Source organism: Ahaetulla prasina, chromosome 7 (assembly GCF_028640845.1).
Source record: "Ahaetulla prasina isolate Xishuangbanna chromosome 7, ASM2864084v1, whole genome shotgun sequence".
In the NCBI taxonomy this organism is placed as follows: Eukaryota; Metazoa; Chordata; class Lepidosauria; order Squamata; family Colubridae; genus Ahaetulla; species Ahaetulla prasina.
In genome coordinates this window covers 13,057,821-13,185,475 of record NC_080545.1, presented here as the reverse complement: position 1 = coordinate 13,185,475, position 127,655 = coordinate 13,057,821, and the positions used below count along the sequence as shown (strand labels likewise).

The 127,655-nt window shown below is 45.9% G+C and overlaps 2 protein-coding genes and 1 long non-coding RNA gene across 3 annotated transcripts; 2 read left to right on the top strand and 1 right to left on the bottom strand.

Moving 5' to 3' along the window:
* Positions 1-7,801: 7,801 nt before the first annotated feature.
* On the bottom strand, positions 7,802-24,363 carry LOC131202097 (cyclin-dependent kinase inhibitor 1-like). The gene is made up of 3 exons (XM_058190679.1): positions 24,078-24,363; positions 13,534-13,956; positions 7,802-8,081 (listed from the first exon to the last, which is right to left on the bottom strand). The coding sequence occupies exons 2-3, from the start codon at positions 13,904-13,906 to the stop codon at positions 8,014-8,016; spliced, it is 441 nt and encodes a 146-aa protein (XP_058046662.1). The 5' UTR covers positions 13,907-13,956; positions 24,078-24,363; the 3' UTR covers positions 7,802-8,013.
* A 4,219-nt stretch (positions 24,364-28,582) lies between these two features.
* Positions 28,583-62,821, top strand: LOC131202101 (uncharacterized). The gene is made up of 3 exons (XR_009156058.1): positions 28,583-28,677; positions 54,114-56,042; positions 62,317-62,821. It is a non-coding gene; the product is annotated as an uncharacterized LOC131202101 (long non-coding RNA).
* Positions 62,822-84,003: 21,182 nt separating this feature from the next.
* CDKN1B (cyclin dependent kinase inhibitor 1B) lies at positions 84,004-89,337 on the top strand. The gene is made up of 3 exons (XM_058191241.1): positions 84,004-85,122; positions 85,960-86,109; positions 88,024-89,337. The coding sequence occupies exons 1-2, from the start codon at positions 84,645-84,647 to the stop codon at positions 86,091-86,093; spliced, it is 612 nt and encodes a 203-aa protein (XP_058047224.1). The 5' UTR covers positions 84,004-84,644; the 3' UTR covers positions 86,094-86,109; positions 88,024-89,337.
* The last annotated feature ends 38,318 nt before the right edge of the window (positions 89,338-127,655 follow it).

The following is a 127,655-nucleotide window of genomic DNA, read 5'->3' as shown; positions in this document are numbered from 1 at the left end:
AATGGCCAAATTTCCACCGAATTAAAAGGGGGAGAGGAGAAGGCTTCATATTAAACCTTGAAGCAGCAACATACAATATACAGGTAGTCCTTGACTTACGGCCCAAAGTCAATTGAAGTTGGACTCGATTGAACCCAAAATCTCCATTGCTAAGCAAGACAGTTGTTAAGTGAGTTTTTTTGCCCCATTTTATGACCTTTCTTGATCCAGGGAATCATTGCAGTTGTTGAGTGAATCTGACTTCCTTCCCCATTGACTTTGCTTGTCAGAAGGTCGCAAAAGGGGATCCCACGACCCTGGGACACCACAACCATCATAAATATAGGTCAGTTGTCAAGTTTTTGATCACAAGACCATGGAAATGCTGCAACAGTCTTAAATGTGAACAATGGTCATAAGTGTCAGAGTTTGTTGCAGCACACACAAACAGACTATTAAGCGGGATTCAAATATCTCTATATACATAACAACACATAAGGCATACAATACCCTTGTAGGTTTTTCCACATTGTAGAGAAGAGAAATAGCAAGTACAAACACAGCACAAAACGGAGGAGGCAAAATGGACGAGAGAGAAGCTAGTGCCCTTCGGCTTATATACAGAACAGTTAAGCCACGCCCAGGCTCCAAACTGTCTCTTATGGTCCCATACAACAAATGCTATGTTTCAGTTACCAAACAGCCCTCATTGGCTGACCTGTTGCTATGCCCTATTCCAGTTCATGAATATACTCTGACAATAAGCCCCCTTTTTTTCAGTGCCGTTGTAACTTCAAATAGTCACTAAACAAATGGTCGTAAGACAAGGACTACTTATATAAGGCTTGGATTGCTGCATTCTGCATTCTGCAGATATGGATGCCCAGATCTTGTCAGCAGTACGGCGACTTCTTTAGCTGTATGTTACCTATCAATTACTGTTGTTCTTTCTGCATGTGGGCGATGAGTATCAGAAGAGGTGAGATTTATTGCTGTGCAATAAAAAATCATTAATCTTGTCCGACACTACCCAAAAATAAATAAATAAATCATTGATTGGTTAGGCCAGCCAAGAACAAAGACAGAACACACTGTTCAATGATGTCACACCAAGATAGGGAAGTATTGCCATCAATAGTACATTAGAAACATTTACGTTCCCAGCAGGAAATTGCTTGCTATTCTACAGAAAAACCTTGATAGCAAATATGCCTACTCCCTCCCCTTAAAAACTATTTAGGCTTGGGAATCATCACCATACCTTGGTAGGAATTTGTACAGTCTCTTCCATGGCGAAGCACTAATTCTTTTTATTTATCTTTCCTTTCCTAGTATGATAAGAATTGGAGAAAATACCACATCCTTTCCCCTGAAATCAGGGGTGAAATTCAGCAGGTTCTGGAGAACCGGTAGCGGAAATTTTGAGCAGTTTGGAGAATCGGCAAATACCACCTCTGGCTGGCCTCAGAAGTGGGATGGGAATGGGGATTTTGCAGTATCCTTCCTCTGGAGTTGGGAGGGAATGGAGATTTTGCAGTATCCTTTCCCGGCTACACCCACCAAGCCACACCCACAGAACTGGTAGTAAAAAAATTTGAATTTCATCACTGCACAGAATCTCAAAAGATACTTATGAGCCGGGTCTGGAGTTACGATGGCAGTACCTTTCCCCATGTGGTCATGTGATTGCCTTTTGAGCACTTTGACAGCCTGTTGCAATATTTTATAGTCACGTGATGAAATCTAAGTTTTTTTTTTTGCAGGAAACTTCCCAGCAAGAAAACCACCATTGACTTAACTTAATGCCCACTACCAAAAAGGTATATAAAATCAGGTCGGTCATATGGTTGTCTCAGAGTAAGACTTCCTGACTTATTACAGAAATTCTGGACTCCATTAGTGTCGTAAATTGAGAACTACCTGTATGTCAGTAGTTAACTACGATCTTGAAAAGTCAACATCAACAAGTATATTTACATCCAAAATAGCATCGATAAAACAATTGTAAATGACATCAAAATATTTGATGTACCATAGAGGTTTTTTGTCTTAAGCGGAAAATGTAATATGCCGTCTTCTCTTATTGTTGCTGATTGTTGCTTGTGCATGTAAAAGAAAAAGAGAAAAGAAAAAAACAAACGAGAAAAAGAGTTTTTTAAACAGAAATTTAAAAAGGCTGTTTGATTTTTAATTTCCCCCTTTATGTGCCTCTAGTAATTCGTGGTTTTTATAAACATTTAGGGCCCCTTTATATATTTGCTGTGCTGCATAATAAATTGTGTGGAGAGGAACCATTATTCCTTAAACGATTTGTTATTTTCTTATAACACTTTCCCTCTCCTCGTTTATTTTTACTTTTCTTCTCTTATGTATTTTTCCAACTTAGAAAGTTTAAATGCTGTCTCCTTTCCTAGGAGAGCATTCCTCTCCATTCCCTTGTTCCTTCTCTACAATTTCCTTCTTGAAATGAGATGTCACTACGGATTAACATTTTAAAAAAGGGATTTATTGTAGAATCTGCGCTCCAAAATTGGAGGCAAATAGGCATAATTATGAACAGATTTCTAAAGCTAGGACAGAAACTTGTTCTTTTCCATTTGGAAACTCTTTACACCAGTGGTAGTCAACCTGGTCCCTACCGCCCACTAGTGGGCGTTCCAGCTTTCATGGTGGGCAGTAGTGGTTTTGTCCGCTACTGAAGCACTTTCCTTTTTTTTTTATTTGACTTTTTAAAAAAATTTCATAGCATTATTTAAAAACATTTTCAATAGGTTTTCATAAAATTCCCCGTGACAATTTAATTTTCTGAAAATATACTATTTTTTAAAAAATTTGCATTTATATCCCGCCCTTCTCCGAAGACTCAGGGCGGCTTACACTATGTTAAGCAATAGTCTTCATCCATTTGTATATTATATACAAAGTCAACTTTATTGCCCCCCAACAATCTGGGTCCTCATTTTACCTACCTTATAAAGGATGGAAGGCTGAGTCAACCTTGGGCCTGGTGGGACTTGAACCTGCAGTAATTGCAAGCAGCTGTGTTAATAACAGACTGTCTTAGCAGTCTGAGTGTATCACCCACGCATAAGTTTAGTTCACGTTACGTAAGTGAAACTAGATGGTGCTATAGTGCGACCGCAAACAAAAGACCCTCGTCCCAGAATAGCTCACGCATCTCCCCCCACACCACCCAGCTGTAACAGACAAGCAGGGCTGGTAGCCGGTGCCCCCTCCAAACCCAGTCCACGATGCACGAGAGGCATGCTCAGACGAGGATACAAGGCGCATTACTGTGGAACTGGTGGGTGGTTAGAAAATTTTACTACTAACAGAGATACAAAAGTGGGTGGTAAGTATAAAAAGGTTGACTACCTCTGCTTTACACTATTTTCTGATAGTGTATCTTCTGATTTTTCTGGAGCTCTGGACTATGGGGGTGAAAAATGCTTCACTGTTTGTATAAAATGTAAGTTTGGCTGAACAGATCTGCCCTCACATCAGAGTGGCTCGTACAATCAAGCCATCATCGGTTGCCCAGTCCAATTTTGAGTGATCCTGAAGAGAAATCCTTAGTTGTATCATTCGTTTGAACTGAGCGTTGCTGAATCTCTCTTCATGATGAGGGACATTGTAATGTTTTATCTAGCTGGCTTATCAACATCATACAGAAATTATCCTCTTTTAACGACCCCCTAATCCCTTGTGGGGTGGAGTCTGGGCAGCTGAATGGAGCTGAGTGTTTCCTGGCCAGATGCCTTTCCTGTTGCCAATGCGGAGGTTCCCCCCCCCCAGCAAATATATTCTCAGTGTGCCCAGAGAGTGCCTCTACCTAGGATCGAACTCACAGCCTCCTGATTGTGAGGTGAGAGTGCCACCTCTAGGCCGCCGCACCACTCATCAACATCATATAGAAATGATGAGAGCTTAATCTTTTAGCCATCTGATTCAAGCATAGCAAATGTATTCCACTGAATTTAGGAAGGGCCTTTTCCCTTCCCTTCCCTTCCTTCCCTTCCCTTCCCTTCCCTTCTCATCCTTCCCTTCCCATCCCTTCCCTTCTCTTCCCATCTCTTCCCTTCCCTTCCCTTCCCACCCTTCCCTTCCCATCTCTTCCCTTCCCAACCCTTCCCTTCTCTTCCCATCTCTTCCCTTCCCACCCTTCCCTTCCCACCCTTCCCTTCCCATCTCTTCCCTTCCCATCTCTTCCAGCTACAATTCCAAGACAAGTCTAATCCTTCCTGCTATGGCCAACATTTGAAAATTGTGTGAGGCCACTGACCAAAGATTAGGAAGACAAACAATATCCTGGGAAGCATTGTTATTTTGCAGAAATCTAATTCTGGTAAGTTCCTGGCAGAGAAGGTGTGGAATTTCATTTTTTGCGAGGAACATATTAACAGGGCAGCCAATTCTGAACTTCCTCATCTCTCTGCCACATCTACAGACAAAACAATCCATTGGCATCCATCGCTGCGGATGTCTGAAGCTTTTGCCAGGACATCGGAACACCTGCCAAGAACTTGGGTGGAGTCAGAAACGAGTAGGTCATCTGGGGTTACAAATGTTTACAACTGCCAAGCTAATTTTCTAAACCTTTCAGTTAGCTGACCTATGGAAGAACGTTTAATTCATAACCCCCATCAGAAAGTAAGTGGAAAGCATTGAATTCAGAGCAACGGCCTGTCGTATTTAAATCTAAAATTAAATATGTGGACTAGTTTACACTGAGGAGCCTATCTGTTGAGGTTCACAGTTAAAAAGAGGATGGCTTTGCAACCTATCTGGATGTTATGATTACTGTAGGTCAGGGGTGAAATCCAGCAGGTTCTGACAGGTTCTGGAGAACTGGTTGCAGAAATTTTGAATAGTTGGGAGAACCGGCAAATACCACCTCTGGCTGGCCGCAGAGTGGGGTGGGAATGGAGATTTTGCAGTATCCTTCCCCTGGAGTGGGGTGGGAATGGAGATTTTGCAGTATCCTTCCCCTGGAATGGGGTGGGAATGGAGATTTTGCAGTATCCTTCCCCTGGAGTGGGGTGGGGATTTTGCAGTATCCTTCCCCTGGAGTGGGATGGGAAGAGATTTTACAGTATCCTTCCCCTGGAGTGGGGTGGGAATGGGGATTTTGGATTATCCTTCCCCTGGAGTGGGATGGGAATGGAGATTTCGCAGTATCCTTCCCCTGGAGTGGGATGGCAAGAGATTTTACAGTATCCTTCCCCTGGAATGGGGTGGGAATGGGGATTTTGGATTATCCTTCCCCTGGAGTGAGGTGGGAATAGAGATTTTGCAATATCCTTCCCTTGCCATGCCCACCAAGCCGCACCACGCCCACCAAGCCAAACCCACAGAACCGGTAGTAAAAAAAAAAATGGATTTCACCATTGGCTTCTATCCTTGCCCAGCCTAACTTAAGAAAAGTGACGGGTTTCCTGTCAGCAAATAATGCTCAAAAGAGAAGAGAAAAAAAGGCAGGAAATCCACCAATAACTTTCCTTAACTTGTTTTGAAATAAGGACAGTACCACCACTGGCTTTGTTTTTGGGGGCACAATAGAGATTTTTTTGGGGGGGAGGGATACAGTAACTGTGCTGCTCTAATTTTCACTCAGCCATCTTAGAGTAACAGTAACAGACCTGGAAGGGACCTTGGAGGTCATCTAGTCCAACCTCCTGCTCACGCAGGAGACCTGGTACTAGGGATTCGAACCGCTGAACTGCCGGCCTTTCTAATCGACAAGCTCAGCGTCTTAGCCACTGAACCACCTAGTCAGGCCAAATTTTGAGAGCCCATTTTGTCCCTACATGACATTTTAAGGATTTATTTTTTTAAAGAAAAACAAAAAACAAAACCGCTTGAAATAACATAGGACAGATGAATGGCATCCATGCTAAGAGTAACAGCATTACTTACCAATTTTATTTTCATTGGATTTGCTTTCGTACAATATTCTATGACAATGAGAGCGTCAAAGATTCCTCAGCAAAGCTGGCTGAGGAATTCTGGGAGTTGAAGTCCACAAGTCTTAAAATTACTACGGTTGGAGACCCCTGATCTAGTGGTCATCCAGATTTTCGTAGAAGAATGTCTGAGCCTTCTCAATATAAGATCCAACCTTCCATGCGCGTTATACATCGAGTTGCCCAAAAGCAGACATATTTTGTTGTTGTTAGTTGCGAAGTCGTGTCCGACCCATCGCGACCCCATGGACAAGATTCCGCCAGGCCTTCTTGTCCTCTACCATCCTCTGGAGTCCATTTAAACTCATGCCTACTGCTTCAGTGACTCCATCCAGCCACCTCGTTCTCTGTCGTCCCCTTCTTCTTTTGCCCTCAATCTTTCCCAGCATTAGGCTCTTCTCCAGTGAGTCCTTCTTTCTCATTAGGTGGCCAAAGTATTTCAGACATATTACATATTACATCGTACCATCATGCTATTCTTCCAAAACCAATCATTTCATGACAAAATGTAACACAGAATACATGATGAAGGATTCATGGTTTAATCTGAGGGACATGTTTTCCGTTTTTCAGGAATGCAACTGAATAAAGCCAATTCTCAGTTGATATAAATTTAGCAAAATATGGCCAGGCTTGTATTATTCCGCTTTCGTCTGCTTTTAAACCCAGCTTTACGAAATCTAAAGCACACAACTCACATATATGATTAAACACATATTCTCCAGGAATATTTAAAGCAACCATCGATTGCAATCAAGACATATCGCTATGAAAAGAAATCTGACCCAAAGGACAAAGGACTTTAAAAGCAGGCTGCAAAACCCATTTTTCTAGGTTTTTCTAACTGCAAGGTACAGCATTTTGTGTAAATAAAAAAATAAACCAAGGTGTGCTAGCAACTGTGTGATCAAACTCCACCCTTTTTCTATGTGTCAGGCACTTGCACTAAATGGTGAAATTTAGTAACAGCTGAATGGAAACCGAAGGGGCTGAATGTGCCAAGGGTCTCCAACCTTGGCAACTTTAAGATTTGTGGATTTCAACTCCCAGAGTTCCTCAACCAGCTTTGCAGGCTGATGAACTCTGGGAGTTGAAGTCCACAAGTCTTAAAGTTGCCAAGGTTGGAGATCCCTACCTTAAGCAATAGTTGGGTACAAACTGAAAAACAGATATTCTGATTCCTTTTTCAAAACTGAAAATTGACAAAGCTGATAAACGTTTCTGCTTTTTGCGCTGAGATGAAATCTAATACTATATATATGAAACAAGTAAAAAAAAAAAATACAACCTGGAAAGTGGTAGAATGCCGCTCACCTGGAGTGAAATGCTCCCGGTTCGGACCGGATCACCCGATCTGGTAGCGATGGTGGCGGGTGGTTTGGAGAACCGGTAGCAAAAATCCCTGCCCCCAACCCCCCATGCCCAGCTGAACTGCGCGATCATCAGAGGTTTTTTTTTTTTTTACTTTTAAAAGCATTTTTTCTTTGGGCGAAGAAATGCTTTTAAAAGTAAAAAAAAAAGGCTCTGACGATCGCACGGCTCATCTGGGATCATCAGAGCCTTTTAAAAGCATTTTTTTACAACCTCTTCAGCCGAAGAGGTTGTAGAAAAAATGCTTTTAAAAATAAAAAACAAAAAAAAAGTTGGCCATGCCCACCCAGTCACATTAACACCCCCACCACACGCCCACAGAACCGGTAGTAACAATTTTTACATTTCACCACGGCGCTCATCATTTGTTCATAACACAGTATTTTAAACACTTCTGACAATAATACGATAAGCAATTCTTCCTGAAATGCGATTGTTGCTGCAATCGGTCTTTTTCATACTTGACAATCAGTTATTTTTTTTTTAAAAAAAAAGTTTCCTGAGCTATTCAGTTTTTATTTGGCTGGACTGCCATTTCATAAGAGTTTGTTGTTCTTTTAATAACTCTTCCCATTTTCACCATTCTTCTCTGCGCAGCTACAAAGGGTTAGTTATCAGTAGAGATCATTCTGAAGTGTTGTATAAGCTTGGAAGTTTTTTTAAGGGGAAAAAAAAAATATCTGGGAAGCGATCCACCGGTTTAGAAGGCCAATTTCTTTACAGGTGTTTGCATATCTGTCCTGATCGGCTTCTTTGTTGAATAATAATCTGCAATAAAGAAAGAAAGAAATAAAAATCCACACCGACAAGTAATGACAACTACTAGAACAATTAGACACAAGAACAGTTTTTTCCCGAAGGCCATCACTCTGCTAAACAAATAATTCCCTCAACACTGTCAGACTATTTACTGAATCTGCACTACTATTAATCTTCTCATCGTTCCCATCACCAATCTCTTTCCACTTATGACTGTATGACTGTAACTTTGTTGCTGGCAATCCTTATGATTTATATTGATATATTGACCATCAATTGTGTTGTAAATGTTGTACCTTGATGAACGTATCTTTTCTTTTATGTATACTGAGAGCCTATGCACCAAGACAAATTCCTTGTGTGTCCAATCACACTTGGCCAATAAAAAATTCTATTCTATTCTATTCTATTCTATTCTATTCTACGACAAGAAGGGATCCGTGGAAAGATTTCTCCAGAGTGAGCAAGATGGAAATCTTATGAAAAAGGAGATAGTAGTGTTTTTTTTTCTGGAGGGTCAACAAGTCAAGATGTGTATTGTCATATTTCTGGACGCCAACAAAACCAACGTCCAGTTACATCCTTGCATTTAAAAAAAATCAGCCTGAGAAATGACTAGGCTTCCATCAAGAGGTCTGCAGGGACAGAACCGAGGTCAAAAAAGTCAAGATGGCAGTTGAGACTATGCAATTAATACCCTTTCTGCATATGCGTCACAGACGCATATAGAAAAGGGACATAAAATAAGATTTTTTTTAAAAACAACAACAACAACGGTTCAGATAAAAAAAAAGGAGTGGAGCATTCAGTGTGCACCCACAGTCGCCATCTTGACTTTTTTTACTTTCCCACAGACACCTGTTGTTTACATTGTATAGGTAAAGGTAAATGTTCCCCTCGCACATACACGCTAGTCGTTGCCGACTCTAGAGGTCGGTGCTCATCTCCGTTTCAAAGCCGAAGAGCCAGTGCTGTCCGAAGACGTCTCTGTGGTCATGTGGCCGGCATGACTCAACGCCAAAGGCACACGGAACACTGTTACCTTCCCACCAAAGGTGGTCCCTATTTTTTCTACTTGCATTTTTACGTGCCTTCGAAACTGCTAGGTTGGCAGAAGCTGGGACAAGTAACGGGAGCTCACCCCGTTACACGGCAACACTAGGGATTCGAACCGCTGAGCTGCCGACCTTTCGATCGACAAGCTCAACGTCCTAGCGCCTTGTTTAATAAAGCATCCAGGAAACACATCTGCTTTTTTTATCTGACCAACTTAATAATAATAACAACAACAACAACAACAGAGTTGGAAGGGATCTTGGAGGCCTTCTAGTCCAACCCCCTGCCCAGGCAGGAAACCCTACACCATTTCAGACAAATGATTATCCAACATTTTCTTTAATTTTTCCAGTGTTGGAGCATTCACAACTTCTGCAGGCAAGTTGTTCCACTCCTTAATTGTTCTATCTGTCAGGAAATTCCTCCTTAGTTCTAAGTTGCTTCTCTCCTTGATTAGTTTCCACCCATTGCTTCTTGTTCTACCCTCAGGTGCTTTGGAGAATAGCTTGACTCCCTCTTCTTTGTGGCAGCCCCTGAGACATTGGAACACTGCTATCATGTCTCCCCTAGTCCTTCTTTTCATTAAACTAGACATGCCCAGTTCCTGCAGCCGTTCTTCATATGTTTTAGCCTCCAGTCCACTAATCATCTTTGTTGCTCTTCTCTGCACTCTTTCTACAGTCTCCACATCTTTTTTACAACATGGCGACCAAAGTTGGATGCAGGATTCCAAGTGTGGCCTTACCAAGGCATAATAAAGTGGTATTAACACTTCTCATGATCTTGATTCTATCCCTCTGTTTATGCAGCCCAGAACTGTGTTGGCTTTTTTGGCAGCTGCTGGCTCATATCTAAATGGTTGTCCACTAGGACTCCAAGATCCAACTTAATCAGATCACTTGAATTTCTTTGAAGACGAATCTTACTCAAAGGATCTTGGAAGATCCTGAGTAGTATATAAGTAGTCCTTGACTTATGACTCCAGTTGAGCCTGGAATTATGGCCATAAGTCATGCCAGTCATTAAACGGGTCATCATGTGGTTGAACCCAATCCGGAACATTTTTTTGGTGGGGGGGCAGTTATTAAGCAAGTGTACCAGTCGTTAAACAAATGCCACGGCTGCTAAGCAAACCTATTTTTCACAATGGGCATTTTCCTCCCTGAAAACTGGAAATAAGGATCAGCTTCTGTCAAAAAACCCCACATTGTAAATAACAAGCACTTGACCAGGGAAGGAGACAGTTCTCAGAACTTCAAATCTGGGTTGTAAGTATCCTGAGGGACATCCATTGTGACTTTGAATGGTTGCTAAGCGGGTAATAGTGGGAGCAACTCGTTGCTCCCATGTAACACCAATCCTGCACAGTTTGCACTGGCTTCCTGTGGTTTTTCGGGTGCGCTTCAAGATTCTGGTTACCACCTTTAAAGCGCTCCATGGCTTAGGACCCGGGTACTTATGGGACCGCCTGCTGTTACCTTTTGCCTCCCACCGACCCGTACGCTCACACAGAGAGGGCCTTCTCAGGGTGCCGTCCGCCAAGCAATGTCGGTTGGCGGCCCCCAGGGGAAGGGCCTTCTCTGTTGGAGCTCCTACGCTTTGGAATGAACTTCCCCCTGGTTTACGTCAAGTGCCTGATCTTCGGACTTTTCGCCGTGAGCTGAAAACGCACCTATTTATTCAAGCGGGACTGGATTAAAATTTTTATTGGGGTTATTTATATTTTAAGATTTTAAATTGTTTTAAATTTTCGGCCACATATAATATGTTCCTTTTTAATCTCTTTTAATGTGTATATAGTGAATTTTTTTTACTTGGCTGTACACCGCCCCGAGTCCTTCGGGAGAAGGGCGGTATAAAAATCGAAATAAATAAATAAATAAATAAATAAGTCGAGGACCATATCAAGTAGTCTTTGACAATCTTTCGCTTAGTGACCCTTCAAAGTTACAACGCCCCTGTAAAAGTCACGTATGGCCATTTTTCACACTTCGCTGCAGCAGCCCAACGAGTCACGTGATCAAAATTCAAATGCTTGGCAACTGGCATGTACTTATGACAGTTGCAGTATTCCGGGGTCATGTGCTCACCTTTCACAAAATCTTCCGATAATCAAAGTCAAAGGGGAAGGCAGATTCATTTAACAGCTCAGGCAATAGAGAAGCCTGTTATTAGAACACAAAGCCTGCAATTACTGCAGGTTCGAGCCCGGCCTTCCACCCTTTATAAGGTAGGTAAAATGAGGACCCAGATTGTTGGGGGGGCAATAAGTTGACTTTGTAAAAAATATACAAATAGAATGAGACTATTGCCTTATACACTGTAAGCCGCCCTGAGTCTTCGGAGAAGGGCGGGGTATAAATGTAAACAAAAAAAAACAACCCATGCTACTGACTTCGTAACAGCAGTGATTTGTTTCATAACAGTGGCAGGAAAGGTCATGAAACGGTGCTCAACTCACTTAATGACCGTCTCGCTTACCAAGAGAAACACTGGGCTCAGTTGTAGTCACGAGTCAAGGACCGCCTGTATTTTGGAATGTTTTTTTACGCGTCTTTGTAAAATTTGACCTTGACTTGGATAATGGTTATCAGATAAAACAGGAATGGCATCCCACTATTTGAATACAGGAGGTCCTCGACTTATGACCACAATTGAGCCCAACATTTATGTCGCTAAGCGAAACATTTGTTAAGTGAGTTTTGCCCCATTTTGTGACTTTTCTGGCCACAGCCGTTAAGTGAATCGCTGCATTTATTAAGTTAGTAACACGGTTGTTAAGTGAATCTGGATTCCCCATTGACTTTGCTTGTCAGAAGGTCACAAAAGCGGATCACCTGCCCCCCCTTCCCCCCCCCCCCGGGACACTGAGACCGTCATAAATATGAACCAGTTGCCAAGCATCTGAATTTTGATCACGTAACCATGGGGATGCTGCAGCGGTCGTAAGTGTGAAAAAACAGTCATAAGTCACTTTTTTCAATGCCGTTGTAACTTCGAACGGTCACTAAATGAACAGTCGTAACTCGAGGACTACCTGTACATTATGATGCCATATCAGAGCGTTCGGCAGGGTTCACCTCCTATTACCGTATTTCCCCCAAAATAAAACCTAACCGGAAAATAAGCCCTAGTATGATTTTTCAGGATGCTCGTAATAAAAGCCCTACCTCCAAAATAAGCCCCAGTTAAACTCGTCAGCCAGATGGACGCATTTCGTACATCCATTGCAACAAAAACAAAATTAGACCTCACCTGAATTAAGTCTTATTGGGGAGGGTCTTATTTTGGGGGAAAATACGGTAGGTGGGTTTTTCAGTAGGACTATCATTACATGTTTGCAAAACTCAAAAGAAGCAACAGAACTAGCACTTAGACTTATATACCACTTCACTGTGCTTTACAGCCCTCTCTAAGCAGTTTACAGAGTCAACCTATTGTATATTGCCCCTAACCAATCTGGGTCCTCATTTTACCAACCTCGGAAGGATGGGAGGCTGAAGGAACCTTGAGCCTGGTGAGACTTGGACTGCCAAACTTCTGGCAGCTGTCAGTCAGCAAAATTAGCCTGCAATACTGCATTCTGACCAGTGCACAACCACGGCTCACCAGGTGTGAACAAAGAGATCAAGAAATCTTTGCTGTTCTTGATTGGGCATCCATAATCCACCTCTCTATGCAAAGTCAGGAATCAAACCCACCCTTAGGACCTCACTGGGACCAGGTGTGAAGATTTTAATCTTCAGGGCCCTCTTTTAAAAACCTAGGCTGTTCCTGTTCACACTTCCTTGTGTCTATTCTAGGTGGCTCCTGTTCTGACCTAGGCTTCCCCAGCAGCACGAAGCCGAGTCCTCGTCCCAATAAACCTCTTTTATTTAATTTACAGTGAATTCCTCTCCAGCAAGGTCTTTCCTCTCCCACAGTCTTTCAAGATGGTTCACAATTACCGACCTTTATCGGGCTTGGAGAATGACCAGGCCAATGTCTTTCAGATGCAGCAATACTTGGCAAGAATGCAGGAATGAACTAATTGTCTCCTGCAAATTCCACTCCCCTTTCGTTCCTCTTTTATTCCCTCTGGGAGTGGCCATTCATTCATCCACCTGCAGCCTTACTCCCAAGTTGACCCTTGTTCTTTAGCTGTTCCCTTCATCTGGCAGCTCTGTGCATGCGCACACTAGGAACAGGCTCCAGCTGTTCATCTGCCTCACTGGTGTCCGACTCCAAAGGCAGCTGATAACTGGCATACGGCCCTGGCCCACTCTCTGCCTCTGACGCAGAGCCCTCATCAGAGCTTTCCCAAGACTCCAGGACTGGCCCATGTTCCTCCCCAACCTCCTCATTGTCCGAATCCGCTGCCAGATCCGCTGGCGAGCCACAACAAACACCGCCTTGACATACATACCTGTCAAATACGTCTGCCTTCGCTTCTTCCCTAGCGTCGCTGTTTTGATGGGTCTGCCTCTTTCCACCTCTCTACCCAGGAGGTGAACTTTCCCCTCCCTGTCCGCAGTCCTGTTCACGGGCTGCAGAGGCGGGCGAGACTCCCTGGCGACGTGCGTGTGGTAGAAGGCGGGAACCTCGTGGCCCTGCAGCTCTTCCCACTGGAGAAGCCCCACGATGGGCATATCCTGGAAGAAGTCGAAGTTCCACCGTTGCTTCGCCTGTTCCATGCTGGATCTCATCATGCTCTGGAACTCCTGCAGCAAATGGTCGTGGTCCACTGGCCCGAAAAGATTCCTCCTGGTGGGAGCTGCTTTGGCCGAAATCAGGTCCATCTTCTCTCCCTGCCGCCTGTGGTTGAAAAAGAAGGTCAAATACCAAGGACCTGTTGGAGAAGAAATAGACAATGATGGGTTTCTTTGAATCACAAAGGGGCGCTGAGAATTCAGTACTGAGGCTCTGTCTCTGAGATGTTCCCCTCCTTGTAATAGGGGCAATAGCTTAAAGCAGTGTTTTTCAAGCTGCTGGCTGGGGAATTCTGGGAGTTGAAGTCCACACTTCTCAAAGTTGTCAAATATGAGAAGCATTGCTTTAGACTGAGGATTCCTTTCCTTTCCTTTCCTTTCCCCTTCCCCTTCCCCTTCCCTTCGCCTTTTATTTCCCTGATCTTTCCTTTCCTTCCCTCGATCCACATTCTAGTATTCCTCTCTTTTTTCTTTCCTACCTTCCTTCTTCCCTTTCCATTCCCTCTTCTTTTCTTTCCCTTCCTTTATGTTCTCTCCCTCCCTCCCTCCCTCCCCATGCCCCTGCCTTCTCTTCTGTCAGAAATGGTGTAGGGTCTCCTGCTTGGGAGGGGAGGTGGTGGACTAGATGACTTATAAGATCTATTCTATTCTATTCTATTCTATTCTATTCTATTCTATTCTATTCTATTCTATTCTATTCTATTCTATTCTATTCTATTCTACTCTACTCTGCTCACTTCTCCTCTGCTCTATTCCATTCCATTCCATTCCATTCCATTCTATATTTTCCATTCTATTCTAGTCCATATTTTCTATTCTATTCTATTCTATTCTATTCTATTCTATTCTATTCTATTCTATTCTATTCTATTCTATTCTATTCTATTCTATTCCATTCCACTCTTTCTATTCTATTCTATTCTATTCTGTTCTGTTCTATTCCATTCCACTCCACTCCACTCCACTCTACTCTACTCTACTCTACTCTACTCTACTCTACTCTACTCTACTCTATTCTATTCTATTCTATTCTATTCTATTCTATTCCACTCCACTCTTTCTATTCTATTCTATTCTATTCTATTCTATTCTATTCTATTCTATTCTATTCTATTCTATTCTATTCCACTCTATTCTATTCTATTCTATTCTATTCTATTCTATTCTATTCTATTCTATTCTATTCTATTCTATTCTATTCTATTCCACTCATTCTATTCTATTCTATTCTATTCTATTCTATTCTATTCTATTCTATTCTATTCTATTCTATTCCATTCCATTCCATTCCATTCCATTCCATTCCACTCCACTCCACTCCACTCCACTCCACTCTTTCTATTCTGTTCTGTTCTGTTCTATTCCTATTCCTATTAATTCCCACTCCATCCAAGTTTCAATCACACTATCACAACTATCATTTGCACCTCTATAACTGTCTGGTTCGGTTCTGCAACCCAACAAGAAAAACACAGACTTCAGAGGATAATTAGAACTGCAGAAAAAATAATTGCTACCAACTTGCCTTCCATTGAGGACCTGTATACTGCACGAATCAAGAAGAGGGCGGTGAAAATATTTGCAGATCCCTCGCATCCTGGACATAAACTGTTTCAACTCCTACCCTCAAAACGACGCTATAGAGCACTGCACACCAGAACAACTAGACACAAGAACAGTTTTTTCCCGAAGGCCATCACTCTGCTAAACAAATAATTCCCTCAACACTGTCAGACTATTTACTGAATCTGCACTACTATTAATCGTTTCATAGTTCCCATCACCAATCTCTTTCCACTTATGACTGTATGACTATAACTTGTTGCTGGCAATCCTTATGATTTATATTGCTATATTGATCATCAATTGTGTTGTAAATGTTGTACCTTGATGAACGTATCTTTTCTTTTATGTACACTGAGAGCATATGCACCAAGACAAATTCCTTGTGTGTCCAATCACACTTGGCCAATAAAAAATTCTATTCTATTCTATTCTATTCTATCACTTCCACGCCATAACCTGAGGATTCCCTGAGGATTCCCTCATGCCTTCATTTCCATCTCCTGTTCATCCCTGCCATCCTTTCCCCCCCCCTCTTCCCACCAGATCAGGCAAGCCCGCCCTGGTCCCAGAGATAATCAGTGTTGGAAAAATGGCTTGAGACCCGGGAGCCAGCCCCTGCTCAGCATGGGAGCCAGCCAAACCCAAGCCTGCTGCTCATAGCCTCGGGAAGCCACTGGATCTGCCCTTGAAGCCCTCTTCCGTTCCAGGACAGCCCCAGCCTTTCCCAAATCTTCCCTGAATTTCTGCAGCTGAAGCCCAACTCCAACCCGGCTCTTGCTGTTCCTGATCCACCCTCGGGGACTCTCCAGCTGGAAACAGCTCCAGTTGAATCCGCTGGGATGTGCCTTCAAATCAGGGATGAAATCCAGCAGGTTCTGCAGGACCGGTAGCGGAAATTTTGAGTAGTTCGGAGAACTGGCAAATACCACCTCTGGCTGGCCCCAGAGTGGGATGGGAATGGAGATTTTGCAATAACCTTTCCCTCCAGGAGTGGGGAGGGAATGGGGATTTTGCAATATCCTTCCCCTGGAGTGGGGAGGGAATGGAGTTTTTGCAGTGTCCTTTTCCTGGAGTGGGGTCGGAATGGAGATTTTGCAATATCCTTCCCTCCAGGAGTGGGGTGGGAATGGAGATTTTGTAATATCCTTCCCCTCCAGGAGTGGGGAGGAAATGGAGATTTTGCAATATCCTTCCCCCCAGGAATGGGGAGGGAATGGGATTTTGCAGTATCCTTCCCTGGAGTGGGGTGGGAATGGAGATTTTGAAGTATCCTTCCCCCGCCACGCCCACAGAACCGAAAGTAAAAAAACCTGGATTTCCCCACTGCTTCAAAGTCCTTCCCGGCTTCCCAGCCTAGCCTCCCTCTGGCATTTCCCGGTGGTCTCCCATCCAAGGATCAAAAGTCCAGAGCCAGGCAAGCTCAGCGGGGGCTGCCTACCTCCCACCCAGCCGGGCCACCGATGGTGCTTCCAGCAGCACTCGGGTCCGAAACGAACCTCTCTGCGCGGCCGGGGCTGCTGATAAAGGAAGAGAAGGGAGCGAGCGGTTTGCGCAGCCAGCGGCGCTTCCGAGGGCCGGGCTCGGCAGTTGCCGAAGCGGGCAAGCTTTTTCCTTCGCGGTTCTCCCGGCGGGAAACTCCCCGCCTTCTGGAAGCCTCGGGCGGACGAGAAGCGCTGCAGAGCCGCCCAAAGCGCGCAAGTTCCGCGCTCAGCCCGCGAAAGCCGGTAGCCCCGGCGGGATCCTAGAGAGCGCAGCCTCGGCTTTGGATCCCGATCGCGTTTTTTTAAGGAGGGAGGGAGGGAGGGAGGGCCGGTGGTTCAGGAGGAAAGCAGCGGGATTTGGGATTCGGGGGGGTGGGGGGTGAGTGGGGAGGAAAAGGGGACAAGTTGCTTCCTGCCACCCCTTATTGGCAGCTTGAGCAATAGGATCAAAGGAGGTTTCCCATGGCCTTTTGCAACTTGCAAGAACAGTTCCCCCCCCCCCCCAACGCCATCACTCTGCTAAACCAATAATTCCCTCAACACTGTCAAACTATTCACTAAGTCTGCCCTACTATTAATCTTCTCATCGTTTTCATCATCCATCTCCTTCCACTTATGACTGTATGACTGTAACCTTGTTGCTGGTATCCTTAAGATTTAAATTGACTGTTTCCTAATATGATTTGATTGCTTATCTGTTCCCTATGACATCATTAAGTGTTGTACCTTTTGATTCTTGAGGAACGTATCTTTTCTTTTTGTGTACATTGAGAGCAGATGCACCAAAGACAAATTCCTTGTGTGTCCAATCACACTTGGCCAATAAAGAATTCTATTCTATTCTATTCTATTCTATTCTATTCTATTCTATTCTATTCTATTCTATTCTATTCTATTCTATTCTATTCTATTCTATTCTTGTTATATTCTATTCTTTCTAATTCTATTCTATTCTATCCTATTCCTTTTCTATTCCTATTCCTTTCCTTTCAGTGAGAACCATCAACCCATGGGACAGAAGTTGCCTTCGGAAGTTGTGGGAGTTTTATCACTTGAGACTTTCAAGAAGAGATTGAACTGCCATTTGTCAGAAATGGTGTTGGGTCTCCTGCTTGGATGTGTGTGTGTGGGGGGGTTGGACTAGATGACCTATAAGGTCCCTTCCAACTCTGTTAATCTGTATCCTCCAAGCCAAATCCAACCATATTCTCCCATAATAGAAAGACTGGAATTTCCACCTCAACATTTTCTGTTGGACCTTGGGCATCTCCACCAGGGCTACCACTTATTTATTTATTTTATTTATTTTATTAGATTTTTATACCGCCCTTCTCCCGAAGGACTCAGGGCGGTGTACAGCCAAGTATTAAAAAAGCCCACAATATACATATTAAAAAAACAAAACTAAAACAAGCATATTACAATTGGCCGAGAATTTAAAACAATTTAAAATTTTAAAATTATAAATAGCCCCAATTAAAATTAATAAGACATTTAAAACTTTCAAGCCAGTCCCGCTTGAATAAATAGGTGCGTTTTCAGCTCACGGCGAAAAGTCCGAAGATCAGGCACTTGACGTAAATCAGGGGGAAGTTCATTCCAAAGCGTGGGAGCTCCAACAGAGAAGGCCCTTCCCCTGGGGGCCGCCAGCCGACATTGTTTGGCGGACGGCACCCTGAGAAGACCCTCTCTGTGTGAGCGTACGGGTCGGTGGGAGACATCAGGTAACAGCAGGTGGTCCCGTAACTTGACCAATTCACTCCTCATGGGCCATTTGATGAAACCCAGATTTCCAAGGCACCATGTTTTCTCATATGTACCATGCCAAGCCAAGCCCCAATCTCTCTGGCTGGGTTTACTGTCTAAGCTAGCCCAGGGTCTGAGATCTTGGCCTTCAATGGGTCAAGGGGGGCAGAGGTCGACCGCGAGGGGCCTCACTTGTGGGGTCCCTCAGGGGTCGATTCTCTCGCCCCTTCTGTTCAACATCTACATGAAGCCGTTGGGTGAGATCATCAGTGGTTTCGGGGTGAGATACCAGCAGTACGCTGATGACACCCAGCTGTACTTTTCCATCCCGGACCACCCCAATGAAGTTGTTGAAGTGCTGTCCCGGTGCTTGGAAGCCGTACGGGTCTGGATGGGGAGAAACAGGCTCAAGCTTAATCCCTCCAAGACGGAGTGGCTGTGGATGCCGGCATCCCGATTCAGTCAACTGCAGCCGCGGTTGACTGTTGGAGGCGAGTTACTGGCCCCAAAGGATAGGGTGCGCAACTTAGGTGTCCTCCTGGATGACCGGCTGTCGTTTGAAGATCATTTGACGGCCGTCTCCAGGGGGGCCTTCCACCAGGTCCGTCTGGTTCGGCAGTTGCGCCCCTTCCTTGATCGGGATGCCTTATGCACGGTCACTCATGCGCTCGTTACCTCTCGCTTGGATTACTGTAATGCTCTCTACATGGGGCTCCCCTTGAAGTGCGCTCGGAGGCTTCAGTTAGTCCAGAATGCAGCTGCGCGGGTGATAGAGGGAGCTACACGTAGCTCCCATGTAACACCGATCCTGCGCAGGCTGCACTGGCTGCCTGTGGCTTTCCGAGTGCACTTTAAGGTGTTGGTTATGACCTTTAAAGCGCTCCATGGCTTAGGGCCTGGGTACTTACGGGACCGCCTGCTGCTACCACACGCCTCCCACCGACCCGTACGCTCCCATAGAGAGGGACTTCTCAGGGTGCCGTCCGCCAAACAATGCCGGCTGGCAGCCCCCAGGGGAAGGGCCTTCTCTGTGGGGGCGCCCACACTCTGGAATGAGCTTCCCCCGGGTTTACGTCAAATACCTGACCTTCGGACATTTCGTCGCGAACTAAAAACACATCTTTTTATCCGCGCGGGGCTGGCTTAAATTAGTTTTAAGGGGAAATTTTATTAATTTTAAATGGGGTTTTTAGTATGGAAATTTTTTAATCTTAGGCTAATTTAAATAAGTTTTTTAAATGGTATTTTAATCTGTATATTGTACTGTTTTATTTTTGCCTGTACACCGCCCTGAGTCCTTCGGGAGAAGGGCGGTATAAAAATTAAATAAAATAAATAAATAAATAAATAAAGCAACCAGGTTGCATTTTTAGGCATTATGTATGTTGTGGAAGACGATGTAGTTTTGCCTTTTTCCGTCTTCTGCTGTGGAGCTTATGGGTAGTTGTCTACCCAGCAGAGATGTCCTGCTGGATTTAGCAAGATGCTGCTCCCTTCCTTTTGTTGCTTTGGGGTTGCCATGACACCAAGCATAGGAATAATACTTGAGTAGCAACAGGAATTGAAACTGCTGCTCGCCACCTTCTTCTGGGCTATAGAAGAAGCTCCCAAGAGCAGGTAAATTGCCTGACTCTCAAAAGTGACAAACCTGTGATTTTTTTTCATTCAACGAGTTAGTGCCAGGCACAACTCTGTTACTCCCTTCAGGTCAAAAATGTTTCTATGTTCCTTCCTTCCTTTCCTTCCTTCCCTCCCTCCTTTATATCCCATCTTTATTATTTGTACAAATAACTCAAGGGGACAAACATATCCCTCCTCCTATTTTCCCCACAACAACAACAACCCTGTGATGTTGGGCTGAGAAAGAGCGACTGGACCAAACTCACCCAACTGGCTTTCATGCTTAAGGTGGGACTTGAACTCACAACCTCCCACTTTCTAGCCTGGTGTCCTCCCCCACAACGAGACCAACTTGGCTTCCTTGCATCACATGCTGGCTTTTTTTCTGGTTACAGGAAGAATTTACTGCCCTAATTACAGGAGTTATGTTCCTACCTAGAGTGGTGGAAGAGATCCTTTCCTCAATTGGAGATCATGGCTCTGGAGGCCGCTGTATCCAGGCAGGGCTGTCAACCTAGAACCCACCTTCAACTGGACTTTCTGGTTTTTCTTTGAAGGGGTTTCACTTCTCATCCAAGAAGCTTCTTCAGCTTCTTGAATGAGAGCTTCTTCAGCTTCTCCGAGAGCTGAAGAAGCTTCTTGGATGAGAAGCGAAACGTCTTCAAAGAAAAACCAGAAAGTCCAGTTTCCCCTTGAAAAAGCACCTTTGGGACAACTGTGACCTGGATGACTAAGACTCTCCATAGCCACCTTCAACTGCTTCTTCTCTATTGGGTGGAACCTTATGCAAATCAGGAAGCGGTGGAATCACCTGGAAAGCCCCTGAACAGGTCATCCAAGGCACTGATAGGTCAATCTGGGTTTCTCGTTCTGGAAGGACAGCTCCTCCCTAGAAAATCCCTATTGCAAATCCCTATGGGAAAATCCCTAAAGCTGCATTTACACCTGGCAGGAAATTTCCAGGTGAGGATAATCCAAGTCTGAAAATCCAGGAAAAAAAAAGGGAAATTATGAATTCAGATCTATTTTCATCCTTGGGTTGTGTAACCCTAACCCTCACATCCTGGACATAAATTGTTGCAACTTCTACCCTCAAAAACAACACTATAGGGCATTGCACACCAGAACAATTAGACGCAAGGACAGTTTTTCCCTCGAATGCCATCACTCTACTAAACAACTAATTCCCTCAACACTATCAAATTAACTACTAAGACTGTATTACTATTCTTCTCATCCTTACTAGTACCTATCTCTTCCCACTTATGGCTATATCCATGTTGCTTGTATCTTTACAACTTATATTGTTTTTATTGTTTCCTAGTATGATTTCTATGACTATCACTAAGTGTTGTATCTTATGATTCTTGACGAATATGCCTTATTTTTTCTTTATGTACACTGAGAGCATATGCACCAAAGACAAATTCCTTGTGCATCCAATCACACTTGGCCAATAAAGAATTCTGTTCTGTTCTGTTCTGTTCTGTTCTGCTCTGCTCTGCTCCGTTCCGCTCCGCTCCGCTCCACTCCATTTATTCCATTCCATTCCATTCCATTCCTCTGGTGGCTCAACAGACTAAGCAGTCTGTTATTAACACAGCTGCTTGCAATTACTGCAAGTTCAAGTCCCACCAGGCCTAAGGTTGACTCAGCCTTCCATCCTTTATAAGGTAGGTAAAATGAGGACCCAGATTGTTGGGGGTTATAAAGTTGACTTTGTATATAATATACAAATGGATGAAGACTATTGCTTAACACAATGTAAGCCGCCCTGAGTCTTCGGAGAAGGGCGGGATATAAATTCAAATAATAAAAAAAAATCCATTCCATACTCTATTCTATTCCCCATGCCATTCCATTCCATTCCATTCTATTCTTTTATTTGGAAAAGAAGCTGACCCTTTTTGGACACCTCTCCATGTTAGGATTTTTAAAGAAGGGCACTGAGCCGAAATTGGAGTTGGTTTGGTCTTTTGATCTAGCCTGAGGAAGGATCCTACACTTGAATCCCCTGCATTCTGGGGAGGTTATGAGAAGCCACAATGACATCATACCCATCTTGATGTCACATTGTGCAGGACTCCACCTGTCTTTCCTGGCTTCCTTCTCCAGAAGTGCAGCTGCCTGCAGAAGACTCAGTTGGGCTCTGAACCGCCTTCTCCAACAGATGCCCTCCAGGTTTGGCTTCCCGCTCCTACAATTCCCAGTTATTATTAACCGCACCGCTTGAGAAGCAAGATCCAGATGTCAAGTGTCAAGAAATGAACCTCTTCAAGATCACTCGGTAGTCCTAAATTGCCCTTCTCAAAGAGAGAGATTGTGTGGTCTCACCAACTGACACCAGCCAAGCTCAACTGATCTTGAAAAAGCTAAGCAGAATCAGGCATGGTTAGGCCTTTCGGGAGATGACCAGGGAATCTTGGAGTGGGTAGCTAGATTAGATTTTTTAAAATTTTTAAACATCTTAGTGGACAACCTGTTAAATATGAGCCAGCAGTGTGTGGCGGCAGCCAAAAAAGCCAATGCAATCCTAAATTGCATTAACAGAGGGATACAATCAAGATTAAGGGAGGTACTAATACCACTCTATAAAGTCTTAGTAAGAGCACACCTAGAGTACTGCACCCAGTTTTGGTCACCACACTGTAAAAAAGATGTTGAGACTCTGGAAAGAATGCAGAGAAGAGCAACAAAAATGATTAGGGGACTGGAGGCTAAAACATACAATGAACGGTTGCAGGAACTGGGCCTGGCTAGTCTAGTGAAGAGAAGGACCAGGGGAGACATGATTAGCAGTCTTCCAATATTTGAGGGGCTGCCACAGAGAGGAAGGGGATCAAGCTACTTTCCAAAGCACCTGAAGGCTAGGCAAGGAATAGATGGAAATTGAAGAAGGAGAGATTCAACCTGGAAATAAGGACAGCAGTCAACCCAAGAGTTAGGGGGTGACCTGATAGCCATATTCCACTACTTAAGGGGCTTCCACAAAGAAGAGAAGGTCAACTTATTCTGCAAAGCATCGGAGGGCAGGACAAGAAACAATGAATGGAAACTAACCAAAGACAGAAGCAACCTGGAATTGAGGAGACACTTCCTAACAGTGAGAACCATTAACCAGTGGAACAGCTGACCACCAGAAGTTGTGGGTGCTTCATCACAGGAGGTTTTTAAAGAAGAGACTAGACAGCCACTTGTCTGAAATGGTACTATAGGGCAGAGGTGGGTTTCAGCAGGTTCTGACCAGTTCTGGAGAACCGGTAGTGGAAATTTTGAGTAGTTCAGAGAACCGGGAATAAAAATTCTGACTGGCCCCTGCCCCCATCTATTCTCTGCCTCCCGAGTCCTAGCTGAGGAAATGGGGATTTTGCAGTAACCTTCCCCTGGAGTGGGGTGGGAATGGAGATTTTACAGTATCCTTCCCTACCGCCATGCCCACCAAACCACACCCACAGAACCGATAGTAAAATTTTTTTTGAAACCCACCACTGCCATAGGGTCTCCTGCTTGAGCAGGGGGCTGGACTAGAAGATCTCCAAGGTCCCTTCCAGCTCATCCATTCTATTCTATTTATTGCAGGCGCCTTCAAAGTCAAAGGAGCTGGCGTTATGATGGCTAAGAGCAGAAGATTGAACTCGATGAGAGTGGGTGGGTTCCCCTGGTCTGGGGACCCAGCCTTATTCTCTCACCACTACCGTTTCCCACTCTCCCCCCTCACCCCAGCAAACTCCCCGAAGACCACCGCCGCCCCCCTAGACCCGCCTTGGTGGCTGACCCGGCGCTGCCACCCAGCTCGCCCTTCCTTCCCCTCGCGGGACCCTGCCAAAAAAGAGGGCTCGGTTGCTCACCTCCAAGCCGCACCCCTCTATCACCACCGCCTCCTCCTCTTCCTCCTGGAAAGACGGGATCCAGAACCGCTTAGGATCCGCGCAACGCGCAGCAAGGAAGCCCGGCCAAATTTCAAATTTCGCGGGGCGCCGCCGAGCACCTTCCCCTCCGCGGTCCTTAAAGGCGGCGGGCGGAGAAGAGAGAAGAGGTCGCTGCTTCCTTTGCTTTCCCGTCCTCCTCCTCCTCCTCCTCGCTCGGATCCTCCTCCTCGTTCCTACCACCCCGCCTGGAGTTTGCAAGAGATTTGCAAATCTATTGCTTTGCTCCGCGCTTGATTAAACTTTCCCATTCCGGGCTCCGGGCCAAACCCCCGGTGGCACGCGGGTTTGCAACGTGACTCGTCCCCCCTCCTTCCCCCCCATCTCCACCCTTCCCCTCCCCCCATCCCAGACTGGGAAACTTTTGCCAAATAAAGCAAACCAGGGAGTTAAAAACATACAGCAACCCACTCGCCGGAGAGGGAGGGATGGATGTAGGGACGCAGGGGTTGGGGGTCGTTTTGCAAAGCATTGCACAAGCGGAGGAGTAACTCAACAAGGTGAGGCGGAGTAGGTTTGGGAACAACATCCCAATTTGGAGCTGTTGTTGTTGTGGTTGTTGCCAGTGTACATTGACAGCGCGGATCTTGAGTGGGAAAACAAAACAACCCCCAGGAGGCGAAAAGGAATTCGTGCAGTTAACAGTTCAGATCAGGACTGCTGATGACTTGGCCCGGGATTTTCACAGCAGCGGTTTGGCTAGCCAACAAAAAAAACAAACAAACAAAAAATAACGAATTCTCCTTCCAGAACAAAAATAGCTAAATACAGGTAGTCCTCGACTTAAAACCGTTTAGTGACCGTGCAACGGCACAAAAAGATGTTGAGACTCTAGAAAGAGTGCAGAGAAGAGCAACAAAGATGATTCGGGGACTGGAGGCTAAAACATATGAAGAACGGTTGCAGGAACTCGGTATGTCTAGTTTAATGAAAAGAAGGACTAGGGGAGACATGATAGCAGTCTTCCAGTATCTCAGGGGCTGCCACAAAGAAGAGGGAGTCAAGCTATCCTCCAAAGCATCTGAGGGCAGGACAAGAAGCAATGGGTGGAAACTGATCAAGGAGAGAAGCAACTTAGAACTAAGGAGAAATTTCCTGACAGTTAGAACAATTAATCAGTGGAACAACTTGCTTCCAGAAGTTGTGAATGCTCCAACACTGGAAGTTTTTAAGAAGATGTTGGATAAGCATTTGTCTGAAGTGGTGTAGGATTTCCTGCCTAAGCAGGGGGTTTATTTATTTATTTATTTTATTTATTTTATTTGATTTTTATACCGCCCTTCTCCCGAAGGACTCAGGGCGGTGTACAGGCATAATAAAACCAACAATACAATATACAAATTTAAAATACGATTTAAAAAACTTATTTTAAATTAGCCCAATGATTAAAATTTACCATACTAAAAAACCCCGTTTAAAATTAATAAATTTAAACAATAAAATCCCATTTTAAGCCAGCCCCGTGCGGATAAAAAGATGAGTCTTGAGTTCGCGACGAAATGTCCGAAGGTCGGGTATTTGGCGAAACCCGGGGAAGCCTGCCCAGAGTGTGGGAGCCCCACAGAGAAGGCCCTTCCTGGGGCCGCCAGCCGACATTGTTTGGCGGACGGCACCCTGAGAAGTCCCTCTATGGGAGCGACGGGTCGGTGGGAGGCATGTGGTAACAGCAGGCGGTCCCGTAAGTACCCAGGTCCTAAGCCATGGAGCGATTTAAAGGTCATAACCAACACCTTAAAGTGCACCCGAAGGCCACAGGCAGCCAGTGCAGTCTGCGCAGGAGCGGTGTTACATGGGAGCTACGCGTAGCTCCTCTATAACCCGCGCAGCTGCATTCTGGACTAACTGAAGCCTCCGAGCGCACTTCAAGGGGAGCCCCATGTAGAGAGCATTACAGTAATCCAAGCGAGAGGTAACGAGCGCATGAGTGACTGTGCATAAGGCATCCCGATCAAGGAAGGGGCGCAACTGCCGAACCAGGCGAACCTGGTGGAAGGTCCTCCTGGAGACGGCCGTCAAATGGTCTTCAAACGACAGCCGATCATCCAGGAGGACCCCCAAGTTGCGCACCCTATCCTTTGGGGCCAGTAACTCGCCTCCAACAGCCAGCCGCGGCTGCAGCTGACTGAATCGGGGTGCCGGCATCCACAGCCACTCCGTCTTGGAGGGATTAAGCTTGAGCCTGTTTCTCCCCATCCAGACCCGTACAGCTTCCAAACACCGGGACAGCACTTCGACTACCACCGGGTTGGACTAGAAGATCTCCAAGGTCCCTTCCAACTCTGTTTTTCTATTCTATTCTATTCTATTCTATTCTATTCTATTCTATTCTATTCTATTCTATTCTATTCTATTCTATTCTATTCTAACGTTACGACCTCACTGAAAAAAGGATTTGTGACCGTTTTTCACACTTACGACCGTTGTAGCCACCCCCCTGGTCACAGGATTTACATTCGGATGCTTGATAACTGACTCACATTTATGACGGTTGCAATTGTCCCAGGATTATGGGACTGACTTTTTCTGCCTTCTGACAAGCAAAGTCAATGGGGAAACCACTTAACAATCCTGTGACTAATGTAACAACTGCAATTGTTAACAAACGTGGCAAGAAAAGCCGTAAAATGGGGCAAAACTCCCTTAACAAATTTCTCACTAAACAACATAAAACTTTTGGGCACAATTGTAGTTGTAAGCTAAAGACTACCTGTATAAAACTTGTTTTGTGCATATGGGGCTGATTGTCCTATTGCCCGTCTCCAAACCAGTAAAAGCCCCAATGATATCGTGTACAATAGTGGCCAAAATTGTGGAAACTTTTTGGGAAAAGCGTATTTTTGAGGTTTGACGGCTAATAACACCACTTTTTCTTGGAGTTTCAAGATAATCATATTCCACTGTTGGAATGGTTTGGGAATAGCCCAGACTTTAACCCAGTTAAAAATCTATGGAGCTGACTAAAGAAACTGGTTAGTCAGAAGCGACCCAGCAATAAAACCCAGTTAATAGAAGCCATCATTCAAACTTGGTTTCACATTATAACAGCTGCAGAACTAAAAGACTTGGTTCACTCCATGGGAAGACATTGTAAGGCCGTAACTCATGCTAAAGGTTACCCAACTAAGTATTAACTGACAGGGTGATCATTGTTGTGCATCTCATTTTTTCTATGGTAATAATTTTTGTATATCTCGTTTTTTCTACGTATATCACTTTTCTTCTTTATACTGTAACTGCTATTCTAATATCAAATCCTTCATAAAAGTTATTGCATTACATTCTTGATTCTTGACATTCTTGACATTCTTTCCATTGATATATAATTTTATAGTACTACTCCCCCAAAAAAGTGATGGTATTAGCTAGTTTTAGAAAATACATGTTTCCCAAAAGGTTTCCACAATTTTGGCCACTAAGGTATATCATCTGCAGGACGATATCATGACAATATCACGGCATAGGAGTTGTTCCATGTTCCCAGTCCCCACCTCCGTAACTTGCATTTAGGGAAGAGATTCTCCTTAAATGTCCTACCAGCCACCTTTTTCTTCCTACCCTCCCAACCCCAAACAATGGGGTTGGCTCCAAAGGAAGACCTAGAATCAGAGGTGGGTTTCAGCAGGTTCTGACTAGTTCTGGAGAACCGGTAGCGGAAATTTCGAGTAGTTTGGAGAACTGGTAGTAAAAATTCTGCCGGGCCCCGCCTCCATCTATTCTCTGCCTCCTGAGTCCCAGCTGATTGGGAGGAAATGGGGATTTTGCAGTAATCTTCCCCTGGATTGGAGAGGGAATGGAGATTTTACAGTATCCTTTCCCTGCCATGCCCACCAACCGCGCCCACCAAGCCATGCCACATCCATCAAGCCACACCCACAGAACCAGCAGTAAAAAAAATTGAAACCCACCACTGCCTAGAATCTGCACAATTTTTCTTTACAGACTGTAGACCAGTGCTTCTCTAAGACAGGAGTCTCCAACCTTGTCAACTTTACGTCCCAGATATGGAAGTTTGGAGACCATTATGAGGTCAACTCCTCTGGGAGTTGAAGTCCACAGGTCTTAAAGTTGATAAGATTGGAGACCCCTGGTCTAAGAGGTTTGGACTTCAACTCCCAGAATTCCCTGGGCAGCAGCATGCAGAACAAGACAAACGAGGCTTCTGGACTGACTTGGCCATTTGTTAATATTTATTTCGTTCACACTGACTGAAAATTACAGGAGTTGAAGTTCTACACATCTTGAGAAACACTGCGGTAGACCAGGGGTATCCAACCTGGGCAACTTTTAAGATCTGTGGACTTGAACTTCCAGAATTCCCCTCCCAGAATTCCCAGGAATTCTGTGTCATCATAGCTTTGGAATGAAGCATGTGAAGAGGCTGCATTGCTCCCCACCCCGCCCACCTTAGACTCTGAGTCAGGAATCGTGATTCTTCATGCGAAATCGCTATACTCCTATTTTCCTGCTCCTTTGATTCTTGTTTTGGCTCTGAAGTTCTCTGGTCCACGGATGTCATGTTGAGGTAAGCTATGCCCTCCATAAAGTCACTAGTGCTGCTGTCCCACCCTGGTGAGAATCAGAATCAAAATAGAGCTGGAAGGGACCTTGGGGATCTTCTAGTCCAGCCCCCTGCTCAAGCAGGAGACCTTATGCCATTTCAGACAAGTGGCTATCCAGTCTCTTCTTTAAAATCCTCCAGTGATGGAGCACCCACAACTTCTCAAGGCAAGCTGTTCCATTGGTTGATTGTCCTCAGTCTTAGAAAGTTTCTCCTCAATTCCAGTGTCGTGTCCCACTCCTTCTCTAACGGCCGGGTCTGGGAAGTCTGTATCAAGCGTGGCCATGAAGCCTCTGCAGCTTTGCCAAATTCCTGTCAGAGTTCTCAGGGCAGGCAGGAATCCAAGGTGTGACTTCAGCAACCAGATGAGACTTTGCCTGACTCAAGGAATGCCAGAAAGCACATCCTTTATATAGGCCACGGGGTGTGGCTCCATGACTCAGCACTTATCCAGGCCTGCCCCTCCCTTCCTTTTGCTGACGTCACCTCTCCATTCTCCGGAAGCGGGGATCTGTCCACCCTTCGTCTTCCTGCCCAGCTGCCGGCAATTCTAGCTCGTGGCTGGCTTCATGCTCATCATGCTCACATGCTATAGGAGGGAGGTTTGTTTGCTCAGTCTGTCCGGGCATGGTGCCAGGGCTGGGGGCTGGAGGCATGCCAGGCCATTCGTCTTCACTATCAGTCTCTGGTTGAGATAGCAGGAGATGGGAGGGGCCCGGCTGCGGAGAGTGGGGCGGGCGAGGCACAAAATCCAGGTTGCTTCTCTCCTGGATTAGTTTCCATCCAATTGTTTCTTGTCTTGCCTTCTGGTGTTTTGGAAAATAGCTTGACCCCCTCTTCTTTGTGACATCCCTTAAAAGATTGGAATACTACTGTCGTGTCCCCCCTAGTCCTTCTTTCCTCACTTTCCCTTCCTTCAACCAGCCAGTGCTCCCTTGGTTGGCTGAAGGGGGTGGGCTGCCCCTCACCTGCCCCGCTTCCTTGATCTTTCCTCGCTTGGAAACAGCTCTTGCATGCAGTGTAAAAACAGTGGAGGCAAAAACTCCCAGCTCCTATTTCTGCAAGACTGATCCCCCCCCACCCCAAAGTAACAGAGCCGAGAGACATCTAGGGGGAGGGCAAAAAAGGAAATATGGTGACGGTGATGGGTCCCTTTCAGGGGTGAGATGCTCCCAGTTTGGACCGGATCAGTCAATCCAGTAGCGATGGCAGCGGGTGGTTCAGAGAACCAGTAGCAAAAATCCCTGTCCCCCTGCCCATGTCCACCCAATTGCCCAGTCGCCCGCTTGTCCATTTGCCCGCTTGCCGCTTCTTTTAAAAAATGCTTTTAAAAGGTAAAAAAAAGGCTCTGACAATCACAACTGAGCCGCGCTATCCTCAGAGCCTCTTTTTTTAACTTTTAAAAGCATTTTAAAATACGGTACATATCAGAAGTACAAAAAAAAGGCGACCATGTTGAGCTTACGGTTACAAGTAAATGGCTTCTTTCCTGAAATTCAGATGACCCTGTACCTGTAAGTCTGTTAAAACTTAGATTTTTTTCCCCTTCTAGGCATAAAGGCCAGGATGCTAGAAAAGCCTGATGTACGTGTGTTTTATGAGATTGTTATGAAGTGCCTCAGTTATTTATTCTTCCCTTGTATGTTTAAAATTGTTTTTGTAAAACTCTTCGTTGCTTAGAGAGTTATGTGTTTAAGATGGACGGCTGCGTAGAATTCTAAATAAAATAAATAAATACATGTAGTCCTTGCTACGCCCACCGCAATCACACCAGTCTTAACCTACTTAAAAAGAAAGAATATTATTTATATTACACGTCAGATTTCCACACATTATATACAAGGTTCTAATACAACCCTGTGAGATCAGATGACAGGTGTTCGCTATCTCTGTGATAACAATTTCAAAGTATTATGGGAGAGACACTCAGCTAGTTGGTTCTTGAATATAAGATTACGCGTGACATTTTATTAACTGCGCCAGATCTGTTCTTTGCACAGATTTTCTGGGTCAGAATCAAGGTTCGAAGCTAAGAGGCCATTTTAACTCCACTAGAAATTGCTAAACCTTCTTTTATTTATTCAATTTAGATGAATTAACCATTTCCTCTTCTCGGTGACCGTTTCTTCAGCGGCCCTCTTAGCCAATACTACAAATGAAGTCTCAACAGACTTCTGCTGTCCACCCAGTCTCGTATATTTTAGAAATACATTTTCATTGTAAGGATTGTATCACTTCCAAGGCATGGGACCAGAGCAGGAGTGAAATCCAGCAGGTTCTGGAGAACCGGGAGCGGAAATTTTGAGTAGTTTGGAGAACCGGCAAATACCACCTCTGGCTGGCCCCAGAGTGGGGTGGGAATGGAGATTTTGCAGTATCCTTCCCCTGGAGTGGGAAGGGAATGGAGATTTTGCAGTATCCTTCCTCCAGGAGTGGGGTGGGAATGGGGATTTTGCAGTATCCTTCCCCTGGAGTGGGAGGGGGAATGGAGATTTTGCAGTATCCTTCCTCCAGGAGTGGGGTGGGAATGGGGATTTTGCAGTATCCTTCCTCCAGGAGTGGGGTGGGAATGGGGATTTTGCAGTATCCTTCCCCTGGAGTGGGAAGGGAATGGAGATTTTGCAGTATCCTTCCTCCAGGAGTGGGGAGGGAACGGGGATTTTGCAGTAACCTTCCCCTAGAGTGTGGTGGGAATGGAGATTTTGTAGCATCCTTCCCCTGCCACGGCCACCAAGCCACACCCACCAAGCCACGTCCACAAAACCGGTAGTAAAAAAAATTGGATTTTACCACTAGACCAGAGGTGGTATTCAGCTCTGGTAACAATTCAGGTGAACTAGTAGCGGCGACTGCTGTTGGTGGCCCCCCACCCACCTATAGGGCCCAACTACCTGCCCACCTGCCTGGACGTAATGCTTTCCTGTTTAGCCACCTTTTCAAGGCCGGCCGCATGCATAGAAGGCACACGCAAGAGCAAAGACCATGTGCAGACAGCGCAGAAGGCGCGTACACAACGGTGGTAAGCAAATGTGGAACCCACCGCTGCCTGCGACCTAGAGCAGAGCTTCTCTGGGACAATGTCTACGGAGATTTTCAGCCCTCCAGGTCCTCGTTGCCTCAAAGGTGCTTTTTCAAGAGGCAACTGGACTTCCCTTGTTTTTCCTTGAAGATATTTCACGGCTCATCCGAGAAGCTTCTTCAGTTCTCTTCGGGAAGATTTCCAGACAGTCTCAAACTTCATTTGAGGAACTACCGGTGAGAGCAGCCGTGGTGACCTCACTGTGACTCATGGCAGCTTAGCAAGGTGGACGTCTAGTCACGTCTCTTGGGTGCTACCCATTGTTTCAGCCGTCTGGTGAGCAGGAATTTCCCTCCTTCAGGGTTCGGCTCCATGTCGAAGCCCCTTAAGGCTTCTGACAGCCCCTTCCCCCACTCCCCAGTTTGGGCAACACCTGCCCCGCTTCCGCTAAGCGAGCCCTTGTGTGGAACGCTCTCCTTGCAATGTGTCAATTTCCTCACATGTTCAAGTTGTTTGTTTAGGTTTTTTACTCTTCCTTACAAGCTTTGGTAGGGTTTGATTAGTCATCCGGGCAAACTCCTTGCCTTTCTCTTTGGGGATTGAGGGAGGGAGGGAAGGTGGTGGAAGTGGGTTAGAGTTTGCTTAAACAATCCAGGAGAGTGCTGCATCCAGAAGCTGCATCCCTTTGATGCAGGGGTCTCCAACCTTGGCAACTTTAAGCCTGGAGGACTTCAACTCTCAAAGTTCTCCAGCCAGCAACTTTGAGAGTTGAAGTCCTCCAGGCTTAAAGTTGCCAAGGTTGGAGACCCCTGCTTTGATGGATAGAACTCGGAGCCCAGAAATGTGTGTTTTTGGGGGGTTTTTTGAGCTGAAAGCCAGTTACATGCCCTCCTCTTGTGATCCCCAAGCTTTCTTCATCTGAGCTATGTAACTTAGGAGAGGAAAGGAACTGTTGAGCTGCTGCTGCTGCTACCTTAAACGAATGACAGAAAAAAATCTGATCTGCTTTTTTTCAAGAGGCAACTGGACTTCCTTGTTTTTCTTCGAAGATGTTTCACTTCTCACCAGTGGTGAAATCCAAATTTTTTTATACTACCGGTTCTGTGGGTGTGGCTTGGTGGGTGTGGCAGGGGAAGGATAATGAAAAATCCCCATTCCCTCTCCACTCCAGGGGAAGGATATTGCAAAATCTCCATTCCCATCCCACTCCAGGGGAAGGATATTGCAAAATCTCCATTCCCACCCCACTCCAGGGGAAGGATAATGCAAAATCCCCATTCCCTCTCCACTCCAGGGGAAGGATATTGCAAAATCTCCATTCCCACCCCACTCCAGGGGAAGGATACTGTAAAATCCCCATTCCCTCCCCACTCCTGGGGGAAGGATATTGCAAAATCTCCTTTCCCACCCCACTCAGGGGGAAGGATAATGCAAAATCCCCATTCCCCCTCCACTCCAGGGGAAGGCTATTCCAAAATCCCCATTCCCACCCCACTCCAGGGGAAGGATAATGCAAAATCCCCATTCCCACCCCACTCAGGGGTAAGGATATTGCAAAATCTCCATTCCCACCCCACTCAGGGGGAAGGATAATGCAAAATCCCCATTCCCTCTCCACTCCAGGGGAAGGATATTGCAAAATCTCCATTCCCACCCGACTCCAGGGGAAGGATATTGCAAAACCCCCATTCCCTCCCCACTCCTGGGGGAAGGATATTGCAAAATCTCCATTCCCACCCCACTCCTGGGGGAAGGATATTGCAAAATCTCCATTTCCACATCACTCTGGGGCCAGCCCAGGTGGTATTTTCCGGTTCTCCGAACTACTCAAAATTTCCACTACCGGTTCTCTGAGGTGCTCAAAATTTCTGCTACTGGTTCTCCAGAACTTGTCAGAACCTGCTGGATTTCACCCCTACTTCTCACCCAAAAAGCTTCTTCAGCTCTCAGAGAAGTGAATTCTTCCTGTGACCAGAAGAAAGATGCAAGGAAGTCAGTTTGATCTACTGGGGGAGGCACCACGCTAGAAAGTGGGAGATTGTGAGTTCAAGATTGTGAGGGCCGGTTTAGCTCTGCCTGGTAAGGCCTGTTATTAAGAACACAAAGCCTGCAATTACTGCAGGTTCGAGCCCGGCCCAAGGTTGACTCAGCCTTCCATCCTTTATAAGGTAGGTAAAATGAGGACCCAGATTGTTGGGGGGGCAATAAGTTGACTTTGTAAATATATACAAATAGAATGAGACTATTGCCCTATACATTGTAAGCCGCCCTGAGTCTTCGGAGAAGGGCGGGGTATAAATGTAAACAACAAAAAACAAACAAAAACAAGTCTCACCTTAGTATGAAAGCCATTTGGGTGAGTTTGGTCCAGTCACACTCACTCTCAGCCCAACATCACAGGGTTGTTGTTGTTGTTGTTGTAAGGAAAATAGGAAGGAGAGATGTGTTTGTCGCCTTGAGTTATTTGTAAAAATAATAAAATAAATATAAATCAGAGAAAGAAGGAAGGAGGGAGGAAGGAAGGAAGGAAGGAAGGAAGGAACATTTTGACCTGAAGGGAGTGAGAGAGTTGTGACTGGATGGTGGGGAATGGAAGGACCATCCAGTTAGAGCTGAAGGAGCTTCTTGGATGAGAATAGAATAGAATAGAATAGAATAGAATTTTTATTGGCCAAGTGTGATTGGACACACAAGGAATTTGTCTTGGTGCATATGCTCTCAGTGTACATAAAAGAAAAGATACGTTCATCAAGGTACAACATTTACAACACAATTGATGGTCAATATATCAATATAAATCATAAGGATTGTCAGCAACAAGTTATAGTCATACAGTCATAAATGGAAAGAGATTGGTGATGGAAACTATGAGTGCAGATTCAGTAAATAGTTTGACAGTGTTGATGGAATTATTTGTTTAGCAGAGTGATGGCCTTCGGGAAAAAACTGTTCTTGTGTCTAGTTGTACTGGTGTACAGTGCTCTATAGCATCGTTTTGAGGGTAGTGGTTGAAACAGTTTATGTCCAGGATGCGAGGGGTCTGTAAATATTTTCACGGCCCTCTTCTTGATTTGTGCATTCGAGAAGTGAAACGTCTTCAAAGAAAAACAAGGAAGTCCAGTTGCTTCCTGAAAAAACACCATTGGGGCAACCTGGATGACCAAAACTCTCCATAGACACTCTAATCCAGGGGTGTCCAACTCGATTTCATTGAGGGCCACATCAGGGCTGTGTTTGACCTTGGGGGGCTGTGGTGGGCAGTGGCCAGCTCGACGTCACTCATGTCGGGACGCAGGTGGTGGCCCAAGTGCTCTGCCAGTGAAAATGGAGCTTACGAGGGCCACACGCAGCCCTCCCGAGCTCCGGTTTCACTGGCAAAGGCACTGCGGACCGATTCTTTGCTGTTTCCAGGGTGGCCCCATGGGTCAGCTCCCCATGGGCCGGAACCAGCCCCCGGGCCTTGAGTTTGACACTCCTGCTCTAATCGGTATACATTCATCAGTACAATCCAGGGGTGAAAGGTAAAATTTGTTACTACCGGTTCTGTGGCTGTGGCTTGGTGGGGGTGGGTGGGTAATGTGACTGGGTGGTCATGGCCAACTTTTTTTTTTAACTTTTAAAAGCATTTTTTCAACAGCCTCTTCGGCCGAAGAGGTTGTAAAAAAATGCTTTTAAAAGCCTCTGATGATCAGGCAACTCAGCTGGGATCGCCAGAGTAGCCTTTTAAAAGCATTTTTTTCGACCGAAGAGGCTGTAGAAAAAAATGCTTTTAAAGGGTTTTGACGATCCCAGCTGAGCCGCCCGATCATCAGAGGCTTGTTTTTAACTTTTAAAAGCATTTTTTCAGCTGAAGAAAAAATGCTTTTAAAAGTAAAAAAAAAACAACCTCTGATGATCGCGTGGCTCAGCTGGGTATGGGCGGGGGGAGGAGGGCAGGGTTTTTTGCTACTGGTTCTCCAAACCACCCGTCACCATTGCTACCGGATCAGGTGATCCGGTCCGAACCGGGAGCATTTCACCCCTGGTACAATCAGGGGTAACTTTGGTCCATTTCTGCCTTCGCCCAGTTCCATGAATAGAACTGTTCCAGGATCAAAACCAAAACTATCTGATTTTGTGGCAGATTTATTTCTATTTCTTTCTTTCAGCACAAATGCGGAAATTCCAAAGCTGGAATGGGGGTTCTAACCAGTGCTGAGTTGCTCCTGGTTTGCCCCAGTTGGAGCAAGCTGGTAGTGGCGGCTGCAGGAGGCTCTGCCCACCCGCTGTCGTGTCCCACTCCTCCGCTGACGGCCGGGTCAGGGAAATCCGAATCAGGCTTGCCTCTGCAGCTCTGCCCAAAGTCCTAGCAAAGTCCTCAGAGCAGGCAGGAGACCAGTAAGTGACTTCAGCAAGATAAGTTCGACTTTGCCTGACTCAGAGACTGCCAGAAAGCAGATCCTTTATATAGGCCATGGGGTGTGGCTCCATGACTCAGCACTCATTAAGGCCTGCCCCTCCCTTCCTTCTGTTGCCTCCGCCTATCCAATCTTCTGATGCGAGGGTCACTCCAATCAGCTGTTGTTGGAAGTAAACTTTCCTCAGGCTCACATGCTGTGGAGGAGGGGGAGGGGTCTAGCTGCTCCGTTTGCCTGGGCATGGAGCCAGGGCTGGGGCCGGGGGGTGCTCCCTCCTCTGCAGCCTGCTTGGGCATGGAGCCAGGGCTGGGACCGGGAGGTGCCCCCTCCTCTGCAGCTTGTCTCGGCATGGAGCCAGAACTGGGGCCAGGAGGCATACATTCCTCCGTGTTCGGGAGCAGATAAGCAGACCCCGGCTGCGGTGAGAGCGGACAAGACACAACACCCGCCCAGAGCATCATCAAAAACGCTCTGCGCATGCGCAGAAGCACTACACGCTCGCAAAGTGAGTGCAAGCATGCACGCGCACTACCTATAGCAAACCGGTAGCGCCGGGATTTGAAGCCCGCTATTGGTTCCGACCCTTTCCCCTCAAGCTGCCCTTTGCGTTCTGCTCTTCCTCCGCCGTTGCTAAATTGCGTCTGCAGCAAAGCGGAGAGAGCAAGCTTGAAGTGTCTTTTTCCCTATCACAAAACCCAACAACAAAGTGGTGGTGCGGGAAAGGCAGGGAAAAAGTGAAACACTGGCTGGATATGAGTTTTTGCACGTGGGCATGTCCAGAGTTCACCCAGCTCCGGTGTGCAAATGATTGCAGATTGCTTGCAATTGTGGGAATGGGTTTTGAGGGTTTGGGAAGGGGCTGAGCAGGATTGGTTGACCCGGAAGACCTTCCAATGGTCAAAAAGGGGGTTTCCTCCCCCCCTCTAGAACAGGGGTCTGCAAACTTGGCTCTTTTAAGGCTTGTGGACTTCAACTCCCAGAGTTCCTCAGCCAGCTTTGCTTTGCTTTGCTTTGCTTTGCTGGCTGAGGAACTCTGGGAGTTGAAGTCCACAAGTCTTAAAAGAGCCAAGTTTGCAGACCCCTGCCCTAGAAGAATTGTCACCAAAGTTCATTTTCCGCACAGAGATTCTGATTGGTCATTCCCAGCTGGCGGAAAGATGCGTCACCGGAGCCTGGAAACTCCAGTGAGGCGATCTTTACTTTCCTCATTCTCACAGATAAACGGAGGGGCGTGCCAATTTCTATTGTTTTGTCGTTTTGCTTTCTGATTCACAGATATTTTGTGAATGGCCAGGGGCAATTGGAGGTTGTCTTTTGACAATGGGCAACCGCCTCCCCTGAGCAGTGATTTTTGTGCAAGGCCCTCATAATGGTCTCCAAAACTTCCATATCTGGGACGTAAGGGCTGCCTTTCCCTGCTCTGAGCCACATTGGGGAGGTGAAACGTGGGTTGGATCAGGATTGGAAAAAACCAGGCTCAAGTCAGAATATAACTCAACAGAATAGAATAACAGAGTTGCAAGAGATTTCTGAGGTCTTCTAGTCCAGCAGTCACCAACCGGTGGTCCATGGACCATTGGTGGTCCACGAGAAAATTTTGGTGGTCCGCAGAAAAATTATTTGCATTTTTTATATTGCACTAAATCAGGGGTCCTCAAAGTACAGCCCCAGGGCCAGATACGTGCAATGAATGGCTGTGTTGCTGCAGAGAGTCTCCCCCTTTGGGGTCTTTTTGTGTGGGGCAGAGGGGGGCAGAAATTCCGACTTGGGGTCTGCTTCGGCGGCCTGGTGCAGGGCTTTGGGCGAAGGCTGGAGGGAAGTGCCGCTAATGGCGAAGAGCCGGAGGGCCTTGTTCCAGTGGGACTGCATCATGGTCTAGAACTGACTGATCATTTCATCCCACTGAGCCTCCAAGTGCCTGTACCTGGCCTTGCACTTCCTCAGGTCTTCTCTCTGCTTGGAAAGCCTATGCTCGTAGTCCTCAGTGAGGTGCTTCTGCTGAGCCTCCTTCTTGGTCACATCCAATTTGATCTGAGCTGTTTTGCCAACTCTTTCTTGCGGTTGCTGCTTAGCTCCAACAACTGCTTCCTGTTGGGGCCCTAAGGAGCCTGGGTGGGCAGGTGAGGAGCGGCTGGGAGGGGAGGGGTGAGTAGAGGCTGGCAAGGCGCCCCTCCACGTGAGTGACATCGAGTTGGCCACACCCACCCAGTCATATGACCACCTAGCCACGCCCACACAGCCGGTCATTAGGCAGATCATATTAGTGGTCTGCAGGATTTAAAATTATGAATTTAGTGGTCCCTGAGGTCCGAAAGGTTGGGGACCCCTGTTCTGGTCCAACCTACTGCTTAGGCAGGAAAACCTCTACCCATGATGGCGAACCTATAGCTCGCGTGCCAGAGGTGGCACACTGCTGGCACATGTGCCGTCGCTCCAGGACTCTTTCTAGAGTCTCTCAACATCTTTTTTGAACATCGTGGCGTCCAAAACTGGATGCAAGTCTATCTCAACTGTCTCAAGTCTCACCCAAACTATCTAACAGACTTGCAAGGACATCTACAAGGGATTGTAAAACACCGAGGAGGGCAGCCATGACAGATACTGCCCTCCCACACAGAGTTGCAAAACGAATTACAGAATCATAGGGCTGGAAGGGACTTTAGAGCAGGGGTGAAATCTGCACCTGTTTACTACCAGTTCATTGGCTGTGCACGCTGTTGTGTCTCGTCCGATCTCACCTCAGCCGGGGTCTTCTTATCTGCTTCCGAACACGGAGGAATGTTCTAGTATGCCTCTCAGCCCCAGCCCTGGCTCCATGCCCAGACAGGCTGAAGAGGAGGAAATACCTCCAGCCCCCAGCTCTGGCTCCATGCCCAGGCAAACGGAGCAACTAGACCCCTCCCCCTCCTCCACAGCATGTGAGCCTGAGGGAGGTCAATTACCAACAGCTGCCGACTGGAGTGACCCTCGCGTCAGAAGACTTGATAGACGGAGGCAACAGAAGGAAGGGAGGGGCAGGCCTGGATAAGTGCTGAGTCATGGAGCCACACCCCGTGACCTATATAAAGGATCTGCTTTCTGGCATTCCCTGAGTCAGGCAAAGTCTAAACATATCTTGCTGAAGTCACTTTCTGGTCTCCTGCCTGCCCTGAGGACTTTGCTAGGACTTTGGCAGAGCTGCAGAGGCACGCCTGATTCGGATTTCCCTGACCCGGTCGTCAGCGGAGGAGTGGGACACGACACACGCGCAGTGCACACCATGCACCAAATGTGTCGGGGGCACGCAGGGCATGCCAAAAGGAGGCATGGGGTAAGTAGAACAGCGCATGGTGTGTGTGTGTGTGTGTGTGTGATCAGCTGTGGCGCGCAATCTTTCTTTTTTACTTTTAAAAACATTTTTTACAACCTTTTCCTGCCCAAATGGTAGGAGTAGGTTGTAAAAAAATGCTTTTAAAAAGTTATTTTAAAAAAAGGCTCTGACGATCGTGCGGCTCAGCTGTGATCGTCAGAGCCTTTTTTTAAAAACCTTTTAAAAGCATTTTTTACAACCTATTCCTATCATTCGGGCGGGAAAAGTGAGCGAGCCAGAAAGAAGTGGCAAGTGGGCAAGTGGGCGATTGGGTGGGTATGGACCGGGGGGGGGCAGGGATTTTTGCTACTGGTTCTCCGAACCACCCGCCGCCATCGCTACCAGATCGACCAATCCAGTCTGAACTGGGAGCATTTCACCCCTGCTTTGGAGATCTTCTCGTCCAACCAGGCTGTTCAGGCTGTTCACCAAAGCACCTGAGGGTAGAACAAGAAGCAATGGGTGGAAACTGGTCAAAGAAAGAAGCAACTTAGAACTAAGGAGAAATTTCCTGACAGTTAGAACAATTAATAAGTGGAACGACTTGCCTTCAGAAGTTGTGAATGCTCCAACACTGGAAATTTTTAAGAAAATGTTGGATAACCATCTGACTGAGATGGTGTAGGGTTTCCTGCCTGGGCAGGGGGTTGGACTAGAAGGCCTCCAAGGTCCCTACCAACTCTGATGTTATGTTATGTTAACCCCCTTCTCAGGTCTCCTACCACCCAGCCCAGGTAGAGGGTTGTCCAGTCTATTCTTGAAAATCTTCAGCAATGGAGCCCCCACAGCCGCAGGAGAGAAGCCGTTCTATTGATTAATTGCTCTCGCCGTCAGAGAATTTCTCCATGTTGGATTTCTCTCTAATGATCTTCCACCCATTACAGGTAGTCCTCAACTTACAACAGCTCATTTAGTGACCGTTCGAAATTACAACAGCACTGGAAAAAAGTGATTTATGACCATTTCCCCCACTGAAGCATCTCCATAGTCAAGTGATCTACATCTGGATGCCTGACAGCTGACTCGCATTTATGATGGTTGCAACGTCCCCGAGTTGCCTGATCTCCTTTTGCGACCTTCCGGCAAGCCAAGTCAAAGGGGGGAAGCCAGATTCACTTAACGACCGGGTTACTAACTTATCGACGGCAGTGATTCACTTAACAAACGTGGTTAGAAAAGTCGCAAAATGGGATGAAACTCGCTTAATAAATTTCTCACTTAACAACACAAAGTTTGGGCTTGGTTGTAATTTGAGGACTACCTGTATACCAGGGGAGTGTTGTGTCTCGTCCGATCTCTTCAGCCGGGGTCTTCTTATCTGCTTCCGAACACGGAGGAATGTCCTAGTATGCCTCCCGGCCCCAGCCCTGGCTCCATGCCCAGACAGGCTGAAGAGGAGGAAGTATCTCCAGCCCCCAGCTCTGGCTCCATGCCCAGGCAAACGGAGCAACTACACCCCTCCCCCTCCTCCACAGCATGTGAGCCTGAGGGAGGTCAATTGCCAACAGCTGCCGACTGGAGTGACCCTTGCGTCAGAAGACTTGATAGACGGAGGCAACAGAAGGAAGGGAGGGGCAGGCCTGGATAAGTGCTGAGTCATGGAGCCACACCCCATGGCCTATATAAAGGATCTGCTTTCTGGCATTCTCTGAGTCAGGCAAAGTCTAAACATATCTTGCTGAAGTCACTTTCTGGTCTCCTGCCTGCCCTGAGGACTTTGCTAGGACTTTGGCAGAGCTGCAGAGGCACGCCTGATTCGGATTTCCCTGACCCGGCCGTCAGCGGAGGAGTGGGACACGACAGGGAGGTATTCGCTTACTTTCCCTACAGATTCGCAAATGTGAACCAGCCCGTCCACGCATACACCCGGCCTTCCATGCATGCGCTTTGCTTAAAGTGACCAGATTTCAGCGATGGCAAAGCGGGACACCATTGACAGGGGATGGGGAGGGGGGGCTGCGCATGCGTGCTGAGTCTTGCCATCTGCCAGGAGGAGGAGCGGCTGCTGCTTCTCCGCTCTTCCAGGCAGGCTCGGCTCTCCTCTCGGCTCTTCTCTTCCTCTCGGGTGAAGTCAAGTGGCGTCTCTCCTCCCTCTCGCTCCCCCTTTTCCGCCACTCCCCCTTCTCCGCCTCCTCCTCTTGCGTTGCCGCCTCCCATTTTCAGAATGGGAGTGAAACAAAAAAAAAAATCGGGACTTTTTGGAATTGCCACGGGACGCGGGACAAATTATTAAAAAGCGGGACTGTCCCGTCAAAAGCAGGACATCTGGTCACTATAGCTTTGCTGCCACGTGCACCTTCTGCAAATGTGCCCGGCTTAAAAAATGTGCCTAAATAGCACGACTTGGAGCTGGGGCGGGTCACCAGGGATGAAATCTAAAATTTTTCCCTACCTGTTCTGTGGGCATGGCTTAACTGGTGGGCGTGGCTTGGTAGTCAGGTGACCCGGTGGGCGTGCTTGGTGGTCAGGTGACTGAATGGGCATGGCCAATAATAATAAATAATAAACATAATAAAAAAAGTATGTAAAACTTGGGAGTGCACCGGTATACCTTCTTTAAAAATAGAGGCACCGGTCTACTAATTGCCTTTTTTTGGGAGCCATCGGTCTACCTTCTTTAAAAATAGAGGCACCGGTCTACTAATTGCCTTTTTTTGGGAGCCATCGGTCTACCTTCTTTAAAAATAGAGGCACCGGTCTACTAATTGCCTTTTTTTGGGAGCCATCGGTCTACCTTCTTTAAAAATAGAGGCACCGGTTTACTAGCCGCTTACAGTGCTGATCAGCTGTAGTGCAGCCCTTTGAAGAGCCGCGGCAGTCATTTAAGGCTGTTTGCAGCTATATCACCACTGAGAGCTTCAGGGACAGGGAAGAGGAACAGCGAGGCATGGGCGGTGGCGGTGGGGGGGCAGGGATTATTGCTACCGGTTCTCCGAACTACCTGCCCCCATTGCTACTGGATTGCGCAATCTGGTACGAACTAGGAGCATTTCACCCCTGGGGTCCACCCGTGATTTCCGCTACCGATTCGGGTGAACTGGTCCAAACCGGCTGAATTACCACCTCTGCTGTATATCCATAAAAGGAGCCCCCTCCCAGCTTTTCTGACCTCCTGGAGCAAAGGCGAGATATAACCTAACCAATAAAAGCAAACATCCTGGAGCTGTTTGCTTATTAAGTTTTCTCCTCCGATGAAACAGATTTCCTAATTCTAATTCATGCCTGCCAACTTTTTAGAAGAAATTGGGAATGTCAGGCAGCGTTGATACTGAGGCTGCGCCATTTTTTTCTGAAAATGTAGGTCAGGCCAGCAGCGGGAAATATTTTACCAGTGTTTTGAGCAGGTAGGGAAAAGAAAAAGAAAGGGAGAAACTGTCGTGTCCCACTCCTCCGCTGACGGCTGGGTCAGGGAAATCTGAATCAGGCTTGCCTCTGCAGCTCTGCCCAAAGTCCTAGCAAAGTCCTCAGAGCAGGCAGGAGACCAGTAAGTGACTTCAGCAAGATAAGTTCGACTTTTGCCTGACTCAGAGACTGCCAGAAAGTAGATCCTTTATATAGGCCATGGGGTGTGGCTCCATGACTCAGCACTCATTAAGGCCTGCCCCTCCCTTCCTTCTGTTGCCCCCGCCTCTCCAATCTTCTGATGCGAGGGTCACTCCAATCAGCTGTTGTTGGGAGTAAACCCTCCTCAGGCTCACATGCTGTGGAGGAGGGGGAGGGGTCTAGCTGCTCCGTTTGCCTGGGCATGGAGTCAGGGCTGGGGCAGGGAGATGCTCCTTCTTCTGCAGTTTGTGTGGGCATGGAGCCAGGACTGGGGCCGGGAGGCATACATTCCTCAGTGTTCGGGAGCAGGTAAGAAGGCCCCGGCTGCTCTGAGGGCGGGCAAGACACAACAGAAACCATGAACCTACCACCCCGAGGATTGTTTTTTCGATTGGGTTGTCCTCTGCTGAACCGCCCTGTCCTCGTGAAACATCCACAACCCTGAAGCCAAAAATAACTAGAAGACCTCAGAATGGGGTGAGGGAAGTAAGGGAGAATGCACTGTGGCTCCCCTGCTTGCAACCGTCGTTTTCTTGCAGAGCCCAAAACCTGTGTGTTGTGTGTTTTCCACACACAACACACACACACCCTCCAATATTCAGCCAAGAGGGTTGTTTTTTTTTTGGATAGTGTGAGTCACTGGTGAGAGCTACAGCTGGAAAGAAAACAAAGAAAAAAAGAGGGCGGGAGGGAGGGAGGTAGACGCACTGCACAGCGTGAGCCATTGAAGAAAGCCATGGAAATAGACTGGTGCAGAAGACCAGCAGGCTTCGTCGCTGAGTGGAGCAAACACGCAGTCTTTGCTATGGCACAAGGGTGACCCCCTCCCTCCCCCAAAGCATTAGATTAAGTTGGCCCCATGCTGAGAACCGTGAAGGTTTTGTTTCCCCAATAATTCCATTGGGGCAATTGAACAAGTGGCGAAACGCAATTACATCTTGATGATAGAATAGAATAGAATAGAATAGAATAGAATAGAATAGAATAGAATAGAATAGAATAGAATTTTTTATTGGCCAAGTGTGATTGGACACACAAGGAATTTGTCTTGGTGCATACGCTCTCAGAGTACCTAAAAGAAAAGATACGTTCATCAAGGCACAACATTTACAACACAAGATGGTCAGTATATCAATATAAATCATAAGGATTGCCAGCAACAAGTTACAGTCATAAGTGGAAAGAGATTGGTGATGGGAACTATGAAAAAATTAATAGTAGTGCAGATTCAGTAAATAGTTTGACAGTGTTGATGGAATTATTTGTTTAGCAGAGTGATGGCCTTCGTGAAAAAACTGTTCTTGTGTCTAGTTGTTTTGCTGTGCAGTGCTCTATAGCGTCGTTTTGAGGGTAGGAGTTGAAACAGTTTATGTCCAGGATGCGAGGGGTCTGTAAATATTTTCACGGCCCTCTTCTTGATTCGTGCAGTATACAGGTCCTCAATGGAAGGCAGGTTGGTAGCAATTATTTTTTCAGCAGTTCTAATTATCCTCTGAAGTCTGTGTTTTTCTTGTTGGGTTGCAGAACCGAACCAGACAGTTATAGAGGTGCAAATGACAGACTCAATAATTCCTCTTAATTCCACTTGAGGTTCTGGAGAAGGTTTGGCTGAGCCACCAGCAGTGGTGGGTTTCAATTTTTTTTTACTACCGGTTCTGTGGGCGTGGCTTGATGGGTGTGGCAGGGGAAGGATACTGTAAAATCTCCATTCCCTCCCCACTCCAGGGGAAGGATACTGTAAAATCTCCATTCCCTCCCCATATTAGGGGAAGGTTACTGCAAAATCCCCATTTCCTCCCGATCAGCTGGGACTTGGGAGGCAGAGAATAGATGGGGGCAGGGCCTGGCAGAATTTTTACTACTGGTTCTCTGAACTACTCAAAATTTCCGCTACCGGTTCTCCAGAACTGGTCAGAACCTGCTGAAACCAACTTCAGGCCACCAGGCGATTTCAGACTGACTGACCGGAGGGAGCGCTTGGCTCAATGGATACTAATCACAAATAGTTCTCCACTTACGACCATAATTGAGCCCGACAATCGGCCATAAGTCGTGATGGCTATCATGTGGGTCATCACATGACTGAACTCAATTTCACTACCTTGTTTTGCGGTGCTTGTTAAGCAAATAGCGACAGTCCCCCAAAAATACTTCATTTGTTAAGTAAGTATTGCAATTGTTAAGTGAATAACCCAGTAGTTCAAGAAACACAATGCATTTATTTTTTGTACCAGAACTGGAAGTAAATACAGGTTTGCGGCGGGCGGGGGGTGGGGGTGGAAATGTCACAAATTGCGGTCACATGACCACAAGGGCACTTCAGAAAGGCATAAACCGGTTGTCAAGGGCCCAAAATATAATCCTGTGATTGCAAGGTGGGGGAGCATGGACTTTGGAACATGGGAATCAAATTATAAGTAGCTTTCGAAGGGTCCATTGTAACTTCAAACAGTAACTAAGCAACCAGATGTAAGTCAATGATTAGATGTACAATTTAGAATGTCAGTGTACGTACAGCACAAAATTATTTGACTTTTTCATCCAGCGTTGGGTATAAAAAAAACCCGCTGCAGATTGCATCAGGGTGTTTGTGGTACGATAAAGGTTTGGGCCTTGCGTTGATTATTCATATTAAAGTCTGAGATGGTCCTTTTCTCCCCCCACCCAAGTTTTTTATTTTGTTATTTTTAAAAAAAATATCAAATCAATGCATGAACAGTGTGGCCCCTGGGTGTCATACATTCTAATAGAAATAAAATTAATCAGGTTAATCATAATCATTACATTCAATCTGCTTATATATTTCTAATAATAATACACACTTGTATTATAATCTATCATTATTCAATTAGTCCATGTTTTCTTTTGTTATTACTTTCATTTTATGATATAAAAGTGTATACACTAATATTCCCCCTTCTTTTATTTTTTTTAATTTTTAATTTTATTTGCATTTATATCCCGCCCTTCTCCGAAGACTCAGGGCGGCTTACACTATGTCAGGCAATAGTCTTCATCCAATTGTATATTATATACAAAGTCAACTTATTGCCCCCAACAATCTGGGTCCTCATTTTACCTACCTTATAAAGGATGGAAGGCTGAGTCAACCTTGGGCCTGGTGGGACTTGAACCTACAATATTGCAGGCAGTTGCTGTTAATAACAGGCTGCATTAGCCTGATGAGCCACCAGAGGCTATCACTTATTCTAGCTTTTAATCGTATCACCCTTTATTAAGAACCCTAACCCTTTCTTTCCTATCTAACTTCTAATCATGTCACCTACCTACAAAAAGAAAAGGAAAAAAGAAAGGAAAAGAGAGAGAAAAAAAAGCAACTCAGAATAGAATAGAATTTTTTAGAATAGAATTTTTTTATTGGCCAAGTGTGATTGGACACACAAGGAATTTGTCTTGGTGCATATGCTCTCAGTGTACATACAAGAAAAGATACGTTCATCAAGGTACAACATTTACAACACAATTGATGATCAATATATCAATATAAATCATAAGGATTGCCAGCAACAAGTTATAGTCATACAGTCATAAGTGGAAAGAGATTGGTGATGGGAACTATGAAACGATTAATAGTAGTGCAGATTCAGTAAATAGTCTGACAGTGTTGAGGGAATTATTTGTTTAGCAGAAAAAGAAAAAAAGAGAATTCAAATACAAAAAAGAGAATTCATCCATCCATCTCTTGCCCGCTTCAATACTTTAATTGCTATGCTTTAAAAAAAAGATAGGGAAAAGGAAAAGCAAATCAAAACAACAACAACAAAATCATCTATCCATCATCTCTTGCCCGCTTCAATACTTTGATTGCTATGGTTCCTTTCTTGATGCAGCCTTTCATAAGAACATTCCACCCAAGCTTTAAGTTACCTGTCTTTTGGTTTGTAACACAGTCTGAACAGACTGCCATTAAATGTCATTTTAAAAATATATCAAATCAAAGCGTGAACAGTGTGGCACCTGGGTGTCATACATTCTAATACAAATAAAACTAATAAATTTGATCATAATTATTACATTCAGTCAACTTATGTATTTTTAATAATAATACACACTTGTATTATAATCTATCATTATTCAATTAGTCCATGTTTTCTTTTGTTATTACTTTCATTTTATGATATAAAAGTGTATACACTAATATTCCCCCTTCTTTTATTTTTTTTAATTTTTAATTTTATTTGCATTTATATCCCGCCCTTCTCCGAAGACTCAGGGCGGCTTACACTATGTCAGGCAATAGTCTTCATCCAATTGTATATTATATACAAAGTCAACTTATTGCCCCCAACAATCTGGGTCCTCATTTTACCTACCTTATAAAGGATGGAAGGCTGAGTCAACCTTGGGCCTGGTGGGACTTGAACCTACAATATTGCAGGCAGTTGCTGTTAATAACAGGCTGCATTAGCCTGATGAGCCACCAGAGGCTATCACTTATTCTAGCTTTTAATCGTATCACCCTTTATTAAGAACCCTAACCCTTTCTTTCCTATCTAACTTCTAATCATGTCACCTACCTACAAAAAGAAAAGGAAAAAAGAAAGGAAAAGAGAGAGAAAGAGAGAGAGAGAAAAAAAAGCAACTCAGAATAGAATAGAATTTTTTAGAATAGAATTTTTTTATTGGCCAAGTGTGATTGGACACACAAGGAATTTGTCTTGGTGCATATGCTCTCAGTGTACATACAAGAAAAGATACGTTCATCAAGGTACAACATTTACAACACAATTGATGATCAATATATCAATATAAATCATAAGGATTGCCAGCAACAAGTTATAGTCATACAGTCATAAGTGGAAAGAGATTGGTGATGGGAACTATGAAACGATTAATAGTAGTGCAGATTCAGTAAATAGTCTGACAGTGTTGAGGGAATTATTTGTTTAGCAGAAAAAGAAAAAAAGAGAATTCAAATACAAAAAAGAGAATTCATCCATCCATCTCTTGCCCGCTTCAATACTTTAATTGCTATGCTTTAAAAAAAAGATAGGGAAAAGGAAAAGCAAATCAAAACAACAACAACAAAATCATCTATCCATCATCTCTTGCCCGCTTCAATACTTTGATTGCTATGGTTCCTTTCTTGATGCAGCCTTTCATAAGAACATTCCACCCAAGCTTTAAGTTACCTGTCTTTTGGTTTGTAACACAGTCTGAACAGACTGCCATTAAATGTCATTTTAAAAAAGAAATTTCAAGAACTTTTCTGAACTGCCTTGTTAGGAAGTTCCTCCGAAGGCGTCAGGATGTTCTGGCAGGCAACGGTCGACCAACAAAAAAAAATCGGTCAACCAGTAAAAACATTGCATCCTTCTGTCCCCCAAAACTTTCCAACATACATACAGTACTTCAAAAAAAGGGCCGTGGTGGCTCAGGCTGTAAGATAGCCTGTTATTAAAACACAGCAGCCTGCAATTACTGCAGGCTCGAGTCCCACCAGGCCCAAGGTTGACTCAGCCTTCCATCCTTTATAAGGTAGGTAAAATGAGGACCCAGGTTGTTGGGGGCAATAAGTTGACTTTGTATATAAATATACAAATAGGATGAAGACTATTGCTAACATAGTGTAAGCCGCCCTGAGTCTTCGGAGAAGGGTGGGATATAAATGCAAATAATAAAAAAATCCTAGTCCAGTCCATAATCCTCATGCTAAGCACATACAAAGCAGGTTTCAATCACACTATTGTGGTATTTCGGACTATAATCTCCAGACATCCCCTAGATCTGAGTTCTTCTACTGCTTCCCGGTATAATTCTGTTTCCTGTCGATTACCTTCCTTGCCATTCTTTCTGAAAGCTCTAAAAATCAAAAAGGGAAGAAAATAACCGGACTGGCAAATACAGGTATTCCTTGACTTATAACGGTTCATTTAGTGACCACTCAAAGTTACAACAGGATTGTAAAAAAGTGACTTGCGACCAGTGGTGGGATTCAAATAACTTAACAAACGGTTCTCTGCCCTAATAACCAGCTAGGTAGGCGTGGCTTGGTGGTCATGTGACTGTGTGGGCATGGCCAACTCAATGCCACTCATGTTGATGGGCACTTCACCTTAGCTGTTGCAATGTAACAAGGCTTAACCAGAGAGGCAGTTTCTGTAAGCAGGGCAATAAAGATGAGGCTAGAAACACCAGAGTGTTTCCTTCCTGTCTTCCTTACGGGATTAGAATAGAATGAGACTATTGCCTTACACACTGTAAGCCGCCCTGAGTCTTCGGAGAAGGGTGGGATATAAATGTAAATTAAAAAAAAAAAGGAAGCGGATCTCTGTTATGTAGATGTAGTTGATTTACGTCATGCCTGTCTGGAGTCTTTCATGTGACCTGCAGGGCTGATCCCAGGAGGGCCTTCAATCCTGCCAGATGGTCTGTGGTATATGTTACACAACACAACCTTGGGGTTAACCAGAAAACAAACGGCAGCGGCTAAAGCTATTTGCGATAGGGAACATTTTGATCCATCCTCGGTTTATAGAAAAACGTTTCAAAACGTCTTGGAGCTTGTAAGACACCCAAGAAGGATGCTTAAGGTGACAAAGACATCTGATCTGGAACAAATGCCCTTATCTGTTATCAAATGTTGAAACGTGGAACATTGTTGGGGGGGCAACATGCTGACTCTGTGAACCACTTAGAGAGGGCTGTAAAGCACTGTGAAGCAGCATATAAGTAAGTGCTATTGCTAACATAGTTGGAAGCGACCTTGGAGGTCTTCTAGTAGTCCAATCCACTGCTCAAGCAGGAGACCCTGGAGGCTGTCCAGTCCCTTCCTGTTGTGTCTCGTCCACTTTCACCGCAGCCGGGGCCTTCTTATCTGCTTCCGAACGCTGAGGAATGTCCTAGTATGTCTCCCGGCCCCAGCCCTGGCTCCATGCCCAGACAGGCTGAGGAGGAAGAAGTACCTCCAGCCTCCAGCTCTGGCTCCATGCCCAGGCAAACGGAGCAACTACACCCCTCCCCCTCCCCCACAGCATGTGAGCCTGAGGAAGGTCAATTGCCAACAGCTGCAGACTGGAGTGACCCTCGCTTCAGAAGAATTGATAGGCGGTGGCGACAGACGGAAGGGAGGGGCAGGTCTGGATAAGTGCTGAGTCATGGAGCCACACCCCATGGCCTATATAAAGGATCTGCTTTCTGGCATTCTCTGAGTCAGGCAAAGTCTAACATATCTTGCTGAAGTCACTTTCTGGTCTCCTGCCTGCCTTGAGAACTTTGCTAGGACTTTGGCAGAGCTGCAGAGGCACGCCTGATTCGGATTTCCCTGACCCGGCCGTCAGCGGAGGAGTGGGACACGACACTTCCTAAAAGCCACCAGTGATGGAGCACCCACAACTTTTGAACGCAAGCAGTTCCACTGGTTCAGGGGTCTCCAACCTTGGCAACTTTAAGACTTGTGGACTTCACCTCCCAGAATTCCTCAGCCAGCAAAGCTGGCTGAGGAACTCTGGGAGTTGAAGTCCACAAGTCTTAAAGTTGTCAAGGTTGGAGAGCCCTGCACTGGTTGATCGTTCTCACTGTGAGGTATTTTTTTTCCTTAGTTCTGGATTGCTTCTCTTCTTCGTTAGTTTCCATCCATTGCTTCTTGCCCTGCCTTCTGGTGCTTTGGGAAATAAATTGACCGACTCTTTTTTGTGGCAACCCCTCAAATATCTGCTATCATATCACCTCTCATCCATCTTTTTACTAGAGTAAGGTAAAGGTAAAGGTTCCCCTGCAGATGTGTGCTAGTCGTTCCTGACTCTAGGGGGAGGTGCTCATCTCCATTTCTAAGCCGAAGAGCCAGCGCTGTCCGAAGACATCTCCGTGGTCATGTAACCAGCATGACTCAACACCAAAAGTGCACAGAACACTGTGACCTTCCCACCAAAGATGGCCCCTATTTTTTCTACTTGCATTTTTTACCTGCTTTCAAACTGCTAGGTTGGCAGAAGCTGGGACAAGTAACGGGAGCTCACCCTGTTACACGGCAGCACTAGGGATTCGAACCGCTGACACCCTGTTACGCAGCACTAGGGATTTGAACTGCTGAACTGCCGACTTTTTGATTGACAAGCTCAGTGTCTTAGCAACTGAGCTACCATGTACCTTGATGAACGTATCTTTTCTTTTATGTACACTTTTATGTACACTGAGAGCATATGCACCAAGACAAATTCCTTGTGTGTCCAATCACACTTGGCGAATAAATTCTATTCTTTACTAGAGTAGACATACCTGATTCCTGCCATGTTGTCATTTACATCAGGACTCATTGCAGTAAGAACAATGTCAGATTCCTGAAAGGGACAGGAGGCTCCCAAAAGTCAACACAGCTTACTAACCATGTCAGCAAAGCCGTTCTCTTTTTATGCCTGTCACATGCAGCACATGTAAAACAAGGGATGGTTTTCTATTATGTAATTGATCCTACCATCTTGACTTTCTGGAAACCCCTCCCCCCCCATGAATGTTCCTGAACCTCTGATATCCTTCAGAAATTACAGTTGCCAATCGCTGTAATTAGATTACATCCAGGCGTGAAATCCAGCAGGTTCTGACAGGTTCTGGAGAACCAGTAGCGGAAATGTTGAGTAGTTTGGGGAACCGCTAAATGCCACCTCTGGCTGGCCCCAGAGTGAGATGGGAATGGGGATTTTGCAGTATCTTTCCCCTGGAGTGGGGTTGGAATGGAGATTTTGCAGCATCCTTCCCCTGGAGTGGGGTCAGAATGGAGATTTTGCAGCATCCTTCCCCTGGAGTGGGGTCAGAATGGAGATTTTGCAGCATCCTTCCCCTGGAGTGGGGTCGGAATGGAGATTTTGCAGCATCCTTCCCCTGGAGTGGGGAGGGAATGGGGATTTTGCAGTATCCTTCCACTGCCATGCTCACCAAGTCACACCACACCATGCCCACCAAGCCACGCCCAGAGAACCGATAGTAAAAAATTTGAATTTCACCATTGATTGCATCCCATTCAGCTGAAGAAAAAATCCTTTTAAAAGTAAAAAAAACCCCAAAACCTCTGATGATCACGCAGCTCAGCTGGGCATGGGTGGGGGGATGGGCAGGGATTTTTGCTACCAGTTCTCCGAACCACCCGCCACCACCGCTACCGGATCGGGTGATCCGGTCCGAACTGGGAGCATTTCACCCATGCCTCAGCCATAATAGGAATTGCCCCAAGCTCTCTTCATTACATCATCACCCAGCAAGATTCAGCCAGGCCTGGGACTCAAAAGACAACCTATAAAGGTACTCCTGCATGGCCCCATGGGAGTCTGACAACCAATCAGAATACAAGCTCAAATTCAAAGCCCAGCAGAGGATATACATCTCTCACTCTCTCTCCCACCCAGGACCATTAAACCATCTTTCCAAGCAGTCTCCATGTTTCCAGTGTCTTTCTCCCCACTTGGAACTGAACCCAGATGGACATTTCTTCCAACACAGCCTAATCACGTTGGCTTTCGGGACAGCCATACAACAACTCAAGCAGCTCAGGATCATTGTTCAATCTAGCACCGTTCGAGGATCTTTTTCACAAGATCCCCGTTTTAGTGATTTGGCCAGTAAATATTTGTTTTTAATTGTTTTTAAATATTGTTATTTATTATATTTATATTGTATTGGTGTGGGTATTTTAATTTTGGCTGTAAACCGCCCTGAGTCCTCCGGGAGATGATGCGGTATAGAAATGTAATTATAAAGGTGTTGGTTATGACCTTTAAAGCGCTCCATGGCTTAGGACCTGGGTACTTACGGGACCGCCTGCTGCTACCACATGCCTCCCACCGACCCGTACGCTCCCATAGAGAGGGACTTCTCAGGGTGCCGTCCGCCAAACAATGCCGGCTGGCGGCCCCCAGGGGAAGGGCCTTCTCTGTGGGGGCACCCACACTCTGGAATGAGCTTCCCCCGGGTTTACGTCAAATACCCGACCTCCGGACATTTCGTCGCGAACTAAAAACACATCTTTTATCCATGGGGCTGGCTTAAATTAGTTTTAAGGGAAATTTTATTAATTTTAAATGGGGTTTTTAGTATGGAAAATTTTAATTTCAGGCTAATTTAATAAGTTTTTAAATGGTATTTTAATTTGTATATTGTGTTGTTCTTACTTTTGCCTGTACACCGCCCTGAGTCCTTCGGGAGAAGGGCGGTATAAAAATTAAATAAAATAAATAAATAAATAAATAAATAAGTAAATAAATAAAATAAATAAGTAACTATTCTCCCATCCTATCTGGCCATGCTACAGTTATTTATAATGTCTTTCTCTCGCAAAGCTTTTGCCTTTCAACTTCCGTTGCATCTGTGAAGGACTCGGCACTTGTCTCTGCTAAATTTCATATGGTGTGATTCTTTTGCAACCCGAGGTGGGCTGCTGGGGGTTCGGGAGAACCTCTAGCTAAGATTTTGTGCAGTTTGGAGAACCCCCAAATCCCACTCCTGGCTGGACCTGCCCACCCTGCCCCACCCCTCCCAGGAGTCTCCACCCAGCCTGTTTTGAATGCAGGTAAGTGCAGGGTGCGTGTGGAGGCTCGGGAAGGGTGAAAAACGGGTCTACCGGAAGTTTGAGGGCCTCCAGAGCCTGGGGAGGCTATTTTTGCCCTCCCAGAGGCTCGAAGAAAGCCTAGGAAGGGCACAAAGCTCCCCACCCGCCATGGTGCAGGAGGCTGACTAGGCCACGCCCACCCTGGCCACGCCCACCCAGCAAGCAGGCAGAGAACTCCTTGCTAAAAATTTTGAAGCCCACCCAGGGGTGAAATCTACTTTCCTTCCTTACTGGTTCGGAAGTGCAAGCCCCCCCCCGCATCACATGCGCATGTAGACCTTCTGCGCATGCACAAAACCTCCTGCGTATGTGCAGAAAGTAAAAACACATTACGCCCTGGTTAAAACCAGGAAGTAACGACATCTGGGAGGCTGATTAGCTCCCATCGCTACTGGATCACCGAACCAGCGGCGACGATGGTTACCGGATCAGGTGATCTGGTCTGAGCTGGGAGCATTTCACTCCTGAGCCCACCCCTGTTTGTAGCATCTGGACCTGAGATCTGAGAACTATTTCGTTTACCTCTTTCTCCAGGAATTTAAAACCAACGTTGAAGTGTGCAGACTCGGGAGGGGATCCTATGATACTCCACTGCCCTTGAACAATGAACCATTGGTGGCAACTCTGCATATGACTTTCAAGTTGGTTTCAGATCCACGTCGTTGTCATGTCACAACAAGTTAGCTTGCTCAGCAGAACTTGTGGGGTGTTTTGTTGAAACGAAGATAGAGTCTATCTACCCAGAGATTGTTGGATTCACATCCCATCCTTGCTGGGGATTATGGGACTTGAATTTGGAAGAGCACCAGCATGGAGAAGACGGGAGCTGAATATTTTCCTGTTTCAGATACATCTCAGAAATGAATCTTTGCAACAGAAGACACACAACAAGCACCTATATCAAGTGGTGGGATTCAAGTAATTTAACAACCGGTTCTCTGCCCTAATGATTTCTTCCAACAACCAGTTTGCCAAACTGCTCAGAAAGTTAACAACCGGTTCTCCCGAAGTGGTGCGAACTGGCTGAATCCCATCAGCTGCCTATATCTCTTTTGAACTTAATTTCACTTTCTTTCTCTCTCTTCTCTGAAGTTTAGAGTGACATCTAGTGTTTGTAGCACAAAATAATTATCTTTGACCTGTACGCTGAAATGTTAGCTGGAGTTGACTGTAGTGGCCAAAATTGTGAAAACCTTTTGGGAAAAGTATATTTTCAAAAACTAGCTAATAACATCCTTTTTGGGGGGGAGTAGTACCATAAAATTATATATCAATGGAAAGATAATTTAATCTGGGTCCTTGAGTGGCGCAGACTGGTAAGACAGTCTGTTATTAACACAGCTGCCTGCAATTACTGCAGGTTCTAGTCCCACCAGGTCCAAGGTTGACTCAGCCTTCCATCCTTTATAAGGTAGGTAAAATGAGGACCCAGATTGTTGGGGGCAATAAGTTGACTTTGTATATAATATACAAATAGGATGAAGACTATTGCTAACATAGTGTAAGCCGCCCTGAGTCTTCGGAGAAGGGCGGGATATAAATGCAAATAAAAAAATATATATCCTAGTCCAGTTCATAATCCTCATGCTAAGCACATACAATGCAGGTTTCAATCACACTATTGTGGTATTTCTGACTATAATCTGCAGACACCCGCTAGATCTGAGTTCTTCCACTGCTTCCTGGTATAATTCTGTTCTCTGTCGATCACCTTCCTTGCCATTCTTTCTGAAAGCTCTAAAAATCAAAAAGGGAAGAAAATGACCAGACTGGCAACTACAGGTAGTGCTTGACTTACAACAGTTGATTTAGTGACCACTCAAAGTTACAACAGGATTATAAAAAAGTGACTTACAACTGTTTTTCATACTTACGACCGTTGCAGCATAGCAATGTGATCAAAATTCAGAGGCTGACTGAATGCAACTGACTCATATTTATGACGGTTGCAATGTCCCAGGGTAAGGTGATCCCTCGTTTGCGAATTTCTGACAAGCAAATGTCCTCATTGGGGAAGCCAGATTCGCTTAACAACCATGTAACCCACTTAACAACGTTGGTGATTCCCTTACCAATGACGGAAGAAAGAAAGATCGAAGCTCACTTAACAAGTGTTTCACTTAAAAACAGAAATGTTGAGCTCAATTGTGGTTGTAAGTCGAGGACTACCCATAGCCATATGGTTATCTGGGGGAGTTTTTATGGAAGGACGGGAGCCTATCAATTCAAGGGGAGAAGCCTTCAAGGAGGGGAGCCTATCAAGGGGAGAAGAAAAATTCCTGACACGATGGGACTTGAGCAGTGGTGGAACGTTACCGGTTTAACAACCGGTTCTGTGAGCGCGTGCTTTGCATTTTGCGCATGGACGTGTGCTTTGCGCATGCACGCGCCTAAGGTGCTTGCGTGCAGCACTGAAAATGGAGCATTTAGAAGCTCAGCTGCTTACCTTCCAAGTCAGCAATGGTAAGTAGAACAGTGATGGGTGTGGAAATCAGCTGTTCTGCGAGATTGAGATGAGCTACAAAGCAGGAAATAAAGGACAGGAAAGAGCGGGGACAGGTGGGTGGGGCCAACTGATCGTCGACGCTACCAGTTCGCCCGAATCGGTCTGAACCAGCTGAATAACACCTCTGGACTCGAGTGAAATTGGACAGTGAGCACAATTGTCATAGTGTCATTTGATCGCTAGGGGGCTCTTCTGATCCAAGAACACCACTTAGGAAAAAGCCAATTGAAGTGTTTGGCCAGTTTTCCACAAGGAGGACATTAGGAATCCATAAACAATAGAGTGGATTGGCTTCCCTACCTCAACCTCTAGAAGTTCATAGAATCATAGGGCTGGAAGGGACCTGAGAGGTCTTCTAGTCCAACCCCCTGCTTAGGCAGGAAACCTTACATCACTTCAGACAAATGGTTATCCAACTTCTTAAAAACTTCCAGTGTTGGAGCATTCACAACTTCTGGAGGCAACTTGTTCCACTGATTAATTGTTCTCACTGTTAGGAAATTTCTCCTTAGTTCTAAGTTGCTTCTCTCCTTGATTAGTTTCCACCCATTGCTTCTTGTCCTGCCCTCAGGTGCTTTGGAGAACAGCGTGACTCCCTCTTCTTTGTGGCAACCCCTGAGATATTGGAACACTGCTATCATGTCTCCACTAGTTCTTCTTTTTATTAAACTAGACATACCCAGTTCCTGCAACCGTTCTTCATATGTTTTAGCCTCCAGTCCCCGCATCATCTTTGTTGCTCTTCTCTGCACTCTTTCCAGAGTCTCAACATCTTTTTTACATCGCGGCGACCAAAACTGAATGCCGTATTCCAAGTGTGGCCTTACCAAGGCATTATAAAGTGGTATCAACAATTTATCTGTTAGCAACGTAAATATTGGGCTCAATTGTAGTAATAAGTTGAAGATATTATGTCACCCCCAGCCTTCTCCTCATTAGGCTAGCTAGACATATTTAGTTCCCTTAAATATTCATCATATAGTTTAGTCTCCAGACTCCTTATCTTTTTTTGTTTCTCTTCTTTGCACTCTTTCTTTGCATTTTCTCGCCACTGTTTTGCTCCAAACTGCCTTATCTCCCCTCCACCCCCAAATGTCTTTTACCACCAGCCTCCAGATTCAATCCTCTGGATTTGTGGCATAGGTCAGCACAAAATGTAGACCTCACTCTTCTTTATGTTTCTTTGAAACGGCTCAGCAAAAACGATGATCACACGAGGATAAAGAAAGAGAAAGAGACTGCAGGAACGGGGCAGGTTTAGACTTGGAAAAGACAAGGAATGGTGGACTAGATAGCTCTCTTCCAGGACCCAAAGAGATGTCCACTAGAAGGTCAAGGCAAGCCCTGTTTTCTCTCTTTCCAGAATAAAGGAAGGACTAAACCAGGGGTCGGCAACCTTAAACATTCAAAGAGCCATTTGGACCCACAGAAAAGAAAACACCGGGAGCCACAAAACCCTTCCCGTGCCTGACTATTTCTTGAGCGGCCACAAAACTAGCATATATAGTTGAATTAAACATTCTGTTTTCTTCTGAAACTTTTTTTCTTTTCTTGGATTTATCCATGGTTGGCCTACCAGAGGTTGAAAAGCTCAATAAATCACATGCCGGTGGGTGTTACACATTGGTGGTTGTGATGCATATTTTGAGTGACAGGGAGCCGCAGCAGAGGGGTGAAAGAGCCACATGCGGCTCCAGAGCTGTGGGTTGCTGACCCCTGGACTAAACTGATGGTCACTAGTTTCAAAACGATAGCTGAGACCAAATGTGGAGCCTTTCCCCCTTTTTATATGCATGCAATATGTGCAAAACTGGTTAAAAGGTGGCAGGGCTTTGATCGCCTGGTTGTGTCTGTTGCATTGAAGCCAGTGACTGTTAGAATGGGTTCCCCAGCCAGGATGCAGGACAAAGAATCGCGGACTGGAGTCACAGAGCTGCAGAGCTGTGAAGAGATTCCTAACAGCAAAGAACAGACTAGAATAGACTAACAGAGTTGGAAGAGTCCTTGGAGGTCTTCTAGTCCAACCCCCTGCTTAGGCAGGAAACCCTACACTGCTTCAGACAAATGGTTGTTCAACATCTTCTTTGAAACTTCCAGTGTTGGAGCATTTACAACTTCTGGAGGCAAATTGTTCCACTGATTAATTGTTCTCACTGTTAGGAAATTTTTTCTTAGTTCTAAATTGCTTCTCTCCTTGATTAGTTTCCATCTGTTGCTTTTTGTCTTGCCCTCAGGTGCTTTGGAGAATAGCTTGACTCCCTCTTCTTTGTGGCAACCCCTGAGATATTGGAAGACTGCTATCATGTCTCCCCTAGTTCTTCTCTTCATTAAACTAGACATACCCAGCTCCTGCAACTGTTCTTTGTATGTTTTAGCCTCCAGTCCCCGCATCATCTTTGTTGCTCTTCTCCGCACTCTTTCTGCAGAGTTTCTTGCCCATCAACAGTTTGATGACGGGCAGGAGATTCAAAAGAATAGGTTGAGAAGGTCAACCTATTCACCAAAGCACCAGAAGGCAAGACAAGAAAGCAATGGATGGAAATTAATCAAGGAGAGAAACAACCTAGAACTAAGGAGAAATTTCCTAACAGTGAAGACAATTAACCAGTGGAACAGCTTGCCTCCAGACTTTGTGGGCGCTCCATCACTGGAGGCTTTTAAGGAGAGACTGGACAGCCATTTGTCTGGAATGATATACGGTCTCCTGTTTGAGCAGAGAGTTGGACTAGAAGACCTCCGAAGTCCCTTCCAAAGTCCTTGTTCTATTTTGTTACTGCATATGTAGATAGTATGTATGTACATATTGCATATGCATTATGTAGACAGTGGTGATAATCTCATATGCCCAAAGTTTGAAAAGACACATTAATTCACACAATTCAAGAGTGGGTGGTGAAGATGATGGAGTTGGTGAAGATGGTGTAACTGACGGTTTTAATCGGAGAAGACTTTAGCTAATTTTGTTTCTGCTTGGAAACGGCTTCTGGAAATTGGGGGGAAAGAAAACCCCACCAACATTTTGATTTCAGGTGATTTGAATGATTTCATTGTAATAGAAATGCCTTGAAATGTTGTGAAATGTGAAGCAAAAGGTTAACACTTTTATTCCTCCTTCTTCACTTTGTTCTCTTTTTCTCTTAGTTCTTAATTTTATTTTTTTCTGTCTTTTTATCTTAAAATGAAACTTAATACTATATCAGGGGTCTCCAACCTTGGCAACTTTAAGCCTGGTGGCTGGGGCATTCTGGGAGTTGAAGTCCACCAGGCTTAAAGTTGCCAAGGTTGGAGACCCTTGTACTATACTGTATATACTCTCTTTCTACCTACAGTATGAGAGAGAGAGAGAGAGAGAGAGGGAGGGAGGGAGGGAGGGAAGGAGAGGGAGGGAGAGAGGGAGAGGCGGAGAGGGAGGGAGGGAGAGAGAAAGGGAGAGGGAGAGAGGGAGGGACGGAGGGACAGACGGAGAGAGAGAGGCTGGTGTCCTCCATCTTGTGATCAATGATACTGTGACACACATAAAAATGGTGGGGCTTTGATCACATGGGTGTGTGGCTGCCATCTTGAATTCTTTGAACCTCCCCTGCAGGCTCTCATGATGATGGGTCTAATGATACAGAGAGAAGAGGAGCTTATTTCATTGGGCATCTTCATGCAAAAGATGGAAAGGTCTTCCATCTGGAAAGATTTAACTCTTGCTGCTCTAGGTAAGGGGGTTGCCCCTTCCAGCTGTAGGATTTTAGGAAACCCAAGTGTTTTTGCACATTTATTCACCGTCACCAGGTAATATTCACAGCACCTTTGTTTTGGAAACCAAGAGAAGACTTCAACTGAATTCCTTCCAGGGGTGGGCTTCAACATTTTTAGCAAGGGATTCTCTGCCCGGTTGCTGGGTGGGTGTGGCCATGGTGGGTGTGGCCCAGTCGGCCTCCTGCACCACGGTGGTGTGTGTGTGTTTTTGCCCTCCCCGGGCTCCCAAGGCTTTCTTTGAGCCTCCGGGAGGGCGAAAACGCCCTCCCCAGGATCCAGACGCCCTCTGGAGGCTGGCAATGGGCTGAACCTCCGGTAGGCCTGTTTTCCGTCATCCCCGAACCTCTGCACATACCCTGTACTTACCAGCATCCAAAACGGGCCATGTGGGGACTCCTGTGAGGGGCAGGGTAGGCGGGGCCAGCCAGGAGTGGGATTTAGGGGTTCTCTGAACTGCACAGAATCTTAACTAGAGGTTCTCCCGAACCCCTGCGAACCCCCAGCCCACTCCTGGTTCCTTCCCACAAGTTCCACCACAGCACATTAAGATTCAGGGTCAAATGGGTGAAGGAGGGATGTGGTTTTTCTGACATTTAGGGACTGTGTGTCCCATATTTCCCTCCTCAGAAGAGCAGGTGAACCCAGCAGGTAAGAAGGAGAGAATGAGTCCTGCGATCCTTCTCACCAGGCTTATTTTTATCAAAAAACAAAAACATGCCTCAAGGAATTTAAAACCTGCTGTTTTTGTTCGGTTCATACACCACCGCTAGCAAACTGGTTTTTCCTGATTGTATTTTTAAGCCGGGTGAGGAAGGGTGGTGCTGATAGGGACATCAAGCTTGCCCTAAAAGACCCATCTCTGCTCAACTGATGGAGCTGGTCGAGAAACGTAAAGGAGAAGAGGCCCCTGGGTGTGTGCAGAGTCAGGTCAAGAGATAGTAGCCGTGGTGGTGCAGTGGCTAGAATGCAGTATTGCAGGCTAATTCTGCTGACTGCCAGCAGTTAAATTCTCACAAGCGCAAGGTTGACTCAGCCTTCCATCCTTCCAAGGTTGGTAAAATGAGGATCCAGATTGTTGGGGGCGGGAGGGGCAAGATGCTGACTCTGTAAACCGTTTAGAGAGGCCTGCAAAGCACTGTGAAGCGGTATATTTTATCTGTCTGTCTGTCTGTCTGCCTGCCTGCCTGCCTGCCTGCCTGCCTGCCTGCCTGCCTGCCTGCCTATCTATCTATCTATCTATCTATCTATCTATCTATCTATCTATCTATCCATCCATCTATCTATTTATTTGTCAAACATGTACAAGACAACAAGTATAGGTATGAACATAAACATAAACAAAGGAAGTAAATACGAATAAATGGGGATAGTAAGACAGGGATAGTAGGCACGCTGGTGCGCTTATGCACGCCCCCTTTACGGACCTCTTAAGAATGGAGTGAGGTCTGGAAATGGGCCTATGAACTGGTACATACTGTATTTTTTGGAGTATAAGACGTACCTTTTCTCCCCCTAAAAAGGGGTGAAAATTTGGGTGTGTCTTATACACCAAATGTAATCCCACCCACCCACTGGTCCCCACCCTTTGGCATCTGCCTCCCAACAATTTACCTCCTTGCAGCAAGCAGCAGGAAGAAACAGCCCATTTCAGCTTCAGCACAGCCTACTTAGCACAAATTGCTTGTCCCTTGGATCAGCCTCCCGACTCTCAGCTGTTTCAGGCTGCAGAGATTGCCATGGCCTATTGCTGCGCTGGCCTCTGCTGCTTGCTAAAAGGAGGTAAATTGCTGGGAGCAGATTTTTTTTTTCTTTTGCTAATCAAGCTATGCTGAAAATGAAAATGAAAATAAAGCAGGCTGTTTGCTGTTGGCTGAAATGAGGCAAAATTGCTGGGAGGCAGAGGCAGATTTCTTTTTCTTGTTTTCCTCACCATAAAAGGTAGGTGTGTCTTATAGTCCGGTGCGTCTTATACTCTGAAAAATACGGTAAGTCTTAGTGCTATTGCTGTGTCACTTCCGGTCCTACTCTTTGTTAGATTACTTTTTACCTAGTTCCCTCCATTGCAGGGATCCCCAACCTTGGCAACTTTAAGCCTGGGGGACTTCAACTCCCAGAATTCCCCAGCCAGCAAAGCTGGCTGGGGGATTCTGGGAGTTGAAGTCCGCCAGGCTTAAAGTTGTCAAGGTTGGAGACCCCTGCTCCATTATCATATATTTCAGCCTCCAAACTCCTAATCATCTTTCTTACTCTTCTTTGCACTCTTTTTTAAGGTCTCAGCAACGACAGCATACCTTCCTTTTATTCAGAGAAAGCAAAGAAGATTTGTCTTAATGAGGAGAAGACAATGGCTTTTGTCTGGTTTTTCAGACTAAGAATATCCTCCTCAGCAAAAATCCCCATGTTAAAATAAACATTTTAAAAGGTGAAGGGAAAGCACAGCATAGCTCAAGTTAATTTGATGGCTCCTTGTCAATTTCCTTTCAGGCCTAAACCAAGTGCTCAGTTCCAGTCTTAAACTCTGCCTACAGCTAAACTGAACGTTTCAGGTCATTGTGGGACCACCTTAACCTTTTCCGTCTGTCTGTCTGTGGAGATCATTTACTTTCTATCTACCAAGAAAAGGTAGTTTTGGCCACCTAGTGAGAAGGAAGGACTCTCTGGAGAAGACCCTCATGCTGGGAACGATTGAGGGCAAAAGAAGAAGGGAACGGCAGAGAACGAGGTGGCTGGATGGAGTCACTGAAGCAGTCGGCGTGAGCTTAAGGAGGATGGTAGAGGACAGGAAGGCCTGCAGGAACGTTGTCCATGGGGTCGCGATGGATCGGACACGACTTCGCAATGAACAACAACAACCAAGAAAAGATGGGAGTAATCTTGGCGGTTCAATCAATGAAAAAGAACACAATCCAGGATGGCAATCCAGTGCTAATCAAATATCTGATTTTGCTCAATATCCTACACAGGAGATATTACCATTGTATCAGCTTGGCAGAACAGATCTCATAAATATGCTGCTCTCTCTCTCTCTCTCTCTCTCTTTTGGTAGGGCTGACAGTTTCAAGTTGAAATATTAGCTGTTCTGAGTTTTTGTCTGGGTAGGAACCGGTGTATAAATTAAGTAAATCAAATAAATAGATTCATTCTGGAATCTATACCGCATGTTCTTGGAAGGTGAACAAGAGAATGAAAGAACTCTCAGAATAAGTCTTCAGAGTCAACTTCTTATATTTTCCAGGTTTTTCCCCTTAATCTTACCTCACGAGAATATTTAAGGTTCTCGTTCCTCTCCAGCTGTAAAGCACAATGCATAGAGGAGATTTGCTCTAAAAAGCAAGAGGGAGATTCACATAAAGTTCCAGATTTAACAGACAACTCTATGCACATTTATGTTGGTCTATGTTTGAATTCAGTGGACCTTTATGCTATAAAGGTAGTTGTCGTGTCCCACTCCTCCGCTGACGGCCGGGTCAGGGAAATCCGAATCAGGCTTGCCTCTGCAGCTCTGCCCAAAGTCCTAGCAAAGTCCTCAGAGCAGGCAGGAGACCAGAAAGTGACTTCAGCAAGATAAGTTCGACTTTGCCTGACTCAGAGACTGCCAGAAAGCAGATCCTTTATATAGGCCATGGGGTGTGGCTCCATGACTCAGCACTCATTAAGGCCTGCCCCTCCCTTCCTTCTGTTGCCTCCGCCTATCCAGTCTTCTGATGCGAGGGTCACTCCAATCAGCAGCTGTTGGAAATAAACTTTCCTCAGGCTCACATGCTGTGGAGGAGGGGGAGGGGTCTAGCTGCTCCGTTTGCCTGGGCATGGAGCCAGGGCTGGGGCCGGGGGGTGCTCCCTCCTCTGCAGCCTGCTTGGGCATGGAGCCAGGGCTGGGGCCGGGAGGACATTCTTCAGCGTTCGGAAGCAGATAAGCAGACCCCGGCTGCGGTGAGAGCGGGCAAGACACTGTAGAACAGTAGTCCTCAATTTACAACCACAAGTGAGCCCAAAATTTCTGTTGCTAAGCGAGACAGTTGTTAAGCGAATTTTGCCTCCTCTTACAACCTTTCTTGCCACTGTTAAGTCAATCACTGCAGTTGTTCAGTTAGTAACATGGTTGTTAAGTGAATCTGGCTTCCCCATTCACATTGCTTGTTGGAAGATCACCAAAGGGGATCTTTGCAACCGTCATAAATATGAGCCAGTTGCCAAGCATTTGGATTTTGATCACGTGACCATGGGGAATGCTGCAATGGTCGTAAGTGTGATAAACGGCCATCAGTCAGTTTTATTCAGTGCCGTTCAGTGTTGAAATCCAATTTTTTTTACTATCGATTCTGTGGGCATGGCTTGGTGGGTGTGGTGTGGCTTGCTGGTCATGGCAGGGGAAGGATATTGCAAAATCTCCATTCCCACCCCACTCCAGGAGAAGGATACTGCAAAATTCCCATTCCTTCCACACTCCTGGGGGAAGGATACTGCAAAATCTCCATTCCCACCCCACTCTGGGACAAGCCAGAGGTGGTATTTGCCGGTTCTCCCAACCACTCAAAATTTCCGCTACCGATTCACCAGAACCTGTCAGAACCTGCTGGATTTCACCCATCACTGGTCTTCACCATAACAGCTGCATTTGTCACTGTAGGCAATGGTGTGTATTGTGTGTACCGGGGAAGAATAAGAACGTATGTGAGCAGAAAAGCGGGCAAGTGTTCAGGACATTTGGGTTATATGAGGAGTTTGTGTACGTTTGCGTGAAGACATGAAGCCCAGGATTGTGAAACTGACTACAAGCTGACAAAGAAGGATTAACACCATTTTTGTTTGGCTGAAAATATGACATGGAAATCTACCCAAGAAAGCTCTGGTTTCAGTAAGTTGGAAGCCAAGTGGGACAGGAGTTCCAGAAAATGGGGGGGGGGGGGGAAAGAGTGCCCAAAAACCTGGTGGAGCTCCAGCCAGGCAAATGGCAACAACAGCATTTTTGCATTCGGGGCTGGGCTGCAGCTGGGCTGGATGAAGAGGGTGGGAAGAAGACAATGAGGCTTCCAGGGGTGGAACCAGAAGGAGCCAGGCAGGAGAGTCAAGAGGGCAGTTGTGATGGTATTACTGCCATCTTAGTATTTTGGGCTTCTCCCTGTTCCCTTTTTTTAAACACACACACACACACACACACACACAAACACCCACCCACCCACCCACACACATACCAGTGGTGGGTTTCAAATTTTTTTTACTACTAGTTCTGTGGGTGTGGCTTGGCGGGGGTGGCATGGCTTGGTGGGCATTGCTTGGTGGGCATGGCAAGGGAAGGATCAGTGGTGGGATTCAAGTAATTTAACAACCGGTTTTCTGCCCTAATGATTTCTTCCAACAACCAGTTTGCCAAACTGCACAGAAAGTTAACAACCGGTTCTCCCAAAGTGGTGCGAACTGGCTGAATCCCACCACTGGGAAGGATCCTGCAAAATCCCCATTCCCTCCCCAATCCAGGGGACGGTTACTGCAAAATCCCCATTCCCTCCCGATCAGCTGGGACTCGGGAGGCAGGGAATAGATAGGGGCGGGGCCAGTCAGCAGTGGTATTTATCGGTTTTCCAAACTACTCGAAATTTCCACTACCGGTTCTCCAGAACTGGTCAGAACCTGCTGAAACCCACCTCTGACACCCCCCCCCCCAAATCATACAAAATATCTTCAGAATCTGCCATGAAGTCCATCAGGGAATTGCACAGCAGGTGTCCAAGTGAAGTCAGAGACACTGACGGCAAGCTTGTAGTTTTATGTAAATAAACATATTTCACATCTCTGTTTACAGCAAATAAGATAGTCAGGAACAGAGGACCATCATGAGGTAAATCACAAAACATTCAGAGCATACAGAAGAAGAAGAAGAAAAAAAAAGGCTGGAAAATGGGGGAAATCATGCAGAACCTAGTACTCAACTAGGTTCTGCATCAACTACAATTCTGTGTTTTGCACCATTGGTCTGTAGAGATTCTTGGTCATCCAGGTCATGGTTGTCCCAAAGGTGCTTTTTTCACGAGGCAACTGGACTTTCTGGTTTTTTTTTCCTTTGGAAGATGTTTCTCTTCTCATCCTAGAAGCTTCTTCAGCTCTGATAGGAGAACAGGGAATGGAAGGATTTATACTCCTTGCAGGCAGCTGGTCATTTGCATCCTTTTAAAGCAGGGGTCTCCAACCTTGGCAACTCTAAGCCTGGAGGACTTTAATTCCCAGAATTCCCCAGCCAGCTTTCCACAAGTCTTAAAGGTTGGAGACCCCTGTTTCAGAGGGTCGTTGAAGCACCTGGAAGTTTATCCATGTCCTCAGGGAATCATCTATTACAATGTCCTTCCTGTCGAAGACTACTTCAGCTTCAATTGCAACAATACACGAGCACACAATAGATTTAATGTTAACCGCTCCAATCTTGATTGCAGAAAATATGACTTCAGTAACAGAGTTGTTAATGCTTGGAATACACTATCTGACTCTGTGGTCTCTTCCCAAAATCCCCAAAGCTTCAACCAAAAACTATCTACCATTGACCTCACCCCATTCCTAAGAGGTCTGTAAGGGGCGTGCGTAAGAGCACAAGCGTGCCTACCGTTCCTGTCCTATTGTTCCCTTTTGTTATATCCAATTAATATAGTCATTACATACTTATACTCATATATATGCTTATATATTGTACAATTATTTCATGCTTATGCTTATATATACTGTGTGACAAAATAAATAAATAAAATAAATAAATCTGAGTAATGCTCTTACTCCTGTAGTCTGCAATTTTGTATAGCTATTATATAGCATCTTTGGGACAACCATGATCTGGATGACTGAGAATCTCTATAGACTTTTAGCTATACAATTTGGGATGGACACCCTTGGAATGGTGTGGGAGTAGGAATGGATTCCCAGAGGAAAACAAATTGCAGACTACAGGAACCAGGAGCACTAACTGAGGTGACCCTGAGGACACAGATAAACTGGGCACAGATAAAAAACAGGATCCTTGAAGCCCTTGGAGGTTTATCTGTGTCCTCAGGGTCACCTGTGCTTCAACGACCCTCTAAAAGGATGCAAATGACCGGCTGTCTGCAAGGAATATAAATCCTTCCCTTCCCCACTATGCTGTCGGAAGTGAAGAAGCTTCTTGGATGAGAAGCGAAACGTCTTCAAAAGAAAAAAACAAGAAAGTCCAGTTGCCACCTGTAAAAGCACCTTTAGGTTCTGCCCCCATTGTACAATTTTATTGTTCCAGCTACTAAGTTTAATACGGGCAGCCCTTGAAGTACAACAGTTCACTTAGTGACAGTTCGAAGTTACAAGGGGCACTGAAAAAAGCGACCTACGACCGTTTTTCAGACTTATGACCGTTGCAGCGTCCCCATGGTCACATGAACAGAATCCAGATGCTTAGCAAGTGGTTCGTCTTTATGACGGATGGAGCACCCCGGGGTCACGGGGTCAGCTCTTCAAGACCTTCTGACAAGCAAAGTCAATGGGGCAGCCAGATTCACAGTAACAACTGTGCTACTCGCTTAACAAATGCAAGGATTCACGTAACAACGATGGCGAGAAAAGTCATAAAACGGGGCAAAAATCACTTAATAAGTGTTTCACTTAGCAACATAAATTTTTGTGGCTTAATTGTGGTCGTAACCCGAGGGCCACCTGTATCGTAATCATGTTGATTTTGTTGCTCTGGATGGGAGAGCTTTCTCAAAGCAACATTAATAGCTCCAGGAAGTCCTTTTAATTAATCAGCAAATGTGACACCTCTCCTGCGCAGCCTGCACTGGCTCCCAGTAATCTTATTTATTTATTTATTTATTTATTTATTTATTTATTTAATCAAATTTTTATACCGCCCTATATCCCGAAGGACTCAGGGCGGTTTACAGCCCGATAAAATACAAATATCATACAAGGTAAAACACTAATTAAAAAACTTATTTAAATAGGCCAAAATTTAAAATTTACAATTAAAATGATAAAACCCCATTACCTAAAAATTAATAACTTAACTCCAGTTAAAATTAAGTAAAACTTTTAATCCAGTCCCGCTTGGATAAATAAATGCGTTTTCAGCTCACGGCGAAAAGTCCGAAGATCAGGCACTTGGCGTAAACCAGGGGGAAGTTTGTTCCAAAGCGTAGGAGCTCCAACAGAGAAGGCCCTACCCCTGGGGGCCGCCAGCCGACATTGTTTGGCGGACGGCACCCTGAGAAGGCCCTCTCTGTGTGAGCGTATGGGTTGGTGGGAGGCATGAGGACCCAGTAATCTTCTGGGTCCAATTCAAGGTGTTGGTCACCACCTTTAAAGCGCTCCATGGCATAGGACCGGGTTACTTACGGGACTGCCTGCTGCCACCAGTAACCTCCCATCGACCTGTGCCCTCCCACAGAGAGGGCCTCCTCCGGGTACCTTGCCAAACAATGTCGGCTGGCGACCCCCAGGGGGAGGGCCTTCTCTGTGGGGGCTCCTGCCCTCTGGAATGAGCTGCCTCCGGGGCTTCATCAACTCCCCGACCTCCAGACCTTCCGCCGTGAGCTGAAGATGCTTTTGTTTCAGCACGCAGGGTTAGCTTAAAGGTAATTTTTAAATGGGGTTTTTAAATGGGGTTTTTAACTTTATTCCAATTTTTAGGCTATATATTGAATTAGTTTTTTTATACTGTTTTTAACCTGTGTTATATGTATTTTTGTATTTTTATTGGCTGTGAACCACCCTGAATCCTTCGGGAGAAGGGCGGTATACAAATCTAATAAATAAATAAATAAATAAATAAATAAATAAATAAATAAATAAATAAATAAATAAAAATAAAAATAAACCAGCAGTCTCTTCCAATAGTCTTCTTAAGCAAAAATCTAGCTTTTGAATCCTACCACTCACCCCTCCCATTCTGTCATCTGCATCTCCATAACTGTCTGGTTTGGCTCTGCAACCCAACAAGAAAGACACAAACTTCAACGGATAATTAGAACTGCAGAAAAAATAATTGCTACCAACCTGCCTTCCATTGAGGACCTGTATACTGCACGAGTCAAAAAGTGGGCTGTGAAAATATCCACAGACCCCCTCGCATCTTGGGCATAAATTGTTTCAACTTCTACCCTCAAAATGACATTATAGAGCATTGCACATCAGAACAACTAGACACAAGGGCAGTTTTTCCCCGAATGCCATCACTCTGCTTAACACCTAATTCCCACAACACTGGAAAATAATTTACTAAGACTGTATTACTATTATTCTCTTCCATACTAGTATCTATCTCTTCCCACTTATTACTATAACCATGTGGCTTGTATCTTTCAATTTATCTTGTATCTGTTTCCAAGTGTGATTTGATAGCTTATTAACCTTGACTATCACTAAGTGTTGTATCTTTTTATTCTTGACGAATGTATCTTGTCTTTTTATGTACACTCAGAGCATATGCACTGCACGAATCAAGAAGAGGACCGTCAAAATATTTACTGACCCGTTGCATCCTGGACATAAACTGTTTCAACCACTACCCTCAAAACGATGCTATAGAGCACTGCACACCAGAACAACTAGACACAAGAACAGTTTTTTCCCGAAGGCCATCACTCTGCTAAACAAATAATTCCATCAACACTGTCAAACTATTTACTGAATCTGCACTACTATTAATCGTTTCATAGTTCCCATCACCAATCTCTTTCCACTTATGACTGTATGACTATAACTTGTTGCTGGCAATCCTTATGATTTATATTGATATATTGACCATCAATTGTGTTGTAAATGTTGTACCTTGATGAACGTATCTTTTCTTTTATGTACACTGAGAGCATATGCACCAAGACAAATTCCTTGTGTGTCCAATCACACTTGGCCAATAAAAATTCTATTCTATTCTATATGCACCAAAGACAAATTCCTTGTGTGTCCAATCACACACTTGGCCAATAAAGAATTCTATTCTATTCTATTCTATTCTATTCTATTCTATTCTATTCTATTCTATTCTATTCTATTCTATTCTATTCCTATTCCTATTCCTATTCCTATTCCATTCCATTCCATTCCATTCCATTCCATTCCATTCCATTCCATTCTATTCTATTCTATTCTATTCTATTCTATTCTATTCTATTCTATTCTATTCTATTCTATTCTATTCTATTCTATTCTATTCTATTCCTATTCTATTCTATTCTATTCTATTCTATTCTATAGGCATCGTCTGATTTTTGGGCACTAACAGGCTTTAATCTTCTGAGTTTTCATTTCAGATCTCAAACAGAAAACCCGGAGTCTCTTTCATAGATGTGCGACTGGTGCCCAAAAGGCATTGCTTTCAGGCCATCTCATCACTTGGGAACCTCAAGAATTGTATTTGGAGAAATGCTGCCAGAAAACAACAGCCCCTCCCTGCCAGAAGAGGTCCGAGTTGGAGAACAGGAGAAAAACAACTGCCAAATTATCCCGCCTGGATGTAATTTAAACCTTCTGCGGTCCTTGTTTACCAGCAAACTGAAGCAGGGAAGGACTTACGAATCTCATTGTACTGTGGCAAGATTAGCCCTGGTTGTCCCAGCACCGAGCAGTTTCTCTCTTTCCCGGTTTGTTTTTGAAGGTATAGCAGTTGAATCTTGCGATCCTCAAGGAAGGGGAAACAACAGCAGTGAAAAAGTGACTTATGACCGTTTTCCCCACTTACGACCATTGCAGCATCCTCCATAGTCATGTGATCAAAATTCAGACGTTTGCCAACAGGCTCCTATTTATGACGGTTGCAGTGCCCCGGTGTGTGTGTGTATGTGTGTGTATGTGTGTGTTGCGTGATCCCCTTTTCCAACCTTCTGACCAGCAAAGTCAATGGGGGAAGGCAGATTCACTGAACAACCGTGTTGCTAACTTAACAACTGCAGCGGTTCGCTTAACAACCGTGGCAAGAAAGGTTGTAAAATAGGGCAAAACTCACTTAACAAATGTCACTCCTTAGCAATAGAAATTTCGGTTCAGTTGCAGTTGTATGTCAAGGGCTACCTGCTATATCTCTAGCATGTGCTGCCCTTATTCCCAATCAACGTTGATCTCGAGTGACAGCAGGGGTGAAATCCAGCAGGTTCTGACAGGTTCTGGCGAACCGGTAGCAGAAATTTTGAATAGTTGGGAGAACCGGCAAATACCACCTCTGGCTGGCCCCCGAGTAGGGTGGGAATGGAGATTTTGCAATATCCTTCCCCCAGGACTGGGGAGGGAATGGAGATTTTGCAGTATCCTTTTCCTGGAGTGGAGTAGGAATGGAGATTTTGCAATATCCTTCCCCCAGAAGTAGGGTGGGAATGGAGATTTTGCAATAGCCTTCCCCTGGAGTAGGGTGGGAATGGAGATTTTTCAGTATCCTTCCCTGGGAGTGGGGAGAGAATGGGGATTTTGCAGTATCCTTCCCTGGGAGTGGGGAGGGATTGGGGATTTTGCAGTATCCTTCCCCCAGGGGTGGAAATGGAAATTTTGCAGTATCCTTCCCCTGCCATGCCCACCAAGCCACACCCACCAAGCCACACCACATCCTTCCCCTGGAGTGAGGTGGGAATGGAGATTTTGCAATATCCTTCCCCTGGAGTGAGGTGGGAATGGAGATTTTTCAGTATCCTTCCCCTGGAGAATGGGGATTTTGCAGTATCCTTCCCTGGGAGTGGGGAGGGAATGGAGATTTTGCAGTATCCTTCCCCCGTGAGTGGGGAGGGAATGGGGATTTTGCAATATCCTTTTCGTGGAGTGGGGTGGGAAGGGAGATTTTGCAATAGCCTTCTTCTGGAGTGGGAATGGAGTTTTTGCAATATCCTTCCCCGAGGAGTAGGGTGGGAATGGAGATTTTTCAGTATCCTTCCCCTGGAGTGGGGCGAGAATGTGGATTCTGCAGTATCCTTCCCTGGGAGTGGGGAGGGATTGGGGATTTTGCAGTATCCTTCCCCCAGGTGTGGGGTGGAAATGGAGATTTTGCAGTATCCTTCCCCTGCCATGCCCACCAAGCCACACCCACCAAGCCACACCACACCCACCAAGCCACGCCCACAGAACCGGTAATAAAAAAATTCGGATTTCACCAATGGTGTGTTCCAACAGTTATGCAAATCCTACAGCCAGGCGGCTGTGGCTAGGCCGTTTGACTAGCGGCGTCTTGACTAAAATATGAGCAGCGTTCCCTTTCCAGCATCTCCTGGGGAATAGGTCCTACCTTTGGATACCTGGCCCTGGAAGCAAACCACTTTCCTCGCAGGTCTCAGGGAGGCTAAACCCAGTGGGTGGGATTCAGCCAGTTCGCACCAACTTCGGGAGAACCGGTTGTTAACTTTCTGAGCAGTTTGGCAAACTGGTTGTTGGAAGAAATCATTAGGGCAGAGAACCGGTTGTTAAATCACTTGAATCCCACCACTGGCTAAACCCCCTAATGCACCTTGGCTTTCAAACATCCTGCTATTTACATATGTAAATATGGAATAGGTAGGTAACTGGAGTGTGATTGAATGTAGAAGAAATATATATGGAATATGCATGACGTTATATTGTAACCTACAGGAAAGAAAAAGTGTTAGAAAAGTATGTACCAGACAAGTTGCACCATGTCTAATGTTTTTAAATTGTATATTTAATAAAATTTATTTTTTTAAAAAACATCCTGGTATTTGAAGAGTTTGCTGAATTTCAGTAGGGGCAAAATTGAATTCAGTTTAAAAATATATATATATAGTCCTTGACTTACAACCATTACGATGACACTGCAACCATTATGGACGGATTTACAACCGTTACGATGCCAGTGCAAAAAAAAAAAAAAAAAGACTTATGACCAATCCTTGCAATTATGACTGTTGCAGTGTTCCCATGATCACGGGATCAGTATTAAGAGGCTTGGCAACTGGCATGTATTTATGACAGTTGCACCAGGAGTGAAATGCTCCCGGTTTGTACCAGATCACCTGATCCGGTAGCGATGGCAGCGGGTGGTTCGGAGAACTGGTAGCAAAAATCCCTGCCCCCACCCCACCCCTGTCCATGCCCACCTGGTTGCCTGCTTGCCGCTTCTTTTAAAAAATGCTTTTAAAAGGTAAAAAAAAGAGGATCTGACGATCACAGCTGAGCTGCCTGATCGTTAAGAGCCTTTTTTTTTACTTTTAAAAGAATTTTTTTAACAATCTATTCAGCCAAATAGCCAAATTTGCAAAAAAATGCTTTTAAAAGTAGATTGCGCGCAACAGCTGATCACACCCCCCCCGCACTGTTCTACTTACCCCATGCCTCCTTTTGGCATGCATTGCGCGTGCGCACCTCGCATTTTGTGCGTGGCGCACACTGTGCATGTCCACGTGCATGCGCAGCTAGGTAGTAACTGGTTCAGATTTCACCGAGTTGCACTATCCTGGCTCATATGATCTTTCAACAAGCAAAGACAATGGGGGTGGGGGTGGGGAGCCAGTTTTGCTTAATGACGGCACGAGTCACTTAACGGCAGTGATTCGCTTAACAACCACATGGCAAATAAGGTCGTAAAATGGGGCAATGCTCACTTAAACAACGGCCTTGCTTAGCCAGTGGGAATTTTGGGCTCAACTGTGGCTGTAAATTAAGGACAGCCTGCACAGTTTGTTTCCATTTGGTGGTGTTGGCTTCCTTGCATCCTGTCTTAGGGCAGACAGAGGAGTCCACTAAACTGGGAACAAATCCATATTAGTCCTAAGAGCTAGCCAGTTTGATTACTGGTTAATGTGGTGTCGTGTTAGACTAGAAAATGGGAGACTGATTTCTAGTCCTGCTTTAGGCATGAAAGCCAGCTGGGTGATTTGGGGCCACTCAACTCTTGGTATTGTTGTCTAGAAAATAGGATTCGGGAGTTTATAGATGGACTGCAGCCATGAAGTGGAAAGACGCTTGCTCCTGGGGAGGAAAGCTATGGCAAATCTAGACAGCAAACTAAAAAGCAGAGACATCACCCTGCCAACAAAAGTGCGTATAGTCAAGGCTATGGTGTTCCCAGTTGCAATGTATGGCTGTGAAAGTTGGACCATAAGGAAGGCTGAGCACCAAAGAATTGAGGCATTTGAACTCTGGTGCTGGACAAGACTCCTGCGAGTCCCTTGGACTGCAAGGCGAACAAACAAGTCAGTTCTAGAGATGATCAACCCTGACTGCTCTTTAGAAGGCCAGATCCTGAAGATGAAACTGAAATACTTTGGCCACCTAATGAGAAAGAAGGACTCACTGGAGAAGAACCTTATACTGGGAAAGATTGAGGGCAAAAGAAGAAAGGGACGACAGAGAACGAGGTGGCTGGATGGAGTCACTGAAGCAATCAGTGTGAGCTTAAATGGAATCCAGAGGATGGTAGAGGACAGGAAGGCCTGGAGGAATGTTGTCCATGCAGTTATGATGGGTCGGACACAACTTCACAACTAACAACAACAACATGCTGTCTTTTGATATACCAAATAAAGGTGGAATATAAAAATAAGAGAAACATCTGGGTGATGCCCACATCCCATCATGCCTCATAGTTTCCCTTGTTGAAGCAATTGATCCACCCGTATTCTGAGATTTTTGCACTATAAAACTTCAAATCTTTTTCCAAGTGGTGTTTTTTCCACATGGTCCCAAGTGATGCGTTCAAATCCTGCAACACCATGCCTCTTCCCAACGGGAGTGCTTTTAAAACCATACAACCCATTTTGCAGCATTTCGGGGGCCCCCTTCACCAACTCCCCCGCCTGCACCCACTTCTCGTCAACCAGGTAAGGAGGAAGTTGGAGGCAGGAAATTCATTTTTGTTTATTTGCTTTGGCAAGGTTTGTTTTTGCAATACGCTCCTGTCCACGTGATCCGCTGTTGTGACACCGAACTTCTTGAGCTTATAAAAAAATAACAGGCAAGGTGAGATGGTAAGGTGATCTCCCCTTGTTTGAAGTGCTTGTGGCATGTGTTTGGAGTACAAACTTGGGATAAAAACCAATGATGTCTTTTTTTTTTTTAACCTATTTCTCCTACAAACAGCACTGGGCAATTATGGGCGGAATTTCCATCTTGTTAAAAACCTGGAAGACAGCATTTAACTGCATGTGTGCATTTTAAAATAAAATGTAGGCTATTACACCCTCCAAACCATCTATTTATAGTTCTATGGACAGGTTGCTATCATCGATGTCATTGCATCTTTTAAGGACAGAGAGTTCAGCTGTTGTTGTTCGTTGCGAAGTCGTGTGCAACCCATTCTGACCCCATGGACGTTCCTCCAGGCCTTCCTGTCCTCCATCATCCTCTGGAGTCCATTTAAACTCACGCCGACTGCTTCAATGACTCCATCCAGCCACCTCGTTCTCTGTCGTCCCTTTCTTCTTTTGCCCTCCATCGTTCCCAGCATTAGGCTCTTCTCCAGTGAGTCCTTCCTTCTCATTAGGTGGCCAAAGCATTTGAGTTTCACCTTCAGAATCTGGCCTTCTAAAGAGCAGTCAGGGTTGATCTCCTCTAGGACTGACTGGTTTGTTCGCCTGGCAGTCCAAGGGACTCGGAGGAGTCTTCTCCAGCACCAGAGTTCAAAAGCCTCAATTCTTTGGCGCTCAGCCTTCCTTATGGTCCAACTTTCACAGCCCTGCATTGCAACTAGGAAAACCAGAGCCTTGACTCTACGGATCAGCTGTTAGGATTGGGCAAAAAGCTTCAGGGTGGTATTTTGGCTTTTGAGCACTGATTTTGAAGCTGCTTCTGGAAGACACACGGTCCCCTCCTCACATTTTAAAGAACAAACTAAAGCTACCATGGACTGCTTGCGTTTTGGCAAACTCTTGTTTTCTTGAGGCAGCACAGCAACATGAGTGCTTTAAGCACAAGGCATTGCTAGATGTCAAAGTATTGCAAAAAAGTGCCTTGCTAATTTTGCTGCCTCGCACAAACCTACGTACCACAAGATCCAGTTGCCAGGTCCTTTTCAAGGTACTGGTTATCACCTTTCAAGCCCTTTTATGGGATGAATCCAGGCCACCTAAAGGAATTGTGTCTCACCCAGGGGTGAAATGTAAAATATGTTACTACTGGTTCTGTGGGCGCGGCTTGGTGGGAGGGAGGGGGGTGTAATGTGACTGGGTGGGTGTGGCCAACTTTTTTTTTTAACTTTTAAAAGCATTTTTTCTACAATTTCGGCCGAAGAGGTTGTAGAAAAAATGCTTTTAAAAGGTTCTGGCGATTAGGTAACTCAGCTGGGATCGCTAGAGGTGCCTTTTAAAAGCTTTTGTTTTTACAACCTCTTCGGCCAAAGAGGCTGTAGAAAAAATGCTTTTAAAGGGTTCTGACGAACCCAGCTGAGCCGCGCAATCATCAAAGGCTTTTTTTTTTACTTTTAAAAGCATTTTTTTGGCCGAAGGAAAAATGCTTTTAAAAGTAAAAAAAACAACAAACCTCTGATGATCATGCAGCTCAGCTGGGGTGGGGGTGGGGCAGGGATTTTTGCTATTGGTTCTCCGAACCACCCGCTGCCATCGCTACCGGATCAGGCAATCCGGTCCGAACTGAGAGCATTTCACCCCTGGTCTCACCCCAATGGGATTAGTCCGCCCCACTCTTTCTGGAGGAAGAGGCATGCTGTGCAGACCCTGTCAGTCAAAGACTTCCAGCTGGTGGGATCCAGAAGAGTTTTCTGCTGTGGCTCCTGCCCTTTGGAACATTGTGCCGTTCAAGATGAGATCCATGCTTGTGATCTTCTAAAAGAGCCTCAAATCCTAGCTCTGCCTGGGGCTCCAATGGGGGCGTTCGACACTGGAGGTGGTTAGTGGATTAGAAGATCCCATCCCATCCCGTTGTTCTCTGGTTTCTATTTTACCATAGTTTTCAGAGTAAAATTTGGGTGCAGCTTATACACCGGATGTAGCCCTGCCCACCTGCTGGCCCCCACCCTTCAGCTGTTTTTGGCCTCCGGGCATCACGTTTTTGGCCTCTGCATGCTGCAGCCTGGAACAGCTGATTGGTGGTATTCCGGAGGCCCATCCACCCACCAATCAGCTGCTCATGCTGCATCAGGCTGCGATAACGTGCTGAAGCTGACCAGGCTATTTGCTATTTGCTGCAAGGACACTAGCCAGATGAATACCGATGGATGCTGGGAGGCAGAGGCAGAATTTTTTTCTCATTTTCCTCCCCAAAAACTAACGTGTGTCTTATTTATTTTATTTATTTATTAATTGCATTTGTATACCGCCCTTCTCCCGAAGGACTCAGGGCGGTTAACAGCCAATTTAAAAGATACAATAAATACACATTAAAAACAGACTAAAAATTTATATAAATAGTGGCCAAAAATATTAAAAAACTAACTAATACAAAAAACTAAAACCCCATTTAAAATTACTTAATCAGGCTAGCCCAGCTCGATGGAATAAGAGAGTCTTCAGCTCACGGCGGAAGGTCCGAAGGTCGGGGAGTTGGCGAAGCCCCGGAGGCAGCTCGTTCCAGAGGGCAGGAGCCCCCACAGAAAAGGCCCTACCCCTGGGGGTCGCCAGTCAACATTGTTTCACCAACGGCACCCCAAGGAGGCCCTTCCTGTGGGAGCGCACAGGTCGGTGGGAGGCTGTTTGTGGCAGTAGGCGGTTCCGTAAATAGCCCGGTCCTAAGCCATGGAGCGCTTTAAAGGTGGTAACCAACACCTTGAATTGCACCCGAAAGACCACCGGAAGCCAGTGCAGCCTGCGCAGGAGAGGTGTTATATGGGAGCCACGAGGTGCTCCCTCTATCACCCGCACGGCTGCATTCTGGACCAGTTGGAGCTTCCGGGTGCTCTTATACTCCAGAGCGTCTTATACTCTGAAAAATATGGTACTTATGTTAATGTTTCTATCTCTGCTTTTATATTACAAGCCACACAGTGCTGCCTGACAGTGAGAGGGGGATGGTGTATACATTTAATTAGAGATAATACATAATACCGCAGAGGGAAAAATTATCCTTAATATACAGCCTTGTTAGGCTGTATTCCTAACAAGTTCTTCGGATGAGGCGCAATTGGGGTGGCATTTGCAGACTGATCTTGCAAGTGCATCACTTCACCAGACTTCGATGCAAGTCCCTCGGTGGGGGCTCACTTCAAATAACCGCCATGCAAGTAAGTAGAAACCGTTTTGTTCCATTTGTGACCCTAGCAGTATTAAGAATCGGATGTTCTGTACGCTAGTAGTAGCAGCAGCAGAGCCAGGAACAAGGGTATCCCTGTCACTGAGTGTTCCAGAGTCCAGATTACAAGTGTTTCCAACCAGACAGTTTTATCTCTTAATCTAGACTGTGACTGTTTGAGCAACAAGGGACTTCCCCTTCGAAGAGGTGACTGGTCTTAAACAAATTACCCAACAAGGCAAGCAAATTCTCTGTTCGTTCTGATTGTTTTCATACCCAGGAACAGCGAATATGCAGAATGCCCATGAACCTTAAATCCTTACCTGGTAAGTCAACGGCACCCAGAGGTCTGAACATACACAATGGGATTGTCCTTATGCTTCCCGTTTCTGATTCGCTGGGCAGTTTTAAGAACAAAAGGCGTGAGCTTGAGGAATCCGTAATGAGTTCGACTCTCAAACTGAGCAGGTAATAGCAATAGCACTTAAGACTTTTATACCGTTTCACAGTGCTTTCCAGCCCTCTCTAAGCGGTTTTACAGAGTCAGCCCACTGCACCCAACAATCTGGGTCCTCATTTTATCGACCTTGGAAGGATGGAAGTCCGAGTCAAGCATGAGCTCCATCAGGATCGAACGCCTGGCAGTGGGCAGAGTCAGCCTGCAATACTGCATTCGAACCACTGTGCCACCATGGCTCTTTCAAGTTATATATCTTATATTTATAGCAATAGCACTTAGAGTTATATACCGCTTCACAGTGCTTTTACAGCCCTCTCTAAAGCGGTTTACAGAGTCAGCCTATTGCCTCCAACAATCTGGGTCCTCATTTTACCCACCTCGGAAGGATGGAAGGCTGAGTCAACCTTGAGCCAGTGAGAATCGAGCTGCCGAACTGTAGCCAGCAGAAGTAGCCTGTAGTATTGCATTCTAACCACTGCGCCACCACAGCTGATGGTGTGTGACCACATCCAATAGTGACAGTACAGGGATATACAGTATTATGTGTTAGCACTTTGCAAATGCATCCATTGCGATACAAGCAAAAAATGCAAAAAGAACATGACACATGATATGACACTAGATACAGTGGGCTTTCTTCCAGATCACTGAGAGTCGGACTGGAATATTAAGCACTAGGACTTTATTTCAACAACTTCTGGAATAGGCAAGATCAAAGAACGCAAAAGATGTTTCCAAATGGGACATCGGGTGTCAATCATTTTCTTCTCATCCCTGCAGCAGCAATAACAAACTAGCTAAAGTTCAGCTTCCTGGACTGCAAGGCAGGGACGGGGTTTTAATTAAAATCTCATGGTGAGTTTTAATTTCATGGATCCTCTTATTTGCCTTCAGGAGTGGGGGGCGGGTGGGGGGGCAGGTGGGGGGTGTTCATTTTTTTGAACGGACTTGGATGGTTAAATATACACAGATCTCAGAGCCATTTGTCACCTTAGACCAGAGGTCTTCAAACTTGGCAAATTTAAGAGTTGTGGACTCCAACTCCCAGAATTCTCCAGCCAGCTATGCCGGCTGGAGAACTCTGGGAGTTGAAGTCCACAAGCCTTAAAAGTTGCCAAGTTTGCAGACCCCTGCCTTAGACCTTTTCCCTCATATGGTTCTGCAGATGGAATGAAAAATGGTTAAGGCCTCCATATTCTGCCAGTGTCTGTCCAGAGACAGGCATGCAATATTTTACATCGGGCCTTCTGAAGACTTCTAACCCCAGGGCCCTCTTGAGAAGGTTAGTAAACTATCATTACAGGTAGAATACAGAACTGTTGCAAAATTAAAAATAAAAAGGGGAAAGAAAATACAGCAACTGGAGAGATCATTGTTAGTTCATTTGAAAACAATCCGCCTCTTGAAAGGGCTGCTCTAAAATGACTGGCTGCAAGGACTGGGATGACCTTCAGGGGGCAGTGCAGAGCCACATGAACCCCAATTCTCCTCTGCCCTCTAGCAGTCATCCAAATGTTTGCAAATTCAAATAGGTAAATCCTTTAAAAAAACAGCTTTCTAATGGCCTTACAAGTCCCTGTACATGTCTTCAACTTACGACTGCTGTTGAGTCCAGATTTAGTCATTAAGTCATTGTGGTTATAAGTTAAGGCAGCACATGATCTGATCCAATTTTGGAGGGGTGGTCATTAAGCAAATAGGGTGGTTGTTAAGCAAATCGTATTTTGAATGAGTCATTGCGCACATTAGAAACACTTTTCGACATTTTCCTATTCATTTGAAGAATGTGTTAAATTATAGTCCTCAAGGTACGACCGATTCAAAGTTATGGCTGGTTTCCTCAGAACTTATTAAGATCAAGTTTTGAAGTACTGATGGCTAGCTACCACTCCCACACCACATATGTGAATGAATGTGCGGCACTTGGCAATTGGCCCACATCTAGGTCCATTCCCTGGTCACATGGTTGTGACTGAAAATGATTTCTGCCAGGAAAAAAAAAATACATTTTTGCCAGAAATTTTTTTGCATTTATTTCTGGTTTCTAGCAAAGAAAAAAAGAAAAAAGCCCATCGAGTTCAATGAGTTCACTTAATATCATAGTATTCGCTTCACAATCACCACAAACACAGCTGTAAAATCAGGCACAGCAGCAATCCATTTACAGTGATCTACTTACCTACCAACATGACTTATGACCATAATTCTGGGCTCAATTATGGTAATAAGTCAAGGATTATCGTTATATTTCCCCAACGTTATATAGTTTTTGATATATATGCCATCACATTGATGTAGAATCCTAGCAACTGCAGACAGAAGGATCCCTTTCCAAACAGATCCTTTAGATCAGGGGTCTCCAACCTTGGCAACTTTAAGACTTGTGGACTTCAACTCTCAGAGTTCCTCAGCCTGAGGAATTCTGGGAGTTGAAGTCCACAAATGTTAAAGTTGCCAAGGCTGGAGACCCCTGCTCTAGATCTCCTAATGGTACTTGCATAGTTGATACCATCCACTGCTGGTTGTCCATTTCTTCATTCTTCCTTCCTTTTCCAGCACCAAAGCATTCTCCAAAGGGCTAGATCTTTGCATAATGTGTCCAAAATAGGATAATCATTTGTGCCTCTGGTGGGAACTCCGGATTGATTGGTTCAGTGATCCATAAATTTGCTTTCTTGGCTGCCGACAATATTCTCCAACACCAACGTTCAAAAGCCACAATATCTTTCCTGTCCCTTCTTTTTTAATGTCCAACGTTTGCTTCCATAGAACGGCAACAGGTAACACTACTCTCTGCACTGTTTTGGTTGTTATACGGTACAGTAGTGGCCAAAATTGTGGAAACCTTTTGAGAAAAGTGTATTTTTGAGGTCTGATGGCTAATAACACCACTTTTTTTTTTTTTTGAGTTTCAAGATAATCATATTCTACTACTGGAATGGCCTGGGAATAGCCCAGACCTTCACCCAATTGAAAATCTATGGAGCCGATTAACGGAAGTTGTTAGTCAATAAAACTCAGCAATAAAACCCAGTTAATAGAAGCAATCATTCAATCTTGGTTTCACATTGTAAGAGCTGCAGAACTAAAAGACTTGGTTCACTCCATGGGAAGATGTTGTAAGGCCGTCATTCATGCTAAAGATTACCCAACTAAGTATTAACTGACATGGCGATAATTTTTGCATATCTCGTTTTCTATGGTGATAATTTTTGTATCTCTCGTTTTTTCCTACGTGATTCACTTTTCTTCTTTATACTGTAACTGCTATTCTATTAGCAAATCCTTCATAAAAGTTATTGCATTACACTCCTGATTAAATTATCTTTCCATTGATATATAATTTTATAGTACTGCGCAAAAAAAAAAAAGTGGTGGTATTAGCTAGTTTTAGAAAATACACTTTCCCCAAATGATTTCCACAATTTTGGCCACTACTGTGACATGTCTCTGCACCTGAATATATTTTTTTTCAAGGCCTATCTACTGCTCTATCAAATGCTAGTTTGTGGTATTTCTTACCTGCCATTTCCTTTAATGTTGATGGTTGATCCTGAAAGGCAGAAACTGTCTACCACTTGACACCTAGAAATCATCATCTAATGCAACATTTGTCAAACAGGGGTCCAACAGATGAAACCCAAAAGCAACTAAGTATGACCCACACTCCGAAGTGATGTACATGTGTCTCTACCTCGGTGTAAAAGGAACACCTGGATCTACTACCCAAAGACATTCTGATCAGCTCCTTCCCCAATGTATCCTCTCTGGGATCTGTTTCTATGGATTGAAACAAGGTATCCCCATTAAAGAAAGAAGGACTTTGTGGCAAGCAAAATTGTAACTGGAAACTCTCTCCTTTCTTCCATCTGCTAGGACTGGATCCAGACATGCAAAGGTGGGGAAGGGAGGGCCAGGTGACAATGTAGTTTCCTTCTGACTTCCTTGTAGCGAGATGATTTTAGACACATCCTGGCTTAGATGAAGGAGAAGCAAGTTAGAAACAGTATTTCCTTAATGACAGTTTAGGGCAGGGGTCTCCAACCTTGGCAACATTAAGCCTGGAGGAATTCAAGTCCCTGAATTATGGGAGTTGAAGTCCTCCAGGCTTAACGTTGCCAAGGTTGGAGACCCCTGGTTTAGGGCAAGAGAGAGATTGGTTTTCTGGGTTCACACCATGCTAAGCCACCAATCATAGCTTAAGAGAGAGAAAACAACCACCTTAAGACAAAAACAAAGAAGCTGCACAAAAATCTACCCTTACACAGCATTAGAACCACAGAAAAAACAATTGCTACCAACTTGCCTTCCTTTGAGGACCTGTATACTGCACGAATCAAGAAGAGGGCCGTGAAAATATCTCAAAACGACGCTACAGAGCACTGCACACCAGAACTAGACACAAGAACAACTAGACACAAGTTTTCCCCCCCCCCAACGCCGTCACTCTGCTAAACAAATAATTCCCTCAACACTGTCAAACTATTTACTAAATCTGCACTACTATTAATCTTCTCATCGTTCCCATCACCCATCTCTTTCCATTTATGACTGTATGACTGTAACTTTGTTGCTGGCAATCCTTATGATTTATATTGATATTGTTTCCTGCTTGCTTATTTGTACCATTAAGTGTTGTATCATTAAATGTTAAATTTGTACCCTACGACTATCATTAAGTGTTGTTAAGTGTTGTACCTTGATGAAGGTATCTTTTCCTTTATGTACAGCGAGAGCCTATGCACCAAGACAAATTCCTTGTGTGCCCAATCACACTTGGCCAATAAAATTCTATTCTATTCTATTCTGTATAGGTTTCTCTAGATACATGCAAGCAATATAGAACAGGGATCTCCAACCTTGGCAACTTTAAGCCTGGAGGACTTCAACTCCCAGAATGCCCCAGCCAGCTTTGCTGGCTGAGGCTTTCTGGGAGTTGAAGTCCTCCAGGCTTAAAGTTGCCAAGGTTGGAGACCCGATATAGAACCCGAAGCAGGACTCCTGCCGGGAAAGGGCTGCTGTTCTGGGGCCTTCCAGGAGACCGGCGCAACCTGCCACCTGCGGGGGCGGGTGGGGACAGCCAGACACTTCACTGGGTCCACGGATGAAGAGTCAAGGAAGGAGGGGGGGATCCACTCCAGGGACCTCCTCCGTCTCACCCACCTGCTTTTTTTTTGCCAACCGCAGCGCCGGGCTGTGCGAAGTACCGCCAGAAGCTTCCTCCTCCCCCACCAACTTTCCTTCCAAAAAAAAAAAAAAAAAAGACCAGGCCTCTCAGGACCGCGGGCTGACCCACAGCGACCAGCCGAAGGCCACCGGCCGGCAACGGGAAGCCCTTCCCGGCTGTCGTCCCCCACCCCTGCCCCCCCCCCCGTTGAAACTCAGCGGGCGAGCTGCCACCCGGGAAAGGGCAGCCCTGGGTGCCTCCAGCACCGACGCGCGCGCGCACGCACGCACGCACTACCCCGCGCCACCTTTAAAGCCGTCTGGGGCGGGAGCGAGCGCCGAGCGTTGCGCCGGGGCGGCGCCCACTCCCCGGGCCAATGGCGCGCCGCCTCTATTTAAATAGACGAGCCGTGTCAATCATTCGCCTCTCTCTCTCTCCCCGTCAGCCTCCCTTTCAATCGCCATATTGGGCAGGGGGGCCGGAGAAGGCGCCCTCGGTCCCTCCCTCCCTCCTTCCCTCTTTTCCTCGGGGCTCCTTTCCTAGCCGCGGGAGCTCCGGCGAAGCTTCTTCCGCCCGTCGCCCGGAGCAAAAACAAGTCCTCCTCCTCTTCCTCCTCCTCCTCCCCGCCGGGGCTCGGGCGTCTGGCCGGCGCTTTTTCTCTCGTCGTCGTCGTTTGCGGCGGCGGCGGCTCCTGTCGGGACCTGCGGAGAGCGCTCCAGCAGCAGCAACAGCAACAGCGGCGGCTTCTCAGTGGCTCCCCGCGCGGCTGGGATTTTTTTTAAAAAATTATTATTATTATTATTATTTTTCGGAACCGCGCTCGGTGCTCCGTCGCCGGCCGTCCCGCTGCCCGCCTTCCCTCCAGCCGACCCCGGCTTATGCGAGGCTCCGGCCAGCAGGGTTGCTGCGCGCTGTCCCCCCGGGAAGCGCTTCCTCGCCTGGGTCCAGCGGAAAGGCCGCCCGCCGTCGCCGTCGCCTTCTCCTCCTCCTCCTCCTCCCCGGAGCGGGACGCCGAGCCCCTCACCCGCCGCCGCCTTAGCGCCGTGGCCGGCTGCGCGGCGGGCCATGTCGAAAGTGCGTGTCTCGAATGGGAGCCCGACCCTGGAACGGATGGAAGGCCGGCCGGCGGACGGTCCCAAACCTTCGGCTTGCCGCTGCCTCTTCGGCCCCGTCGACCGGCAGGAGCTGGCGCGCGAGTGGCAAGACCAGAGCCGCCACCTGGAAGAGACCAGCCGGAGACGGTGGAACTTCGACTTTCGGCGCGGGCAGCCCCTGGAGGGCCGCTTCGAGTGGCAGGCGCTGGACCGGGCGGCTCTGCCCGATTTCTACAGCCGCCCCCCGCGGCTCGGCGGGGCCCGGCCCAAGGTTGACGGCCGAGAACGGCGCCTGGAGCTCAACGGAGACCGCTCGCCGCCCAGGGGGCTTCGCTGCGTTCAGGCACCGACGGAGCAGGAGCCCGAACCGGAGCCTCAGCAACAGCAGCAGAAAGACGGGGCCGCGTTAACCCTCAGCTCCGGCCCGAGGAAGCGACCTGCCGCGGATGGTAATACACCTTCCTTGGCTCCCTTGGTCCGCGGAAGGAGCGCCGGAGACGGCCGGATGGGCTGCTTCGCCATACGAAGGCTCCGTTCAGGGGGGGGAAAAATATTTCCCGGTTTTTGTTGTTTTATTAAATCCTTTTCCGGCCATCTGAAGGACGGATCGCCTTTTTGCCCTTTGATGCCCGAGCCTGGCGTTGCTTGGAAGCGAATCCCCGCTCAATTTGGGGCTTTTCCCCCACCACCAAACCCGGGACTCGAACCGGCGAGCTGTTCTTCCTTCTCTCGGGGCAGTTGCCCTGGGATCGACCTTCCTCTCCTTTCGGGAGAGTGAAGGGAGCCAAACGGGGCCCGTCGACTTCCCAGAAGCTTTCGCACCGGGGAAGCGGGGTGGTGGTGGATTAACCGGGCTGCCCGGCCTTGTAGGTTTCGCAGACCAGACCTTGATCTTTATTTTTGCGTGGTTTTATTCATTGATATCCCGCCTTTAGTATTTCTTTTTACCGATAACTCGGCAGACGCGTCCAACGTATTTTCCTCCTCCTATTTTCCCCACCACCACAACAACCTTGTGAGGTGGCTTGGCTGTGGGGTCCCTTGAACCGATCGGCTCCGGTTTCAGATATTCCTAACCATAAGAGGCTCTTCTTAACAATTCTGATATCCCTATCCTTAATCTGGAGGCACTGTGTATATATTTTATGCCAGTGGCAGATGATTCAAAAATTCCCTTCCAAAGGGATGCTATTTTTTCCTGCCCTTCTTTAGTGCGTAATTTGATTGCCGGTATCAATCTTTTTAATATCCTCCCACCCCCCCCTTCTTGAATCCTCCCCTCTTAGATTCCTCTCCTCCAAGCAAAAGAGCCAACACAACTGAAGAAATTTCTGAAGATCCTTCTGAAGATCCACCCATGGCCAGCTCAGAGGAACAAACGCCCAAGAAGACACCCAGTCCAAAGCGGTGTCAAACGTAAATTGGTTGGTCTAGAGGTGAGTTTTCTGTTTTAGAAAGAAATGCTTCGTTATTTTGTATTATTTTGGTACCCATTTGGTTTGTTTGGCAAAATTGGGTCCGTGCAATATCATTGGCTGCGATATGGAGTTTTGTGTGATGATTTTTTTTTAAAAGCAAGCTGTCAAATTCAGGCTTACTCTTACTCTACTGAGTAAAGAAGTGGCTTTTAGAAGAAAACGAGCAGTAATCCTACTATAGATGATAAGCTTGTCCTTAAAAACTCTCCTTGACCACTATGGATTTTATTTCTGAATACATTTGCCTAGGATATAATGCAGTATATTTTTTTTAATAAAGTTGCAACATAGACTTATTTTTAAGTTTTCTTTATTTTTTTTAAATCTGTCTTTAAAAGAAATAAAAATACTAAAATCCGTGCACAAGAAAGGCTTTTTAAAATATTTTTTTTTGCTTAACTGCTGTGCATTATAAACAATTGGGTTTGTCATTTGAAATGTCCAGGCTCTCTGTTCTATCTAGAGATATAAAGCTTTTGGTGGAGCGCAGTGGAAATGAATAGCAAACAACATATTTGGACTATATTCTTAGTGGCAGTTAAGAGAATAGCTCAAAGGCGCGAAGAATCTCTTAATTAAGGACAGGCGTTCTGGATAGATGTTTTACATAGCAGGAATAGTGTAAGAATACTGGCAGATCTGATTTCCAAATTAATAAAATTTGGAAATTAGCTTTCAGCTTGGAAGTAGATACTCAGGATGCTGTTGGGGTGAGGGAGGACACGTGTTCAAGTTAACTACTACTAACTGTTTACTTGAACATTTGAAAGGGAAAGCTTTTGGGTAGACCAATCATAGGAGAGAGAGGGAGAGAGAAAGAGAGAGGGAGGGGATACAAAGTGAGGTTGGTATCTGTCTCTTGAACACCTCCCAGAAAATAACAGGGTAGCACAAAATTTAGCCTTTTCTCACTTACATCTGAGCAGTTTCCTATTTGTGGTTAATTCTGTCAGCTTTCAGTCTGAAATCTGGTTGGGGCAGATTAACTGAATCCCTCCTTAGTCAAGAAGTACATTATGAAATCTTTGTTGGTGGGATTGTCTTGCTTTTGTCTGATGAGATTATAAAATCTCTTATGAAACAGAAAAAACAACAACCACCAAAAAGATTGGCTGTTGGCAGATTGCAACGTATTTAGAAGTGTGCAGCAGGCTAGATTTAGCTAATGCTAATTTTGGTTAGACTTGTGGCTCAAAATTGTTGAGTAAATGCAATCATTTGGATTATTGTATTTTGTGTGTGTGTTTCTCTCTCTGTGTGGTTATTTGGGAAACAAACCAAGCCAGTTGTGTGTATATGTAGTGATGAAAATGGTAACATCTGCAGGTTTTCCCCGAAAAGCCTAAAAAAATACTTTTAACTAGAAAACAAGATTCTAAAAAGTTGGCATAATAGAAGCCAGACTTGACTGGTGGGGCTGATTCAAATGCTGCCTGTCAGTGGATGATTAGAACCCGTTTGGTCTAGTGTTGAGAGCACCAGATTAGAAACCAGGAGATTACAAGCTCTAGTCCTGCTTTAGGCATGAAAGCCGGCTGGGTGACTTTGGGTCAGTGCCCTCTGACTTAGCCCAACCCACCTCACAAGGGTACTGTCAGGAAAATAAGGATATAATGTACATAAATAATAAATTTAAAAAGTGTAACTGTAAACCCACATGTTTTGACAGCAGGTTTTGTTTATTTTGTATATTTGCTTATATAAGTTTGTGAACTGCCTAGAGTTACTTAGATGAGACGGCTGTTGTAGAAATTTCATAAATAAATAAAAATAAAATATCGAACTTAGAGACTGCCTATCTCACTCCCACAATAATGCTCTACAAACAAGAAAGCCTCGGCAATTGATACCTTTTCTCTTCCTTCATTTCAGAATTAAGAATATTTGTTTCCTTGTATTCGGAGGAGGCAAACGAAGCCAAGAAGATCCAGCGCTCACATTCATATATGCACCTGTACATGTATGAATAAATGAATGAAAGAAAGAAAACATATCACTGATTCTCCATCGGATGGGGAATTCCTTAAAGCACTGAAAAGAAACAACCAACAATGAAATAACACTAAACCAGGCTGTCTTAAAAGGGCCTGCCTCTTAAAGCGATGGATGTAGCATTCTGCAATTAGGTTTTCCTCATTTGCTTCTTTGTACTACCTGTGTAAATAGTTTTTACATTATGTAGCACATAAACCTTTCTCCCCTCTTTTTTTTGGGGGAGGGAGGAGTTTTGGGGAGGGATTTTGTTTGTTTTGTGAAGGGGTGGATCTAATAAAAGGTGATGGGTTAAAAATCTGCTTCCAAACCCCAGGAAGAAGCAGGTGTGTTTATTAAAGGAACATTTGTCCCCCCTTTTTTTTGTGTGTGTGTGAAAGTCCAAGGTAATAAAAGAAATTGGCATTTAATCATAGTTTTCCAGCAGGTTAATGAATCAGCTGGTGAAATTTATGTGTCAAGGACACAATCTGGGAAATGTTTGCCTGCGATGACCTCACTGGAAGAGACAGTTTTGGGGAAGTACCCAATTTCTAAGGTGGTGTGAGATGCTTTGAGATCACACAGGGCAAAAGTTTTGTGTAGGAGGCCCAGTTCTCTTTGTGGAGCTGCAAAAGAGGAACTCTTTTAAGGGGCATTTTTCTCATAGGTTTTTTGTTTTGTTTTTTGGCCTCCTTACTTTTTAAAAGTCCTGCCCAACAACATACACAGCGTAGAGAAGAAATTAATAAATTCTTGACTTCCAGACTTTATTTGCTCACTTTTCTGGCCCTTCATTGGGTAAATGAAAAGGAAACAGTATTTTTTTTTACATTTTTTGGGTGGGGTTTTTGTTTTTTGAAAAAAAAAAAAGTTTTGAAATGTACCTGTGTACATAACTGTAAAGACACTGAGAAATTATACTAACTTATTTATGTTAAAAGATTTTTTTAATCTAGAAGATATTTTCCCAGAAAGCCAAAGTGGCGCATGGTTTTTGTGCATTTGTAAATGCTCTATTTGGTAGGGGATTTTTTGTTGTTGTTAGCCTCTGCGGGGAGTTTTGTTTTGTTAATCAATATGGCTGTGCTTAAATGATTGCAGACTGAGCCAGTTCAATTTTTTTCTTTTGTAATATGCAAAAAAAAAACCCAGTTGCCAAGAGATACTGTTTTACATCAAGCAATCAATAAAGACAACTGCCATTTATAAACAAATAAACTGTTTCTGTGTGTTTTATAAAACCTGAGAACTGTTTGACAAATACAGATTGAGTTGGAAGGGACCTTGTAGGTCATCTAGTCCAACCCCCCTGCCTACACCATTTCTGACAAATGGCACTCTTCTTGAAAGCCTCCAGTGATGAAGCTCCCACAACTGCTGAAGGCAAGACGTTCCATTGCTTGATTGTTCTCACCGGTGGAAAATTTCTCCTTAATTTAATTTGCCTGTTTTCCAGATAAAGGTAGTCCTTGATTTAGGACCACAACGGAGCCCAAATGTTCCACGGCTAAGCAACGAAGTTGAGTTCTGACCCATTTTACAACATTTTTTTGCCACAGTGGCAAGAATCACTGCAACTGAATTTAAATTAATGACGCGGTTGCTATTAAGTGATTCTGCCTTCCCCATTGACTTTGCTTGTCAGAAGGTCGCAAAAGGGGATTATGTGACCCCTGGGACACTGCGTCATAAATATGAGTCAGTTGCCGGGTCTCTGAATTATGATCATATGACCGTGGAGATACTGCAGGATTTAAACAAAACTCTAGATGTGAACATCCTTGCTATATTGAGAGCCAGTTTGATGTAGTGGTTTTGAGGCACCGGGCTAGGAACCAGGAGACTATGAATTGTAGTCCCACTTTAGGCCCAAAAGCCAGCTGGGTGACTTTGGGCCGCTCATTTTCTCTCAGCCCAGCCCATCTCACAGGGTGGTTGTTGTGGGGAAAATAGGAGGAAAGAGGAGTATTGGGTCTATTTGCTACCTAGATTTGTTCGTAAAAACTAACAGTAGGATAGAAATAAATACTGAAAATCCACGTTCTGAGGAAAACTGGTCTTGCTTTCTTCCTCATGTCCTTATAACTAAGGTGACCAACTTTTTTACAATGAGAAGGTTGGCACAAATAAATAAGAAAAAAAAATATCATAAATAAAAGAAACATTTTATTCATTGCAACAATAATACAGAATACACTATATAATGTGATAAATGCATAATAAAAAACATTTGTAACAATAACATTTTATGTTGTAATTTGCTTACATGCCTATTAATTATTATTTAAACGAATACTCTTGGTGGTCAAGTGTTTCGTAATAGCTGCTCTGCCCCCAACTGCAATACAAAATTCTCCGCTGCAAATATTGCAGAAAACCTCTTTGATATGAGGAATGGAAATTCCTTATTCAATTTATGGTTGAAATGGCATTTCCTCTTTTTTGATTTTTCCATCCCTAAATGAAATTTAAAATTTAAAATATAGAGTTACATGAAAGATGCAAACACATTCATTATGAATAAATAAAATTAATTATTAAAACTTTTAACAACTTAAGCGAATAAACTTGGAAAGAAAATTATACACATTTGGAAATTATTATTAATAAAACGTGAATTATTGTGCTCACTTGTGTATGATTGAATATTCACTGAGAAAAAAGTGAGTCTAATGCGTGCGTGGGTGCCGTGTCGTGTTCCGGTAAGAAGTAAGCAAAGCCACTTGCGCGTGGCGCACTCTCTCAAAACAATTCTGTGCAGAGCGCATGCATCTCATAATCACGTCTTGCCGCAATGTACCGAGCCTTGACGAATCGTCATGGCAAATACAAATACATTACATCACACGCAACGGATTGGATCGACATCGATCGAATATGGAGATTTACAGATTAGTCTTCAAATATCGAAAAGGAGGACATGTAGGAGGACTCTTTTTGAGAGAGGACAGAACTTACAAAAGAAGGATTGTCCTCCCTAAAAAAGGACAATTAGTGACCTTATTATAACTAAATTGGGGGGGGTGTAGTAGTTGTGTGAATAAACTCATAATTCGTTGTAGAAATCTAACAATATTCTGGAAAGTCGGATCAGAAAGGAAGCACAAGATTCTTTGAAGAGGCTAGTAGCTGCCGATACAAACGAAAAACGGTCATAAGTCACTTTTTTCCAGTGCCACTAAACGAGCTGTTCTAGGTCGAGGACTACCTGTATGGCCTTTGTAAGGAGCGTGCAGACATGAAGTAGGTAAAGCATTGTTGTTATTGTTGTCTGCCATTGGCAGCTCATGCAAAACCAGGACATTGTTAATGCTATAGTGGCGACCCAGCCTGAGGGTTCTCCCAAAACAGGCGCCATTCTGATGTGCTGGACTTCAAATTCCATAATGCACAGCCACAGCCCGTATGCCCAAACTAATGAAGACTTGTAGAATACAAGAGGTATCTAACCCAGGGATCTCCAACGTTGGTCCCTTTAAGACTTGTGGACTTCAACTCCCAGAGTCCCTCAGCCAGCAAAGGTTGTGGACTTCAACTCCCAGAAGACTTGTGGACTTGTGGACTTCAACTCAAAGCTTGTGGACTTCAACTTGTGGACTTCAACTCCCAGAGTCCCTCAGCCAGCAAAGCTGGCTGAGGAACTCTGGGAATTGAAGTCCACAAGTCTTAAAGGGATCAAGATTGGAGACCCCTGGTCTAACCAATTCTATGGGTAGTTCGGTGCCCTAACCATGCTGATTTCAACAAGCAAATAAGTGCTCCTTCATTAAGCCCATGTTTTGGCTTGGGGCAGGAGTGGGAAGAGAGATTTTACAGAGATGTTTTAAATTAAAAAACAAAACAAAACAAAACTCAAAATCCCAAAATCTTTAACCAAAAACTGTCTATTATTGACCTCACCCCATTCCTAAGAGGACTATAAGGGGCGTGCATAAGAGCACAAAAGTGCCTACCGTTCCTGTCCTATTGTTCCCTTCATTATTTCAAATTAATATAGTTGATGCATATTTTTTTACTTATATATATATATATTTCTTCAAGATATGTTTTATCTATGACAATTGTTTGTGTATACTGTTGTGACAAATAGAAATAAAAAAAAAAGATTTTGCAGTAGTAATAGCAGCTAATCCCCAAATGATGACCGTTAGGGGGTTGTATATATATAAAAAAATAACTGAGGCATACACCACTGTGCCTTTAAAAGTTGTTGAAATTTTATCAGCTACGAGCCCCTTCAAAGAACCTTGTGGTTTCTTTCTGATCTGACTTTCCAGAATATTGTTAAATAATTATGAGTTTATTCACACAACCTCCTCCACCCCAATTTAGTTATAAAGACATCAGGAAGAAAGCATTTCTCAGGTGGATTTTCAGTATTTATTTCTATCCCGCCTTTATTGTTTTTACAAACAATGCAAGGTAGCAAATAGACCGGTTACTCCTCCTTCCTCCTATTTTCACCACAACAACCCTGGTAGGGTGGGCTGAGAGAGAGAGAGAGAGAGAATGGCCCAAAGTCACCCAGCTGCCTTTCGGGCCTAAAGTGGGACTACAATTCAGAGTCTCCGGGTTCCTAGCCCGGTGCTTCAAAACCACTACATCAAACTGGCTCTCAATATAGTAAGGAACATTTCACATCTAGGAGTTTTGTTTTAAACCTAAAAATATATATATATCAGGATTTAGGGAGTTAAAAGCACAGAAACTGCTCTAGTTAAAAAAAGGAGAAAACACACAAGGCAACTGTTAGCAGTTCATTTCCAAATAAGTTGCCCAGAATGCGTATCTTTGGCTCAACATCAGTACTGTTATTTTGTGCCTCTGCTGAAGTTGCAATTTATAAAGATGACCCACTTCTGAAATAATTCCACAGCCTGCGGCACCCCCCAAAATGTCAAATTTGCCACAAAAGCAGGGAGGATCAAGAAGAGAAATGTGGATAGGAGGAGCATTTTTGCACCTGTAGGTAATACTCAGTCTTGCTGGGCCTTTTTCCCCTCTTCCTCCTTGAGAGAGAGAGAGAGAGAGAGAGAGAAAGAAACTTCCTGTTTTGGAAATACAAAGCCTAACAAAAACAAGCAGCAAAGTTACTCTTATCTTTTGCTTTTTGGTTTTGTTTTGTTTTTTTGAACCCTAAATGAAGGAAATGGTACCTTTTGCTTTGTAAAAAAATATATTAATTAATCTCTGCAGGGGGAGAGAGGGACAAATAGCGCTGAGTCAAAAGTCAAGCTTAAAAAGAGAAATTGTATGGGCTTCCTTCTCGATTGGCCTTGTTGGTGGCTTCTTGCCTGCGAATAACCACAACTTTGTAATCTTCACACTGTTCTGTAACCTCAGCCGGACCCCATATCATAGTGGAAAGATTTGGGGGACCCTTGTAAGGCTGACTAGGTAGCTCAGTGGCTAAGACACTGAGCTTTGTTGATCAGAAAGGTCGGGCGGTTTGAATCTCTAGTACAGGTCTCCTAGGCGAGCAGCGGGTTGGACTAGATGACCTCCAAGATCCCTTCCAACTCTTGTTACTGTTTAAAGTTAACCCCAGGGAGGTCTTTCACGCAGTTTAAAAATGCCACACTGAAGGTATCCTTTTATTGAAAAATCAACTCTTTGCCTCCCTTGCAATGTTTATTATTATTTCTTTTTTTAGGGCTCAACCTAAACCGGTTGCCTTTCCCCCCTTTGAATAGAATAGAATAGAATAGAATTTTATTGGCCAAGTGTGATTGGACACACAAGGAATTTTTTCTCCATCCCCAAAAGGGGAAAAATGGAAGGGGGAAAAAACCAACACGTTTGGCTTGGATCGGCAGGTTGAAATCTTGAGGACACACACAAAAAGGCAGCCCAGCAAAACTCCCCTTTTTGAAGCCTGCGAGAAAGCAGCCCAGCCGCAGAGCGGTTCTGCGAGTGATGTAATCGTGGACTTTTTTTGCTTCAGTTTACAGACGGGGGTGTGTGTGTCCGTGTTTGAGTGTGTGTGTGTGTGTTTTTGAGTGTGCGCGCGCGCGCATGCGTACTTGCACAGGCTCGGATACACCTTTAATTGTGGTGTTATGTAAAATGCAAAAAAACAAACAAACCACTTTTGGAAAGGGTTTCACCGAGCAGGCTGGCTTTCCGACACGTTCAAGCCATGGCATTCTTCCCCCCCCCTCGAAAGGTTGAAATGGTTCAGTCCACTCCAGCCAGCCCTCCCTTTGGAGCTCCTCTGTTATTCACCTGTGTGTGTGTGTATGCAGTTGTGCAGGGAAAAAAAGGAGGCTGGTTCTTGCGCACAATCCCCAGCAGGCCTGGCCTTGGAGAAGCGTTTATCTGCTTCTAGTTGATCAGGGGTCTCCAACCTTGGCAACTTTAAGACTTGTGGACTTCAACTCCCAGAGTTCCTCAGCCAGCTTTGCTTTCTGGCTGAGGAACTCTGGGAGTTGAAGTCCACAAGTCTTAAAGTTGCCAAGGCTGGAGACCCCTGAGAGAGAGAGAGAGAGAGAGAGAGAGAGAGAGAGAGAGAGAATTTTTTATTGGCCAAATGTGGTTGGACACACAAGGAATTTGTCTTGGTGCATATGCTCTCAGTGTACATAAAAGAAAAGATACCTTCATCAAGGTACAACACTTACAACACTTTATGATAGTCATAGGGTACAAATTTAACACTTAATGCTACAACACTTAATAGTAAAAATAAGCAATCAGGAAACAATATCAATATAAATCGTAAGGATACCAGCAACAAAGTTACAGTCATACAGTCATAAGTGGAAGGAGATGGGTGATGGCAACGATGAGAAGATTAAAAGTAGTGCAGATTTAGTGAATAGTTTGACAGTGTTGAGGGAATTCTTTGTTTAGCAGAGTGATGGCCTTCGGGAAAAAACTCTCCTTGTGTCTAGTTGTTCTGGTGTGCAGTGCGTCGTTTTGAGGGTAGGGGTTGAAACTGTTTATGTCCAGGATGTGAGGGGTCTGTAAATATTTTCACAGCCCTCTTTTTGACTCATGCAGTATTACGGGTCCTCAATGGAAGGCAGGTTGGTAGCCATTGTTTTTTCTGCAGTTCTAACGATTCTCTGAAGTCTGTGTCTGTCTTGTTGGGCTGCAGAACCAAACCAGACAGTTATAGAGGTGCAGATGACAGACTCAATAATTCCTCCGTAGAACTGGATCAGCAGCTCCTTGGGAAGTTTGAGCTTTCAGAGTTGGCGCAGAAAGAACATTTTGGTCACCAAATGCGAACAGCATCCATCCAGATCAGAATTCCCGTGAGTAACAGAATTTCCCCCTTGGGGAATTTGGGAAAAAACCAGCAAACGATCATATATGCCCAAATCTAGCCACAGGTTAAGAAACCATGATCTTGGAGAGTCAGCACAATATGTGCACAAAGCTTCCTTGAAATCTTTTCCCGGTTTTATTCTTGCATGGATGAAAGGTAGTGAAGGATGAATAAATTCACGAGACTTATCCTTCAGGAACAGCCATAGAATAAGCCTGTCTATGGCTGGGGTCACCAACCTTTCGGACCTCAGGGACCACTAAATTCATAATTTTAAATCCTGTGGACCACTAGTATGATCTGCCTAATGACCGGTGGGCGTGGCTAGATGGTCATGTGACTGGGTGGGCGTGGCCAACTCGATGTCACTCACATCGAGGGGTGCCTTGCCAGCCTCTACTCACTAGTCCTCGCCTGCCCACCCGGGCTCCTTAGAACCCCAACAGGAAGCAGTTGTTGGAGCTAAGCAGCTGCCACGAGAAAAAGTTGGCAAAACAGCTCAGTTCAAATTGGATCTGACCGAGAAGGAGGCTCAGCAGAAGCACCTCACTGAGGACTAGGAGCATAGGCTTTCCAAGCAGAGGGAAGACCTGAGGAAGTGCAAGGCCAGGTACCGGCATCTGGAGGCTTAGCAGGCTGAATGGTCAGCCAGTTCCTAGGCCATGATGCAGTCCCACTGAAACAAGGCCCTCCGGCTCTTCGCCACCAGCGGCGCTTCCCTCCAGTCTTCGCCCAAAGTCCTGCACCAGGAGGCTGAAGCAGACCCCAAGTCGGAATTTCTGCCCCCCTCTGACCTGCACAAAAAGACCCCAAAGAGGGAGACTCTCCGCAGCAAGAAAAGCGGTCATTGCACGTATCTGGCTCAGGGGCCGTAGTGTGAAGACTGATTTAGTGCAATATAGAAAATGCAAATAATTTTTCTGCGGACCACCAAAATTTTCTCGCGGACCACCAGTTGGGGACCGCTGGTCTATGGAGTGGCAAAGATTTTCAATTTTCATTTCTGCAAAAGTGGAGACGCTTTGAGATCCTTTAACCACGATGGCGAGCCTATGGCACGCATGCTGGAAGTGCCACACAGAGCCCTTTTTCTGGGCACGCGAGCTGTCGCCCAACTTGTCAGCAGCTGCGCAGGCATGCGTGGTCCAGATGGTATTCGGGCCTCCGGTGTGCATGCGTGCAATTCAGGGGAACCAGTTGGTCTTTGGAGCTCTCCTGCCCACGTGCGCGCATGCACAGATGGTATTCGCATGTGTGTATTGCGTGCTTGAAAACCACGTGCATGCACAGATGGCACAATGGCACATGTCGCGCATGGGGGAGCGGTGCGAAAGCTGTGCGCACATGCAGCGCATGGGGGAGGAGCTGTGTGTTAGCGTGGATGGCATGCACGCATGCAAAGTGCACGAAACACGTATCTGTTCGGCACTCGGTGAGTAATAGGTTCTCCACCACTGTCCTATAACTAAACCCCAGCTCCTGAGCTGCTTCTGGGCACCACGGCTGGGGGAAAAAAATAGCATCAAAAATTTCCACCAGCCAGAGATGGGAAACATGCAGTGGTTGTGTTGGCCCAACAAAACAAGCCATGAGTTACAGAGTTTATTCAACTGTACACATCGGTCACGGTCTTTATGACATGGAGGGATACCATCCACAAGCAACTTATCCTGGGTATGTTCACCAACAGAGGGAACCAGACTTAATACATTGCCCGTGGCCATGTTCAGGCCAATATTATGGTGATAGGGGAGCAGACTCTATATCTTCTCCCTTTGTTGTGCTGGTGGACTGCCATCTAGCAACTTTGCTTTAAAGTGGCTTGTAATCTTGCACTTGGTTGCTGTGGCCAGCTACCTACCCTTTTGCTGATAAATCACTCAGATCCAGAGCAGTCGTGTCTCGACATGGCAGAGTCTTGATGGCAACTAGAGTCTCGTTTTATTGCATTATAGAATAGAATAGAATAGAATAGAATAGAAAATAGAATAGAAAATAGAATAGATTAGAATAGAAAATAGAATAGAATACAAAAGAGAATAGAATAGAATCGAATAGAAAAGAGAATAGATTCGAATAGTAAACCGCCCTGAGTCCTTTGGGAGATAGGGCGGTATATAAATATAAACAATAAATAAATAAATAAATAAATAGGAAAGAGAATGGAATGGAATGGAATGGAATAGAATAGAATAGAATAGAAACAGAAACGAAATAGAAATAGAAATAGAATAGAAAATAGAACAGAAAATAGAATAGATTAGAATAGAAAAGAGAATCGAATAGAAAAGAGGATTGAATCGAATCGAATAGAAAAGAGAATCGAATCGAATAGAAAAGAGAATGGAATGGAATGGAACGGAACGGAACGGAATGGAACGCAATGGAACAGAACAGAATAGAACAGAAACAGAAATAGAATAGAAAAGAGAATAGAAAAGAGAATAGATTAGAATAGAAAAGAGAATAGAATAGAAAAGAGAATTGAATCGAATCGAATAGAAAAGAGAATTGAATCGAATAGAAAAGAGAATGGAATGGAACGGAACGGAACAGAATAGAACAGAAACAGAAATAGAATACGCCACCACGTGTTTACTGGACCCGTGCCCCTCCTGGCTGGTGCTGGCCACTCGGGAGGTGACACGAGGCTGGCTCCAGGCGATTACGATCGCTTCTTTGGTGGAGGGTGTCTTCCCGGCCGCCTTGAAAGAGGCGGTGGTGAGGCCCCTCCTTAAGAAGCCTTCCCTGGACCCGGCTGTTTTAGGTAATTATCGTCCGGTCTCCAACCTTCGCTTTGCGGGGAAGGTTGTAGAGAGTATGGTGGCATATCAGCTTCCCTTGCACCTGGATGAAACTGTCTATCTAGACCCGTTCCAGTCCGGTTTCCGACCCGGTTACAGCACGGAGACGGCTTTGGTCGCGTTGGTAGATGATCTCTGGAGGGCCAGGGATAGGGGTTGTTCCTCTGCCCTGGTCCTATTAGACCTCTCAGCGGCTTTCGATACCATCGACCATGGTATCCTGCTGCGCGGTTGGGGGATTGGGAGTGGAGGCACCGTTTACCGGTGGTTCTCCTCCTATCTCTCCGACCGGTCGCAGTCGGTGTTGACAGGGGGGCAGAGGTCATCCCCGAGGCGCCTCACTTGTGGGGTGCCGCAGGGTCGATTCTCTCGCCTTCTGTTTAACATCTACATGAAACCGCTGGGTGAGATCATCAGTGGTTTCGTGTGAAGTATCAGCTGTATGCGGATGATACTCAGCTGTACTTTTCTACACCGAACCACCCCAACGGTTATCAAGTGCTGTCCCGGTGTCTGGAGGCCGTACGGGTCTGGATGGGGAGAAACAGGCTCAAGCTCAATCCCGCCAAGACAGAGTGGCTGTGGATGCCGGCATCCCGGTACAGTCAGCTAAATCCGCGGCTGAACATCGGTGGCGAGGCATTGGCCCCGATGGAGAGGGTCCGCAACTTAGGCGCCCTCCTGGATGAACGGCTGTCTCTAGAAGAGCATTTGACGGCCGTCTCCAGGAGAGCGTTCTACCAGGTTCGCCTGGTACGCCAGTTGCGCCCCTTTCTGGACCGGGATGCCCTATCCACGGTTACTCACGCACTCGTGACGTCTCGCCTGGATTACTGCAATGCTCTCTACATGGGGCTCCCTTGAGGGGCATCCGGAGGCTACAGTTAGTCAGAATGCAGCTGCGGGTGATAGATGGAGCCCTCGTGGCTCCCATATGACACCTATCCTGCGCAGACTGCACTGGCTTCCTGTGGCCTTCCGGTGCGCTTCAAGGTTTTGGTGACCACCTTTAAAGCGCTCCATGGCATTGGGCGGGTTATTCTGGGACCGCCTACTGCGACCGAATACCTCCCACCGTCCCGTGCGCTCTCACAGAGGGTCTCCTCAGGGTGCCGTCAGCGAGGCAATGTCGTCTGGCGGCGCCCAGGAAGGGCCTTCTCTGTGGGGCTCCCACCCTCTGGAGCGATCTACCCCGGACTTCGTCAGCTTTCGGACCTTCGGACCTTCCGCCGCGGGCTTAAAACATACTTATTTAATTGTGCAGGACTGAGCTAGATTTTAAATTTTGGGTTTTAAATTGGGTTTTATTTCTATTTTTAATTGGACGGGCTTTAGAATAAGTTTTTTAAATGTTTTATATTGTATTTATATTGTATTTATCTGTTTTTAGTGCCTGTAAACCGCCCTGAGTCCCTTGGGAGATAGGGCGGTATATAAATATGATTAAATAAAAAATAATAATAAAAGAATAGAAAATAGAATAGAAAATAGAATAGATTAGAATAGAAAAGAGAATAGAATAGAAAAGGGAATTGAATCGAATCGAATAGAAAAGAGAATAGAATTGAATAGAAAAGAGAATGGAATGGAATGGAATGGAATGGAATAGAATAGAATAGAATTCTTTATTAGCCAAATGTGATTGGACACACAAGGAATTTGTCTTGGTGCATATGCTCTCATAAAAAGAAAAGATACATTCGTCAAGAATCATAAGGTACAACGCTTAATGATAGTCATAGGCTACAATTAAGCAATCAGGAAACAATCAATATCAGTATAAATCGTAAGGATACAAGCAACAAAGTTACAGTCATACAGTCATAAGTGGAAGGAGATGGCTGGTGGGAATGATGAGAAGATTAATAGTAGTGCAGATTTAGTGAAAAGTTTGACAATGTTGAGGGAATTCTTTGTTTAGCAGAGTAATGGCGTTCGGGAAAAAACTGTCCTTGTGTCTAGTAGTTCTGATGTGCAGTGCTCTATAGCCTCGTTTTGAGGGTAGTTATCTGGGACTCCTTTGGCGTGTAAATTTTTTTTTGAGGAAAACAATGGGACGATATCTTGTTTCTCCTATTACTTGTTCTTTGGACCTCTGCCTGGCCTGGGCCTGGGTCTTGAGGGAGCACCTGGGGAGGGGGAGGAAGACTAGGTTATTGTGGTTTTTTTCTTGCCATGACTGTGGTTAGATTGTCCTCAGGTGTCCCTAGGCTATTATCGTGCCATTATTGTTTATTATTATAATTGTTTATTATATTGTTTATTCTGTTGGTTTTAATCCTCTGTTCCCTGGCTTGAGGACCGCTTGAGTTTGGTTGGACATCAGCATTACTTCATGGGAAAGTAATCAACCAGCAGCCTTAAAAATAGGTGTGGGGTATCCCAGTGGTAGGTTTCAAATTTTTTTCCTACTGGTTCTGTGGGCGTGGCTTGGTGGGCATGGCATGGCTTGGTGGGTGTGGCTTGGTGAGCATGACATGGCGTGGTGGGCATGGCAGGGGAAGGATATTGTAAAATCCCTATTCCCACCCCACTCCAGAGGAAGGATACTGCAAAATCTCCATTCCCTCCCCAATCCAGGGGAAGGTTACTGCAAAATCCCCATTTCCTCCTGATCAGCTGGGACTTGGGAGGCAGAGAATAGATGGGGGCGGGGCCAGTCAGAATTTTTACTACCGGTTCCCTGAACTACTCAAAATTTCCGCTACCGGTTCTCCAGAACCGGTCAGAACCTGCTGAAACCCACCTCTGGTGTGTCCCCTTCAGAAGAGGGATTCAACAGTGTTGGATCAACCACCCAGCCTCCCCTTTCAGCCCCCAGAAGAAGTGGATAATTGGACCACTTCTAGTCTGGGTTTAGGACAGAACGGGTCAGTCACCCTCCTGGTTGAACAAGGCTTGCTTGTTTGTTATTTTAGCGATTTTGTACAGCCACTCATCTTACAACTCTGGGCGGTGCACACAGGATTAAAACCAACAAAACAAGCATAATAAACAATAGTGAGACAATAATAGCGTAGGGGCACCCGAGGACAACCTATCTCGTATCACATAACAGGCACTCGTGCCAAGAAAAAGCCACAATCACAAGCTCGCCCAACCTGCAGGTCCACGTCGGTTTCCAAGGGCTTATGAAATGCCATCAGGGGTTTAAGGACAAATGTACCTTGGGATGTGTGCGCGTGTCAGGTTCAGGTGATGTGACCGAGAAAGTTCGCTTCGTGGAATTTGGCAGATGGGATCTGGGGCCTGCCCACCTTGCTGAATCACACAAATGGAGAAAGCAGTTCTGCCAATAATTTGGCCCTGTGCCATAGATGAGCTTTATAGGAGGAGGACCACTGCCTTGAATTGCACCCAGCAGCTGCTGGTAACCAGCATAGCTTGTGGAACAGTGGTGCACTATGGGGTACTAAAATGCACCCATAACCATCCCCTGCTGTCAAATTCAGTTGCAGCTTCTAGAGCAGGGGTCTCCAACCTTGGCAATTTTAAGACTTGTGTACTTCAACTCCCAGAATTCCTCAGCCAGCTTTGTCCACAAGTCTTAAAGTTGCCAAGATTGGAGACCCCTGTTCTAGAGCAGTGGTAGTCAACCTGGTCCCTACCGCCCACTAGTGGGCGTTCCAGCTTTCATGGTGGGCGGTAGGGGTTTTGTCCGATATTGAAGCACTTTCCTTTTTTAAAAAATTTAATTGACTTTTTAAAAAATTTTCATAGCATTATTTAAAAACATTTTCATTAGGTTTTCATAAAATTCCCCGTGACAATTTAAATTTCTGAAAATACACTATTTGTATCGCCTGCGCATAAGTTTAGTTCACATTACATAAGTGAAACTAAATGGTGCTATAGTGCGACCGCAAACAAAAGAGCCTCGTCCCAGAATAGCTCGCACATCTCCCCCCACACCACCCAGCTGTAACAGACAAGCAGAGCTGGTAGCCGGTGCTCCCCTCACCCAAACCCAATTCACGATGCGCGAGAGGCATGCACAGATGATACACGGCGCATTACTGTGGAACCGGTGGGTGGTTAGAAAATTTTACTACTAACAGAGATACAAAAGTGGGCAGTAGGTATAAAAAAATGACTACCTCTGTTCTAGAGGATCTTCAAAGGCAGCTGTATCTCTTGTTCTTAGCTCTCCTAGAACCCTTTAATACCATCTCCTATAACAGGGATCGGCAACCTTAAACACTCAAAGAGCCACAAAGGCCCTAACCGGAAGCCCCCCCCCCGTTCAATTCTGGAGCCAACTGGAAGTCTGCCCCCACCCTACCCACCCCAATGTCTCCTCCTAGCGCAGCATCCTTTTTCCTCTACCTATCCTAACTGAAAGCCCTATTAATTGTGGAGCTGACTGGCGACAGGGAGCCACAGCAGAGGGATGAAAGAGCCACATGCGGCTCCAGAGCCGCAGGTTGCTGACCCTTATCCTATAACATGCAAGTTGAGGATCACTGATATATCCTTCACGGTTTTGAACTGAATACCTGCAAGACCACCTCCTCCCACCAGAAACCATCCAATCTACTAGATTCCATAGAAAGAAATTACTTTCACCTTCACAGTTCGGAAAGGTGATGGAGAATGAAATGAGAAGGCTCCGCTTTCCCATGATGGCGCCAATGCTTTGGAACAAATCGACTTGCCTAACGTGTTCAGGAACATGTTAAAAACCATCATATCCAAGGATGTCCCCCTTCTCTAAAAGCAGGTGTTCTGTCCCCCCACCTCAGTCCGGGAGGCACGAGAAATGGCTCAATTAGCCGGCAATTGAGTCAACGGCAGCTATCAGCTCTGGAGCCACCCAGCGAGCGTCTGCCAAGGTTTTTCTGTTATCTTTCTTGATGCCGGCGTGTCAACCAGGAAGTCAGGAATAAACAGCACTTCAGCTCAAGTTCAATTGGATTTGTTCGTCATGAAGCAGTATAGCAGCCCCTCCTGCTTTTATACCCTGTGGGGTGTGGCTCCGTGACTCAGCACTTTCTAGGCCTGCCCCACCCCTGCTTCTGTTGTTCCCGCCTCTCTTGTCTAGGAAATCTGGGATCTAACCAGGACTGATTGTCCTCAGCTGGGTCTGGAAGCGTTTCCTGGGTGGGGGGAGATACAGGAGACGGAGGCCTCGTCACCTCTTCCACCTGGCCTGCCTCTGGCTCCTGGAGCTGAGCCAGGGAAGCCGGCCCTGCAGATGGGAGCCCTGACGGCCCTTCCCCCTCACTCTCTGAGTCAGTCTCTGGCAGGGGGCCAGGCCCGGGTGGTGGGGGGGCTGGAGCCACAACAGCAGGGTCATTTTTAATTTGAAAACTTTTTTGTTGCTATTATTTTCATTTCTAGGGTTTTGTGACATGATCCCTTAAGTCATACCATGGATATTTCGAATTTTTGTTATAATATACAGCAGAAGCCAGCAAGCATTGTTAGATTGTGCTTAAAAGAAGGGGGAATAAATCCACATTGCCACCCCCCTCACACCCAAATCCAGAGGAAATCCGGGCTCTCTGTTTGGCTGCAGCTTGGCATACTTCTACAGATAAAAAAAAGTGATGAAGAGAGGCTGTGCCTTCAAAACACAAATAAAAAGGTAAAAGTAAAGGTTCCCCTCGCACATATGTGCTAGTCATTCTCGATTCTAGGGGGCAGTGCTCATCTTCGTTTCAGAGCCGAAGAGCCGGGGCTGTCTGGTGACGTCTCCATGGTCATGTGGCCGGCATGACTGAATGCCAAAGGCGCACGGAGCGCTGTTCCCTTCCCACCAAAGGTGGTCCCTGTTTTTCTACTTGCATTTTTTTACGTGCTTTCGAACTGCTAGGTTGGCAGAAGCTGGGAGAAGTAACAGGAGCTCACCCCATTACATGGCACTAGGGATTCGAACCGCTGAACTGCCGACCTGATCAACAAGCTCAGCATCTTGGCCTCTGAGCCACTGCGTCCCTTAAAACACAGGTATTCCTTGACTTAGGACCGCAATTCAGCCCCAAATTTCCATGGCTAAGCAAGGCCGTTGTTCAGTGAGTTTTCCCCTCCTTTGCCACGGTTGTTAACCGAATCATTGCAGGTAAGTGAATTATATGATTGTTAAGTGAATCTGACTTCCCCCATTGACTCTGCATGTCACAAGCCAGCTTTTGGGGGTGGTGGTTTACAAATAGTTATCATATAACCCCAATTGCACAGTGCAATTGTCATAAATCATGCTGGTTGCCGAGCAGCCAAATTTGGATCATGGGAACATCACGGGGATGCCGCCACAGTCATTAAGTGTGAATACCGGTCATAAGTCCCTGTTTTCAGTGCTGTTGTAACTTCAAACAGTCACTAAACGAATGGTTGAGGATCTGGGGGGCGGTGGCTCAGTGGCTAAGATGCTGAGCTTGTCAATTGAAAGGTCGGCAGTTCAGCGGTTCGAATCCCTAGTGCTGCGTAATGGGATGAGCTCCCGTTACTTGTCCCAGCTTCTGCCAACCTAGCAGTTCGAAAGCACGTAAAAAATGCAAGTAGAAAAAATAGGGACCACCTTTGGTAGGAAGGTAACAGCGTTCCGTGCGCCTTTGGCGTTGAGTCACGCCGGCCACATGACCACGGAGACGTCTTCGGATAGCGTTGGCTCCTTGGCTTTGAAACGGAGATGAGCACGGCCCCCTAGAGTCAGGAACGACTAGCACATGTGCGAGGGGAACTTTTACTTTTGCCTTTAAGTTGAGGACTAGTAAGTTGTGTGCTGGTTGGGGGATTCTGGGAGTTAAAGTTGGCACGTCTTAAAATGGCCAAGTTGAGGAACTGCTCAACTCTGGGAAGCCGCCTCTGTAGCAGCTGCTTTGACGACTGGATGTTGACAATAATTATGACATCTCGCAGCCTTTGATCTCAGAACATTTGTGTGTCCTTGGCTTTTTACATCCTGTTCTGCAGCCCCGCCTTTCCTTTCCCCCAGGATAATGAAAGGGTGGATGCACAGTCTCCTTGGCGACAGGGACCTGGCAGGAGGAGGTCAGAAAAGTCAAGATGGAAGCCTCAATTGTCCCCCACCCCAAACAAGACCTTGTTATTGGGAAGAAGGCCAGAATTGAATCAAGACCTCACCATCCTTCTTGTTCTCACCGTCTTCCTTCCAAAAGGGATCAGAAGACGAAGTTCTTCCCTGAAAGTCCTAAAGGTGCTTTTTCAGGAGGCAACTGGACTTTCTTGGTTTTTCTTTTTGAAGACGTTTCACTTCTCATCCAAGAAGCTTCTTCAGTTCTGACAGGATGGTGGGGAATGGAAGAGTTTATATTCCTTGCAGACAGCTGGTCATTTGCATCCTTTTAGAGCAGGGGGTCTTCAAACTTGGCAAGTTTAAGCCTGGCGGATTTCAACTCCCATAATTCCCCAGCCAGCAAAGCACAGCAAAGCTGGCTGTGGAATTCTGGGAGTTGAAGTCCGCCAGGTTTAAACTTGCCAAGGTTGGAGACCTCTGTTTTAGAGGGTCTTTGAAGCACAGGGGATCCCGAGGACCCAGATAAACCTCCAAGTGCTTCAAGGACCATCTAAAACAGGGGTCGCCTGAGAGCATATGCACCAAGACAAATTCCTTGTGTGTCCAATCACACTTGGCCAATAAAATTCTATTCTATTCTATTAAGACTTGTGGATTTCAACTCCCAGAATTCCCCAACCAGCAAAGTACAGCAAAGCTGGCTGAGGAATTCTGGTAGTTGAAGTCCACAAGTCTTAAAAGTTGCCAAGGTCGTAGACCCCTGCCCTAAAAGGATGCAAATGACCAGCTGCCTGCAGGAGTATAAACCCTTCCATTCCCCACCATCCTGTCAGAACTGAAGAAGCTTCTTGGATGAGAAGTGAAACGTCTTCAAAAAAAAAGAAAAAGAAAGAAAAACCAAGTAAGTCCAGTTGCCTCTTGAAAACGCACCTTTGGGACAACCCTGACTTGGATGACTTGAGAATCTCTACACTTTTCCCTGAAACCATCCCAGGTAAATCAACCACAAAAACCAAAAACTGGACCTAAATTTAAAACCGGGTTTAAAACTGCAGCAATTCAAGAGCAGTGGGGTGGGTCTTGGAGCCCAGCTCAGCCTCTTAACTAGGGAGGAGAGGCTGGGTGGGTGGTTGGGGAGGCAAGCGATGGGATTCCTGCAAAAGAACCAGGGGAGGAGAAGATCCGAGTCCAGCAGCCCCCCCCATTCCTTCAAAAGGCTGCCAGATCCTGGAATGATCACTGCAAGGAAGTTTTCTCGGAACTTGTGTCCAGGGGTGAAATCCAGCAGGTTCTGACAGGTTCTGGAGAATTGGCAGCGGAAATTTTGAGTAGTTCGGAGAACCGGCAAATGCCACCTCTGGCCGGCCCCCAGAGTAGGGTGGGAATGGAGATTTTGCAATATCTTTCCCCAAGGAGTGGGGATTTTGCAGTATCCTTCCCCTGGAGTGAGGTGGGAATGGAGATTTTGCAATAGCCTTCTCCCAGGAGTGGGGTGGGAATGGAGATTTTGCAGTATCCTTCCCCCAGGAGTGGAAAGGGAATGGGGATTTTGCAGTATCCTTCCCCCTGAGTGAGATGGGAATGGGAATTTTGTAATATCCTTCCCCCAGGACTGGGGAGGGAAGGGGGATTTTGCTGGGGGCGATGCATTTGAGCCTGGAGCTCTTGGCCAGAGAGGAAGCTGGAGAGGAAGCCGTGCCACTGCCCTGTGTTTGTGTGTCCAATGTATGTCCTGTATGTCCAGTGTATGTGTCCTGCGTGTGTGTGTGTCCAGTGTATGTGTCCTATGTATATACGTCTGTGTCCAGTGTATGTGTCCTGTTTATGTGTATCCATTTTTTTTTATTTGTCACAACAATATATATAAGCATAAGCATGAAAATAACTATATAATATATAAGCATATATATGAGCATAAGTATGTGATAACTATATTAATTGGATATAATGAAAGGAAACAATAGTTTATGTGTCTTGTCTATATGTCCAGTGTATGTGTCCTCTGTGTGTGTGTGTGTGTGTGAGAGAGAGAGAGAGAGAGAGAGAGAAAACTGGCCGCCGGAAGCCGTGCCACTGCCCTGTGTGTATGTGTGTGTCCAGTGTATGTGTCCACTATGTATGTGTGTCCTGTGTATGTGTGTGTGTGAGAGAGAGACAACTGGCCTCCGGAGAGAAAGCCGTGCCACTGCCGTGTGTGTGTGTGTGTGTGTGTACACGCGCGTGTGTGTGTTTAGGTGTCCTGTGTGTGTGTGTGTTTGTGTGTCCAATGTATGTGTCCTGTGTATGTATGTGTGTGTCCAGTGTATGTGTCCACTATGTGTGTGTGTGTCCTGTGTGTGTAAGAGATAACTGGCCGATGGAGAGAAAGCCGTGCCACTGCCCTGTGTGTGTGTGTGTGTGTTGGGGGAGGGGGGCGCCATCGGCTCTCGCTCCCGCCTTAAGGTGGCTCCGGATCCTCCGCGCGCCCCGCCCGGCTGGGGAAGCCGCAGCCGCCGAAAGTTGGGGGGGGAACTCCGATCGTCTCTCTTCTCTCCCCCCCCCCGCCCCCGCCAAAACCCCTCCCCCCCACCGTCAACACCTTCCCCCTGCGCTCATTGGCCGAGCCCTGCAGTTTGAATCTTGCCCCGCCCTCCCTGCGAGGGAGGCTGACACCCGCCTTTGCGGGGGAGTGGGAGGGGGGGGAGACAGAGAGCCTTTGGTTTGTGTGCGTGTGGAACGCAGTTGCGGCTTCGCTTCTACGACCGTGGGCCACCTCGCCTCGCTTTTTACGCCTGCCAGCCAGGCTAAACCGTGGGAGGGGAGACAGAGAGCCTTTGGTTTGTGTGCGTGTGGAACGCAGTTGCGGCTTCGCTTCTACGACCGTGGGCCACCTCGCCTCGCTTTTTACGCCTGCCAGCCAGGCTAAACGGTGGGGAGGGGAGGGGGGGGAGGCTGGGGTGGCACCCCTTGACGTGAATGACATCAAGTTGGCCACGCCCACCCAGTCACATAACCCCCCTTGCCACGCCCACCCAGCTGGCCATTAGGCGTATCACATTAGTGGTCCGTGGGATTTAAAATTATGAATTTAGTGGTCCCTGAGCTCTGAAAGGTTGGTGACCCCTGTGCTAGGACCTACAGGAGCTGCCTCGCTTTCTAGACACACGGCCACATTTTATTTATTTATTTTTAAAACAGGACTTTAAACAAACAACCTAAATTGGGGGAAAAGTAGCTTTGTCCATGGATGTTTTCTAACTTCCTAACTACAAGAGACGCTAAGCAACGCCACTCTTTGTATTTACTACCTCCATTGCAACTTCTGATTTTTCCCAGGGGCTCGATTTCGGTGTTTTTATATATATATAAACAACATACCTCTGAACAAAAAGTTTTTCCCTAACCCCCTCATCTTGCTCCTCTTCTAGATTCTGTTGTCCCTAAAACATTTTTTTAACCACTACCTGCTAAAGCTCTTAAATTTATTATATATATAATAAATTTAAGAGCTTTAGCAGGTAGTGGTTAAAATATATATATATATATATATATATATATATATATATATATATATATATATATAAATATATATATATATATATATATATTAGGGACAACAGAATCTAGAAGAGGAGCAAGATGAGGGGGTTAGGGAAAAACTTTTTGTTCAGAGGTATGTTGTTGTTGTTAGTTGCAAAGTCGTGTCCAATCCATCGTGACCCCATGGACAACGTTCCCTCAGGCCTTCCTGTCCTCTGCCATCCTCTGGAGTCCATTTAAGCTCATGCCAACTGCTTTAGTGACTCCATCCAGCCACCTCATTCTCTGTCGTCCCGTTCTTCTTTTATCCTCAATCTTTCCCCGCCTTAGGCTCTTCTTCAGTGAGTCCTTCCTTCTTATTAGGTGGCCAAAGTATTTGAGTTTCCTCTTCAGGATCTGGCCTTCTAAAGAGCAGTCAGGGTTGATCTCCTCTAGGACTGACCCGTTTGATCACCTTGCAGTCCAAGGGACTTGCAGGAATCTCCTCCAGCACCAGAGTTCAAAGGCCTCCATTCTTTGGCGCTCAGCCTTCCTTATGGTCCAACTTTCACAGCTATACATTGCAACTGGGAACACCATAGCCTTGACTATATGCACTTTTGTTGGCAGGGTGATGTATGTAATGTATGTGAGGTATGTGGTTTTCTTCTAAAAAGCATAAGCAAGGGAAGTCGAAATAGTGTGTAAACTCGAGCCTTCCTTCCCAGGATAGGTGTAAAATTAAAAGAGATCCATCGTATTCCAAGGACAGATTCTTTCCAGAAGAGGCGATGGGCTTGGAGGTCCGATGGAGGGAGGAACAACCATTGGAAACAGCAAAGGACTTTTCTTTGATCTTAAAAATGATTCGTCAAGGGCCCTGGAATAATGATAAGAAACAGGAGCAGTTATTCTGGATTGGTGCAGAATAGAGACGGCGCTTCCAAGAAATACAAAGCAGGAAGTTTCTGCTTTAATTCCCCCCCCCCCCCGTGCATTCGGTTCTTGTTATTCTGCCTGCTCAAATCTGCAAGAACCAGAAGGCCTCCCCTAATTTTCTCCCAGCAATGACAAAACAGAGAGCCTGTAACAATGTGAGATTTGTTAAGACTTTAACTGAGCTCTTGTAGAACTTTACTACATGGCAAAGGTTTCCCCCGACTTACCATGAAATGAACAGTTTCTGTATGAATCTCCTATGTATTCCCTGGTATTCTGGGTCATTGCACAGTAAGCCCAATGTTCAGACTAAATTTTTATCCAGCTACGGAGTCCTTCCCAAGGATCTGGGATAGCAGATGTTGAGGTCTGGCGATGTTCAAGGTGTTGTCTCAGGATGCAAACTGTTCAAGCTGCCTTTTGCCATTGGTTGCTGGTGAATTTGTCATTGCTGATGGTGTTCAATTGGTGCTCCAGATGTTTTGGAATTGCATCCGAGGCATCGATTCCTTTTTGGTGCTACCTCTGCTTTCTTTGCCACAGTCGTTTTTGTTCCCATCTGCAGGTCTTTGCAGTTCGTGATTTTCTCCTGTTCTTTCTCTTCTATTGTTGTTGCTGTTATTCTCCCTTCAGGTCTCAGAAAATTCCAGTCTATCAACGGAGGCTTCCCCTAATTTTATTCCAGCAATATGAGCCTATTAGGAGTAAACGTACTGTAAGTGGGATCCCACATCCCTGGCTCTTACTGAAATCGTGTGCTTGGGAGCAAGATTCTGTAAGATCTCAGCAGGACTTGGTTCTGTGCCAACTTGCCTATGACCAGGAGAAAGAGAAAGAAAGAAAGAATAGAATAGAATAGAATAGAATAGAATAGAATAGAATAGAATAGAATTTTATTGGCCAAGTGTGATTGGACACTCAAGGAAAGAAAGAAGAAAGAAAGAAAGAAAGAAAGAAAGAAAGAAAGAAAGAAAGAAATTGAAATTAGAGAGACAAAAGTAAGAAAAAGAAAGAAAGAAGAAAAGAGGGGGGACAAAGACGATGGAAAGAAGAAAGAAAGAAAAGGAAGGAAAGAGGAAAAAATGATAGAGAAAAGAAAAAGAAAAGGACGAAGAGACAAAGAGGATGGAAAGAAGAAAGATAGGAAGGAAAGGAAGGAAAGAGAAGAAGGGAGGGACGAAGAGGATGGAAAGAAGAAAGAACAAGAAGGAAGAAAAGGAATGAAAGAGGGAGAGAGAAAAGAAAGAAAAGAAAGAAAGAAAGAAGAAGAAAGGAGGGACAATGAGGATGGAAAGAAAAAGAAGAAAAGGAAAGAAAGAAATGAAAGAGGGCAAGAGAAAAGAAAGAAAGAGAAAGGAAAGAAAGAAGAAAGGCAGGAGGGACAAAGGATGGAAAGAAGGAAGGAAAGAAAGAAAAAAGGGAGGGGGAAAGGAGAGGAAGGGTAGGAGGGAAAGAAGACGAGGAGGGAAAGAAAAAAAAGGAAGAAAAGAAGATGGGAAGGAAGAAAAGACGGAAGACAGAAAGAGAAAGGAAGGAAGACCAGGAAGGCAAGAAGACAAGAAAAAAGAAAGAAAGAAAGAAGAAAGAGGAGATTTGCATCTCTCGGCAGATGCCTCTCTTCCAGTATTCCTGGCAATTAACCTTCGCTCGCTTGCTCCGTGTGGGAGTTCTCCTCCGGCCAAGGGAGATTTTCCGAAGGGCAAGGAGTGGCCTGCAAAGGATAGAGGGTTCCTCTCTGGGCCGTAATTAAAGAAGCCGCTTTGTCTGCTCTCCTTCCCCCCCCCCTCCTTCCCGCCTTCCTTTGAAACTGCCTTCTTTTATCTCACTCTGATCTATTTCTGGACGAAAACCATGGTCATGGCGCCCGGCCTGCAAAGCAGAAGGGAGAGAACCCGTTTCCTGCAGTTCAAGACTTGCAGCCTGAGCCTCGGGGGCATCTCCTTTTGAATTCTGGAGTGTGTCCTACTTACTTCTAAGGGCGTGTCATTCCCCACCGTGGAGCCAACGAAGCATCTGGAGGTTGTTCCCATTTAGAGGGAAACAAACATGGCTTAGTCCAGGATCGGGCGATTCATTTAACCCAAGGGATCACATGAGAAACTGGGATAGTTGCAGAGAGCCGGACCAATAGGGCTGTGCACATCTGTAGGCAGGCATGCACCCACATCAGGGGTGAAATGCTCTGAAGTCTGCTACTGGTTCACTGTTGTGACCGAGGCCCAAGTAGTGATTACTAAACACAATTCAGTCCTCAGCAAACTTATTTTATTAAAACAGCTGAGAATGAATTCATTCTCAGCTTCGTCCAAAACAAAATTCTTAATAACCAGTCCCTTGGCCTTATCACCAACCTTTGATGTCTTTGGCAACCTGCCAAAGGCTTTTCTTGGCAAACCCCCCACAAAGTTCAAGAGAGGCTGACAGGAAGCACGGAAATCAACGTTGCTTTCCTACAAAGAACCCAACGGCTTGTTGCTGGTCTTTTAAGCCTTATCGGCGTGGCCAATCATCTCTTGGCCCTACTCCCAAGTTGTCCTCTTTACTTGAGCTGCTCTTGCCTTCTGGCAGCTCTTCTCATGCGTGCATTAGGAACAGGCTCCTCCTGTTCTTCTGCCTCACTATTATCAGTCTCTGGAGGCTCTGGAGTCCACACCTCACTCCTTGGCCTTATCACCAATCTTTGATGTCTTTGGCAACCTGCCAAAGGCTTTTCTTGGCAAACCCCCCACAAAGTTCAAGAGAGGCTGACAGGAAGCACGGAAATCAACGTTGCTTTCCTACAAAGAACCCAACGGCTTGTTGCTGGTCTTTTAAGCCTTATCGGCGTGGCCAATCATCTCTTGGCCCTACTCCCAAGTTGTCCTCTTTACTTGAGCTGCTCTTGCCTTCTGGCAGCTCTTCTCATGCGTGCATTAGGAACAGGCTCCTCCTGTTCCTCTGCCTCACTATTATCAGTCTCTGGAGGCTCTGGAGTCCACACCTCACTCCTTGACGGCCTTGGCCTCACCTCAGCCTCTGACGCAGAGCCCTTGTCTGGGCCTTCCCCAGCCTCCAGGACTAGCCCATGTTCTTCCTCAGCCTCATCGCTGTCTGATTCCGTTGCCAGCTCCGCGGGCTGCTGGCGGACCACAACAGGGGGATCACAGCAAGGACAGTTTGTAAGTCAGGTTCAGCCGAAGAGGTTGTAGAAAAAATGCTTTTAAAAGTTAAAAAAAAAAGTTGCCCACGTCCACCCAGTCACATTACCCACCACCAAGCCACGCCCACAGAACTGGTAGTAACAAATTTTACATTTCACCCCTGGACACCTATATTCGTCTTCATTCGTCAGGGTTATAGTCCCCCTGGTGACCTATTGTGTTGTTGTTGGAAGAAATATCCATCTGGGTTCAGTTCCAAGTGGGGACAAAGACACTGGAAACATGGAGACTGCTTGGAAAGATGGTTTAATGGTGGTCAGGATCACATGGCTTGAGTTCCGGAACAGAAAAGGGCTGAGATCCTGTGTGCTCCCTGGCTTTATGCTTTTTCTGAGCTTTGAACTTTCTGGGGCACAAGAAGAGTACCCTGATTGGCTGTCAGACTCCCAGGTGGTCTAGGGGTCTTAGTTAACATTGTAGGTTGTCCCTCAAGCTTGCCTGAGCCTTGCCATGTGGTGAGTTCCTGTTCTATTGTGTTGCAAATGATGGGGGGATTGAGTGAGCTTGGTTGAGGCTTTAAGGGCCCATTGACAAAGGTGGGGAGTGGCAGGAAGTTGCAGGGAGCTGCTTTGTCTTTAAAATATGTTTCTCCATTTCTCATCCAGGGAAATATATTCTGCCTTTTTAAATATTTTCTAAAATATTTCATTCTTCTAGGAGGGGGGTGGGTGCTAAATTCCTACAGTGTCTTACGCTTGTTTTCAACAGCTTCATGTGTAGTTTGAGTCCATGATCGTTTTGAAGGATAGGAATTATCAACCATTTCCCCAAAGAAAAAAACATGACTATTCACAGCCCTGATCCTCACCTCTGGCCTCCCAAGATGTTCTTCACCCCTTCAGCTTACCTTTGTGCTTTGCTTCATCCTTGGTCAGGTGTTGTGGCTCCCGCCCCTGAACCTGGCCCCATGCCTGAAAGTACCTTGGAGCCGGGCATGCTGCCAGAAAGTGACTCGGAGCTGGGCCTGCTGCCAAAAAGTGATTTGGACAGTGAGGGGGAAGGGCCATCAGGACTTACCTCAGAAGCACCGGCCTCCCTGGATCAGCTCCAGGAGCCAGAAGCAGGCCAAGCGAAAGAGATAACGAGGCCTCCTTCTCCTGACTCTTCCCCCCCCAGGCCACACCTCCAGACCCAGCTGACAGCAATCAGGCTTGGCTCAATCCCAGGTTTTGTAGGCAGAAGAGAAGGGAATGACAGAAACAGGAGAGGGGCAAGCCTAAGAAGTGCTGAGTCATGGAGCCACACCACACAGGATATAAAAGGCAGCAAGAGCTGGTGTGTCTCTTTGTATCAGGCAAATCCACGGATTGACTAGAGCTGAAGGTTGTGACTCACCAGCGTCTTGGCAGACGCTCTTGGCAGACGCTGATTCTTTTGCTGCCAGAGCTGATAAGAGCCAGCTAATTAAGCCATTGTTCCGACGGAGGCGAGGAGGACACAACATCAGGTGGTCATCCTTTCAATCGAAGCTTTGTGTGGTGGCCACCCACTGCTTAATTTTCTAAGAGTGCTTGTAAAGCATTTAGTGGGAAAATGACGCCAGAATTGGAGCAGGCACCTGGTTGGTGGCTGGGATCATCTCCTTCCCTTGTCTTGCATCATAGCAACTCACTTCTTGATCCAAAAAGTAAAATGCAGGTAGCCCTTGACTTAACAACCACTAGTTCTACAGAGGAATTATTGAGTCTGTCATTTGCACCTCTATAACTGTCTGGTTCGGTTCTGCAACCCAACAAGAAAAACACAGACTTCAGAGGATAATTAGAACTGCAGAAAAAATAATTGCTAACAACCTGCCTTCCATTGAGGACTTGTATACTGCACGAATCAAGAAGAGGGCCGTGAAAATATTTACAGATCCCTCACATCCTGGACATAAACTGTTTCAACTCCTACCCTCAAAACGACGCTAGAGCACTGCACAACAGAACAACTAGACACAAGAACAGTTTTTTCCCGAAGGCCATCACTCTGCTAAACAAATAATTCCCTCAACACTGTCAAACTATTTACCAAATCTACACTACTATTAATCTTCTCATCGTTCCCATCACCAATCTCTTTCCACTTATGACTGTATGACTGCCAAGACAAATTCCTTGTGTGTCCAATCACACTTGGCCAATAAATTCTATTCTATTTATTTATTTATTTATTTTATTTTTCACATTTATATACCGCCCTATCTCCCTAGGGACTCAGGGCGGTTCACAGGCACTTAAAAATACATATAAATACAAACTAAAATAACAAGTAAAAAACTTATTCCATAGCCGAATTGTTAAAACCATATAAATAATAAAACCCATTTAAAACCAATAAATTTAAAATCTAATCCAGTCCCGCGCAGATGAATAAGTGTGTTTTAAGCTCGCGACGGAAGGTTCGGAGGTCCAGAAGTTGACGAAGTCCTGGAGGGAGTTCGTTCCAGAGGGTGGGAGCCCCCACAGAGAAGGCCCTCCCCCTGGGTGTCGCCAGACGGCACTGCCTAGCTGATGGCACCCTGAGGAGTCCCTCTCTGTGAGAGCGCACGGGTCGGTGAGAGGTATTCGGTAGCAGTAGGCGGTCCCGTAAATAACCCGGCCCTATGCCATGGAGCGCTTTAAAGATTGTAACCAAAACCTTGAAGCGCACCCGGAAGGCCACAGGTAGCCAGTGCAGTCTGCGCAGGATAGGTGTCACGCGGGAGCCACGAGGGGCTCCCTCTATGACCCGCGCAGCCGCGTTCTGGACTAACTGAAGCCTCCGGATGCCCCTCAAGGGGAGCCCCATGTAGAGAGCATTACAATAATCCAGACGAGATGTCACGAGGGCGTGAGTGACCGTGCATAAGGCATCCCGGTTTAGAAAGGGGCGCAACTGGCGCACCAGGCGAACCTGGTGGAAAGCTCTCCTGGAGACGACCGTCAAATGATCTTCAAAAGACAGCCGTTCATCCAGGAGGACGCCCAGGTTGCGCACCCTCTCCATCGGGGCCAATGACTCGCCCCCAACAGTCAGCCGTGGACTCAGCTGACTGTACCGGGATGCCGGCATCCACAGCCACTCTGTCTTGGAGGGATTGAGCTTGAGCCTGTTTCTCCCCATCCAGACCCGTACGGCTTCCAAACACCGGGACAGCACTTCGATAGCTTCATTGGGGGGGCCCGTGTGGAAAAGTACAGCTGGGTGTCATCAGCGCACAGCTGGTACCTCACACGAAGCCACTGATGATCTCACCCAGCGGTTTCATATAGATGTTGAATAGAAGGCGAGAGATCGACCGCGGCACCCCACAAGTGAGGTGCCTCGGGCCGACCTCTGCCCCTGTCAACACTGTCTGCGATCGTCGAGAGATAGGAGGAGAACCACCGATAAACGGTGCCTCCCACTCCCAATCCCTCCAACCGGCGCAGCAGGATACCATGGTCGATGGTATCAAAAGCCGCTGAGAGGTCTAATAGGACCAGGGCAGAGGAACAACCCCTATCCCTGGCCCTATTCTATTCTATTCTATTCTATTCTATGGAACCCAAAATGTCCGCTGCTAGGTGAGTTTTTCCCCATTTTACCACCTTTCCTGCCGCAGTTGTTAAGTAAGTCGCCGGTTGATAAGTTAGTAAAATGGCTGTTTTAAATGAATCTGGCTTCCCTGTTGCTTGTCCGGAAGTTGCAAAAAGGAATCACATCGGTGGTCTTTAGCCGGTTATATCCGGTTCGGGCAAACCAGTAGGGGCAACTGCGAGATGCCATGCCCATCCTCGTGGACATCATGACGTCCCATTTTTCCACATTTTTGAGGCTCTGCGCATGCGCGGAAGATGGTGCACGCGCACGTTTGCGAACTGCTAGGGAAGGTAAGTGAATACTGTGACCCTTGGATCACAGGACCCCAGGGCACCGCAACCGTCATAAATAGGAGTCAGTTGCCAAGCATCTGGATTTTGGTCACGGATGCTGCAACAGTCAAAAGGGTGAAGAACGGTCAGAAGTCACTTTTTCCCCCAGCGTCGTCGTAACTTTGAAGGGTCACTAAATGAACTGTCGTAAATCGAGAACCACCTGCAAAAAGAAGCTTTAAAAAAAAATCTATGTGCAGGCCACTTTGACCCACCAGCAGCCTTGCTCCAATCCCCAACAATCTCACTTCAGTGATCCTGTGGGAAGACCGAAGCGTTTTCACAGCTTCTATTGTTATTGCAGATTTGCTGAGCTATTTCTCAATAGATGCAATCTTCCCTTCTACCTATTACCCCGACCGAGAGAAAAACAGCAAGGGGCTTAATTAGGCCATTAGAGCATTGGGAAAGGAAAACAACTGGAGCAAATAAATTTCAACGCATTTATAGCTGTGGAGATATGAATCGCCCCAATGGATTTCTACTTCCTTCAACTGAACTAGCAGATTTGGCTGGCAGAAGACCAAACAGGTGGGCAGGCCTTGATGTTCTCTTGAGTGTTGCACCGAGTGATACGGGGGTGGGATGAAGGGGTCTGTTGGGGGTTGATGGGTTGTTAAAGCCAAGAACGGGTGGGGGTGGGGGATCACAACCACACAATTGAAGCCACCCCCCTTTTTATGTATCTTGCAGCTACCATCTTGATCTTCTGTACATTAAAAATCCAGCAGGTTCTGATAGCGGAAATTTTAAGTAGTTCAGAGAACTGGCAAATAACACCTCTGGCTGGCCCCAGAGTGGGGTGGGAATGGAGATTTTGCAGTATCCTTCCCCTGCCACGCCCACCAAGCCACACCCACGCCCACCACGCCACGCCCACCACGCCACGCCCACAGAACCGGTAGTAAAAAAATGTGGATCTCACCACTGAGGCAGAGGCACCGCGGGCCAGTCCTTTGCTGTTTTCAGGGCGAACCCGCGGGTCAGATCTAAGCACCCCGTGGGCCGGATCTGGCCCGCAGGTCTTGAATTTGACACCTCAGGTATAGAGGCTCCTGCTTGTGCAGGGGGTTGGACTAGAAGACCTCCAAGGTCCCTTCCTACTCTGATATTCTGTTCTTCTGAAAAAGATGACTCAAAGCTGATAAAGTAGGATTTTAAGTGTACCTGTATGCACAGGAGCCATGAAATCTTCCACTGGGTTCAGTCAGTTTCAGACAAAATTGCAGGCCCTGCTTTTCAATGAGGTGGGCTGTGGTGGGAATATAACCTCAGGTTCTCCTTCTGCTTGATGTGACCTTGTTTGTCTCGGCTTTGGGAACATCTGTCCCAAAGTAGCTGCTTTGTACAGAATGGATAAGAGAAGAAAACCTTATTTGTGGACAATTTTACTACCTGTTCTGTGGGCGTGACTTGGTGGCTGTGGCCGGGGAAGGATACTGCAAAATCCCCATTCTCACCCCACTCCAGGGGAAGGATACTGCAAAATCCCACATTCCTACTCCACTCCAGGGGAAGGATACTGCACAATCTCCATTCCCAACCCACTCCAGGGGAAGGATACTGCAAAAGTCCCATTTCCTTCCCACTCCAGGGGAAGGATACTGCAAAATCTCCATTCCCAACCCACTCCAGGGGAAGGATACTGCAAAATCTCCATTCCCAACCCACCTCAGGGGAAGGATACTGCAAAATCCCTGTTCCCACCCCACTCCAGGGGAAGGATACTGCAAAATCCCCCATTCCCACTCCACTCTAGGGGAAGGATACTGCAAAATGTCCATTCCCTACCCACTCCAGGGGAAGGATACTGCAAAATGTCCATTCCCAACCCACTCCAGGGGAAGGATACTGCAAAATGTCCATTCCCAACCCACTCCAGGGGAAGGATACTGTAAAATCCCCATTCCCTTCCCACTCCAGGGGGAAGGATATTGCAAAATCTCCACTCCCAACCCACTCCAGGGGAAGGATACTGCAAAATCTCCATTCCCTCCCCAGGGGAAGGATACTGCAAAATCTCCATTCCCACCCCACTCTGGGGCCAGCCAGAGGTGGTATTTGCCGGTTCTCTGAACTACTTAAAATTTCCGCTACCGGTTCTCCAGAACCTGTTAAAACCTGCTGAATAGCACCCCTAATTTATCTCCTCTGATCATTATACCTGGATCCTGTGGATTCAAAGGATCAGAAGACCAATAATAATAATAATAGATAATTCTCTGATAAAAAGCCTGGATAAATTTCCAGACCATTTAATTCTAACATCGGAAATGTGAGGGTGGAAAATCTAATTGTCTGGAGGTTATCCTTAAAGGAAAAAGTGACATCCTAAAAGGAAAAAAATATGCCTCTATTTGGACAAATTAAGATGTTTTTCTTTACTCATTGAATGGAATGGGAGACAAATGCCCCACGACAGAGTTTAAATAAATCTCGTTTGAGATTCCTTTTCTTAGGAATTGGGCAGAAGCAGTTTTCCCTTCTCTTCCACCAGAATTTCTTTTTTTAAAAAAATTCTTAATTTTGTGTTGCTGTTCCAGCTTCTAACTTTGGATTGCAACCTACTCCTTTGCTTCTCATGACTGCTCCCATGCTGGGCCACCAGTGGGGAAAAAACCAGGAAATTTTTTGGGATGGGTAAGAAGTGGGATAATAGAGCGTATTAAGTGGAAACCCCCACAAAAATTGAAACGGCAACAACAAGCATAGCAATACCAAGAGAATTCAGTTCCGAGTGAGTTACATTTTGGGCTTTCTTGCAGGGGTGGGCTTCAAAAATTTTAGCAAGAAGTTCTCTGCCCGGTTGCTGGGTGGGCGTGGCCATGGTGGGCATGGCCTAGTCGACTTCCTGCACCATGGCGGGTGTGTGTGTGTGTGTTTTTGCCTTCCCTTGGCTCTGAAGGCTTTCCCAAAGCCTCCGAGAGGGCGGCCTCCCCAGGCTCTGGAGGCCCACTGGAGCCCAGAAACAGGCCTGTTTCCGGCCTTCCCGAACTTCCGGTCAGCCCGTTTTTTGCCCTCTTCGAACCTCTGTGCATGCCCTGCACTTACCTGCATCCAAAACAGGGCTGTGTGAGGACTCCTGGGAGGGGCAGAGCAGGGTGGGTGGGGCCAGCCAGGAGTGGGATTTGGGGATTCTCCGAACTGCACAGAATCTTAGCTAGAGGTTCTCCCGAACCCCCAGCAGCCCACCTCAGCTTTCTTGACTGTATATTCCCTACTGTCTGATGATGAGCCTGTTTATTTAAAAGTGGTGGATTTTTGTTCCTCGGGCAGAGGGTGCAGTTTTGATGATTAAACAAATCAAGAAAAAGAGCTTGTCAGTGTCTGAGGGATATGTCTGCTGACAGTAGCTTCTAGTTTTTCTTTCTGAGTTGGGCGGGTGTGTTTGTTACGTTTTTCTCTTTCTGTGTCAGCTGTACACAAGTCTCTTAAGCATCAGTCGGCTTAACTCCCAAATGCTGCACCTTTGGGCACTGAAAGCAGTCAGAAACGGGCACTAAAAGGAGTCAGTGGGGCTGCGACATGGTGCCGGGTGTTCTGGGGAGTGCAACATGGGATTTGGGAGACACGCAGAGCACTGCAAAGTCCCTCCATTGTCTTTGGCGTAAGCTGTTTCCAAATGAGCTTTCCGTGGGAACAAATTGGGCTTTCCTTGGGCTTTCCGTGGGAACAAATACTTTTATCGCGAATCGGTGATGCAATACCCAGCAAGCTCTTGCAACCAAACTCTTACTGACAGCTTCACGCTACGCTGGGCCAGCCCCAGCCATTTAGATTTTTGATGGGTCAAACGCTGGTCAGGGAAGAAAATTTGCAGCTTTTTGTGGAGCGAAAAATAGGAAGCAGTTGTGGGTTGTGAAATCGCCTTAACAGGGTGTGCTCTGGATACACGCTGGGTCTCTCTCTCTCTCTCTCTCTCTCTCTCACACACACACACACACAGTTGTAAGAAAAAAGAGCAGGGTATTTATTTTTTTAACAAAGCCCAGGAAACATGACATGGCACAAGACAAATGCCTATAAGGGCATCCATTGGGCAGTAGAAAAATTCCAGATCATGCCTATTTATGCTTGTATGATTGAAGTCTCCCAACCCTTTAACTGATGATGGAGGGTTTAGATGAGGGGTGTCAAACTCGACTTCATTGAGGGCCGTGTTGGGGTTGTGTTTGACCTCATGGGCTGGGCTGGGCATGGCCAGGGTGGGCGTGGCCAGCTTGACGTCACTCGTGTCGGAGGCGCCTGGGCTTGCTCGAGCGCTCTGCCAGCAAAAATGGCCTTCCGAGCTCCATTTTCGGCTAGGACGGCCTCCTGCAACCCTCTGCCAGTAAAAACAGAACTTGGGAGGGCTGCACGTCAGAGATGGGTTTCAGCAGGTTCTGACCAGTTCTGGAGAACTGGTAGTGGAAATTTTCAGTAGATCGGAGAACTGGGAAATACTACTTCTGACTGGCCCCTCCCCCATCTATTCTCTGTCTCCCAAGTCCCATCTGATTGGGAGGAAATGGGGATTTTGCAGGAGTGGGGTGGGAATGGAGATTTTATAGTATCCTTCCTGTGCCACGCCCACCAAGCCACACACCCACAGAACACGTAGTAAAAATTTTTGAAACCTACCACTGCTGCACGCGGCTCTTGCAAGCTCCGTTTTTGGCTGGGATGGTCTCCTGCAACCATCTGCCAGCGAAAATGGAGGGCCGCATATGGTCCTCTCTTTGCTGGCAGAGCACTGCAGGCTGGTCCTTTGCTGTTTCCAGGGCGGCCCCAGGGGCCACATCCAGCCCGCGGGCCTTGAGTTTGGCACCCCTGGTTTAGATCTGTGGCCCAGCCCATCGGACTTCTTTTATCCTCGTTTGTGGACAGCCCTGTCTCCTTGGTGGCTCCAAATGTCCACGAGGGCTTACAATGCGAGCGCTTACAATACAGCTCACAGCTGGATTATCTGAATGGGCTGTGAATGGGTGGTGGTTGTGGGGGGGCAGTTTCTGACAAAGTGAGAGATGGGGAAAGAACGAAGCTGTCAAGGTAACAAGAGATGTGGTCCTTCCCTCTCATGTTGTCATATTCAAAAGAAGGTTGATCTGGAAGACGTCAGTTCTAACGGATGAAAGGTTGATCTGATTTGCATCCCTGAAACTTGGCCTGGCTAAACTAGAGGGAGCCAAACCTGATCCTGGATTGTGAAGCTTGGCAGGCATTAGAGCAGCCGCAGGCTGGAGAGGATGCTGTAACTTGCGGTTGCAACCACTGATCACAATTCTGTTTGTCTCACCAAAGGCCCTACATCTAAGGAGTTGCCTGCAAGGGTTTAGAGCAACTTCATACCAGGTGTAGGGTTGCATCACACATATGTGCTAGTTGTTCCCCACTCTAGGGGGCGGTGCTCAACTCAAAGCCGAAGAGCCAGCGCTGTCCGAAGATGTCTCCCTGGTCATGTGGCCGGCATGACTCAACGCCAAAGGCGCACGGAACGCTGTTCCCTTCCCTCCAAAGGTGGTCCCTATTTTTCTACTTGCATTTTTTTTACATGCTTTCGAACTGCTAGGTTGGCAGAAGCTGGGACAAGTAACGGGAGCTCACTCCGTTACGCGGCATCACTAGGGATTCAAACCGCTGAACTGCCGTTGATCGACAAGCTCAGCATCTTAGCCACTGAGCCACCATATCCCCTTCTCATTTTATATATATATATATGTGTGTGTGTGTGTGTGTGTGTGTGTGTGTGTGTGTGTGACCCAGGTGGCTTTCATGGCTAAGCTGGGACTTGAATTCATGGTCTGTGGCTTTCTAAACTGGTGGCTTAACCACTAGACCAAACTGGCAAGATATCAACCAAATGCTTAAGAACAATTTGTTCTTGATCTCTTTTGGGAGGCAGGACAGGCTTGGAAATACAGGTAGTCCTTGACTTATGACTGCAATTGGAGCCCAAAATGTGTGTTGCTAAGTGAAACATTTGTTAAGTGGGTTTTGCGACTTTTCTTGCCACTGTTGTTATAAGTGAATCATTGCAATTGTTAATTTAGTAACAGGGTTGTTGTGTGAATCTGGCTTCCTCATTGACTTGGTTTGTCAGAAGGTCGCAACAGGGGATCACATGACCCCTAGGACACTGAAACCGTCATAAATATGAACCAGTTGCCAAGGGTCTGAATTTTGATCACATGACCTTAGGTGTGCTGCAACGGCAATAGCAATAGTACTTAGACTTATATACCACTTTACAGCCCTTTCTAAGCGGTTTACAGAGTCAACCTATTGCCCCCAACAATCTGGATCCTCATTTTACCCACCTCGGAAGGATGGAAGGCTGAGTCAACCTTGAGCCTGGTGAGATTTGAATTGCCAGATTATAGGCAGCCGGCAGTCAGCAGAACTAGCCTGTAGTACTGTACTCTAACCACTGTGCCCCTTCATTAGTAGAAAATGGTCAGAAGTCATTTTTTCCAGTGCTGTTGTAACTTCAAGCAGTCACTAAATGAACTGTTTAAGTCGAGGACTACCTGAATATCAATGGTTGGCAGGGGGAAAGTCATCCCACAGTAATGAATGAACCATTTCTTGGTGGCATTTGAGCTGAGCATTGTTGCAAGGCAATAGGACAAAGCATTGGTGAGGATAACTATGCCAGCGATTCAATGATCTTGGTGAAGGGAGCCATGGTGGCGGAGTGGTTAGAATGCAGTATTGTAGGCTAATTCTGCCGACTGCCAGCAGTTCAATTCCTACCAACTCAAGGTTGACTCAGCCTTCCATCGTTCCGAGGTCGGTAAAATGAGGGCCCAGATTGTTGGGGGACAATATGCTGACTCTGTAAACCGCTTAGAGAGGGCTGTGAAGCACCGTGAAGCGGTATATACTGTAAGTCTTATTGCTATTGCTATTATCTTACTTTCTGGTGTTGTCAAGAGCTAACTCAAATTCTGTCCAAGTCAAATTCAGTGGCAGATGCAGCCACTGCTCAGGACCAAATTTGACCAGTAGGCTAAAGTTGCTTGCATCTTCTGCAGATTAGAGACTGTAATGAGTGTTTAATGCATTAAAATTAGGCCAATGGGTGACATTGGGCAGAATCTGTTTCACCTCCTAGAACAGGGGTCTAAAACTTTCGTCATCACGTCGTCACATGACGTATCACGACTTTTCCCCCCTTCGCTAAAATGAGGTTGGCGGTGGCCAGTGCGTGATGCATCTGGTCCGCAGGCTAAAACTTTGACACCCTGTCCTAGAAGATCGTCAGCGTCTAAACAGATCATATCTCCAATAATCCTATTTTAGATAAACTAAACATCCACAACTTGAATATCGGTTCTGTGTATTGGACACTAAAAACATTACTACGCGATGGAGCCCTAGTGGGATCGCTACGCATTCTCTGTTGAAAACCAATAACGCCCCCTTGCATTAAGAAAGGTACCATATCACGAACAAAAGATTCTAAGCTATTCTTGCTTCAAAGCTTATTTTAATTTAAAACCACGTTTAAGGCTGACCACCTTCTTCCCCTAAAATAGCAAGGGAGGGAGATGAAAAACACACACACACACACACCACCCAACATACCTGTGGGAGATCTGTTAGCTGGATCCTCCTCTTGCCAGCTTGTGTGGTCCTCTTGGCTCAGATCCCTTGCTACTTGTGAGGTCTTAAGTTAGAGTCCAACTTGGACTATAGAACTTAGTGGGAGATTTTAAGCGAGCTGCCTCCCATTCACTTCTCTATCAGTCAAACACAATGGTTTCCCATCTCGTAGAGCTGGGAGGTTGAACGGAGAGCCTATCAACACTTGGAGCAAAGTGGAGCAAACTCCTCCTTGTTGTTCAATCGGCAGGATATTAAGGAAGCACCTCTAAATATCTGTGTCGACAAAAGAGGGATTTTTATCACGGGAGGACTGATGTTTCCATCCAGAAGACCCTGCAGTGGGTTTCCAATATTCTTACCACTGGTTCGCCCTGCGTGCGCCTTCCACGCATACACCCGGCCTTGTGTGCATGCGCTTTGCTCACTCGCGCGCCTTCCGCACATGTGCCCGGCCTCGAAAATGTGCCTAAGTAGGACGGCATAGAGCCCACTCACGATCTCTGCAACCGGTTCGCTTGAGCCGGTATGAACCGTCTGGATACCATCTCTCAGAAGGCTCCATTCTGTTGAGAGAGATTCATTTTTAATTTTGCCTATGTGCTGACGTGAAACTCCTATTTTCTCAAGGTAATAGGGGGCTGGAATTGGAGACCAGAGAGTGATGATTGGACATTGCTGCCCACTTCCGGGCTGAAGTAAGATATGGCCCATTTCAATTGGAGTATTTCTTAAGCACTTCTGGGGTGCTTCTAGAATCTAGAATCAGTGGAAGGGACCTGGGGTGGAAGGGACCTTGGAGGCCTTCTAGACCAACCTTCTGCCCAGGACACCTTATACCAGGGGTCAGCAACCTGCAGCTCTGGAGCCGCATGTGGCTCTTTCACCCCTCTGCTGCGGCTCCCTGTCACTCAAAATGGCGGGCGTCACAACCGCCAATGTGCGACACCCGCCTGCATGTGATTTATTGAGCTTTTCAACTCCCGGTAGGCCAACCATGGATAAATCCAAGAAAAGAAAAGTTTCAGAGGGAAACAGAATGTTTAATTCAACTATATATGCTAGTTTTGCTGCCACTCAAGAAATAGTCAGGCACAGGAAGGGTTTTGTGGCTCCCGGTGTTTTCTTTTCAGTGGGAAATGGGTCAAAATGGCTCTTTGTGTGTTTAAGGTTGCAGACCCCGCCTTATACCATCCTGGATAATGGCTGCCCAATGTCTTTTTTGTTGTTGTTGTAAACCTCCAACAATGGAGCATTGACAACTCTAGTAGGTAAGCCATTCCCTAGTTAATTGTTCTCACTCTCAGGAAATTTCTCTTTAGTTCCAGATTGGATCTCCCTCTGATGTGCTTCCACCCATTGCTTCTTGTCCTGTCCTCTGGTACCCTAGGGCAGAGGTCTGCAAACTTAGCTCTTTTAAGAGTTGTGGACTTCCAACTCCCAGAGTTCCTCAGCCAACAAAGCTGGCTGAGGAACTCTGGGAGTTAAAGTCCACAAGTCTTAAAAGAGCCAAGTTTGCAGACCCCTGCCCTAGGGAATTCCCTCATCTTCGTGACGGCTCATCAAACGCTGGAAGATAGCTATCATGTCACCCCTAAGCCTTCTTCTTCTCGGACTTGCTGGAGGTCAGTAGAAACCATAAGGGTCTACTTTGTTGCTTTTCACCGTTTGTATGACAATTTTGCAAAAAGAACTCCTGGGAAATTGCATATCCTTCTTGATAGCAAATTGGTTTTTTTCCCCTGACTCTAAGAACGCAGTGAAAACTCATTCATTCATTCATTCATTCATTCATTCATTCATTCATTCATTCATTCATTCATTCAGTGTGAAATTGTAAAAATGCTTCAGTCCAAGTGCTTATAGAAGGCAATAGGTAAAGGTAAAGGTTCCCCTTGCACATACTTGCTAGTCGTTCCCGACTCTAGGGGGCGGTGCTCATCTCTGTTTCAAAGCCAAAGAGCCAGCGCTGCCCAAAGATGTTTCCGTGGTCATGTTGATGGCATGACTCAACGCCAAAGGCACACGGAATGCTGTTCCCTTCCCACCAAAGATGGTTCCTATTTTTCTACTTGCATTTTTTTTACGTGCTTTCGAACTGCTAGGTTGGCAGAAGCTGGGACAAGTCACGGGAGCTCACCCCGTTACGCGGCACTAGGGATTCGAACCGCTGAAGTGCCGACCTTTCGACTGACAGTGTCTTAGCCACTGAGCCACCGTGTTCCTATAGAAGGCAATAATTAATAGACAATTCAACATTTGTATGACAATTTTGCAAAAACCTCTTCTGGGAAATTGCATATCCTTCTTGATATCAAATTGGAGGGGTTTTTTTTCTGACTCTAAGAACGCAGTGAAAATTCATCCATCCATCCATCCATCCATCCATCCATCCATCCATCCATCCATCCATCCATCCATCGTGAAATTGGTAAAGGTGCTTCAGTCCAAGGGCTTATAGAAAGCAACAATTCATAGACAATTCATCCAGGGATTAGATACCTAATTCAGAAATTCTGTGATATGAAACCAGAATTGCACAAGAATTCTCATCAGTCCCCCCCCCCACAAAAAAGCGGCATCAAGGTTATTGCACCCCACCCCAAATATGTAAGGAAGCCTTCCCCAGGACCCCAAAAGGGGTAGAAATGGGCCAGCAATTCCAATTGATGTAATGGCCCTCAACAATAGGGGAGAAAAGGTTCTCATCACATGGCTGTGAGAGAAAGAATGGCAGAACCTGGGGGTGAAGCAGGGGTGAAATGCTCCCGGTTCTGACCGGATCGGCCGATCTGGTAGCAATGGCGGCGGGTGGTTCGGAGAACCGGTAGCAAAAATTCCCGGCACCACCACCCATGTCCACTCAATGCCCGTTCGCCCGCTTCCCCACTTGTCACTTCTTTTAAAAAATGCTTTTAAAAGTAAAAAACAAAAAGGCTCCGGCAGCTCAGCTGGATCGTCAGAGCCTTTTTTTTTACCTTTTAAAAGCATTTTTTTACAACCTATTTGGCCGAATAGGTTATAAAAAAAATGCTTTTAAAAAGTTAAAAAAGAGAGGCTGTGACGATCCCAGCTGAGCCGCGTGATCGTCAGAGCCTTTTTTAAAAACTTGTGATTAACAAGTGATTAACATTTATATGTATTTTTATGTATAGGTGTAGGTACATCCATATGTATGCATAGAGCATGTCTATATCAGTGGTGGGTTTCAAAATTTTTTACTACCTGGGTGTGGCTTGGTGGGCGTGGCGTGGCTTATTGGGTGTGGCAGGGGAAGGATACTGTAAAATCTCCATTCCCTCCTCACTTCAGGGGAAAGTTACTGCAAAATCCCCATTTCCTCCCGATCAGCTGGGACTCAGGAGGCAGAGAATA

Excerpts from the sequence above, each read along its gene's own strand:
- LOC131202097 (XM_058190679.1), bottom strand. The coding sequence starts at position 13,906 with ATGGACCTGATTTCGGCCAAAGCAGCTCCCACCAGGAGGAATCTTTTC. Across the intron at positions 8,082-13,533 it reads AAGGCAGACGTATTTGACAG|ATTATTATTCAACAAAGAAG; the intron begins GTATGTATGTCA and ends TCTTTATTGCAG.
- CDKN1B (XM_058191241.1), top strand. The coding sequence starts at position 84,645 with ATGTCGAAAGTGCGTGTCTCGAATGGGAGCCCGACCCTGGAACGGATG. Across the intron at positions 85,123-85,959 it reads GAAGCGACCTGCCGCGGATG|ATTCCTCTCCTCCAAGCAAA; the intron begins GTAATACACCTT and ends CTCCCCTCTTAG.